This window comes from Coregonus lavaretus, assembly GCF_964263955.1.
Source record: "Coregonus lavaretus genome assembly, chromosome: 30".
In the NCBI taxonomy this organism is placed as follows: domain Eukaryota; kingdom Metazoa; phylum Chordata; class Actinopteri; order Salmoniformes; family Salmonidae; genus Coregonus; species Coregonus lavaretus.
Genome location: NC_140017.1, coordinates 21,154,469 through 21,298,647, shown reverse-complemented (window position 1 = coordinate 21,298,647; position 144,179 = coordinate 21,154,469). Strand labels below are relative to the sequence as shown.

The 144,179-nt window shown below is 45.3% G+C and overlaps 1 pseudogene across 1 annotated transcript; it reads right to left on the bottom strand.

The window, feature by feature from the left end:
- Positions 1 to 60,641: 60,641 nt before the first annotated feature.
- On the bottom strand, positions 60,642 to 141,765 carry LOC311106156 (Fanconi anemia group J protein homolog; annotated as a pseudogene). The gene is made up of 18 exons: positions 141,750 to 141,765; positions 122,343 to 122,548; positions 121,817 to 121,987; positions 121,306 to 121,455; positions 112,201 to 112,508; positions 107,984 to 108,205; positions 107,302 to 107,477; positions 106,849 to 106,981; positions 106,480 to 106,639; positions 106,162 to 106,336; positions 90,946 to 91,117; positions 90,575 to 90,696; positions 80,202 to 80,311; positions 79,968 to 80,050; positions 79,261 to 79,637; positions 63,640 to 64,523; positions 60,869 to 61,568; positions 60,642 to 60,743 (listed from the first exon to the last, which is right to left on the bottom strand). The product of its transcript is annotated as a Fanconi anemia group J protein homolog (transcript).
- Positions 141,766 to 144,179: the final 2,414 nt, after the last annotated feature.

Below are 144,179 nucleotides of genomic sequence, written 5' to 3'. Positions count from 1 at the left end.
CATTTTCTAACCTCTCTGGATTACAACCAAATTATGACAAATGTACTATATTACGTATTGGATCAATAAAAAATACAATTTTTACATTGCCATGTAGTTTACCAATACAATGGTCTGATGGTGATGTGGATATACTCGGAATACTTATCCCAAAGGAAATAAATGATCTCACTTCAATAAATTATATAGAAATAGATAAGATCTTGCTACCATGGAAAGATGGGTGCCTGTCAATTTGTGGAAAAATCACCCTGATTAACTCTTTAGTATTATCCCAGTTTACCTATTTGCTTATGGTCTTGCCTACACCTAGCGAACAGTTTTTTTAATTATATGAGAAAAAAATATTCAATTTTATTTGGAACAGCAAGCCAGACAAAATTAAACGGGCCTATTTATATAATGAATATGAATTCGGAGGACAGAAATTATTAAATATTAAAGCATTAGACCTATCACTAAAAGCTTCAGTCATACAAAAGTTATACTTAAATCTGAACTGGTTCTCTAGCAAATTAGTAAGATTGTCTCACCCAATGTTCAAGAATGGCCTTTTTCCCTTTATTCAGATTACAACCACTCACTTTCAGCCATAGAAAAGCCATAGAAAGTTGGTTGCTATTTCAATTTAATCCTCCAGAAACGACAGAACGAATAATGCAACAAATATTGTGGTTAAACTCAAACATACTAATTTGGAGTGTGTTTTGGGTCATTGTCATGCTGGAATACCCATCCACGACCCATTTTCAATGCCCTGGCTGATGGAAGGAGGTTCTCACCCAAGATTTGACGGTACATGGCCCCATCCATCGTCCCTTTGATGCAGTGAAGTTGTCCTGTCCCCTTAGCAGAGAAACACCCCCAAAGCATAATGTTTCCACCTCCATGTTTGACGGTGGGGATGATGTTCTTGGGGTCATAGGCAGCATTCCTCCTCATCCAAACACGGCGAGTTGAGTAGATGCCAAAGAGCTCCAATTTGGTCTCATCTGACCACAACACTTTCACCCAGTTCTCCTCTGAATCATTCAGATGTTCATTGACAAACTTCAGACGGGCATGTATATGTGCTTTCTTGAGCAAGGGGACCTTGTGGGCGCTGCAGGATTTCAGTCCTTCACGGCGTAGTGTGTTACCAATTGTTTTCTTGGTGACTATGGTCCCAGCTGCCTTGAGATCATTGACAAGATCCTCCTGTGTAGTTCTTGGCTGATTCCTCACCGTTCTCATGATTATTGCAACTCCACGAGGTGAGATCTTGCATGGAGCCCCAGGCCGAGGGAGATTGACAGTTATTTTGTTTCTTCCATTTGCGAATAATCGCACCAACTGTTGTCACCTTCTCACCAAGCTGCTTGGCAATGGTCTTGTAGCCCATTCCAGCCTTGTGTAGATCTACAATCTTGTCCCTGACATCCTTGGAGAGCTCTTTGGTCTTGGCCATGGTGGAGAGTTTGGAATCTGATTGATTGATTGCTTCTGTGGACAGGTGTCTTTTATACAGGTAACAAACTGAGATTAGGAGCACTCCCTTTAAGAGTGTGCTCCTAATCTCAGCTTGTTACCTGTATAAAAGACACCTGGGAGCCAGAAATCTTTCTGATTGAGAGGGGGTCAAATACTTATTTCCCTCATTAAAATGCAAATCAATTAATAAAAATTTTAACATGCGTATTTCTGGATTTTGTTGTTGTTATTCTGTCTCTCACTGTTCAAATAAACCTACCATTAAAATTATGGACTGATCGTTTCTTTGTCAGTGGGCAAACGTACAAAATCAGCAGGGGATCAAATACTTTTTTCCCTCACTGTATATATATATATATGAATATGTATGTATGTGTATATATGGATATATGTATAAATGCAGACAATTACATTGATGGAAGTTACAATCTATCTGCAATATTAAGCTGATAATATTGCATGGCTGTACATGTGTGTGTACCTTTGTGTATCTGAGTCTTTGTAGTACCGGTCTGTGTGTGGTCAGTGCATGTGTGTCTTGTAGATGTGTGTGTCTGTTTGTGTAGACTTGTGTGTTTGTGTCTTTCCTTTTGTGTGTGTGTGCATATGTATTGTGAGTGTGTGTGTGTTTGTGTGTGTGTGTGGGGTCTCTCAGCCCTCAGCCACTATGTGACGGGCCCTTCCAACAGCCTCGCTGACCCTCACTTCAGTGTCCCAGTTACCTCAGTCGCCTGCCCTTTATCAGGTCAAGTGTTTGTTTAGAGTCTGTCGTTTAGCCCTGGACAAATCAGACGATTACCATCGTCAGGCAGGCAGGGCCAGGAAGGGAAGGGTGTGCCAGGATAACACAGCTCATCATCTCAATCATATGATATGACCCTCTCTAACCCCGCCTCCCTGCCCACTCCCCCCTCACAGCCCCTTCGCCCCAACCCAACACGCCCCTCTCACCCCCCCTACCCAAACGAATCACTCCTTCCCCAACCAACCCCCCCCCCCCCCCCTCACTCCTCAACACAACTCTCCCGCCACACCTCCTCCGCTCTCCTCACAGCCCCCCCATGTGAAAGGACGACACCTCCCCTTCCACTGCCTTCTTCCATCCGACCCCACTCCTCCCCAAACGAGTACAATTACAGCTAATGGGCAGGATAGCATCTCTGTCCTCTCTCTGGCTTTGGAAAACATCCGCTGCTCTGCAATAACATCGCTTCCGCCCAGCTTACACGGGAGACAACAACCTAAGCAACAACGTTAACATGCCTACCACACTAACAGAATTCAGGGCCACAAAAGTTCTGAGGAGGAAAGGTAGTGTGTAACTGTGAAAAGAGACAGATCTATCCAAAGGCTTTGGGTCTAAGAGTGTGCAGTGTGTGTGTCATATGTGGAGTCTGTGTCTGTTTGTTTTTTGAGTGGATGTGAATCGGAGGATGTGTATATTCTTGTGTGTGTTTATTTATTTATTTATTTTATTTCACCTTTATTTAACCAGGTAAGCCAGTTGAGAACAAGTTCTCATTTACAACTGCGACCTGGCCAAGATAAGTGTGTGTGAGAGAGTGTGTGTTCAGCAAGGCTCTAATCTCTGATGGTTGAGATAGTGCCAGCAGCACGGAGCCGGTGACTGTGTATCTGAGACACTCATCTCACACAAACACACATACTCCAGACAATGGCTGCAAATCTACTGATGGCACAAACAACCTACTTATATAATTATGGAATCAGGAAATTAACAAGACAGCGTGTCTGTTCCACTGAGTGGGAGGAGGAGTGTTGGGCTGGGTGTGTGTGGCTGAGGAGGGGTCAGATGGGGCATGCGGTGCGGGTGCCCAGAGGTGCCGGCCTCCAGGCTGCTGTGTGATCACACTGATAGCTGTCTAACAGGGTGAGGTGATGACTCAGGGGATAACCAGTCATGGTAGACAGGACACACACACGCACATTCACAGCAAACTGCTTTCGTAAAGAACCGGCACTTCCAGAACAATATAATAAGAAAATGCCAATGGCTTTTTTCTCTCTCTAAATGGTGACCACAGCTGTGTGTGTTACATCTGAACCACTTTTTGCTTTTCATGATACATGCACTATATTGATACATATACTGGGGCGTCATCCGAGTGGCGCAGTGGTACGTTTCCGAGAGGGAGATGAGTGGCCTCCCGAGTGGCACAGTGGCTGTGCCACTAGAGATCCTGGTTCAAATCCAGGCTCTGTCGTAGTCGGCCGCGACCGGGAGACCCATGGGGCGGCGCACAATTGGCCCAGCATCGTCCAGGGTAGGTGAGGGAATGGCCGGCAGGGATGTAGCTCAGTTGGTAGAACATGGCGTTTGCAACGCCAGGGTTGTGGGTTCGATTCCCACGGGGGGCCAGTATGAAAAAATTCAAAAAATAATGTATGCACTCACTAACTGTAAGTCGCTCTGGATAAGAGCGTCTGCTAAATGACTAAAATGTAAATGTATTAAAAATCAGATATCAATGTCAAATCGTTGTATGTAATAGCAGTTCAGACCTCTCACCTCTCTCAACCCTAGGCTGGTCACCCTGTGGTGCCCTGGGATGTGGACATAGAGCCGTGGCCAGATCTCAACAGATCAGAGGCAGATAGAGATTGGTGACAGTGATAAAGTGATAATCACCACCAAGAGACACGCTCCGCAACTACACAACAACAACACAATAAGGAAGTGTCCTTCTTCATTTGTGTACCTATAGACTTAAACAGAGCAAACCTTTCGATTCTGCTCTGCTTTAGCAGGTGTACAGTATAAACTAGATGGGCAATCACCGCTCTAACATGTTAATGACAGTTCCAAGGGCGGGAACAAAAGTACAGTAGCACATAACCTGAATTGTACATATGTCTGTGTACTGATACAGTATTGTATTATTTGATCTCTTTCCACTGTACTTAATCTGATGCAACACCCAGAAACACGCCTTCAGTCGTACCTAGCCATCCATCATGGGAAAGCCGGATTTGCCAGGACAGATCCTGGTACCACTTTTCTGTACACTAGCCAAAGGAGGACATTACAGCCTGAATTTAAAATGGTTTAAATTGAGATTTTGTGTCACTGATCTACACACAATACCCCATAATGTCAAAGTGGACATTTTTACAAATGAATTAAAAATGAAAAGCTGAAATGTCTTGAGTCAATAAGTATTGAACCCCTTTGTTATGGCAACCCTAAATAAGTTCAGGCGTAACAAGTCACATAATAGGTTGCAATAATAGTGTTAAACATGATTTTTGAATTACCTCATCTCTATACCCCACACATACAATTATCTGTAAGGTCCCTCAGTCGAGCAGTGAATTTCAAAACACAGATTCAACCACAAAGACCAGGGAGGTTTGTCAATGCCTCGCAAAGAAGGGCACCTACAGTGAGGGAAAAAATAATTTGATCCCCTGCTGATTTTGTACGTTTGCCCACTGACAAAGAAATGATCAGTCTATAATGTTAATGGTAGTTTATTTGAACAGTGAGAGACAGAATAACAACAAAATAATCCAGAAAAACGCATGTCAAAAATGTTATAAATTGATTTGCATTTTAATGAGGGAAGTAAGTATTTGACCCCCTCTCAATCAGAAAGATTTCTGGCTCCCAGGTGTCTTTTATACAGGTAACGAGCTGAGATTAGGAGCACACTCTTAAAGGGAGTGCTCCTAATCTCAGTTTGTTACCTGTATAAAAGACACCTGTCCACAGAAGCAATCAATCAATCAGATTCCAAACTCTCCACCATGGCCAAGACCAAAGAGCTCTCCAAGGATGTCAGGGACAAGATTGTAGATCTACACAAGGCTGGAATGGGCTACAAGACCATTGCCAAGCAGCTTGGTGAGAAGGTGACAACAGTTGGTGCGATTATTCGCAAATGGAAGAAACACAAAAGAACTGTCAATCTCCCTCGGCCTGGGGCTCCATGCAAGATCTCACCTCGTGGAGTTGCAATGATCATGAGAACGGTGAGGAATCAGCCCAGAACTACACGGGAGGATCTTGTCAATGATCTCAAGGCAGCTGGGACCATAGTCACCAAGAAAACAATTGGTAACACACTACGCCGTGAAGGACTGAAATCCTGCAGCGCCCGCAAGGTCCCCCTGCTCAAGAAAGCACATATACATCCCCGTCTGAAGTTTGCCAATGAACATCTGAATGATTCAGAGGAGAACTGGGTGAAAGTGTTGTAGTCAGATGAGACCAAAATGGAGCTCTTTGGCATCAACTCAACTCGCTGTGTTTGAAGGAGGAGGAGTGCTGCCTATGACCCCAAGAACACCATCCCCACCGTCAAACATGGAGGTGGAAACATTATGCTTTGGGGGTGTTTTTCTGCTAAGGGGACAGGACAACTTCACCGCATCAAAGGGACGATGGACGGGGCCATGTACCGTCAAATCTTGGGTGAGAACCTCCTTCCCTCAGCCAGGGCATTGAACCAAAACACACGGCCAAGGCAACAAAGGAGTGGCTCAAGAAGAAGCACATTAAGGTCCTGGAGTGGCCTAGCCAGTCTCCAGACCTTAATCCCATAGAGAATATGTGGAGGGAGCTGAAGGTTCGAGTTGCCAAACGTCAGCCTCGAAACCTTAATGACTTGGAGAAGATCTGCAAAGAGGAGTGGGACAAAATCCCTCCTGAGATGTGTGCAAACCTGGTGGCCAACTACAAGAAACGTCTGACCTCTGTGATTGCCAACAAAGGTTTTTCCACCAAGTACTAAGTAATGTTTTGCAGAGGGGTCAAATACTTATTTCCCTCATTAAAATGCAAATCAATTTATAACATTTTTGACATGCATTTTTCTGGATTTTTGTTGTTGTTATTCTGTCTCTCACTGTTCAAATAAACCTACCATTAAAATTATGGGCAAAAAAAAAAAGTAGACATTGAATATCCCATGGTGACTTTAAAACAGTTATAGAGTTTAATGGCTGTAATAGGAGAAAACTGAGGATGGATCAACAACATTGTAGTTACTACACAATACTAACCTAAATGACAGAGTGATAAAAATATTCTAAAACATGCATCCTGTTTGCAATAAGGCACTAAAGTAAAACTTTACAAAGCGTTATATGTTTGCGGCACATCCAACACAACACATCACTGTGTACCACTCTTCATATTTTCAAGTATGCTTGTGACTGCATCATGTTATGGGTATGCTTGTCATCAGCAAGGACTAGGGAGTTTTTTTGGATACAAATAAATGGAATAGAGCTAAGCACAGGCAAAATCCTAGAGGAAAACCTGGTTCAGTCTGCTTTCTAACAGGCACTGGGAGACAAATTCACCTTTCAGCAGGACAATAACCTAAAACACAAGGCCAAATATACACTGGAGTTGCTTACCAAGATGACATTGAATGTTCCTGAGTGGCCAAGTTACAGTTTTGACTTAAATCGGCTTGAAAATCTATGGCAAACTTGAAAATGGCTGTCTAGTAACCAACTTGACAGAGCTTGAAGAATTTAAAAAGGAATAATGTGCAAATATTGTACAATCTAGGTGTGCAAAGCTCTTAGAGACTTACCCAGAAAGACTCACAGCTGTAATCGCTGCCAACGGTGATTCTAACATGTATTGACTCAGGTGTTGAATACTTATGCAAAAAAAGAAACGTCCTCTCACTGTCAACTGCATTTATTTTCAGCAAACTTAACATGTGTAAATATTTGTATGAACATAACAAGATTCAACAACTGAGACATAAACTGAACAAGTTCCACAGACAAGAGACTAACAGAAATTGAATAATGTGTCCCTGAACAAAGGGGGGGGGGGGGGGGTCAAAATCAAAAGTAACAGTCAGTATCTGGTGTGGCCACCAGCTGCATTAAGTACTGCAGTGCATCTCCTCCTCATGGACTGCACCAGATTTGCCAGTTCTTGCTGTGAGATGTTACCCCACTCTTCCACCAAGGCACCTGCAAGTTCCCGGACATTTCTGGGGGGAGTGGCCCTAGTCCTCACCCTCTGATCCAACAGGTCCCAGATGTGCTCAATGAGATTGAGATCCGGGCTCTTCGCTGGCCATGGCAGAACACTGACATTCCTGTCTTGCAGGAAATCACGCACAGAACGAGCAGTATGGCTGGTGGCATTGTCATGCTGGAGGGTCATATCAGGATGAGCCTGCAGGAAGGGTACCACATGAGGGAGGAGGATGTTTTCCCTGTAACGCATAGCGTTGAGATTGCCTGCAATGACAACAAGCTCAGTCCGATGATGCTGTGAAACACCGCCCCAGACCATGACGGACCCTCCACCTCCAAATCGATCCCCCTCCAGAGTACAGGCCTCGGTGTAATGCTCATTACTTCTATGATAAAAGCGAATCCGTCCATCACCCCTGTTGAGACAAAACCGCGACTCGTCAGTGAAGAGCACTTTTTGCCAGTCCTGTCTGGTCCAGCGACGGTGGGTTTGTGCCCATAGGCGACGTTGTTGCCGGTGATGTCTGATGAGGACCTGCCTTACAACAGGCCTACAAGCCCTCAGTCCAGTCTCTCTCAGCCTATTGCGAACAGTCTGAGCACTGATGGAGGGATTGTGCGTTCCTGGTGTAACCTGGGCAGTTGTTGTTGCCATCCTGTACCTGTCCCGCAGGTGTGATTTCCGGATGTACTGATCCTGTGCAGGTGTTGTTACACGTGGTCTGCCACTGCGAGGACAATCAGCTGTCCGTCCTGTCTCCCTGTAGCGCTGTCTTAGGCGTCTCACAGTACGGACATTGCAATTTATTGCCCTGGCCACATCTGCAGTCCTCATGCCTCCTTGCAGCATGCCTAAGGCACGTTCACGCAGATGAGCAGGGACCCAGTGCATCTTTCTTTTGGTGTTTTTCAGAGTCAGTAGAAAGGCCTCTTTAGTGTCCTAAGTTTTCATAACTGTGACCTTAATTGCCTACCGTCTGTAAGCTGTTAGTGTCTTAACGACCGTTCCACAGGTGCATGTTAATTAATTGTTTATGGTTCATTGAACAAGCATGGGAAACAGTGTTTAAACCCTTTACAATGAAGATCTGTGGATTTTTACGAGTTATCTTTGAAAGACAGGGTCCTGAAAAAGGGACGTTTCTTTTTTTGCTGAGTTTATTAGTGCTTTATATTTCATAAATTTTTTCTATGACATTACAGAGTATTTTGTGTAGATCGTTTTTAATCGCACCTTGTAACACAACAAAATGTGGAAAAAGTCAAGGGGTGTGAATACTTTCTGAAGGCAATGTAACTAAAAGATTGCATGTTGAATCTGATTGTGCCCTTTTATTAAGTCTTCTTAAGTCAATTGCAAACACGATTATGTTAACAAAGAGTGCCATATAACTGATTGGACAATGAATCCTAATGGTATTGGCCTTTCTATCAATGTCAGCTTACTGTCCAATACGTCATTTAGAGTGGGTCAGAGACTAATAAGGTAACTGGTGTAACTAACTGGTGTACAGGTGGTGCACTTTGAGGTGAAACCAAAAACATTGTGTTGTCTCATATCAGATAGTTCTGTAGTTGAGAAAAAAGGATAGTGTCTTCATCCCAAATGGCACCATATTCCCTACATAGTGCATTACTTTTGACTAGGGCCGGGACGATACCAGTATCGCCATATTCGTTAGTATCGTGGCAAGGAACTTCTTTAGGAAAACAGCCCTAATGTTGGAAACAAACATAATTATGTTGTCATCCAGAATCACATGTATTTATTTTCTAAGCTATAGCACACAATATTTTACATACAGCAGGTTTTTTAAGTACCAAAGAGTTTGGTCTGCTTCGTGTTTACATTTTTGCCATGGAAAATATATTGCGATACTGGTATAGTCCCGGCCCTACTTTTGATCAGAGCCCAATGGGCCCTGGTGGAAAGTATTGGACTATAGAAGGAAGAGGTTGCCATTTGGAACACAGTCAGTGGTTCTGTTTCCGAGGCCATCCACTGACACCTGGAATCTTAGAGAAAGAACATGAACTTCCAAATGCTTGTACTCAACAAATGCTGAAGTTGATTATGAAAACATAAGAATCGTAAAGTATTTTTCACAGAGGATCTCCTCAGTCGAACCTTGTTTAGTAGCTTTGTATTGACTAGAGACAAATACACCTGAGGGGAAACTAAACTATTTACACGATTCCGTTACACCACGGTAATTCTGTATGAAGAGTCAATCCTCACGCCAATATCAATATAAAGTTGGCAAAGTGTTTTATGCAATCAGTCCCATGTTACTGAAGTGAGAAACAAATATAGATAGATAAATATTAGTAGGGTGGACAGAATTCATTAGGACAGTGATTAACGACTGTCAATTTGTCATAATCACTGAATATAAAAGCCTGCCGATTATTAATGGGTTTCCATAAAGCCTAATGCAACCGACCTCACCTTTCCAATGCTTATTCTTCCATTCGTTATATAAGGCCAAGTGGCTGTTAAAAGAGTAACCTGGAATGGAGTTAGTTAAGAGCTGAGACAGCTGTCGAGCAGGCTGACAGAGAAAACACGACACACATACACATGCACAAACACACACACACGCACGCACAAACACACACACACACACACACACACACACACACACACACACACACACACACACACACACATACACATACACAAATACGTGCGCTCACACACACACACACATACACTTAAAGAATGTTCGTCGAAGCTCTCCATAACACTTCACCCACAGTGACTGGTGTTTGTAGAGGCTTTAAGGCCTCTGTGCTACACTCCCTTGTTTGCTCTGCAGGTTCTTCCCATCATCTGCCTCTGTTTGTCTCCAGTGTTTGTGTGAGAGTGTATGAACACTGGGTGAGAGAGTGCAGAATCCTTTGTTCAAGTGACAGTGTGTGTATCTTGGGGGAATCCCTGTGCTTTCCCTGGATGCTTCAGGGGTTGACACCCATCATGCCACCGATAGTTGGGCGTTTACGAAATGCAATTCTTATTCTGACTTTGATTCTCAAAGTTCAGAGTCGCAGATAAGTAGGATAGCACATGGAGGGGAGAGTGTGGCGTGACAGTGAATCTAAGGGTCATCACTGACCTGTGAGGCAGCGGGGAACAAAACTGGTAAGTACTGTACTACTGTGGGAGTGAGTGAGACCAAACAAAACACACACACACCAGGCAGGAACAGCTTTTGCCTACAGAATATGACCCAGCCCTAGCGTGACTCAGGATCATTAGCAATTCCTTTTGTCACCTAAACAAACAGGGCCGAGGGCCAGATGATGGAAATCGAAGCCCAACAAACACCACTTAGGGGAAGACGAGAGAGAGGAGCGCTACCGATGTCACCACACAGCACTTTTCTAAATAAACTCTAAATGCTGCTCTTCACCCCGTGGCACCCTGAACAAACCAGACTAGTCTGGCTTCAATCCTTCAATACATGTTTTTCCTGACAGGCTAAAGTAGGCGCCATAATGGTAAATGTTGCCATGCTGCCTCTCATAGATCATTCCATGCTTTCGACAGTGTGAGGGTATCTATCTTTTTTTTGCAATATCTATCATAGAAGACATTGAGAGGCAGATGTTGTGTTCTCGCTGGCCTGTGTTGATGCTACTTTATCCCCAGGGAAAATACTGTTGTTTCAGGGCCTCTGTTAAGGCACGGACACACCGGTAGAGTTTGTCGGTTGAGAGTACTTAGCACCTCTGAATAGAGTGCCGACAGTAATTTGCTAACCGAGTGCAAACCAATTCTACCTGTAGAATCGTGCAAAAATGTCGGCAGTCAGACGTTCACCAGTGCCAAGCGACCAGCAGACGAACGGCAAATGAATGGCAGATCAACGTTCGTTGCGGTGTGTGTGGTCGTTTAGACTCCCCACACCCACTATTTCTGGCCGTGTGTACTTACAGCACCCCCAGATCCCTGGCCAGCTTAACAGGCTGGTTCAACACTCTTTTCAACCACTTCAGTGGGGACAAAATCCCCATTCAGATTGGAGGGTGTAGAGTGAACGAGGTGGTAAAACATAACATTTAATAAAGAGAAGAATAGCAGAACCCACTCCTCTGGTTCGCCTTGTTGAGCCCCTGTATAGAGCTTAGAGTAGGTCCTCAATTTAGACAGCTTTGCATAGGGTACTAGAGACCACATCAGCTTCAGAAACAGATGTCTCCTTATTGTTGTAAAGAGAGGAGGGCATATTAAAGTTAAAACCCAGGCAAACAATTAAATTGACAGCCATTGTTGACTGTAAGATCCAGTCGATTCATTGTGACTGAATTGGAGACAGGCCTCTGGTGGGCATAAGGAGATGATGCCAAGAAGAATGTGAGGCAGGAGCGCCCCATACTGTCTGGTACATAGCGGAGGAGGGCAATTAGACTACTGCTCAGTAATCAGTGTCTTGTAAAGGGTCCACACACACACACACACACACACACACACACACACACACACACACACACACACACACACACACACACACACACACACACACACACACACACACACACACACACACACAGTCACTAATTGGAGACATAATTGTTAAGGGCACAACAGGGGTGCATGGGGTCTGGCGCCCTAAAACTGGGTCACGGCTGAAAGCCAAGAGAAAATACAAGGATGATGATGCAATCTGCATGCATACTAATGAGGGAAGCAGTCTCTACCACTCTGGGTGGGGGTGGGTCATCTAATGAGGAGTGTAGGTGATGTGTAAATCTCTTGGTCAAAAAGGACTGATAATAAAGAAAGGGCAGTCCAGTTGATCAGATTGGAGGGTGTACACAGTATGTAGGGAGGATGGTGAATTGATGTTGAATTGTGTACACAGGAGGGAGTTAACATTGTGTTATATCTCCCTGTTTGTGCGTGTGTGTGTTTGTGTGTGTCTGTGTATGTTAGCAAACGCTTGTTCCATTCACACACAGCTGGGCAGAGAGACTCCTGCTAAACCTGCCTTTGTGTTTCTGTCAATAATTCTGTTTGCAATCTCATTATCCCCAGGCTTTAGCTTCTGTGAGCTCTCCTCTCCTCTCTCCCCTTCTCTCTCTCCTCTTCTCCAATCTTCTCCTCTTCCCCCTCCTCCTCTTCTACCCCTCCCCTCCGCCACGTCCCAGCACCTGATGTATAGCTCCTCTGGCGCTCATGGATCAACTCCACAGCAGTTACCAACATGTTTTCTTTTCTTGTGGCCACCCTTCATCTCTTCCTTCACCTCTCCAGTTTTACAGCGCTAAAGCAAACATTTACACAGAGGAGGCAGGGAGGAGGCAGGGAGGGAAGGTGTGTAAGAGGCCCCGAGTCTGAGCTGCCAATCTGGGGCATCCCCTTGACCTGCCCCCCTGTCCTTCTCCTCTTCCAGGATTTGGGAGCACCAGGAATTCCTGTCTGTCGACAACATGGTCCACTCTTTGGATACGGGACCTTCAAGGCACAATCTGGGATATTTCCTGTTGTACAATGGTCACTTAAGCCTGGATGCGTAATACAAATTCTGGATTGTGAATTAACTTCCAGAGCGCCGTCCATGTCAAGTTCAGTTTGTTTTCAGCAGGGTCCGCTTGCCTTGCGGCAAACCCATTCTGACACTTCCTGCATCAAAAACGTATAACAGTTTAATCTAATATGTGTGCAGAGGTTAAATTTAGCGGAGAGAGAAGCTATTAACGCAAAGAGAAAGGAGGTCCTTATTCTCACACATTTGCGTCAAAAGCCAGGCAGGTGGAGAAACTGACGTGAAAGTGCGTGATGAGAAGAAAAAGGGATGGTGTTAAACAATAATAATGAAGAGTAAGGGATTCTTTCCTCACACTTTCAAATGGGGCCTTCGCCCTCTTTTATTCCCTCCGTCTCTACTGGCTCAGACTGTGACCTGAGGAGTGATGTTCTCAACCTCTCCTCCAGGAGATCATGAGATGCTGGGGCGGGCAAGCCAGCCATGACCAGAGGGAAGAGAGTGATGGAGAGGGAGACCTAATGGAGGACAGACCGTGACAGTATGGACCCTGACACAGGTCATGAGAGAGGGAGACAGCTGGGAGTGGGGGCTGAGAAATAGCCACTGGGGACACTGAAATGTGGCAGTGAAAATGAAATACTGTGTGTCTAATATATATTATTAAACATAAGAATAAATGTTTGTGGTAATCAAAAATCTTGGTACAAGATCATTCCCATGTAAACATAACTGTATACAATCCATGCAATACTGGCTACTAAATAATGGGGCCTTGAAGAGAAAACCGTTCCTATTAAATCCTGCTGGACCTCTAGTTGTGTCTTGTATTTTGAAACTTGTCTATTTGTTTTTGGCTTAAGGTGGAATTCCAGGATTTTACAGTAGTCTTGAGATCGTTAACACATTGGGTAGAGAAAGAAGTGGGAGGGTTACAACACATTGTAATCTAGACTTTGCAATGACAAGCAGCTCAAGCGCCATTAACATGGAGCAGACTGCTCTCTGCTGGCCAGAAGGAAACATGTAGCCTTCTTTAAACTTAAAAGGAACACAGCTGCAGCTGCAATTTTAGCATGTAAAAATGTTTTTAATGCATGCCAGCAAAGCCACTACACAACACTAAACAATACGTTAATTACACTATAACGGTGACAAACGGTGCCCACAAACTGTTAGGGCCTACATAAAGCTGTCCCAACAGCAGAGCTTTCTTTTCAGCACCATGGAGTGAATCCTTACCACTGCTATACCTGGCTATCAGCGGAGCCTTGTCAGTTCATCCAGCCTCATTTACTGCCTTTAAAAAAAAACATAGCTGATATGGGTGACTTGCTTAAACAAATGTAGTTTCTACTGATAATTGAGATGTACAAACTATGGCATAAGGGGATGATGAGCGGATAAGAGGCAATCCGTAATTTCGATTAAGACATTAATGAGCGAGCTAGGATGAACGTAGTCAATATAAATATTTGTTCAGCACTTTTGAAATGTACAGCGACAGAATGCAGAACATGGGCCGTTCTTACGGTATTCTACCTGTACACCAAGTCAGAACCGTAGGATAAATAACGGGGGCATATAAGCAGACAATGAAAGCTCTTAGAATATTTAATGATTACATTTCTCTAAAACAGGCTATAGGTTACATGTGCACCACCAAGTCAGAACAGTAGGCTAAGTTATGAGGGGGAAAGGGACCAAATTATTAGGGTGAGGCACATGGGCTACTAACAGCTTACCACACAACATACACTTAGGATTACTTTCTTAGCTACAGTATACATATCTCCCTGGCATATTACATAATTTATGCAGCAGCATACAATACATTTTTGGACTCACCTTGTTGTGCTGTGCTCACTTGAACAGGAAGGTGGCACGGCGGTCCTTGTGTGCAAATTTTGTCTTCAAACATTGTCATCAAAGTCTGGCAGTGTCTGGATTTATGGTGCTTTAAAGACAACTGGGAACTCGGAAAAAACAAGGTCAAATCATGATATCAGTGATCTTCAGGTCGGAGCTCTAGAAGAAGGACCGAGTTCCTGACTTGGAATTCCGAGTTGGATGACTGTTCAAAATGTATTTTCCCAGTCGGAGCTAGTTTTTTCCAGAGTCTTGAACTCACTGAAGTCTGACATTTCCCAGTTCCAAGTTTCCAGTTGTTTTGAACGCGGCAGAAGTCCTGCTGGATTGACAGCATGGCCAATGTATTCAATCTTTTCTGACCCATGGTGCTGAATGTTTATCTTTTAAGCTTGGAAAAGAGACCCTTAAACTCAGACTTGGACCACACACCCACTCCACTGAATAGCAGGCTAGTGATTGCTTTGCAATGCTTGCAGTTAGCCACTGATTCCTTCCAAACCACTCATTGTTGAATTTGCAATTTCCAACTTGTTGTGTAATGTTTATGTCCAATGGCCGATGAGCAGCGATACCTTTTATCTATAATTTATCTTCATATGACAAGGATTGAAAAGGATTTGCCAGTAGATTGTCGATGTGATTCGTGATGATGACTGCTTGTCTAGCTTGCTAGCTAAGATTTAGAAAGTATGATGTTGACATGATCAGTCCAATCAAAGCGTGATCTGACGTCAATTTATCTGTGGCCAATGACCTTAAGCCTTCTTGGATAGGCACTTCTAATGTAACTCTATGGCAGCGGGCCTCCCGAGTGGCGCAGCGGTCTAAGGCACTGCATCGCAGTGCTTGAGGTGTTTGAGGTTTGATCCCAGGCTGTGTCATAGCTGGCCGTGACCGCGAGACCCATGAGGCGGCACACAATTGGCCCAGCGTCGTCTGGGTTAGGGGAGGGTTTGGCCGGCCAGGACTTCCTTGTCCCATCGTACTCTAGCGACTCCTTGTGGCGGGCCAGGCGCCTGCAAGCTGACTTCGGTCACCAGCTGGACGGTGTTTCCTCCGACACATTGGTGCGGCTGGCTTCCGGGTTAAGCAAGTAGTGCGGCTTGGCAGGGTCGTGTTTCGGAGGACGCATGGCTCTCGACCTCTGCCTCTCCCGAGTCCGTAGGGGAGTTGCAGCGATGGGACAAGACTGTAACTACCAATTGGATATCGTATAATAAATACAAAAACTCTATGGCAGCACCCAAGGGGCTTGAATTTTGAGCTCTCCCCATTGATTTTGCGGTGACATAGTGTCCCCATGAGTGACAGAACACTGAGCCAATCATGGCACAACTAGAGAAAATTACCAACCCCTACGCTCCGTATTTTCCGCTGGCTGCCCCACCACCACAGAAAGCACTGAGCTAGGCTGAAACACCTGCATTTTGGAGCTGCCTTACTCAAGAAAGCAAAAAAGAGACAATGTTTGAATGCGGCTTTTATTAACTCAATGATTTTTTTACATTGTTTGCAAACTGATATGTGACACGTATTAATGCCAAAATAACATGCAAAACAGGCAACTCAATTATTTATTTATTTTACTAAACAGGTGGGGCTTTGCCCTGAATGACAGGTTGCCACTGCACAGTTGAAACTTTGAGTCAATGCTGCTCTTTGGAAAGAGACTGGGTCTTCTCTGAATTAAAAAATGCAATGCACTCTCCATTTATTGAAGAGTATTAAAATGTCTTAATTTAGCATTTTCAGGATACACTTTCAAAACAATTTGTTTTGGGCGTGGGGCACATTAGCGTGTGATAATGGTGTTTTTATCATCAGTTCTAAACTATTCTTTCTTATTAGATAAACACATCAGATATATCCATCACATTAAACAGGGACGCACTTACACACCTATTCAACACAATGCCACAGGGAAGGATGGAGCAGAGTAGTGATGGGGGAAGAAAATCGATACAGTTACATATCAAGATGTTATTTTTGACGATATATATCATATCGTATCGTTTTGACAATATCGCAATATCATTTTTGCCCTAGTTGGCTGTACCTGCACCAAAACTCCAGTATTTTTTCTACATAGCTTGTTCTCCATCTTCTTTTTAAATAGGGAGCAAATTTGTTTTATTTTATTTCCATGACTGATCAAAACTTGTTTTCTCATGTCTCTCTCTTGTCCCTTTGCAGTAGACATACGGTGAGCAATATGTTTGGAACATCGAATCACAATTCAATCACAGTATCGAATCGCAATACATATAAAACTATGAGAATCGCAATACATATCTTATCGGCACCAAAGTATGCTGATAATATCGTATCGTGAGGTCCCTGGCAATTCCCAGCCCTAGAGCAGAGTGGTGTCAGTTTTCACACACACAATAAGAGTCCCACCTGCGGCCATTTCAAACACACTCCCTACAAAAGGCAGACACACATACTTCCTGAGGCTGACTCTTTCATGGTGCTGGCCACAACCAAATCAAACACAGCCGTTTCTCTCATTCTCAGACTGGGATTGGAACAATCACCCAGCCGCCCGAGCCCAATCCCACCACAAAGGGTTCTGGGAAAGCAAATTCGGAGCGAGACATAGAACTTCAGGGGACACAATGCATCAGAGGATCGCCTTCATGTGACACCTGTTAACGAGCTCCCAGAAACCTTTGTGTCTGTTCCCTCGGTGCGGGACAAGACAAGGAGTGGAGGGATAGGAAGGGAGGACAAAGGCAAAGCACTTTGCTGCTTTTGTTGAGGAGCGGGTGGCCCTGTTTGCTTTAGATGTGTTCTCCCGGTTGCCCCAGCGGCTATGCATTGTGAGTATGCGGCTGTGTATTGTGAGGACATATTGGTTTATTGGTTGTGTATTTTGGGGACGCCCATGGTCATTGTCTGCTGACACGGAAGGCTTAGTGAGGGGTACACACCACACCGATAGATGCGTGTGGGAGTCTGATTGGACTGATGCCAGTGGGGGCGGCTCTCTTTAAGAATGACACCTGCAATGCCATCACCCACACCCCCCACCAAAACACACATACACACCTAACACCAGGTACAAATACATACACGCCTAACTAACACCCCAAGCTCTTTCAAAGGGCAATCTCTGACATGGCAAATGAGAGCCTTACCCTCTTTCCACCAGGTAAATAAGGTACCTTTCATCCCCTCTATTGTCATTGATCGAGAAGAATAAAGACAAGGTTCACTTTTATATGTAACACATAACACCCCCATTAGAAAAGGGCAAGCAAAATGATTCAGTCTTATTGCACTAGGACAAGTGTGGGAAATAATTTTGGCTCGAGGGCCACATTGGGATGTCAAAATTCAGCGGTAGGCCGTACAGATTTGTTTGTCAAAAGCCATTTGCAGGCCAAAAAAAGGCAGTTATTTGAAAGTATTCAGACCCCTTGACTTTTTCCACATTTGGTTATGTTACAGCCTTATTCTAAAATTGATTAAATAAAAATGTTCCTCATCAATCTACACACAATACCCCATAATGACAAAGCAAAAACAGGTTTTTAGAAATGTTTGCAAATTTCTACAAATAAAAATGTGAAATATCACATTTACATAAGTATTCAGATCCTTTACTCAGTACTTTGTTGAAGCACCTTTGGCATTGATTACAGCCTCGAGTCTTCTTGGGTATGACGCTACAAGCTTAGCAAACCTGTATTTGGGTTTCTCCCTTTCTTCTCTGCAGACCCTTCCAAGCTCTGTCAGGTTGGATGGGAAGCGTTGCTGCACAGCTAATTTCAGGTCTCTCCAGAGATGTTCGATCGGGTTCAAGTCTGGGCTCTGGCTGGGCCACTCGAGAACATTCAGAGACTTGTCCCGAAGCTGTGGGCTTAGGGTTGTTGTCCTGTTGGAAGGTGAACCATCGCCCCAGTCTGAGGTCCTGAGCGCTCTGGAGCAGGTTTTCATCAAGGATCTCTCTGTACTTTGCTCCGTTCATCTTTCCCTCGATCCTGACTAGTCTCCCAGTCCCTGCTGCTGAAAAACATCCCCACAGCATGATGCTGCCACCACCATGCGTCACCGTAGGGATGGTACCAAGTTTCCTCCAGATGTGACGCTTGGCATTCAGGACAAAGAGTTCAATCTCGGTTTCATCAGACCTGAGAATCATCGTCTGAGAGTCCTTTAGGTGCCAGCATTTTTTGGTACCCTTCCCCAGATCTGTGCCTCGACAATTCCTTCAACCTCATGGCTTGGTTTTTGCTCTGACATGCACTGTCAACTGTGGGACCTTATACAGACAGGTATGTGCCTTTCCAAATCATGTCCAATCAATTGAATTTACCACAGGTGGACTCCAATCAAGCTGTAGAAACATCTCAAGGATGATCAATGGAAACAGGATGCACCTGAGCTCAATTTTGAGTCTTATAGAAAAGGGTCTGAATACTTACCTAAATAAGGTATTTCTGTTTTAAATCTTTAATACATTTGCAAACATATCTAAAAACCTGTTTTCGCTTTGTGTGTTAGTTGTTTCCAATGTTATTCCACGCTTAAGAGTACCTGTAATTATGCCAGCTAGCTACCTACCATTCAGCTGTTTTTCTAACCTCATTATCTGAAGCGTTAATGTTAGGTAGTTAGCAGCTACTGTACTCAAAATGTAGCTACCTGGATGGCTAACTAAACAATAGCTGGAACGACTTAGCGTTAATATTTGGAGACGCTTTCTCTCCGTTGGGACAGACGCGAACTGGCTGAATCGATTCAGTGGCTAGCTTTGCACTTAACTGGCTAACAGTAGCTACTAAGGGTAAGCTATAACCTACATGTATTTTTGTTTTGTTTTTACATACTGGTAACCAGAGTCGTTCAAGGGAATTCGGGACATGGGTGACTAGCTAATGTTAGCTTGGCTCTCTGTGTGTTCGTGCCGTGGGAGGAGGGGTTAGTTCGTTGGCAGAGAGCAATGGCTAGCTAGTATGCTAACTATTCTAGCTAACTAACTGGTTGAATAAGTTGACAACGTACTCACTCAAACTGTCAAAACTACCCCAAAACCTTAAACAACGTTAGACACGGACACGAATGATCTGCTTGGCGTGTTAACACACTGGTGGTTTGTTGTAACCGAGTATTGGTGCTGTTATTGGAGGCTGGCATGCTAGTTGGCTTTGGTGTCATATGATTCGGTGTACCAAGGTAGCTAGCTGAATAAACTAAGTTAGAGTCTATTCCTAGAAACATTGAACCGCTGTAGTTTACAACAATTATAATTTCTAAAGTGGAAGTTGGGAGAGTTATATTTGAGTGTTTCAGTGAAACGTAAGTGAGGGAGGCCCCGCTCTCTCGCTTTCCCAGATGTTTAGTTCATTTCATTCCGATCTCCTTTGCATTATTGTAGCCTTTCTCTGTTGCCTGTCAACTATGTGTCTGTCTATCCCTGTTCTCTCCTCTCTGCACAGGCCATACAAACGCTTCACACCACGTGGCTGTTGCCTCTCTAACCTGGTGGTCCCTGCGTGCACGACCCACGTGGAGTTCCAGGTCTCCGGCAGCCTCTGGAACTGCCGTTCTGCGGCCAACAAGGTTCATCTCAGCCTATGCTACCCTCCAGTCCCTTGGCACTGACGGAAACATGGATTACCACAGAAAACACTGCTACTCCTACTGCTCTCTCCTCGTCTGACCATGTGTTCTCGCATACCCCGAGAGCATCTGGTCAGCGCGGCGGTGGCACAGGAATCCTCATCTCTCCAAAGTGGACATTCTCTCTTTTTTCTCTGACCCATCTGTCTATCTCCTCATTTGAATTCCATGCTGTCACAGTCACTAGCCCATTCAAGCTTAACATCCTTGTCATTTATCGCCCTCCAGGTTCCCTTGGAGAGTTCATCAATGAGCTTGATGCCTTGATAAGTTCCTTTCCTGAGGATGGCTCACCCCTCACAGTTCTGGGTGACTTTAACCTCCCCTACATCTGCCTTTGACTCATTTCTCTCTGCCTCCTTCTTTCCACTCCTTTTCTCTTTTGACCTCACCATCTCACCGTCCCCACCTACTCACAAGGCAGGCAATACGCTTGACCTCATCTTTACTAGATGCTGTTCTTCTACTAATCTCACTGCAACTCCCCTCCAAGTCTCCGACCACTACTTTGTATCCTTTTCTCTCTCGCTCTCCTCCAACACTACTCAATCTGCCCCTACTCAGATGGTAATGTGCCGTCGCAACCTTCGCTCTCTCTCTCCCGCTACTCTCTCCTCTTCCATCCTATCATCTCTTCCCTCTGCTAAATCCTTCTCCCTCCGATCTCCTGATTCTGCCTCCTCAACCCTCCTCTCCTCCCTTTCTGCATCTTTTGACTCTCTATGTCACCTATCCTCCCGGCCGGCTCGGTCCTCCCCTCCTGCTCCGTGGCTTGACGACTCATTGCGAGCTCACAGAAGAGGGCTCCGGGCAGCCGAGCGGAAATGGAGGAAAACTAGACTCCCTGCGGACCTGTCATCGTTTCACTCCCTCCTCTCTACATTCTCTTCCTCTAACCCTAGGAAGCTCTTTGCCACCTTCTCCTCCCTGCTGAATCCTCCTCCTCCTCCCCCTCCCTCCTCCCTCTCTGTGGATGATTTCGTCAACCATTTTGAAATGAAGGTTGACGACATCCGATCCTCATTTATTAAGTCAAATGACACCGCTGGTCCTGCTCACACTGCCCTACCCTATGCTTTGATTTCTTTCTCCGCTCTCTCTCCAGATGAAATCTTGCGACTTGTGACGGCCGGCCGCCCAACAACCTGCCCGCTTGACCCTATCCCCTCCTCTCTTCTTCAGACCATTTCCGGAGACCTTCTCCCTTACCTCACTTCGCTCATCAACTCATCCTTGACCGCTGGCCATGTCCCTTCCATCTTCAAGAGAGCGAGAGTTGCACCCCTCCTCAAAAAACCTACACTCGATCCCTCCGATGTCAACAACTACAGACCAGTATCCCTTCTTTCTTTTCTCTCCAAAACTCTTGAGCGTGCCGTCTCTAGCCAACTCTCCTGCTATCTCTCTCAGAATGACCTTCTTGATCCAAACCAGTCAGGTTTCAAGACTGGTCATTCAACTGAGACTGCTCTTCTCAGTGTCACGGAGGCTCTCTGCACTGCTAAAGCTAACTCTCTCTCCTCTGCTCTTAACCGTCTAGACCTATCCGCTGCCTTTGATACTGTGAACCATCAGATCCTCCTCTCCACCCTCTCCGAGTTGGGCATCTCCGGCGCTGCTCACTCTTGGATTGCGTCCTACCTGACAGTTCGCTCCTACCAGGTGGCGTGGCGTGAATCTGTCTCCGCACCACGTGCTCTCACCACTGGTGTCCCCCAGGGCTCAGTTCTAGGCCCTCTCCTATTCTCTCTATACACCAAGTCACTTGGCTCTGTCATATCCTCACATGGTCATTCCTATCATTGTTACGCAGACGACACACAATTAATTTTCTCCTTTCCCCCTTCTGATAACCAGGTGGCGAATCGCATCTCTGCATGTCTGGCAGACATATCAGTGTGGATGTCGGATCACCACCTCAAGCTGAACCTCGGCAAGACGGAGCTGCTCTTCCTCCCTGGGAAGGACTGCCCGCTCCATGATCTCGCCATCACGGTTGACTCCATTGTTTCCTCCTCCCAGATTGCAAAGAGCCTTGGCGTGACCCTGGACAACACCCTGTCGTTCTCTGCTGACATCAAAACGGTGACCCGATCCTGCAGGTTCATGCTCTACAACATTCGCAGAGTACGACCCTACCTTACACAGAAAGCGGCACAGGTCCTAATCCAGGCACTTGTCATCTCCCGTCTGGATTACTGCAACTCGCTGTTGGCTGGGCACCCTGCCTGTGCCATTAAACCCCTACAACTTATCCAGAATGCCGCAGCCCGTCTGGTGTTCGACCTTCCCAAGTTATCTCATGTCACCCCGCTTCTCCGCACACTCCACTGGCTTCCAGTTGAGGCTTGCATCTACTACAAGACCATGGTGCTTGCCTACGGAGCTGTGAGGGGAATGGCACCTCCTTACCTTCAGGCTCTGATCCTACACCCAAACGAGGGCACTACGTTCATCCACCTCTGGCCTGCTAGCTCCCCTACCTCTACAGAAGCACAGTTCCCGCTCAGCCCAGTCAAAGCTATTTGCTGCTCTGGCACCCCAATGGTGGATCAAGCTCCCCCACGACGCCAGGACAGCGGAGTCACTGATCACCTTCCGGAGACACTTGAAACCCTACCTCTTTAAGGAATACCTGGAATAGTATAGAGCAATCCTTCTACCCCCCCCCTCCCCCACCCCCCCATAAAAAAAGAAAAAAGAAAGTGGTTGTCCCACTTGCTATCATAAGTTGAATGCAGCAATTTGTAAGTCGCTCTGGATAAGAGCGTCTGCTAAATTATGTAAATGTAAATGTAGATGGATGAGGAAAAATATAATTGTATCCATTTTAGAATAAGGCTGTTACGTAACAAAAATTTGAAAAAGTCAAGGGGTCTGAATCCGTTCCAAATGCACTGTAGGTCCATTATAATTTCAACATACTTTCTATGTTGTTGTAGATGTTCAAGAGTGGCCTGGAGTGTTGTTGTTTATTACCCCAAATAATAAATATCCCCCCTACCCCCCAAAATGTTTTTATTTCTATACTCAAACCTCCCGCGGATTCAAATTCAGCCTGCGGGCCGTAGTTTGCCCATTCCTGCACTAGGACTAACTGCTGAATTCACACCCAATCAGTCAACATCATTACAGGGTTGTCATACGAACTGATCGAATTCTATCAGTGTCGACTGTAAATGATCAAATTGAGGCGCTCTGTGGGCGAGAGAGGTATGTGGGCCCAGAGTGTGTGTGAGACCCAGCACACGCTGACAGACAGAGACAGTGACAGAGAGACTGACAAGGTCTGGGTAAAGCAGCTCTTATCAGTTCTTTCAGGCTAACACCTGTCTCTCCACACCTCCACTGAGTTCAGGTTTCTCAACAGCTACCAACTGCAGGCCCAGGCCACGTCTCACCTGTAGGCCTGTTTACCTGTTCTCTCTCTACACACACACACACACACACACACACACACACACACACACACACACACACACACACACACACACACACACACACACACACACACACACACACACACACACACACACACACACAACTATCATCAATCATACTCCTGCTTGGTAGCCCTCTTTGAAGTTGGGCTCAGTGTGAAGAAGCCATTCTTGTAGGCTACATCCCAAATTGCACCCTATTTCCTATATAATGCACTACTTTTGACCAGGACCCATAGGGCTCTGGTCAAAAGTAGTGCACTAAGTAGGGAATATAGTGCCATTTGGGACACAGCATAACAAAAAGGGAAAGCTGTTGACTGTAGAGAGCAGAGCAGTGCAGAGGGAAGAAAGCTAAGGGGGAATCAACCTGTTCAAACAGTCATGGATGAAGCGCTGCCATTCCCATGACCAAGGTGTTGTCTACCTGCCAGGGTGCTATTTGACTGTATGATGAGTCAGTGTATGTGTGTGTATGTGTGTAGCTGTTTGATTCTCTGAGCTTCCAGTCTTAAATACAGCATACAGCGCTAACACTTTACAATAAGGTTCCATTTGTAAAGGGTTAATAATGACGTTACTAACAGTTATTTAATCATTTGTAAATGCATTATAAACCATTAATAAATGGGTTATAACAAATTGGTCAAAATTGTGCGATAGCCAGTCAGTGCTTGCCAAATAGTGAGCCACTATTTACCTCCAGCTATTAACCATTTATAAATGCACTTACAAATGTGCATAATATTGAATGCTTATGTATCATCATACAACATTTTTTAAAATGGTTGCACAGTTAAACAATTGTTATTTTCTCACTTTTGGGTGTGAGGCATCATTGCTCTGTCCCAGGAACAGAAATGGTTGGTTTTCAGACCAATGGTCAACTCCCATGATGTGTCTTGCCCCACGTTTGAAACCCTGATGATGCATTGGTACACTTATTTATTCCAGGAATGAAGGCCTCATCTGAAGCTCTCAAGCCATATTATTGGTGTGGTTTGCTGGTTTCTGAGAAATTCTTTGTGAGATCTTCCCATCTGTGAAACACGCTTGGGTGGCGTCCCTAGAAGGAGGGGTACTGTCACGCCTGCTCCCGCTCCCCCTCCCTGTTGCCCGAGGGCGCCAGGCTTTCCATCATTATGCACACCTGTCACCATCGTTACGCGCATCTGCCCTTCATTGGACTCTCCTGGACATCACTGTTTTATTACCTCTCCTATATCTGTCTGTTCCTCAGTTGTGATCCCGGTGTCAGCATTAATGTCGTTATGTTTCCCCTGTCCAGACGCTGTCCGTGTTTTGTTTCATGTCTGTATATATTAAATGTTCACTCCTTGTACTTGCTTCTCGTCTCCCATCGTCTGTCGAACCGAGATCGTCACAGAATGCTGACACACCAAAATTGGAAGCATCAGGAAGTTTTTGGTTTTGTTTTTGTTGGGGTTGGTGACGTCGGGTCCGGGTGCCGCGGCCGAAGGAACCAGGGGTGCCTTAGCTGGCTCGTCGGTCTTCCACGCCATAGCTGTCTCGAGCGGTTTCCTTCCCTCGGTTGGCTCGGCAGGCTCCCATCCCACGTCACGTCTCAGCCGGCTCGTCAGGCTCCCACGCCTCAGCCAGCTCTTCAGGTTTCCACGCCTCAGTCGGCTCGTCAGGCTCCCATGCCTCGGCCAGCCCGTCAGGCTCGCCCAGGTGGGACGCCACCCGGCGAGAGTGGGGTACTGTCACGCCTGCTCCCGCTCCCCCTCCCCCTCCGGCTGCCCATCATTACGCACAACTGTCACCATCGTTACGCGCATCAGCGCTCATTGGACTCACCTGGACTCCTTCCCTTTGTTAATTACCTCCCCTATATTTTCTGTTCCTCTGTTTGATCCCCATATCTGCATTGATGTTGTTTCGTTTCCCCTGTCCAGACACTGTCCGTGGTTTGTTCCTGTCTGTTTTTCCCATTAAATGTTCACTCCCTGCACTTGTTTCCTGTCTCCCAGCGTCTGTCCTCACATAAACATGACATAATACAGAACATTAATAGAACAGCTCAAGGACAGAACTACATATATATTTTTTTAAAGGCACACGTAGCCTACATATCAATACATACACACAAACTATCTAGGTCAAATAGGGGAGAGGCGTTGTCCCGTGAGGTGTTGCTTTATCTGTTTTTTGAAATCAGGTTTGCTGTTTATTTGAGCAATATGAGATGGAACGGAGTTCCATGCAATAATGGCTCTATATAATACTGTATGCTTTCTTGAATTTGTTCTGGATTTGGGGACTGTGAAATGACCCGTGGTGGCATGTCTGGTGGGGTAAGTGTGTGTGTCAGAGCTGTGTGAAAGTTGACTATGCAAACAATTTGGGATTTTCAACACATTCATGTTTCTTTTAAAAAGAAGAAGTGATGCAGTCAGTCTCTTCTCAACTCTTAGCCAAGAGAGACTGTCATGCATAGTATTTATATCAGCCCTGTGATTACAATGAAGAGCAAGACGTCCCGCTCTGTTCTGGGCCAGCTGCAGCTTAACTAGGTATTTCCTTGCAGCACTCGACCACACAACTGGGCAATAATCAAGATAGGACAAAACTAGAGACTGCAGGACTTGCTTTTTGGAGTGTGGTGTCAAAAAAGCAGAGCATCTCTTTAATACGGACAGACCTCTCCCCATCTTTACAAAAATTGAATCTATATGTTTTGACCATGACAGTTTACAATCTAAGGTCATGCCAAGTAATTTAGTCTCCTCAACTTGTTCAACAGCCACACCATTCATTACCAGATTCAGCTGAGGTCTAGAACTTAGGAAATGATTTGTACCAAATACAACGCTCTTAGTTTTAGAGATGTTCAGGACCAGTTTATTACTGGCCACCCATTCCAAAACAGACTGCAACTCTTTGTTAAGGGTTTGAGTGACTTCATTAGCTGTGGCTGTAGATGCGTATATGGTTGAATCATCAGCATACATGGACACACATGCTTTATTTAATGCCAGTGGCAGGTCATTGGTAAAAATAGAAAAGAGTAGAGGGCCTAGAGAGCTGCCCTGAGGTACACCGCACTTTAAATGTTTGACATTATAGAAGCTTCCATTAAAGAAAACCCTTTGAGTTCCCTGTAGCTCAGTTGGTAGAGCATGGCGCTTGCAACGGCAGGGTTGTGGGTTCGTTTCCCACGGGGAGCCAGTATGAAAATGTATGCACTCACTAACTATAGGTCGCTCTGGATAAGAGCATCTGCTAAATTACTAAATTACTAAAATGTAAAATATATTAGATAGATAGCTCTGAATCCACGATATGGCAGAGGTTGAAAAGTCATAACACATACATTTTTTCAACAACAGGTTATGGTCAATAATATCAAAGGCTGCACTGAAATCTAACAGTACAGCTCCCACAATCTTCTTATTATCAATTTCTTTCAACCAATCATCATTAATTTGTGTCAGTGCAGTACATGTTGAGTACCCTTCTCTATAAGCATGCTGAAAGTCTGTTGTTAATTTGTTTACAGAGAAATAGCATTGTATTTGGTCAAATTCCATTTTTTCCAACTGTTTGCTAAGAGCTGGCAGCAAGCTTATAGGTCTGCTGTTAGAACCAGTAAAGGCTGCTTTACCACTCTCAGGTAGCGGAATTACTTTGGATTCCCTCCAGGCCTGAGGACAAATACTATCTCTAGGCTCAGATTAAAGATATGACAGATAGGAGTGGTTATAGATTCAGGTACCATCCTCAGTAGCTTTCCATCTAAGTAGTCAATGACAGAATCACTAGATCATTTATTCTGGTATTGGCCCTATGTAGCTTGTTTCTGGTCACAGGTTCAGGAATGGTTAAAAAAATCACAACACTCACTTAAAATGAACCTTACAAATAGCAGTATTGGGCGATTTGGAAAGCCATAGTCAGTGAATAAAAATAAAAAAGGAAAGGTTTTCATCTTAGCTCACAATCTGTGGATACTATACGATTAGATTAGGTTCAAAATGTATGTAAAACACATTACATTTACATTTACGTCATTTAGCAGACGCTCTTATCCAGAGCGACTTACAAATTGGTGCATTCACCTTATAGCCAGTGGGATAACCACTTTACAAACACCACAGCACAATTTAAAAATATATGGCACATGGAAACCAAACAAGGGTGGTCTATGGTGATAGGTGGGATGGGCTGAGAGTGGCTGAGGGGTGGGATTAAAGAGCTTATGTTTAGTAATGTATTATTGTTATGTGACTGTAAAATGTACATGTAAAATGTATATGTAAAATGTATGTACAGTACCAGTCAAATGTTTGGACACACCTACTCATTCCAGGGTTCTTTCTTTATTTTTACTATTTCTACATTGTAGAATAACAGTGAAGACATCAACACAATGAAATAACACATATGGAATCATGTAGTAACCAAAAACGTGTTAAACAAATCAAAATATATTTTATATTTGAGATTCTTCAAATAGCCACCCTTTGCCTTGATGACAGCTTTGCACACTCTTGGCATTCTCTCAACAAGCTTCACCTGGAATGCTTTTCCAACAGTCTTTTAGGAGTTCCCACATATGCTGAGCACTTGTTGGCTGCTTTTCCTTCACTCTGCTGTCCGACTCATCCCGAACCATCTCAATTGGGTTGAGGTCGGGGGAATGTTGAGGCCAGGTCATCTGATGCAGCACTCCTTCACTCTCTTTCTTGGTAAAATAGCCCTTATACAGCCTGGAGGTGTGTTGGGTCATTGTCCTGTTGGAAAAAAAAATAGTCCCACTAAGCCCAAGCCAAATGGGAGGGCGTATCGCTGCAGAATGCTGTGGTAGCCATGCTGGTTAAGTGTGCCTTGAATTCTAAATAAATCACAGACAGTGTCACCAGCAAAGCACCCCACAGCATAACACCTCCTCCTCCATGCTTTACGGTGGGAAATACACATGCGGAGATCATCCGTTCACCCACACCGCGTCTCACAAAGACACAGTGGTTGGAACCAAAAATCTCAAATTTGGACTCCAGACCAAAGGACACATTTCCACCGGTCTAATGTCCATTGCTCGTGTTTCTTGGCCCAAGCAGGTCTCTTCTTCTTATTGGTGTCCTTTAGTAGTGGTTTCTTTGCAGCAATTCGACCACGAAGGCCTGATTCACACAGTTCCCTCTGAACAGTTGATGTTGAGATGTGTCTGTGACTTGAACTCTGTGAAGCATTTATTTGGGCTGCCATTTCTGAGGCTGGTAACTCTAATGAACTTATCCTCTGCAGCAGAGGTAACGCTGGGTCTTCCATTCCTGTGGTTGTCCTCATGAGAGCCAGTTTCATCATAGCGCTTGACGGTTTTTGCGACTGCACTTGAAGAAACTTTCAAAGTTCTTGACATTTTCAGTATTGACTGACCTTCATGTCTTAAAGTAATGATGGACTGTCATTTCTCTTTGCTTATTTGAGCTGTTCTTGCCATAATATGGACTTGGTATTTTACCAAATAGGGCTATCTTCTGTATACCCCCCCTACCTTGTCACAACACAACTGATTGTCTCAAACGCATTAAGAAGGAAAGAAATTCCACAAATTAGCTTTTAAGAAGTCACACCTGTTAATTGAAATTCATTCAAGGTGACTACCTCATGAAGCTGGTTGAGAGAATGCCAAGTGTGTTTAAAGCTGTCATCAAGGCAAAGGGTGGCTATTTGAAGAATCTCAAATATAAAATATATTTGATTTGTTTAACATTTTTTTGGTTACTACATGGTTCCATATGTGTTATTTCATAGTATTGATGTCTTAACTATTATTCTACAATGTAAAAAATAGTAAAAATAAAGAAAAATTCTTGAATGAGTAGGTGTGTCCAAACTTCTGACTGGTGTATGTATATGTGGCAGAAAAGCTGTAAAAAAACAAACAAGACAAACAAGAGGTGGATGGGTTAGTAAGAAAAAAGAAAAAAGAAAAAAAGAAATGAAAAGAAAGTTGTCAATACCAGGAAGTTTGTCATTACTGATCGGTAACAATAATTTTTCCTGTGGTCCATCTTCAATTTCTTAGAGATCGTTTCCCTCACTTTGTCCTCGGACTCCGTTCAGGTCTCATGTGGAGATTCTGCTATTCCGTCCACAACCATCTTGTTCTTTCTTGATTGTCCCTCGAGATAGTCTGATTTATCCGTCATTGTTATCGTGGATTCACACACAGAACTGATGTCCTTTCTCAATGACTTACAGATTGCTCTCATCTTGCCGTTCTCCTGTTTCAACTCATCGAGTTGACCCTGGAAGAACTGCAAACTGTTCTTCAGGTCCTGGACCTCCCTGGTCGTCCATTCTTTTATTAGTTGAAGCCACCAGTATTTGGACAAAACACTTGAAGCTATTTTCTTGTTGTTATAACAACTGCTTGAAGAACTCTTTTTGTTCATTTAAAAGATCCTTCACGTGTGATAGAGATACACCACTGTCCTCAACGGTACTCCCACCGGCTTTGGTCTTTGTCATGGTAGCAACGTAGGTTACGCTGTTACTCCTCACAGTTCCAGACAGGGCAGGTCACAGGGAAGATTGAAAACAACAAACAGCAGGGAACTAGACAGCCACAAGCCCGGGACAATCTGCGTTCCCAGCCACAATGGCTAACTGCGTCGCGGGCTGCGTTCAAGCCCTCAAGAAAACTACGCTAGCTTGATAGGCAGCTAGGCAGCTAGCTAGCAGCTAGGCTAACTGCTACGCCAAATAGCTCCTTAGACCCGTCCTTGGTGGGCAGGATCACTGTACAGAGACTAGCAGTCCAAGCAACTGATGCCAACTGCGTCGTGGGATCCAAACTAAAAAGTTAGCTAGCTATTAGAACTTTCCAATACACTTTCAAAACAACAAACTTTTCAAAATAACAAAACCGAGCTCTCCCTCATTCAACAGGAAGGGATGTGTGTTTAAACGGTGTACAACATCTAAAGACCTGCATCACTATACTGAGAGCTTTGACGTTTCTAAAACAACGTATTTGGGTGATTTTGGAGCCTTTGTTCATGTTTGTTCGGGGCCCCCATACTACACAACAAGGATGAGAAGTAAGTTTCACAAAAACATGTGTCAGGATAAACGTGTATGCGGTGAACGAAGTCAAGCGCAGGACACCGAGAGACTGGCAGATGTACTTTACTAATAAACGTAATGAAAAGTACAAAACAACAAAACCTCCAAAACAGGGAGGAACAATAATCGCAATACACAGTCCTGCCGAAAACAAACGGAGAACAATCACACACAACAAACGAATGACAGACAGGGGTTATAAAGGGAAACCATCAACACTAATGGGAAACAGGTGTACACAAAGCAGACCAATCTAGATAATTGCTGAAACTTAGATCGGTGGCAGCTAGTACTCCGGGGACGACGAACGCCGAAGCCTGCCCGAGCAAGGAGGAGGAGCAGCCTCGGCTAAATCCGTGACAACATGTGAAATCACAAAGAGGTGTCTGGAACCCTACATCAAAAATAGAGATTTGGTTGTAAAAAGAAATAAGTAAACTTCTCCTTTAAACAATCCTCTGTGGGTACTTCACATGCTGACTCCATTCATTTGCATCCCCCTTGAAGCTCGGGCATGTTTTGACACAACGCGCTTCACCACTTTTAATATTTACATTAGCCTGGACCACCAACAGAACAGAACCTGTGTATTTTTAAATTAAGCTTTGAATTCTCATTGGGTTCAACAGAACAGAAGGGATAGGGGTTAGCAATGCTCTTGACACTTGCACCTGTCAGCTTTTACACGTCAGCTTTAGCCCATTCCTTCTACAAACAGTGAAACATCATCATCCATCATTCTGAATGAATGGAAGAGATGAGTGAGAAGTTACATGTCTGTTCTGTTGAACCAATCAGCACATGATTTATTCATGTCTCCTGGCTAGCATGGGTCGTCAGAAAACCCAGAGAGTATTAGATTGAACCTGACAAAAAGGTATCAATTTGTTTCTGTGGATGGCAAATCTAAGTTAAGTTTTGGTGCTCCTCAAGGGTCTTTTCTCAGACCACTACTGTTCTCATTATAGATACTGAACAAAAATATAAACGCAAAATGCAACAATTTCAACGATTTTATTGAGTTACAGTTCATGTAAGGAAATCAGTCAATTGAAATAAATTCATTAGGCCCTAATCTATGGATTTCACAAGACTGGGCAGGGGCGCAGCTATGGGTGGGCCTGGGAGGGCATAGGCCCACCCACCTGGGAGCAAAACCCACCCACTGGGGAGCCAGGCCGAGCCAATCAGAATTAGTTTTTCCCCACAAAAGAGCTTTATTACAGACAGAAATACTCCTCAGTTTCATCAGCTGTCCGGATGGCTGGTCTCAGACGATCCCACAGGTGAAGGAGCCGGATGTAGAGGTCCTAGGCTGGTGTGGTTACACGTGGTCTGTGGTTGTGAGGCCGGTTGGATGTACTGCCAAATTCTCTAAAACGACATTGGAGGCAGCTTATGGTAGAGAAATTAACATTCAATTATCTGGCAACAGCTCTGGCAACAGCTCATGCTCCCTCAAAACTTGAGACATTTGTGGCATTGTGTTGTGTGACAAAACGTCACATTTTAGAGTGGCCTTTTATTGTCCCCAGCACACGGTGCACTTGTGTAATGATCATGCTGTTTAATCAGCTTCTTGATATGCCACACCTGTCAGGTGGATGGATTATCTTGGCAAAGGAGAAATGCTCACTAACAGGGATGTACAGTAAACAAAGTTTTGCACAACATTTGAGTGAAATAAGCCTTTTGTGCATATGGAACATTTCTGGGATCTTTTATTTCACCTCATGAAACATGGGACCAAAACTTTACATGTTGCGTTTATATTTTTGTTCAGTATATATATTTTAACATTACTCACGTAGAAGTGAACTCATACCAGTTCATATTAGCAGAGGTCTCACAGCACTGTTACCTACGGCCTCCTTTAGAATTATTCTACAGGTTTAACCAGCAATACATTATAAAGGAAATACAGTCTGATCTGGAAGGTCACAGGATGGAGAATTGAGAAACAAGCAAAGAGGAGTATAAAAAACACATATTCTATAGCTGGTGAAGGACTGAGAAATAAATCAAAGAAGAAAAAGACAAGAAAGAATGCGCAATCAATCAAATGTCTTTTATAAAGCCCTTTTTACGTCAGCAGTTGTCACAAAGTGATACCCAGATACCCAGCCTAAAACCCCAACAAGCAAGCAATGCAGATGTAGAAGCACAGTAGCTAGGAAAAACTCCCTAGAAAGGCAGGAACCTGTCACACCCTGGCTCTGGGGACTCTATATGTTGAGCCAGGGTGTGTAGATTCTATGTGTTCTTGTTCTGTGTTGTATATTCTATGTGTTCTATTTCTATGTTGGCCAGTGTGGTTGTCAATCAGAGGCAACGAGTGTCAGCTGTGGCTGGTTGTCTCTGATTGGGAACCACATTTAAACAGGCTGTTTTCCCACAATAGTTGTGGGATCTTGTTCCTTTTGGTTTGTTCCGTGTTTGGTTGTGTTTAACCTAGGACGTCACGTTATCGTTTATTGTTTTGTTCTTATTATCACTAAAGATAATAAAGTATGTTCGCTCATCACGCTGCGCCTTGGTCTACTCCGTTCAACGTTCGTGACAGAAGATCCCACCATACCAGGACCAAGCAGCGTGTCCAGGAACACACGCAGGAGGTAACTCTAGTGGACGTCCTCCTCGGTTGGGGGCAGATTACTGAGGAGGAGGCCGTCCGGTACCGGAAGGCTATGAAGGGGGAGACCCAGGCAGGAGAGGAGAAGCGGCGTCAACCGGGCCGTGGTCGGACAGGCGAGAGGCACCCCCAATAATTTTTTAGGGGGGGGGCACACGGCATGGGCGACGGGGCAGCAGGAGGCTGCCACTGGGCGTATTGGGAGATTAGGAGAGGAGGCCACCGGGTTTGGGGGGCCAGAAGGCAGGTTGGCGGAGCCTGGATGGAGAGCAGAGCCAACTCCCCGTACTCAGGCATGGCAGCATGAGACTGGGCAGGTTCCGGGGTATGCGGAGCTGCGTACTGTGCCACGAGTGGTCCGGCATAGTCCGGTACGTCCTGTGCGAGCACCCCGCACGTGTCGTGCGAAGGTGGGCATGCAGCCAGGACGGAGTGTGCCGGCTCAGCGCTCGTGGCCTCCAGTGCCTCTCCTCGGTCCCAGATATCCTGCGCCAGTGTCACGTGCTGTTATGCCAGTACGGGTACACAGCCCTGTACGTCCTGTGCTGATGCCTCACACAGAGTGTGTGAAGGTAGGCATTCAGCCAGGACGGGTTGTGGCAGCTCTTCACTCCAGGCCTCCTATCCGTCTCCACAGCCCGGCCCGGCCTGTTCCTGCTCCTCGCACCAAGCCTCCGGTGCGCGTCGCAAGGCCAGCCCGGCCTGTTCCTGCCACTCGCACCAAGCCAGGGGTGCGAGTCGTCAGCCCGGTAAGGCCCGTTCCTGCTCCACGCACCAAGCCAGGGGTGCGAGTCGTCAGCCCGGCCCGGCCTGTTCCTGCCACTCGCACCAAGCCTACGGTGTGCGTCGCCAGCCTGGCCCGGCCTGTTCCTGCCACTCGCACCAAGCCTACGGTGCGCGTCGCCAGCCCGGCCCGGCCTGTTCCTGCCACTCGCACCAAGCCTACGGTGCGCGTCGCCAGCCCGGCCCGGCCTGTTCCTGCCACTCGCACCAAGCCTACGGTGCGCGTCGCCAGCCTGGCCCGGCCTGTTCCTGCCACTCGCACCAAGCCTACGGTGCGCGTCGCCAGCCCGGCCCGGCCTGTTCCTGCCACTCGCACCAAGCCTACGGTGTGCGTCGCCAGCCCGGCCCGGCCTGTTCCTGCCACTCGCACCAAGCCTACGGTGCGCGTCGCCAGCCCGGCCCGGCCTGTTCCTGCCACTCGCACCAAGCCTACGGTGCGCGTCGCCAGCCCGGCCCGGCCTGTTCCTGCCACTCGCACCAAACCTACGGTGCGCGTCGCCAGCCCGGCCCGGCCTGTTCCTGCCACTTGCACCAAACCTACGGTGCGTGTCGCCAGCCCGGTCCGGCCCATTCCTGCTCCACGCACCAAGCCAGGGGTGCGCATCGTCAGCCCGGTACGGCCCGTTCCGGCTCCACGCACCAAGCCAGGGGTGCGCATCGTCAGCCCGGTCTGGCCCGTTGCTGCTCCACGCACCAAGCCAGGGGTGCGCATCGTCAGCCCGGTCCGGCCCGTTCCTGCTCCACGCACCAAGCCAGTGGTGCGCATCGTCAGCCCGGTCCGGCCCGTTCCTGCTCCACGCACCAAGCCAGGGGTGACGATGTCCAGTCCAGCTCCAGCCAGCGGGGCCAGACCGGACCAGGGGCGCTACGGGGGGATTATTGGAGGGTGGTGGGCAAGCCCGGAGCCGGAACCGCCTCCGAGGAGGAATGCCCACCCAGCCCTCCCCTGTTTGGTTTATGTTAAGGCGCGGTCGCAGTCCGCGCCTTTGGGGGGGGGTACTGTCACACCCTGGCTCTGGGGACTCTATATGTTTAGCCAGGGTGTGTAGATTCTATGTGTTCTTGTTCTGTGTTGTATATTCTATGTGTTCTATTTCTATGTTGGCCAGTGTGGTTCTCAATCAGAGGCAACGAGTGTCAGCTGTGGCTGGTTGTCTCTGATTGGAACCACATTTAAACAGGCTGTTTTCCCACAATAGTTGTGGGATCTTGTTCCTTTTGGTTTGTTCCGTGTTTGGTTGTGTTTAACCTAGGACGTCACGTTATCGTTTATTGTTTTGTTCTTGTTATCACTAAAGATAATAAAGTATGTTTGCTCATCACGCTGCGCCTTGGTCTACTCCGTTCAACGTTCGTGACAGAACCAAGGAAGAAACCTAGAGAAGAAACATTCAGGCCAGATCGTTCTTCAAGACATTCAAACGTTCATAGATGACCAGCAGGGACAACAGTTCAACACCTCAGGAGTAAATGTCAGTTGGCTTTTCATAGCCAGAAATTGAGGTCATACCTGCACTGAAGGGATTTACGATGGGTGTCAGCCCACAATGCTGCATGCATGCAAAAAAAGATGATGGTCCAAGGGCAGTGAGTTGTCAGCAAATCACGCCAACCCCTCCATTCTCTCAGACAGACAGGTACATAGAAGAAGTGCACTATACGGGGAATAGGGCGCCATTTGGGATGAACCATACTCTAATGGTTCTGATTTACAGACAGGCTCAGGTCTGAGATCCTCTGAAGCAGAGACGTACATTCACCTGTGATACCCGCTGGGACTCCTGCCATCTTCACCACCAAGCCAGACCTTTTGGCACCTGGTAATTTACCACCTTACAGGGAGCAGGGAAGGATGTGTGTGTGTGTTTGCCATCAAAGGGCCTTCACCGCTCTCCCTCCTCCCCACTAAAACACAGGAGTCAGAGCCCAGGCTTATAGGGGGACTAGCGGAGAGCTTTCTGGGTACTTATATTTCAACGCATCCTAGCAACAGTGGTAACATACTCCACCCCTGGATGAAATCTAAGTACATAGGGTCTTACGCCCAAAAACCAAACCTCAAATCGAACCCCAAACCCTTCGTCTTCTAATCAAAAGCAAATGTTTTGGAGAGACGGGTTTAGAGAGACTGGTTTACGAGAACCCATCATTTTGGATAATGGGAAATATGCAGCTTTCCTCTGTTCAGCTTCAGAAGTCCACTAAGAAGAAAGAATGAAGAAGGGAGGAGAGGCATTTTGGCGCTTTGGTCTAGCATGGCCCAAGAAGAACGTAGGCCTAGGTGTCTCATTACGAATGAGTTCGAGTTCTAATCTAGGATGAGATCTGGAATGAGTTCGATAAAATTCAAGCACTCAAGTCAATACCCTTTAAGTTAATGCAGCCTTTCTCCCAAGGGAGTCATAGGTGTTGTTCAACTGATCAATTACACAAATAAACTGCTAATGAACGGCTAATAACAATGACATAATTGATGTCATCTAGATTCTAGAAAATGCCAGAGATTAAATGCTGAGGTTTCATGGTATGAATTCTAATCAAAGAGCAGATTCATAAAGCATAATAAACTGAATGTAAACTGAAAACGCACTTTGGTGATGCACTGAACGTAAACTGAAAACGGACTTTGGTGTTGAAACTTCAGTTCATTATGTTATAAAATACATTTTACCAAGACAAGTATGATTATTCATGTTCTGAATTGTTCAGTGGGGTCTTTCTCTAACATATCATTAACATTATAGCAAAAAAGTCGGATTTCGTAACCTAATACATCCAATAATAAGCACTGTGCTCTGTTGTCATAGCGGTGCAGGTTTCTCATAACAACTTTTTAGGATTTGACGTTTTGTGGTTGTCGTCTTCAAAGTTCTTTACGCGGGTCTCAAAAAGAAAAATGTGCATGACACAAGCCGAATTAAATGTAAAAGGCTTTGAAAATAAAAAGCTTGGTACACGCTCAGTGCTCAATTGACATTTTAAATTTTTTGAGAAATCTTAGAAAAAGAACAGACATTTCTAATTAATATGAAAAGTGTATACTAAAATATGAAAATACTACAAGTCATGTCTCAAAATCGATATCCATCTTACCTCTATATTGTTTTATGAGAAGAAAGATGAGTTCAACAGAAAAGTAGCCTTAATTCTTGCACAGAATCCAGCCAAGCTGATGCAATTGTACAGTTTTTTTTTACCACTTTCTTTCTCTGGCCTCCATTGATTTAGACACCCTAATTCTGGTCATCATACAAGGGTAAAAACTCACTTTTTTTATTTATGTTTTTATCATAGGGTTAAGTGCTTTGCTCAAGGACACATCGACAGATGTTTCACCTAGTCAGCTCGGGGATTAGAACCAACAACCTTTCAGTTACTGGCACAATGCTCTTAACCACTAAGCTACCTGCTGCCCTAACTTTTGAATGGATTATGATAGAGACATGAGGTTCGGACCATTTTTTTGGGAGGGGATTATCTACAAAATTAATATATTATTTTACCATTGGTCAAAAGATGCATTTTTGATTAGACACCCTACTGCATAGCTGGCATCATGTATTCAGTGTACATGAGGACCAATGTGATGAGCCACTGCTCTGTAACAGTCAGACATCCTAGACAGACAGAGCAATCATATTCAGACACACTCTAAAGCTTCCTGCTATTTGCTTTAATCTGATTTAATTCACCAAGATCAAATTCACCCTCACATACACATCCATGCCATGCCCATAGGGGGCCAAAAGGCACATGCTCAAATGTTTAAATGTTAAAGTAACTACTAAACATAATTTTTAAGCCCACGTTTTAGCATTATTCTTTATAAAAAAGATCTGTCAGCTGTATTTTGCGGAGGGGGCATACTGACTGGACCAGGCAAAGTGTACCCCCCTATTCTCCCTAGAGATGCCTAGGCAGGACGCTAAATACTCTAGTGCGTGCAGTATCGACGATGCAATGCGATTCTGTTCAATTCGATGCACTAACAATTGTTGCATGAACACAATCATTTTCCATTCTAAATTAATATCTGATTATATCTGATACTGATGAATCAAATCAAATCAAATCAAACGTTATTCGTCATAAGGTTCGTAAACAACAGGTGTGGACTAAGAGTGAAATGCTTACTTATGGGCCCTTCCCAACAATGCAGAGAGAAAATCGTTTACATAAGTATTCACACCTTAGTCAATACTTTGTAGAATCACCTTTGGCAGTATTTTGGGTAAGTCTCTAAGAGCTTTGCACACCTGGATTGTACAATATTTGCCTATTACTCTTTTCAAAATTCATCAAGCTCTGTCAAATTGGTTGTTGATCATTGCTAGGCAACCATTTTCAAGTCTTGCCATTGATTTTCAAGCAGATTTAAGTCAAAACTGTAACTTGGCCACTCAGGAATATTTTGCATGTGCTTAGCTCCATTCTGTTTATATTTTATCCTGAAAAACTCCCCAGTCCTTAACGATTACAAGCATACCCATAACATGATGCAGCCTCCACTATGCTTGAAAATATGGAGAGTGGTACTCTGTACTTTGCCCCAAACATAACACTTTGTGTTCAGGACAAAAAGTGAATTGCTTTGCCACATTACTTTAGTGCCTTATTGCAAACAGGATGCATGTTTTGGAATATGTTTATTCTGTACAGGCTTCCTTCTTTTCCCTCTTTCAATTAGGTTAGTATTGTCGAGTAACTCCAGTGTTGTTGATCCATCCTCAGTTTTCTCCTATCACAGCCATTAAACTCTGTAACTGTTTTAAAGTCACCATTGGTTTCCTTCCTCTCCGGCAACTGAGTTAGGAAGGATGTCTGTATTTTTGTACTGACTGGGTGTATTGATACACCATCCAAAGTGTAATGAATAACTTTACCATGCTCAAAGGGATATTCAATGTCTGCTTAAAAAAACAACAACATGTATCTACCAATAGGTGCCCTAGACGTCCGATGGGAGCTAGCCTGCCGGGACACCATGTTGTCCTTCGATAAGCTGGTGGATTCGTTTGGACAACCTGCTGGCAGCCAGAGGACGTCCTGGTAGGGGTCTGCCCATTTCCACCCAGGACGACTCGGATCCCGAGCCGATGGATCTGGGTGGAGCCGCCGGCCGAGAGAGCGGAGGAGGACAGCGACAGTGCCACTCTGGTGGCACGAAGGGACAGTACACCACACGTCGTAGCCAACGTTCTTTTGGGCTGGGAGGCGGCAGGCAGGGCACTCACACATCACCCCAGGTATCGAACACCCACACTTGTTCAGAGCCCTCTGTTGCACACTGTACCCTACCTATCCACTTTCCCGACCACATGGTAGTTCCCCAGTGTAAGGTGCTAGTCGATTCAGGCGCAGCTGGGAACTTTATGGACAGGGCATTCGCACGCCGTCAAGGCATTTCATTGGTTCCCCTCTCCATTCTACTCCCCATCAGAGCACTCAATAGTCGACCATTAGGGTCCGGGTTTGTTACGGAAGTCACTATACCGGTCACCATGTCACCCAGGAGACTCATTGTGAGCAGGTAATTTTTTCGATTATTGAATCTCCTGCTTTCCCTATGGTATTAGGTATCCCTTGGCTAGCACTCCACAACCCCACCTTCTCATGGCCGCAGAGGGCTCTCACGGGGTGGTCGCGTGAATGTCAGGGTAGGTGTCTATACGTTTCCGTTGGTGGTACCACGGTGGAAAGTCCAGACGGTACCTCCACTGTGCGCATTCCCCCCGAGCTACTAAATTACCACTTCACTGGGCGGGGGATTGCGCGATAGACCTTTGGGTAGACGATGTACCTCCCAGGAGTCATGTGTACCCCCTGTCACAGGCTGAAACGGAGGCTATGGAAACATACGTCTCCGAGTCCCTGGGCCAGGGGTACATACGTCCCTCCAATTCACCCGCCTCCTTGAGTTTCTTCTTTGTGAAGAAGAAAGACGGCGGTCTGCACCCGTGCATTGATTATCGATCACTGAACGAGGAGATGATTAGATTTAGTTATCCTCTCCCCCTCATTCCTTCAGTGATCGAGTCAATGCATGGGGGGCGCTTCTTCACAAAGCTAGATCTCAGGAGTGGGTACAACCTGGTGCGTGTTCGGGAGGGGGATGAGTGGAAGACGGCATTCAGCACAACCACAGGGCATTATGAATACCTGGTGATGCCCTACGGTTTGATGAATGCTCCATCCGTCTTCCAGTCCTTTGTGAATGAGGTGTTTCGGGACATGCTTGGTCGCAGTGTAGTGGTCTACATCGATGACATCCTGGTGTATTCCGCTACTCGCACCGAGCATGTGTCCCTGGTTCGCAAAGTGCTGGCCAGACTGTTGGAAAATGACCTTCATGCCAAGGCAGAGAAGTGTATGTTTTTCCAGCAGTCCGTCTCCTTCCTCGGATACTGCATTACCACCTCAGGTGTGGAGATGGAGGGAATTGGCCGACTCCAACCACGGTTAAGGAGGTGCAGAGATTCCTTTGCTTTACCAACTACTACCGAAGGTTTATCCGGGGCTTTGGCAAGGTTGCAGCTCCCATCACATCCCTGTTGAAGGGTGGGCCGTCCCCGCTGGTCTGCTGAGGCGGATCTGGCCTTCAGGAGACTGCGGGATCTGTTCACCTCAGCTCCGGTACTGGCCCACCCCGATCCATCACAACCGTTCGTAGTGGAGGTGGATGCGTCCGAGGTAGGGATAGGTGCTGTCCCAAGCTCCGCCCCTGTGCCTTCTTCTCGAAGAAGCTCAGCCCGGCGGAGCAGAACTACGACGTTGGTGATCGGGAGCTGTTGGCTGTTGTCTGAGCTTTGACCGTGTGGAGGCATTGGCTCGAAGGGGAGAAATACCCTTTCCTCGTCTGGACGGACCACTGTAACCTGGAGTACATCCGGGCAGCGAGGAGGCTGAACCCTCGCCAGGCCAGGTGGGCCCTATTCTTCACCCGGTTTGATTTTACTCTATCATACATTCCGGGCACGAAGAACGTGAAGGCAGACGCACTGTCCCGGCTGTATGACACAGAGGAGAGGCCCAGAGACAACACCCCCATACTCCCGGCCTCCTGCATTGTGGCGCCGGTAGTATGGGTGATGGATGGGGATATAGAGCGGGCATTATGCACAGATCCATCTCCACCGCAGTGTCCAGCTGGGCTGCGGTACGTGCCTGCTCCGTGATCGTCTGATCTTCTGGGCACACACGTCACCCTCCTCTGGTCACCCAGGTTTCGGTCGTACAGTGCGCTGCTTGAGCGGAAAGTACTGGTGGCCTACCTTGGCTAAGGACGTGAGGGTGTGCGTCTCCTCCTGCTCGGTGTGCACCCAGAGTAAGTCACCTAGGCACCTCCCAGCAGGGTAAGCTACAACCGTTACCAGTTCCACAATGACCATGGTCTCACCTTAGCATTGATTTTCTGACTGATCTTCTCCTCTCCCAAGGTAACACCACCATCCTGGTCGTTGTGGACCGCTTCTCCAAGTCCTGCCGCCTCCTTCCTCTGCCCGGTCTCCCCACGGCTCTGCAGACTGCGGAGGCCCTTTTCACTCACGTCTTCCGGCACTTCGGGATGCCAGAGGATATAGTGTCTGACCGAGGTCCCCAGTTCACGTCCAAGGTTTGGAAGGCGTTCATGGAACGTCTGGGGGTCTCGGTCAGTCTGACCTCTGGGTTCCACCCCGAGTCAAATGAACAGGTGGAACGAGTAAAACAGGATGTGGGTAGGTTCCTGTGGTCCTACTGCCAGGACCGGCCGGGGGAGTGGTCGGTGTTCTTGCCATGGGCAGAATATGCCCAGAACTCTCTCAGCCACTCCTCTACTAACCTAACACCATTCCAATGTGTTTTAGGTTTCCAACCGGTTCTGGCACCGTGGCACCAGAGCCAGACCGAGGCTCCTGCAGTGGATGACTGGTTTCGGCGTGCGGAGGAGACGTGGGACGCTGCCCACGTTCACCTCCAGCACGCCGTGCATCATCAGAAGGCCAACGTTGACCGTCACCGCAGTGAGGCCCCGGTCTTCGTACCGGGGGATCGGGTCTGGCTCTCGACCCGGAATCTGCCCCTCCGCCTGCCCTGCCGGAAGCTGAGCCCGCGGTTTGTGGGGCCATTCAATGTCCTGAGGAGAATCAACGAGGTTACGTATAGGTTGTTACTCCCCCCTGATTACCGTATTAACCCCTCGTTTCATGTGTCTCTCCAGGCCGGTGGTGGTTGGTCCGCTCCAGGAGTCTGAGGTGCGGGAGGTTCCTCCACCTCCTCTGGACATCGAGGGGGCCCCGGCGTACTCTGTCCGTGCCATCCTGGATTCGAGGCGTTGGGTGGGGGGCCTTCAGTACCTCGTGGGGGGGGGGGGGGGGGGTACTGACACGACTTCGGCCGAGGCTGCCTCCCCTCCTTGTTCGGGCAGGCTTCGGCGTTCGTCGTCACCGGAGTACTAACCACTGCCGCCCCAATCATCATCACAATTGTCTTGTCAATCACACATACCTGGTTCTAATCCCCTAATTAGTCTGTGTATAAGTGTTCCCTCTGCCCCCTTGTCCTTGTGGGTGATTGTTAATTGTGAGAGTATGTCGCTCGGTGGAGCTACTCATAACATTGTGTTGCCAGGGTAGATTTTCCTCCTGTGCCTATGTATTATTGGATTCTGTTACAGTGTAATTGCCAGGGATGTTTGTTTCCCCTGTGCCTGTTTCGTTGATCGCTATTGGAGCGCATTTGTGTGTCAACGAAGGAATAAACTCTGTATTCGGTGATTACCCTCCTGCGCCTGACTCCTTTCACCACACTCACCACAAGATCATTGTGTGTGTGGGGTACAGAGATGAGGTAGTCATTCAAAAATCATGTTAAACACTCTTATTGCACACAGAGTTTATTATGTGACTTGGACTTGTTAAGCACATTTTTACTCCTGAACCTATTTAGGCTTGCCATAACAAAGGGGTTGAATACTTATTGACTTAAGACATTTCAGCATTTAATTTATAATCAAAAATAATAATTCCTCTTTTACATTATGGGGTATTGTGTGTAGGCCAGTGACACAAAATCACAATTTAATCAATTTTAAATTCAAGCTGTAACACAACAAAATGTGGAAAAAAGTTAATGGGTGTGAATACTTTCTGAAGGTACTGTATACATCATATTTAGCTGAAATTTTATCCACACAATTATATGAATGAATCTTAATGAATTATAGCCTTTTTGATGCTGTCGTTCCAAAAATATACACTATGTTGCTGTTTTTCAAGTACAGCGTCTACAGAAGAGTGAGAAAGTGTACCCAGAACCCAACAACTAAGCCACTTCAACAGGTCAATGGTATTGATTTATTAGTATTGATTAAGGGTAGAGTAAATTGACTTAAAGCAGGTCTCCATTCCCTCCAAAGAGCTGACTAATAGTATTGATTGACTGGTAGGGGATGATAGCTCACTGTTCAGCTCATAATAAAGACCAATCAATTACCACCCAAATGGACATGCTAGCAGAGTAGAGTTATTCAGCAGACTTCTGTCTCAGGGACAGATATAGGCAGGCTGCTGATATCTAAAATGACTGTGTCAGACTAAAACGATTGCATTTCGACAAAGGTGTTATTGGAGGGTTTTTGGCTTCAAATGTGGATTAAAAGAAGATCTGGAATTTATTGTAAAAACATATTGGTTGTTTCACATGTTGTCAAATATGTCTAATTTTAGGTGGCTGATACACTGTCTGTAATCCTTCTGTTATGCTGACATATTGACATGGCATGGATCCAGGTTTTTACTCCCCATAGAACAGAATAAAAACGCTTATCGGCTGAAGAAGATCCTTTAGGGAATTAGACTGATAATCTTCAATCAATCGTCAAATCCGCAACTATGCTATAGTTCATCACTAAATTCTGTTTTCTGCTGTTAAAGAAAATGTTGAGTAAACTTTTCATTTAGCCTAACTTTGTATCAAACAAATCTTGAAAACTCATACATTTGCTTTCCCTAACTAATCTCAAAACATGTCTGGTGTTTCACATTTTCCTGCTCTGCCAATGAAAATGGTGTAATTTACAGTAAGTGGCTGATCTGGATAGCTGGGGCTGTGGGGGCGGATCATCATCATCATCAACTTTAAGTTGTTAAGGGCCTTTTGCCATCTGTCTGCATGCACAGCTGCCAGAGCCGCCAGATCTTGGCTTGGGTCATAGGTTTGAAGCCCACGGGCCAATAAACCCTAATAATCCCCAGATTTATATTTGAGATTGCATGGAATTAGACACCTAATCTGCCTATGCCATTTCATAAGTAGCCTGATCTTGGTATAGACATCCTCTGTTTGGGCTCCTCTTGGGGTGTTTACTCTGTAAGCTCACTAATACGATGAATGTGATTGCGACTACCATTTGTCAGCTAAGGAGGACCCTTAATCTAAAGCTTGATGCATTTGATGCGTAGCCTATGTTTCCTGAGACAGCAGGAGAGCAATATGAACTGGCATCAATCCATCCACTGCCACCTCACTCCCATATGGTAAGGTTATCCAGGGGCATTCATACAAACAAGGTCCACAATTATCCCATAAACTACTTATCTATTTTGTCTGTTATTTTATTAGATATTCTATTTATTGTACAATATGTTCTATTTAATTGAAATAAAACAGGAAAGCTCTGAATTTTCTCTGACACAGGAAAAACTGTCTGTGGACAGATCTACAATACCGGTGGTTTGTTGTTTATCAAGCAAACAAATAAAAAATGGAGCATTGAATAGAACCAACCATATTCTTTATCCTATCTTATCTTTTGTCTTTGGTCACAAGACGATTGATAGAAGATTAACAGTCTAAATCCCCAATCTTATCTTCTTCAGCCGATAAGCTTTCTTATTCTGTTTTCTGGCTGTAAAAACCTGGATGTAGGCCACGCCATGTCAAGTAGCTATAACAGACAGATTACATGGATTAGCCACCCTTAATCACAGATTATTCCACACCTGGGGCCTCATTTATCAAAGGTGCGTATGCACAAAAAAGAGTAAACCTTGTGTGCGGCAGTTTTCCTCCAAAGGTTGGTATTTATCAAATTTGAACTTGATGGGAAAATGTGCGTATCTCCACGCACACCTCAAACCATGCGTACAGAATTGGATTGCAAGCAAATATTGTTATTTTGGGGAAATGGAGGTGTTTGTTGACACGCACGGAAGTATTTAATTAATTAATAAAAAAATATGCATTTGTCGTTGGCAAAGAAATCCCATAACTGGGCTTGTAGGCCTTGGCTAATATGTTTCTTTCATTATATAAATCATAATCATATTGCAGGATAAGTCTCTCCTTTTCTAACATGATTGTTTTATTCCCGCTACTATACAACAAATATTACCATTTATCCATCCCTCATTCAAGCATGATTGAAAGTAAATAGACCAGTATCCTATTTAAAATATTTGACAATAGGTAGGCTACAGTAGTGCTGTGCGATAGGAGCGTGACATCATAGCCTATTTAATCTCAGAGCCTGTACCAAGGCAGGAGATAGAAACACAATCATATATCGATAAATAAAATATTGAACAATAGCTTTTCTTCTGCATAGAAGTGTGGGCTGTAGCATTTAATTGCAGAATGCAATGCCAGTGTTTGGTACATGCATGTTTAGTTAGAAAAAGTCACTGTAAAATATCAAAACATTCTCCCCACACCTCTAAACAGAAATTAGATCAAGTTTAGCATTGTGCTTTCTTTTAGAAACTGTCATCACGGCCAAGTTCCAACATTTCCTAATCATACTGCAAATGAAGGCATTTTTGTTACCATAAAAAGTGAATGCAAGTTTTCCAGGCAGGGTTGCAATGCTCTTTCACGTGTGCAGAAATATAGTAACACTCAGATGAATCAATGAAAACGTGTGTGTATTTGATTAAATCGAATATCGTTATATTTGACATTGACGATATATCGTGATGTGAAGACGATATATCGTGATATGCAAGACTATACAGTATTTGAATTTTACAAATCAAAACGGAGCAGTTATATTAGTTAGGCTGTATCAATATGTTGAAAATAAAGTCTAAATGAATTAACTAAGGCTTTTTTTTTTTGCCATACTAAGATTATTTAATGAGAATGCGACTATAATATCATAAATAAGCACAAGAATTGCACAGTCTGGATTTATCTAGTCAATAATGGCGCAAAACAATAATATCGGATATCGCGGTATTTGGAGTAGCATATCGTAGAAGAGGTCTCCGAAAATATCGGCCAACCCTATGTAGGAGTTTGATAAATCCCAATAATTTGTTGAGTATGCAAATCCTAGAATCTCCACGTACGCCAAAATTGAGTGAGAAACGTAGATTGATAAATGAGGCCCCAGATCTCCCCCCAAAACATAACCCCTGCCTGCCCTCAATACACAAACCCTGCCCTCTCAAACCAACCCCCCAATACAGTAGGATTTCTTGGAAAAATATAATTGTTTTTCTTATAAACACTTTTCCTTATACGACCCCATGGTCATATATTGTGTGTGCACCACCTGCCCCTACAGTTCCAGCCTCTCCCCACAGCTGCTAAATATATAGGCCTAAATATAAATTCTGCACTATTTTTGACACTTTGCCATTCTCAAAACCAAACAATCCATAGACACAAGCTTTGTCACCCCATGGCATGGTGGTGGGAGCCCGGGGGGCAGCTAGCCTACTGGCCGTTTTCTATTGTTTAACCCAACGTGAGCATTCAGATGAAAATAATGAGATTTAATACCTAGTGGAGCATGAAGGTGGTCTGCGTCCCAAATGGCACCGTATCCCCTATATAGTGCACTACTTTTGGCCAGGGCCCATAGGGTCCTTATATTGTACTATATAGGGCAGGGGTCCCCACTTTCATTTAGCCGTGGGTCTATTTTTCTTTGAGCGGATGGTCGGGGGGCCGGAACATAGTTATAAATAATTTGTACACTGCAAATTGACCGCAAGAATCCCAAACAGATATAGTATTTGACAAAAACAGAATCATTTCAAACCTTGATTACATTGGGATACGATCACATTTGCCTCTATTTATGCGTGGGAATACTTTGGACAGATTTCCTTAATTAAAATCACTTTGAGCTCATTTCTTGGTGATTTTACAGTCTTTTATGTCCAAGAGCGAAAATTATATATAAATTATAAAGCCTATTGGGTTTCCCTGATATAGGGAATCGAGTGCCATTTGGGACGCAGCCATGTTCTTTTATTATGACAGAGACATGATCCTGCGCGGTAGTTGTAACTGAATCATCGCCAGCAGCAAGCTGCCAGTCTCTCATCTCTGCTGTAACAAAGCACATTAAGAAAACACACTTGGCGTGTTCGAGCCCTGTTCATTATCTGGACGTAATTAGTAATTATTTAATGTGTGTGTGTCGCACAGCAGCTACGCTATGATGGCCAGTTATGATTTGGGGTGGGGCAGCCACTGGGAGGTGTCATTGGTATGAAGACGAAAACAAAGCAACAGACGGGACAAAAAGATGCCAGCCAGCATCACACCAATGACAGGAATAAAACACACATACAAATACACGCACTCAGTCGCCATATGGAGTAACTCCTCCTTAACAACAATGTGGTAAAACTGATTAACATGTCAAAATGACAAGAGGTTGCTGATGCCAAGCAAACATGAACATGCTGGCTGGAGTGTGGCAGGCGTCACGCCAAATAGTGTCTGTTTTCTGTCTGTCCGTCCACTGGGCCACACACACGCATGCACACACGCACACACACGCACGCACGCACGCACGCACGCACGCACGCACGCACGCACGCACGCACGCACGCACACACACACACACACACACACACACACACACACACACACACACACACACACACACACACACACACATACACACTACTGGGGTCAGGGCTGCTGCTCTGCTAAGGAAGGTGAGGGAAAAAAGTATTTGATCCCCTGTTGATTTTGTACGTTTGCCCACTGACAAAGACATGATCAGTCTATAATTTTAATGGTAGGTTTTTTTGAACAGTGAGAGACAGATTAACAACAAAAAAATCCAGAAAAACGCATGTCAAAAATGTTATGAATTGATTTGCATTTTAATGAGGGAAATAAGTATTTGACCCCTATATTTGACTGTCGTTTCTCTTTGCTTATTTGAGCTGTTCTTGCCACAATATGGGCTTGGTATTTTACCAAATAGGGCTATCTTCTGTATACCCCCCTACCTTGTCACAACACAGCTGACTGGCTCAAACACATTAAGAAGGAAATAGATTCCATAAATTAACTTTTAAGAAAGCACACCTGTTAATTGAAATGCATTCCAGGTGACTACCTCATGAAGCTGGTTGAGAGAATGCCAAGAGCATGCAAAGCTGTCATCAAGGCAAAGGGTGGCTATTTGAAGAATCTCAAATATAATATATATTTTGATTTGTTTAACACTTTTTTGGTTACTAAATGATTCCATATGTGTTATTTCATAGTTTTAATGTCTTCAATTCCACAATGTAAAACATTTTTAAAATAAAGAAAAACCCTTGAATGAGTAGGTGTGTCCAATCTTTTGACTGGTAGTGTACGTCCTCAGTGAAGACTGTGAATGTGTAGCCCACGTTGTCATCGGGGGTTCTCTCCGGCAGCTCAGGGTCATTGTGCTCAAATCGTGAGAAAATGGTGTTTAGCTCCTCCGGTAGGGTGGCGTTGATGACCGCGATGTGGCTGGCTTTCTTTTTGAAATCCATGATCGTTAGGCGCCTTGTGGCCGACCCGCTGAATTGCTCCTCCACTTTGTCTCTATACTTGTGTGTCGCCATCTTGATCGATCTGTCCCCGGTCACCTTGCTCTGCATCATCTGGCTGGGCCACTAAAGGACATTCAGAAGCCACTCCTGCGTCATCTTGGCTGTGTGCTTAGGGTCGTTTTCCTGTTGGAAGGTGAAACCATCGCCCCAGTCTGAGGTCCAGAGCACTCTGGAGCAGGTTTTCATCAAAGATCTCTCTGTACTTTGCTCCGTTCATCTTTCCCTCGATCCTGACTAGTCTCCCAGTCCCTGCTGCTGAAAAACATCTCCACAGCATGATGCTGCCACCACCATGCTTCACCGTAGGTGTAGTAGTGTGATGTTGTTCCCCTAGATTATGCACCAAATTGCACACAAGGACCAGTTCAAGTAGGCCAGGTCAAGAGGGGATGTTAATAAGTTAATAACAATAATAATAATTCAATGTGTTTTCTTTATTTAATTACAGCTGCATAGCTAATGTTATTTTTGTGGTGTACAAACATTTTTATATATCTATATTGTAAATACACCTGATTGTAAAAGTTTTGTATATTTTGGTTTGGTCCATCGCGGGTTATCTGTACTTACTCTTATTGTTCTCTTTTGCCTTGTGGTATCTGAGGAATTTATGACTTTGCTAACGTTTTCAAATGGTATCTGAGAGGATGTTTATTCAGCTTAGGGGAGCATCTGGGGAGCAGTTTTATGGGGGCACCCCATAGAACAGAGGAAGTCTGTTGTGTGGAGACAGGTGATTGGTCTGTATGGGAAACCACCCATATCATGGTAAAGATTATAAATACTTGGTTGAGACAAAGGTCAGAACAAACATATTATTTTGGGTCGCTGTTCTCCAGATGCCTGCAGACATCTGTAAACTTATGCTGAAATATTGTGATATAAATAAACCTTTATAATCAAAGTACAGTGTAAGCGGACTCCTTGGTCTCACAGCAAAGATTAGCATTATTCTTTATAAACAACAGCCTGACCTTCAACTAGCAAGGTATGTTGTCCATGGCTCCGTAATTTGTCAATATAAAACTGTGGTAATGTTACACAAAGTGCTGTTACGCAACTATAGGATTTGTTACAATGTGGACAATATGAAGATTTATGTTAACCGAGCTCGCTAATTAGGGTACCTATTGTAATTTGTGAGTACTTGGGACGGTGTTTGAGTGAGTTTTCATGTGCTCACGCAGGTGCCCGATAGCTGTGACTGCACCAAGGGCTAACATATTGTGTGTTGTCTCTTCGTGTGCAGGTATGTCTTTTATTTTGTCCGAATTATGTTGTATATCATTTTACTTGTATTGTATAGTGTGCTGTTGGGCACTGAATGTGTGCATGCAGCACCTGTTCTCTTTTGCCTGACCTTCAACTAGCAAGGTGCCCGAGAGCTGTGACTTCACCAAGGGCTAACATATTGTGTGTTGTTTCTTCGTGTGCAGGGCAGATAAAAATAATCCAACCAGCAGACCTCCAGTTGTGGCAGTGTCATAATTAAAAGTACACAAAGCAGAACGAACCACGCTACATAGGGATGATGCCAGGTTTCCTCCAGACGTGACGCTTGGCATTCAGGCCAAAGAGTTCAATCTTGGTTTCATCAGACAAGTCAATCTTGTTTCTCATAGTCTGAGAGTCCTTTAGGTGCCTTTTGGCAAACTCAAAGTGGGCTGTCATGTACCTTTTACTGAGGAGTGGCTTCCGTCTGGCCACTACCATAAAGGCCTGATTGGTGGAGCGCTGCAGAGATGGTTGTCTTTCTGGAAGGTTCTCCTATCTCCACAGAGGAACTCTAGAGCTCTGTCAGAGTGACCATCGGGTTCTTGGCTACCTCCCTGACCAAGGCCCTTCTCCCCCGATTGCTCAGTTCGGCCGGACGGCTAGCTCTAGGAAGAGTCTTGGTGGTTCCAAACTTCTTCCATTTAAGAATGATGGAGGCCACTGTGTTCTTGGGGACCTTCAATGCTGCAGAAATGTTTTGGTACCCTTCCCCAGATCTGTGCCTTGACACAATCCTGTCTCGGAGCTCTACGGACAATTCCTTCGACCTCATGGCTTGGATTTTGCTCTGACATGCACTGTCAACTGTGGACCTTATTTGCCTTTCCAAATCATGTCCAATTAATTGAATTTACCACAGGTGGACTCCAATCAAGTTGTAGAAACATCTCAAGGATGATCAATGGAAACAGGATGCACCTGAGCTCAATTTTGAGACTAATAGCAAAGGGTCTGAATACTTATGCAAATAAGGTATTTCTGTTTTTTATATTTAATAAATTTGGAAACATTTCTAAAAACCTGTTTTCGTTTTATCATAATGTGGTATTGTGTGTAGATTGATGAGGGGGAAAAAATATTTAATTCATTTTAGTATAACAAAATGTGGAAAAAGTCAAGGGGTCTGAATCCTTTCCAAATGCACTGTATATGTGATCATACCCAATTGTAAGCAAGGTTTGAAATGATTATGTTTTAGTCAACTATTATATCTGTTTGGGTTTCTTGCAGTCAATTTTCAGCCCCCGCTCAAGAAAAAAATCGGCCTGTGGTTGAATCTGATGATCCCTGACCTAATGACAATTTGAATGGGGGAACCGGAGTCCCGACATTTTGACCTTGCTCGGGCACGTACCATTTTTGACCAGGGTGCCGAAAGTAGAAAATAGAATGCAACGGAGGGAGATGAGGACGTAAAATAGGTTATGAATGTAAATCATACTCATAATGAATTAATCAGATGCGTTTCGCGAGCTTTTCATTTTTACAACGCACCTATAACGTTCGTAATTCATCAACACTGTCGAGTACAAGCATATTGTGGCTATAATATAGTTCAAATGAATGATTATTGTATTTGATTATAAATCAAATCAAATCAAATCAAATCAAATTTTATTGGTCACATGCGCCGAATACAACAGGTGCAGACATTACAGTGAAATGCTTATTTACAGCCCTTAACCAACAGTGCATTTATTTTAAACAAAAAAAGTAAGAATAAAACAACAACAAAAAAAGTGTTGAGAAAAAAAGAGCAAAAGTCAAATAAAGTGACAGTAGGGAGGCTATATATACAGTAAAATAAAGTGACAGTAGGGAGGCTATATATACAGGGGGGTACCGTTGCAGAGTCAATGTGCGGGGGCACCGGCTAGTTGAGGTAGTTGAGGTAATATGTACATGTGGGTAGAGTTAAAGTGACTATGCATAAATACTTAACAGAGTAGCAGCAGCGTAAAAAGGATGGGGTGGGGGGGCAGTGCAAATAGTCCGGGTAGCCATGATTAGCTGTTCAGGAGTCTTATGGCTTGGGGGTAGAAGCTGTTGAGAAGTCTTTTGGACCTAGACTTGGCACTCCGGTACCGCTTGCCGTGCGGTAGCAGAGAGAACAGTCTATGACTAGGGTGGCTGGAGTCTTTGACAATTTTGAGGGCCTTCCTCTGACACCGCCTGGTATAGAGGTCCTGGATGGCAGGGAGCTTTGCCCCAGTGATGTACTGGGCCGTACGCACTACCCTCTGTAGTGCCTTGCGGTCAGAGGCCAAGCAGTTGCTATACCAGGCGGTGATGCAACCAGTCAGGATGCTCTCGATGGTGCAGCTGTAGATTTTTTTGAGGATCTGAGGACCCATGCCAAATCTTTTTAGTCTCCTGAGGGGGAATAGGCTTTGTCGTGCCCTCTTCACGACTGTCTTGGTGTGTTTGGACCATGATAGTTCGTTGGTGATGTGGACACCAAGGAACTTGAAGCTCTCAACCTGTTCCACTACAGCCCCGTCGATGAGAATGGGGGCGTGCTCAGTCCTCTTTTTTTTCCTGTAGTCCACAATCATCTCCTTTGTCTTGGTCACGTTGAGGGAGAGGTTGTTGTCCTGGCACCACACGGCCAGATCTCTGACCTCCTCCCTATAGGCTGTCTCATCGTTGTCGGTGATCAGGCCTACCACTGTTGTGTCGTCGGCAAACTTAATGATGGTGTTGGAGTCGTGCCTGGCCATGCAGTCATGGGTGAACAGAGAGTACAGGAGGGGACTGAGCTCGCACCCCTGAGGGGCCCCCATGTTGAGGATCAGTGTGGCAGATTTGTTGTTACCTACCCTTATCACCTGGGGGCGGCCCGTCAGGAAGTCCAGGATCCAGTTGCAGAGGGAGGTGTTTAGTCCCAGGATCCTTAGCTTAGTGATGAGCTTAGAGGGCACTATGGTGTTGAATGCTGAGCTGTAGTCAATGAATAGCATTCTCACGTAGGTGTTCCTCTTGTCCAGGTGCGAAAGGGCAGTGTGGAGTGCGATAGAGATTGCATCATCTGTGGATCTGTTGGGGCGGTATGCAAATTGGAGTGGGTCTAGGGTTTCTGGGATTATGCTGTTGATGTGAGCCATGACCAGTCTTTCAAAGCACTTCATGGCTACAGACGTCAGTGCTACGGGTCGGTAGTCATTTTGGCAGGTTATCTTAGAGTTCTTGGGCACGGGGACTATGGTGGTCTGCTTGAAACATGTTGGTATTACAGACTCAGTCAGGGACATGTTGAAAATGTCAGTGAAGACACTTGCCAGTTGGTCAGCACATGCTCGGAGTACACGTCCTGGTAATCCGTCTGGCCCTGCGGCCTTGTGAATGTTGACCTGCTTAAAAGTCTTACTCACATCGGCTACGGAGAGCGTGATCACATAGTCGTCCGGAACAGCTGGTGCTCTCATGCATGCTTCAGTGTTGCTTGCCTCGAAGCGAGCATAGAAGTGGTTTAGCTCGTCTGGTAGGCTTGTGTCACTGGGCAGCTCGCGGCTGTGCTTCCCTTTGTAGTCTGTAATAGTTTTCAAGCCCTGCCACATCCGACGAGCGTCAGAGCCAGTGTAGTATGATTCAATCTTAGACCTGTATTGACTCTTTGCCTGTTTGATGGTTCGTCGGAGGTCATAGCGGGATTTCTTATAAGCGTCCGGGTTAGAGTCCCGTTCCTTGAAAGCGGCAGCTCTACCCTTTAGCTCAGTGCGGATGTTTCCTGTAATCCATGGCTTCTGGTTGGGGTATGTACGTACGGTCACTGTGGGGACGACATCATCAATGCACTTATTGATGAAGCCAGTGACTGATGTGGTGTACTCCTCAATGCTGTCTGAAGAATCCCGGAACATGTTCCAGTCTGTGCTAGCAAAACAGTCCTGTAGCTTAGCATCTGCGTCATCTGACCACTTTTTTATTAACCGAATCACTGGTGCTTCCTGCTTCAGTTTTTGCTTATAAGCAGGAATCAGAAGGATAGAGTTATGGTCAGATTTGCCAAATGGAGGGCGAGGGAGAGCTTTGTATGCGTCTCTGTGTGTGGAGTAAAGGTGGTCTAGAGTTTTTTTTCCCTCTGGTTGCACATTTAACATGCTGGTAGAAATTAGGTACAACGGATTTAAGTTTCCCTGCATTAAAGTCCCCGGCTACTAGGAGCGCTACATCTGGATGAGCGTTTTCCTGTTGATTAATGGCCTTGTACAACTCATTCAGTGCAATCTTAATGCCAGCATTGGTTTGTGGTGGTAAATAGACAGCTATGAAAAATATAGATGAAAACTCTCTTGGTAAATAGTGTGGTCTACAGCTTATCATAAGATACTCTACCTCAGGCGAGCAAAACCTCGAGACTTCCTTAGTATTTGATTTTGTGCACCAGCTGTTGTTTACAAATATACAGAGACCGCCACCCCTTGTCTTACCAGAGTCTGCCGTTCTGTCCTGCCAATGTAGCGTATAGCCTGCTAGCTGAATGTTATCATTGTTGTCGTTCAGCCACGACTCCGTGAAACATAAGATATTACAGTTTTTTAATGTCCCGTTGGTAGGATAACCGTAATCTTAAATCGTCAATTTTATTCTCAAAAGATTGAACGTTGGCTAATAGGATTGATGGGAGAGGCAGTTTACTCGCTCGCCGTCGGATCCTTACAAGGCACCCGGATCTGCGTCCGCGATATCTCCGTCTCTTCCTCACGCGAATGACGGGGATCTGGGCCTTGTCGGGTGTCTGTAGGATATCCTTCGCGAACGCCTCGTTGAAGAAAAAATCTTCATCCAATGCGAGGTGAGTAATCGCTGTCCTGATATCCAGAAGCTCTCTTTGGTTATAAGAGACGATGGCAGAAACATTATGTACAAAATAAATTACAAATAACGCGGAAAAACACACATAATAGTACAATTGGTTAGAGGGCTGTAAAACGGCAGCCATCTTCTCCGGCGCTGTCTGGGAGACATATAATGACATAGGGTAAAGAAAACCAAGTTTTCACATAGCACCCTCTTGAACTGACCCTTATTTTCCTGCATTCTAGAACACTGAGTGGACTCGTATTTATTGTCAGTTTGTTTAATTAGAGCGCAGGTGAAATCTATTAAAAATGAAGATATTTGAAAATGCTGACTTTTTCAAGCTAACGGGTAAGTTTTGTAAGAAATGTGTCTTACGTGTAGACACAGTGAACTACATAAGTGGAAAACAAACCTAGCTGAAACAAAGATGGCCAAAAGCCTGAGGTGTATCGATCAACTAAATATCAATCTAACATACACAGAAAACATTTTTGCTAGTCGTAGCGTTTTGCAGGTATTCACACTAATGATTAGTATTTTATGTATCTATGCACTCTCTTAAAGAGAACTACATTTTCTTTAAATCAATTAGTAATCATGTTTGAGAAGACTTGCGAGCATAGCGGGAAATGTTTATACATTGTCCACATGTGAGAAGATCAAACTTTCCTTTCTAATTTTCTACAACTAGCCTACCATCCCTGTTATAATCTGAGCCATTGTCTGGTCAGCTCAGGACAGAACTTTCCTAGACACTGCAGCGAATTTGTTCTGACCTGAGTTGACCAGTCAATCAAGGTCAAGCCTTTCGATCAGAAAGAGGAAGGATGGAAAGTTCAGCCTGGTGTCTTCTTATCTCTAGCTCAGGGGTGTCAAACTCATTTCCTCCGCGGGATGCATTCGCTCTTCACCGAGGTCCGGAGAGCCAGACTTAAAATTCATTATTTCCTTTGCGTCAAAATGTGCAAATCATAGTCCTCTGTCCATCGCTTTTTGAATTTTCGATGCTCCCTGACTGTCTAGCTGGACAGAGTGAAGAGACTATAAATGTAGATGCATTAGACCTATCATTTCTACACAGTTTTGATTTGGTTTTAGTCATTTCAATATCGATTGAGATCGTGTTCCACCCAAAAAACGTTATTTAGGCCTATTTTATTATTATTGTTATTATTATTTATTTTATTTTATCTAACCACCAGTGGGCCGGATTGAATCGGCTAGCGGGCCTTGAGTTTGACACGTGCTCTAGCCTATATAATTAGCATAAAAGGTACAAAACTATAAATAATATAAGATATAACCTCTCAGTTTACGGCGAAACAACTCATCAAAATTCTGTTCTAAAAACAGTATTGTTTATGACACAAGTGTGCTAGCCGTCACCCCCAAGCTTTTGCAGAGGGGCATGTCTGTAATCTCTCAATTCAACCTTTAAAAAAGCAGTTTAGGAGTGATTAAGACATCGCAATCGATTAAGACTTGGCAGCAGCCGCGTCTACCGACGGGTCAATAAAGGCTTGTTAACTCAGTCACAGGGAGAAGGGTGACAACTTGGAATAGGTCTTCAGTCCGTCACCAATATCAGACAGATTATGGGAGATATAATTAAATAATTATCCTGCCACTGTTGTGTTGTTGGTATTGATTTATTAGACCAAATGTCTCGCCACTCCACCCCAGGCCCCCAGGCATAGTGTAGCATAGCATATGGACGCTTGGCAGGAGACAGAGTCAGAGTCCCAAATTGCACCCTATATACCCAATGGGCCCTGGTCAAAAGTAGTGCACTATGTAGGGAATAGGGTGCCATTTGGGATGTACACAGAAGTGACAAACACCAACTGAAACGGTCTGCCCTAAGAACATGATATGTATAAAAACAGTACAGTAGCCCTTTGTCTAGCACATGTACTGCAGTGTGAGGATATCAAACACATGGCCTGTTATTAAACCTCTTAAATGTAACTGCATGTAATCGAAAATGTAATCTATGTAATCCCCAAAAGTAATTATTTATCATGAGAGGGCCATAAACAATTACTAGGAATGCTGCATACTCAAAGAAAGGTTCAAATCTCACCTTTCTGGTAAAATATGTTATAAATTGCTGAGGTGTAGTCACGTTTGAGGACACAAACTCAACTACATAGTACAAATATGAAAAAAAAAATGAAAATATGATTTATTTTATATGATGTATTTCCTATTCAACAAAACCATATGAATAAGGCTTGAAATGAGTTATAATGTTTCTAAATATAGTATAATCCATTTATAAAATGACTAATTATAAGATTTCACCTTCCTTATAACTGTAAAATACATATTTGCATATTTAGAAAATGTGCATATTTTCTAAAGTTCTCTCTTGATCAAAACATCTGCCCCATCGCTGTGAACTTCTCCGAGCTCTAGCTTGGCTTCCTGAACTCGTTAGGAACTCACCATTCATCTCATATTAATCTTGTCCATCTATGACAAACAGAAAGTGTTTTTTTTTAAAAATCTATTCTGAACAAAAATATAAACACAACATGTGAAGTGTTGGTCCCATGTTTCATGAGGTGAAATTAAAGATCCCAGAATGTTTCCATACGCACAAAAAGCTTATTTCTCTCAAATGTTGTATCCAAATTTGTTTACATCCCTGTTAGTGAACATTTCTCCTTTGCCAAGATAATCCATCCACCTGACAGGTGTGGCATATCAAGAAGCTGATTAAACATTAGTATTTCTGTCTGTAATAAAGCCCTTTTGAGGGGAAAACTCATTCTGATTGTCTGGGCCTGGCTCCCCAGTTGGTGGGCCTGGCTCCCAAGTGGGTGGGCCTATGGCCTCACAGGCCCACCCATGGTTGCGCCCCTGGCCAGTCATGTAAAATCCATAGATTAGGACCTAATAAATGTACTTCAATTGACTGATTTCCTTATATGAACTGTAACTCAGTAAAATCGATGAAATTGTTGCATCTTGCGTTTATATAATTTTTCAGTACATGAATAATTTTAGATTACTGGCTATAAATAAATCTCTGAATGTGCTACAGTGACAAAACCATGCTCTCCTGATGCATTACGATGTAAGGATTCCAGGCATATGCGTTGTTAGTGGCTGTGACGTAGGGTTCAGCCAGGAGTTGATGGACAGTCGGAAGAGCGTATTAAAATGGTAGGAGGGACATCCCAGCTTCAAGGGGTGTCAGAATTCACATTCTGCTTCACACAGGCAGAAGAGACATACTTATATGTCCATCAGGGCTACCACTCAATGCAAGCCATTTCGATCTATGGTCTCTACATATTGATTTATAAGCTAAATTGTCAACGGTAATTTTGCATCAATATATAAAGTTCAATATTTACAGCACATTTCTGAACACAAAAGAGAGGGCCAGATATCGGTTACAATGTCACCTCCATCTCTCACATTGGTTACTGAACCCACACTTCAAACCCACAGCAACATATGAAGATAGAAAATAACATGTACTAAGTGCAGAACAAAAGATGTAAGTCATGACATATGTTATACAGTCAATTATACCTCTCAGTCCTACAACTGATTAGACCTGTCTTGGTCAGGTTTACATTACTGTCCTGATTCATAACTTGATTATGAGGCAAGCATTTGCGGTACATTGACTTCCATTGGCTTTTGGTTAGAAAAGGCTGATATTATTGGTTGGTGCAAAGTTTGGTAACAGAATAATGGCACAAACAAACTTTGCATCTGCACTTCCTGTGGAAATTGTTAAAAGTACTCCTTGTGCATAGAATTGTATGATTTGATTAACTTTGCAGTCATTGGGTTTTGTTTGACATACATTTTAATGTGAAACATCTGAGTCTCAGCATCATAATGTTACCATTGAATTGCATTAAACAAACCCAAAGCGTTGATATTAGTCTCTCCTTATGCATAAACTGCTTTCAAGGAATAAATAATTGTTTATGTGTGTGTGTATGGGGAGCACCAGCTAGAGGACAACCAGACCTAGTACAAGTTGCTGTGTCCCTCCCTATAAGGTTGAGGCTTTGAGGCTCACCTGGTCCAGGGTGGGGTCCCGTGGGTGCTGGATCTCAGCTGCCACCACAGCAGCAGACGAGGAAGAGGAGGGGTTCTGGAAGGCACAACCTCTACACTGTGGTAGCCTTGTCACAGAGCACTCCACTGGTTCCCAGATAGCATTGTAGGGTGTATGTGTATGTGTGTGTTCCTGAGAGAGAGAAAGAGAAAATGAAAATAAAGGACAAAACAACTAAATGCTCCATTTCTCCCATGCAAAGTAACCCACAGAAAAGCCTGTAGGGAGACAGCATTAAAGGCCTCTGAGCCGCCAGCCACTCACTTACCCACTCGTCAGCACAGGAAGGCATACACCTTAATCCTGGGGGAAATTGAATTTGTATAAACGCTTTTTGGCTAGTGACACTGATTGCTGTTTTATAATGACAGATAGTTTAAATGGATCATTACTTTGAAGGGACCGTAAATACTTTTACCAACGGAACTATAGAATGCTGTTGGGGAAGTGTGTACTGTATGTATGGATCAAAGGTGCTTGGATCATAGAAATAGAATGATTAATTCTTATTCTATGGCTTGGATAGCAACACTGTCAAAGGGAAAAGTGACTAGGGGATTCTAGCAGGCACCATGGCTTCTTTTGTCCTGACTAATCTATTGAGTCAGTGATTTGGATGAATCCAGGTTAGAGCCTTTCAGAGTTGGGACATCGTTCAGACAGGTTGGTTTCTCTCACCCCCACTTCAAAGAGAGGGGAGCTCTCCAGCATAGACTTATGGCATCAATGAAGCAGGGGTTTTGTAACTATGGAAACATCTTGCTGACTGCAGTGTTTACCTCCTATGACAGCGCTTCCCTCTCTTTATGGGCATCCCCAAAGAGGTACTAAAACAAGCCCGAACAAGGAAAGGCTGTAATAGCAGGTTCTTCGTATGTGGTTGTATTATTCCAAACCCCCACCGTGAAATCACAAATTAAGTAATTCCTGTAGGTTAGGCAACAACGTAAAGATTAAAGATAAAGTCAGATGTTTGATTTCTTTCAGGTCTACCTGTGGTGTTGTTGTCCCTGTAAGGCTGAAGATGTCTTTTAAGGGCCTGTATGGCCACGATGCTCCGGAAACCAGTAGGGTAGAGAGGTTGTGGTGACATGGGTGCCTGGGTGAGAGGCATGGACACTGGGCTGGACCTATAGCTGTGGCCCCCCACCCTCTGGTGCCTCTAAGCCTGTCTATCTGCTCCAGATCACACACGGTGCTCTGCAGCTCACCTAAGGTACATGGTCACAAGTTACAACATCCACTTTTGATTTGATTGAGGGTCACTGACATAAGGATATATGTTTATTTGTGGGAAGTAAATGTACCCTCTGCCACGGGCAGCAGCTGCTGCCCACACACAGCACAGTCTAGTCCTCTGGAACAGGGTCTCTGGTCGTTAGTCCTCTGGAAGACAACACTTGAGTTGACTTGATGTGCATCATATCACCCATTACACACAAACAATGTGCATCACTACTGTTCAGAAACCTAGGCTCCAACCATGGTCTATGCAGTGGCCTCTAACTCACCTTCCTCCTCCGAGAGGCCCTTTTGGCCCCTCTATCGTGCTTACAGCTCCTCTGCACCATGATGCCTGGACCAAAGTGCACTGTGGTGGTGGCGGGGATGTTAGGGGTGGGGGAGCTGCTTGTGACTTCTTCCATGCCCTCCCAAGAGGGGGGCAACCGTGCCTCTTTCCCCCTGGATCTCTTCTCCTCTGGTCTGCATGTTGCCTTCAATCTCCCCCTACTGCTGTACTGTTGGCAGAAAACACCAGTAACCTCCTGCCCCCTGGCCTTACTACTGTTGGTCTCTGGCTTGGAAATATCATCCTGCCCCCTGGCCCTCCTGCTGGTTCCTGACTTGAAAGAGTCCTGTGGCCCCCTGGCCTTGGCCTTAATACTAGTCCCAGACTTGGTAGAGGCCTGGTACTTTCATCCTGTGATGGCTTGCTCGCCCTCATTCTCCTCAGCCTTAGGACCAGAACCAGCCACAATAACAGATCTGACTGGCTGTCCTGCCATGGACCTCAAGGCCCTGGTTTTGGTCTGGGGCTGGACTGGGACACTGGAGGTGGGTGCAAAGGGCACCCCTGCCTTGGTCCTGCCTCTGCCCCTCTGACTGCACCTGACTTGGGTCTGGGCCTGGTTCTTAGCCTGGGTCTTGGAAAGAATAACTTTCCTTTCCATGGCTGGGTCTGTCTTGCAACAAGGGCCTCAGTGCCGTGAACTGCCAATTAAAGCAAATTATGTCAATATGCCAGCCACCTCATACTGCTTAGTGTTGTCTTTTAAGTGGCAAAATCTCAAACAAGCTGAAATAATGGAAACAAACTTACTTTCCAATTATCAGCAACCTGGGACATTAATACAATTCCACAATTACAATAAGCCTACTGAATGAATAAACACACTCATTTATTTAATTTGTTCCAACCCACAAGGATATATAAAAGACTTAGGCTAATCAATGAGGAGATATTAAAGGGACTTAGGGAAGCCCCAGTAAATACTCTAATAACCTCATAGTGCTGCTTAATAGCCTTACAGTGCTACAGACCAACAGACTAACCACCTATTAGGATGTTTTTAGGACATCTGCTTACCCTCTCCCACGGCACGCTCGTTGATGCTGATATTAACGAGGTGCCCAGCCACGTTCAGCCATGCAATTACATTAACTAACGATGCTAAGGCACTGTCGTACAGTGAGGCTGATGAGCAGAGGGGTGAGCTTTAATTGAATGGTTCGGTAGTCCACTTTGGACTCCTCCGTCAACCAATCACAGGTTAGGGATCATTAGGGAGGTTTGTGTTCTAACGAGACAACATCTTGTCAAGCTAATGGGGCTTAATTTGCCAGACTTCACTGTTCCCGCCTCCCTCCAGCTACAGTTCAGCTTCTTTAACCATTGGTATGATTGCTCATTGTCGGGGTAAGCTCCAATAATCCAAACAAGGCCCTTAAACCATGATCACAACTAATCCTCCTAACACTGTAAATTACCTTTTACTCTTCACAACATCATTAAACCATTTTCCCCATTAAGGGGAACGGTTAGGATTTACGTGACAACATATGCCAATGCTTAACTGTTCATACACACAGAGAACATTAGGCATATACGTGAGGCAATGGACATAAACAGGTCAATTAAGAAATTGAGAAAATGACCGCCATCATAGCAAAGACAGACAGGTACAACTACTAATAAAATATTAACATAAAAACAGGTAGTCAATTACAGTTTAATAACTGAGACTTAAAAAAATAAAGCATTTATAATTCTTCATTGGCTTTACCTTCCGATTGGAAGATAAAACATTTATTTTTGGTACTATTGGGTCAATAACATGGTAACTGGCAAAGTAAAGCCTGTTTTTACACTGAGATACAGTGCATTCAGAAAGTATTCAGACCCCTTCCCCTTTTCCACATTTTGTTACGTTACAGCCTTATTCTAAAATTGATTGAATTAAAAAAATGTCCTCATCAATCTACACACAATTTCACATAATGACAAAGCGAAAACAGGTTTTTAGAAAATTATGCAAATGTATAAAATATTAAAAACAGAAATACCTTATTTACATAAGTATTCATACCCTTTGCTAAGAGACTCGAAATTGAGCCCAGGTCCAACCTGTTTCCATTCATCATCCTTGAGATGATTTGGAAAGGCACACACCTGTCTATATAAGGTCCCACAGTTGACAGTGCATGTCAGAGCAAAAACCAAGCCATGAGCAACCCCCCCACACACTCCTCTCCTCACTCCAAATAACACATCTCATTAAAACACATAATGGGACAATGCTTCCATCATCGCATTTACAGGAAAATGAAGACACATTTCTTCTTGCATTTTAATGATGTGTACAAAAATATAAGACTGCACGTTAACATCGCAATTTGTGCAAAGTTCGTTAGCTCCAGACTTTTTAAACAGATAATGTCAGTCAGACGAGTCGACCCAGCCATGCTGTCACGCTAGATAATGAGACATGATGATCTGAGAACTAACTGGCTTTACTGAGCAAGATCTGAGAACTAACTGGATTTCTGAGCGTTTTGGTGTGTCTAGTTTCAGTTCGAGTGCTGATCTAGGATCAGGTCTCCCCTGTCCATATAATTTTAATTATTATTATCTAAAACGAAGAACTGATTCTAGATCAGCACTCCTACTGAGCCTCTTTGTGAATACGGGCCCTGGTGCCTAATCATCTACAGTTATAACCTGGTGTCTAGTCGTCTATTGTTATAACCTGAGGAACAACATATAAGTAGCTGGTTATTTTACCTGAGGATGCTTTCTGACTGCTCTGGGTCGCCCCCTGGGACTGATCATGCGTCTGGTTCATCTCCTGTCCTTCTCCCTGACCTTGGTCCTCCTGTCTCTGGGTCTCTTGCTGTTGGGCCTCGTCACCTCTTCCTATCCTACTCCTACAACCCGGCTGCCTGTCCTGTTCCCATCCCACACTTACACAGTCGTTACTGGCTGAGGGAGTGAGAGCGCCGCCCCTCTGGGTGTCAGTGGTAGTGACCGTTCCCTGTGCCCTCCCTGGGACCCTACTCTGGGCCAAACAGGTCCTCAGACAGAGCCTGGCCTGTTCCGGTAGAGAGAGCAAGGCTGGCCGCAAGCACAGTTCCCTCCCCTGTCATCGTCCACTGCATTGTCCTGGGGAGAGGCTTGGTGTCCACCTCCTCTTCATCATCAAACATCTCAGGTGTGAAGAAGATGCTCTGGTCTTCCTCTTCCTTTCCCTCTAGCAGGGCGGGATCGTCTACGACTACAGTGGTCTGTCTGGGCTCACAACTGGCAGGGACCTCCACTGGGGAGAGGTCTAGAACCGGACCATGGTCCTGGCTGGGAGGGGTAGCTACCCTCACGGGCCTTCCTTCCTGGGAAGGGGATCCAGGGATCCTGACTTACATTCTCCTGGTTCTCCTTCACCTCCTCCACAGAGTCAGGCCGAGGAGGGTCGACCAGAGGACCTCGACGCCTGCCTGGGTCCCGGGCCTGGAAGATGGGGGTCTTGAAGCGGGTGGAGCTCACAGGGGTGGAGGTGAAGAGGTGGTGCAGGGGCCGTGGGGTGGTGAGGGGGGTGGAGACGGTGGGGGGCGGGGCCTTGGGATCACTGTTTGGATGAGTGGAGGGGTGTTGCAGTGTCTGCTTCTGGTCACCTGCCCACAGAGAATATACACGTTATGGGAAATCATGGAAAGGAAAGACAACATGGTTGTATAAAGACTATCTGTTACAATGCATTTAGAAATTCAGCTGAGCTGAGGAGCTGATTGGAGTAGTCATCAGGTGTTGACAATAAAGGTGAGAAAATAACAGGGAAAGTACATTGAAGATGCCAACATTGGCCTCAAGGATACTATAAGTTGGACCCGTAACAGCTAGGTTAGTGTACACTACACATGTTTAGTGGTGTGGGCAAAGGATGTCTTTCTCCCTCTTATCCAGAACAGTGCAGAGGAGAAGAACTCACCACTACCGTCTCACGCTCAATATAACACAAACAATGGTCAATGGGATTTAATTAAAAGCAACAGTCCAACATCTGCTCATCAAGCTGCTTGCCTCAGCCCAACCCAGCACCACTCAGCCATGTAGAGGACCTCGAAGTAATGAGACAGATTGGTGTACACACAAACACACACTAACCCCCGCCCCCACCACTGCCTGATTCAGCTCCTGACACCCCCACCCACCCCTCAAAACGCAATTGAGCAAACAGCTCAGCCTTACAGCGACCCGAGTCACCCAACAGAAAATAGACTAGAGCTCTAGAACGGAGAGTATCCACCTCATTTAATTGACCCGGTGACCTCACAGTAATATAATTGTTAGGCTCAGAAGCATGTTTTTCTATTGATCCATCCTCAGTGAGGGCCAAGGTACCATATGAAACCTGATATCTCGCTGCATTTACGTTTGTTTAGCTTGACACCTATGAGAACAGGTTTTGCTGTAACAGTGGATGGTAGGAGCAGAAGAAAAAGCTAGCACTGTCAAATGAACCAGAGCAAGGTATCAAAAATGGACCTAAAACATATACACATGTTTTGTACATCAACATGTCATTTAATTGTTTTATTTTTTTACGGGGTAGATCAGCTTTAATATTGCAGATAGACTGTAACTTCCATCAATGTAATTGTCTGCATTACTTCCAATCCCCCATATGTTTTTTTTCTCTCGCAAATATATATATACAAACAAATACAGTGGGGAAAAAAAGTATTTAGTCAGCCACCAATTGTGCAAGTTCTCCCACTTAAAAAGATGAGAGAGGCCTGTAATTTTCATCATAGGTACACGTCAACTATGACAGACAAAATGAGAAAAAAAATCCAGAAAATCACATTGTAGGATTTTTTATGAATTTATTTGCAAATTATGGTGGAAAATAAGTATTTGGTCAATAACAAAAGTTTCTCAATACTTTGTTATATACCCTTTGTTGGCAATGACACAGGTCAAACGTTTTCTGTAAGTCTTCACAAGGTTTTCACACACTGTTGCTGGTATTTTGGCCCATTCCTCCATGCAGATCTCCTCTAGAGCATTGATGTTTTGGGGCTGTCGCTGGGCAACACAGACTTTCAACTCCCTCCAAAGATTTTCTATGGGGTTGAGATCTGGAGACTGGCTAGGCCACTCCAGGACCTTGAAATGCTTCTTACGAAGCCACTCCTTCGTTGCCCGGGCGATGTGTTTGGGATCATTGTCATGCTGAAAGACCCAGCCACGTTTCATCTTCAATGCCCTTGCTGATGGAAGGAGGTTTTCACTCAAAATCTCACGATACATGGCCCCATTCATTCTTTCCTTTACACGGATCAGTCGTCCTGGTCCCTTTGCAGAAAAACAGCCCCAAAGCATGATGTTTCCACCCCCATGCTTCACAGTAGGTATGGTGTTCTTTGGATGCAACTCAGCATTCTTTGTCCTCCAAACACGACGAGTTGAGTTTTTACCAAAAAGTTATATTTTGGTTTCATCTGACCATATGACATTCTCCCAATCCTCGTCTGGATCATCCAAATGCACTCTAGCAAACTTCAGACGGGCCTGGACATGTACTGGCTTAAGCAGGGGGACACGTCTGGCACTGCAGGATTTGAGTCCCTGGCGGCGTAGTGTGTTACTGATGGTAGGCTTTGTTACTTTGGTCCCAGCTCTCTGCAGGTCATTCACTAGGTCCCCCCATGTGGTTCTGGGATTTTTGCTCACGTTCTTGTGATCATTTTGACCCCATGGGGTGAGATCTTGCGTGGAGCCCCAGATCGAGGGAGATTATCAGTGGTCTTGTATGTCTTCCATTTCCTAATAATTGCTCCCACAGTTGATTTCTTCAAACCAAGCTGCTTACCTATTGCAGATTCAGTCTTCCCAGCCTGGTGCAGGTCTACAATTTTGTTTCTGGTGTCCTTTGACAGCTCTTTGGTCTTGGCCATAGTGGAGTTTGGAGTGTGACTGTTTGAGGTTGTGGACAGGTGTCTTTTATACTGATAACAAGTTCAAACAGGTGCCATTAATACAGGTAACGAGTGGAGGACAGAGGAGCCTCTTAAAGAAGAAGTTACAGGTCTGTGAGAGCCAGAAATCTTGCTTGTTTGTAGGTGACCAAATACTTATTTTCCACCATAATTTGCAGATAAATTCTATAAAAATCCTACAATGTGATTTTCTGGATTTTTTTTCCTCAATTTGTCTGTCATAGTTGACGTGTACCTATGATGAAAATTACAGGCCTCTCTCATCTTTTTAAGTGGGAGAACTTGCACAATTGGTGGCTGACTAAATACTTTTTTCCCCACTGTATGTGTATATGTATGTATGTGTATATGTATGTATATGTATGTATGTACAGTGGGGAGAACAAGTATTTGATACACTGCCGATTTTGCAGGTTTTCCTACTTACAAAGCATGTAGAGGTCTGTAATTTTTATCATAGGTACACTTCAACTGTGAGAGACGGAATCTAAAACAAAAATCCAGAAAATCACATTGTATGATTTTTAAGTAATTAATTTGCATTTTATTGAATATCATAAGTATTTGATACATCAGAAAAGCAGAACTTAATATTTGGTACAGAAACCTTTGTTTGCTATTACAGAGATCATACATTTCCTGTAGGTCTTGACCAGGTTTGCACACACTGCAGCAGGGATTTTGGCCCACTCCTCCATACAGACCTTCTCCAGATCCTTCAGGTTTCGGGGCTGTCGCTGGGCAATACAGACTTTCAGCTTCCTCCAAATATTTTCTATTGGGTTCAGGTCTGGAGACTGGCTAGGCCACTCCAGGACCTTGAGATGCCTCTTACGGAGCCACTCCTTAGTTGCCCTGGCTGTGTGTTTCGGGTCATTGTCATGCTGGAAGACCCAGCCACGACCCATCTTCAATGCTCTTACTGAGGGAAGGAGGTTGTTGGCCAAGATCTCGCGATACATGGCCCCATCCATCCTCCCCTCAATACGGTGCAGTCATCCTGTCCCCTTTGCAGAAAAGCATCCCCAAAGAATGATGTTTCCACCTCCATGCTTCACGGTAGGGATGGTGTTCTTGGGGTTGTACTCATCCTTCTTCTTCCTCCAAACACGGCGAGTGGAGTTTAGACCAAAAACCTATATTTTTGTCTCATCAGACCACATCACCTTCTCCCATTCCTCCTCTGGATCATCCAGATGGTCATTGGCAGACTTCAGACGGGCCTGGACATGCGCTGGCTTGAGCAGGGGGACCTTGCGTGCACTGCAGGATTTTAATCCATGACGGCGTAGTATGTTACCAATGGTTTTCTTTGAGACTGTGGTCCCAGCTCTCTTCAGGTCATTGACCAGGTCCTGCCGTGTAGTTCTGGGCTGATCCCTCACCTTCCTCATGATCATTGATGCCCCACGAGGTGAGATCTTGCATGGAGCCCCAGACCGAGGGTGATTGACCATCATCTTGAACTTCTTCCATTTTCTAATAATTGCGCCAACAGTTGTTGCCTTCTCACCAAGCTGCTTTCCTATTGTCCTGTAGCCCATCCCAGCCTTGTGCAGGTCCACAATTTTATCCCTGATGTCTTTACACAGCTCTCTGGTCTTTGCCATTGTGGAGAGGTTGGAGTCTGTTTGATTGAGTGTGTGGACAGGTGTCTTTTATACAGGTAACGAGTTCAAACAGGTGCAGTTAATACAGGTAATGAGTGGAGAACAGGAGGGCTTCTTAAAGAAAAACTAACAGGTCTGTGAGAGCCGGAATTCTTACTGGTTGGTAGGTGATCAAATACTTATGTCATGCAATAAAATGCAAATTAATTACTTAAAAATCATACAATGTGATTTTCTGGATTTTTGTTTTAGATTCCATCTCTCACAGTTGAAGTGTACCTATGATAAAAATTACAGACCTCTACATGCTTTGTAAGTAGGAAAACCTGCAAAATCGGCAGTGTATCAAATACTTGTTCTCCCCACTGTACATACATACATATACATACATATACACATACATACATATACACATACAGTGGGGAAAAAAGTATTTAGTCAGCCACCAATTGTGCAAGTTCTCCGACTTAAAAAGATGAGAGAGGCCTGTAATTTTCATCATAGGTACACGTCAACTATGACAGACAAATTGAGGAAAAAAAATCCAGAAAATCACATTGTAGGATTTTTATAGAATTTATCTGCAAATTATGGTGGAAAATAAGTATTTGGTCACCTACAAACAAGCAAGATTTCTGGCTCTCACAGACCTGTAACTTCTTCTTTAAGAGGCTCCTCTGTCCTCCACTCGTTACCTGTATTAATGGCACCTGTTTGAACTTGTTATCAGTATAAAAGACACCTGTCCACAACCTCAAACAGTCACACTCCAAACTCCACTATGGCCAAGACCAAAGAGCTGTCAAAGGACACCAGAAACAAAATTGTAGACCTGCACCAGGCTGGGAAGACTGAATCTACAATAGGTAAGCAGCTTGGTTTGAAGAAATCAACTGTGGGAGCAATTATTAGGAAATGGAAGACATACAAGACCACTGATAATCTCCCTCGATCTGGCGCTCCACGCAAGATCTCACCCCATGGGGTCAAAATGATCACAAGAACGTGAGCAAAAATCCCAGAAAAACATGGGGGGACCTAGTGAATGACCTGCAGAGAGCTGGGACCAAAGTAACAAAGCCTACCATCAGTAACACACTACGCCGCCAGGGACTCAAATCCTGCAGTGCCAGATGTGTCCCCCTGCTTAAGCCAGTACATGTCCAGGCCCGTCTGAAGTTTGCTAGTGCATTTGGATGATCCAGACGAGGATTGGGAGAATGTCATATGGTCAGATGAAACCAAAATATAACTTTTTGGTAAAAACTCAACTCGTCGTGTTTGGAGGACAAAGAATGCTGAGTTGCATCCAAAGAACACCATACCTACTGTGAAGCATGGGGGTGGAAACATCATGCTTTGGGGCTGTTTTTCTGCAAAGGGACCAGGACGACTGATCCGTGTAAAGGAAAGAATGAATGGGGCCATGTATCGTGAGATTTTGAGTGAAAACCTCCTTCCATCAGCAAGGGCATTGAAGATGAAACGTGGCTGGGTCTTTCAGCATGACAATGATCCCAAACACATCGCCCGGGCAACGAAGGAGTGGCTTCGTAAGAAGCATTTCAAGGTCCTGGAGTGGCCTAGCCAGTCTCCAGATCTCAACCCCATAGAAAATCTTTGGAGGGAGTTGAAAGTCTGTGTTGCCCAGCGACAGCCCCAAAACATCAATGCTCTAGAGGAGATCTGCATGGAGGAATGGGCCAAAATACCAGCAACAGTGTGTGAAAACCTTCTGAAGACTTACAGAAAACATTTGACCTGTGTCATTGCCAACAAAGGGTATATAACAAAGTATTGAGAAACTTTTGTTATTGACCAAATACTTATTTTCCACCATAATTTGCAAATAAATTCATAAAAAATCCTACAATGTGATTTTCTGGAAAAAAAATTATCATTTTGTCTGTCATAGTTGACGTGTACCTATGATGAAAATTACAGGCCTCTCTCATCTTTTTAAGTGGGAGAACTTGCACAATTGGTGGCTGACTAAATACTTTTTTTCCCCACTGTATACATACAGTTGAAGTCGGAAGTTTACATACACTTAGGTTGGAGTCATTAAAACTCTCCACAAATGTCTTGTTAACAAACTATAGTTTTGGCAATACAGTGAGGGAAAAAAGTATTTGATCCCCTGCTGATTTTGTACGTTTGCCCACTGACAAAGACATGATCAGTCTATAATTTTAATGGTAGGTTTATTTGAACAGTGAGAGACAGAATAACAACAATCAAATCCAGAAAAATCCATGTCAAAAATGTTATCAATTGATTTGCATTTTAATGAGGGAAATAAGTACACTGCTCAAAAAAATTAAGGGAACACTTAAATAACACATCCTAGATCTGAATGAATGAAATAATCTTATTAAATACGTTTTTCTTTACATAGTTGAATGTGCTGACAACAAAATCACACAAAAATTATCAATGGAAATCAAATGTATCAACCCATGGAGGTCTGGATTTGGAGTCACCCTCAAAATTAAAGCGGAAAACCACACTACAGGCTGATCCAACTTTGATGTAATGTCCTTAAAACAAGTGAAAATGAGGATCAGTGGTGTGTGTGGCCTCCATGTGCCTGTATGACCTCCCTACAACGCCTGGGCATGCTCCTGATGAGGTGGCGGATGGTCTCCTGAGGGATCTCCTCCCAGACCTGGACTAAAGCATCCGCCAACTCCTGGACAGTCTGTGGTGCAACGTGGCGTTGGTGGATGGAGCGAGACATGATGTCCCAGATGTGCTCAATTGGATTCAGGTCTGGGGAACGGGCGGGCCAGTCCATAGCATCAATGCCTTCCTCTTGCAGGAACTGCTGACACACTCCAGCCACATGAGGTCTAGCATTGTCTTGCATTAGGAGGAACCCAGGGCCAACCGCACCAGCATATGGTCTCACAAGGGGTCTGAGGATCTCATCTCGGTACCTAATGGCAGTCAGGCTACCTCTGGCGAGCACATGGAGGGCTGTGCGGCCCCCCAAAGAAATGCCACCCCACACCATGACTGACCCACCGCCAAACCGGTCATGCTGGAGGATGTTGCAGGCAGCAGAACGTTCTCCACGGCGTCTCCAGACTCTGTCACGTCTGTCACATGTACTCAGTGTGAACCTGCTTTCATCTGTGAAGAGCACAGGGCGCCAGTGGCGAATTTGCCAATCTTGGTGTTCTCTGGCAAATGCAAAACGTCCTGCACGGTGTTGGGCTGTAAGCACAACTCCCATCTGTGGACGTCGGGCCCTCATACCACCCTCATGGAGTCTGTTTCTGACCGTTTGAGCAGACACATGCACATTTGTGGCCTGCTGGAGGTCATTTTGCAGGGCTCTGGCAGTGCTCCTCCTGCTCCTCCTTGCACAAAGGCGGAGGTAGCAGTCCTGCTGCTGGGTTGTTGCCCTCCTACGGCCTCCTTCACATCTCCTGATGTACTGGCCTGTCTCCTGGTAGCGCCTCCATGCTCTGGACACTACGCTGACAGACACAGCAAACCTTCATGCCACAACTCGCATTGATGTGCCATCCTGGATGAGCTGCACTACCTGAGCCACTTGTGTGGGTTGTAGACTCCGTCTCATGCTACCACTAGAGTGAAAGCACCGCCAGCCAGGGACGGCCTGTTCAATAGGGCGATATGGGCGACGCACTGCCAAACGGGAAAAGGAAGGGATTTTTTTTCTAATCAATTATATCACGGCAACAGTAGTTATCAGTGTTTTAATCTATACGTCTGATCTGCCACAGTGCCACACTGCCACTAAATGTCGAATCAGGCTAAAGTCGTGCTTCAAATGGCTCCACCCCCTTTTGGGGCGATTTCAGTCAGATTGAAAATCGCCCAGAACTTCTGTCATAGACTCCCATGTAAAATATATTTTTTTCAAATTTCAGAGCCTTCAATACAATCTCAATGGGTGTCTGTGGGCTTGCACTTACGCGCTTTCGTCATACGTTACGTAACCATGAACGTAACTGAGAAAAGAGTGGATTGTTTGAAAGAAATTCCTTTTTGTCGGCGAACAAATGAAGATAAATTGGCAACGAAACAATTAGGACCTCCCAGACCAAATTTAATAATTCAACAGGTTTCTACTAAAGGCGGAAAGTCCTACACCCGAGGATTTTCCAAAAATTGGTACGAACGAAAAAAGACATTGCCACTCACTCAACTGGATGACGAGGGATACAGGCTAGCTGTCCGCCGCCACAACGATGAGGTTAGTGTTGATAATCACAAGTTTACTGGATGTGGATATGGTGTAATAAAGGCAGTTTATTCAGAGGTAAATATATCTGGAATCGCGTTCACGGACCCGTTCGTCAAACTCTTAGGGAGCTATAAATTAAGCCCCATTACTTACCATATCAGATAAGAGAAATTGCTGCAGCTACATATATTTTACATCCTGGCCCTACATAGTTCACTATTTGCATCACTTACCAAAATATTACATGTGGTCATATATGCTTGGAAAGTGGAGATGCCATAGAACGTCAAAAAAGTAAACATTGCTGGAGACACATTGCCGTTTTGGAGAAGACATCGCGTTTGCTAGCGAAGAGATTTGTTGTGGCAAATGAACTTGGGCTGGGAATTGCCAGGAACCTCACGATAAGATATATGCATCAGCATTGCGAGTCTCATGATTCTATACGTATTGCGATTCGATACTGTGATTTTATTGCGCACCATATGTCTGTTGCAGAGGGATCAGAAAGCCATGAGAACGAGTTTTGATCAGTCATGGAAATAAAAGTGCTGAAAACAAATTGGCTCCCAATGTGAAAAGATTGAGAACAAGCTATGAAGGAACAATAATGGTGTTTTGGTGCAGGTACAGCCAACTAGCGCTAAAATATTGCGATATTGTCAATACAGTATATCGTAAAGTATCACTATGTAACTCGATTTCTTTCACCCCAATCCCTCAAATTAACGGTAAATAACTGAATTGTTTGCCCCACATTTAGCTAAGATGATTAGCTAGCCAGCTAAAATGTTTTAGTTAGTTAGCAGTCGCATCTACAATAGTTTACTGTCAATAACATGTCTCCAAAAATGACGTGGTGTCTCCAATTGTGTTGACATTTTACAATTGCAATGCGCATCCATGAGTATCCACTTTCTGTAGCTCAGCTGGTAGAGCATGGTGCTTGTAACGCCAAGGTAGTGGGTTCGATCCCCGGGACCACCCATACACAAAAATGTATGCACGCATGACTGTAAGTCGCTTTGGATAAAAGCGTCTGCTAAATGGCATATTATTATTATTATTATTATTATTATTATCTGAAGAGAGCCCCGAAACATTGTGTGCAGACATTTTATGCAATAAATGAAGTAGGTTCAATCTAGTAGTTCTGATCTTCTGATTGGTCCTGATGAGTTGGGCGAGGTCCCCTGCAGGCTACTGTCACTGTTGCATTGGCTCTGAGTCGGGTTCTCTGTCTTCAAATGTTCAGCCTAAGAGAGGGGATTTTTGTGTGTGTGTGTGTGTGTGTGTGTGTTTAACAGTGATGATGTGTGTGTGTGTGTGTGTGTGTGTGTGTGTGTGTGTGTTTGTGTGTGTGTTTGTGTGTGTGTGTGTGTGTGTCCTCAGAGCAAGAACTCGTGAGTTGGAAGAACTGAGAGGCCTATGGCGTGGGTGTTGTCCTTGGCCACCTGCTGACAAGGCTGACAAGATAGGACCCTTTTGTCCATTGTTATTGGATAGGAACAGAACTTATAACCAGCTCCTGACCTAAATAGATCTTAGCACAACATTTTACTCAACATATCATATTCCATATTCACTATAACAAATATATTTACTACGACATTAGCAAGAACCGCCACATCCTCAGCCGGCTAATCCAGTGTGTGAAGTTTTGCGGAGTGTTTGAGTTAGCTTTGCGAGGCAAAGATGAAACTGAGGGCTCCACCAACCCTGGTAAGCCAACACTTTTGAGATCAGTCAATAAATGCTTCTGGTATTGACTTATATGCTGCCCCTGTCTTCATGTTGTTGCTGGACATATCTTTTTTTTAATGTGTGTAGGTCACCTAAATCATCAGAAAAATTGCCCCTCCTGAGAATTTTTTCAGGAGCCGCCACTGCCGCCAGCATTCAAAAGTGACCAAAACATCAGCCAGGAAGCATAGGAACTGAGAAGTGGTCTCTGGTCACCACCTGCAAAACCTGTCCTTTATTGGGGGTGTCTTGCTAATTGCCTATCATTTCCACCTGTTGTCTATTCCATTTGCACAACAGCATGTGAAATTTATTGTCAATCAGTGTTGCTTCCTAAGTGGACAGTTTGATTTCACAGAAGTGTGATTGACTTGGAGTTACATTGTGTTGTTTAAGTGTTCCCTTTATTTTTTTGAGCAGTGTATTTGACCCCTCTGCAAAACATTACTTAGTACTTGGTGGCAAAACCCTTGTTGGCAATCACAGAGCTCAGACGTTTCTTGTAGTTGGCCACCAGGTTTGCACACATCTCAGGAGGGATTTTGTCCCACTCCTCTTTGCAGATCTTCTCCAAGTCATTAAGGTTTCGAGGCTGACGTTTGGCAACTCGAACCTTCAGCTCCCTCCACAGATTTTCTATGGGATTAAGGTCTGTAGACTGGCTAGGCCACTCCAGGACCTTAATGTGCTTCTTCTTGAGCCACTTCTTTGTTGCCTTGGCCATGTTTTTTGGGTCATTGTCATTCTGGAATACCCATCCACAACCCATTTTCAATGCCCTGGCTGAGGGAAGGAGGTTCTCACCCAAGATTTGACGGTACATGGCCCCGTCCATCGTCCCTTTGATGCGGTGAAGTTGTCCTGTCCCGTTAGCAGCAAAACACCCCCAAAGCATAATGTTTCCACCTCCATGTTTGACGGTGGGGATGGTGTTGTTGGGGTCATAGGCAGCATTCCTCCTCCTCCAAACATGGTGAGTTAAATTGATGCCAAAGAGCTCGATTTTGGTCTCATCTGACTACAACACTTTCACCCAGTTCTCCTCTGAATCATTCAGATGTTCATTGGCAAACTTCAGACGGCCCTGTATATGTGCTTTCTTGAGCAGGGGGACCTTGCGGGCGCTGCAGGATTTCAGTCCTTCACGGTGTAGTGTGTTACCAATTGTTTTCTTGGTGACTATGGTCCCAGCTGCCTTGAGATCATTGACAAGATCCTCCCGTGTAGTTCTGGGCTGATTCCTCACCGTTCTCATGATCATTGCAACTCCACGAGGTGAGATCTTGCATGGAGCCCCAGGCCGAGGGAGATTGACAGTACTTTTGTGTTTCTTCCAACTGTTGTCAACTTCTCACCAATCTGCTTGGCGATGGTCTTGAAGCCCATTCCAGCCTTGTGTAGGTCTACAATCTTGTCCCTGACATCCTTGGAGAGCTCTTTGGTCTTGGCCATGGTGGAGAGTTTGGAATCTGATTGATTGATAACTTCTGTGGACAAGTGTCTTTTATACAGGTAACAAACTGAGATTAGGAGCACTCCCTTTAAGAGTGTGCTCCTAATCTCAGCTCGTTACCTGTATAAAAGACACCTGGGAGCCAGAAATCTTTCTGATTGAGAGGGGGTCAAATACTTATTACCCTCATGAAATGCAAATCAATTTATAACATTTTGGATTTTTTTGTTGTTATTCTGTCTCTCACTGTTCAAATAAACCTACCATTAAAATTATAGACTGATCATTTCTTTGTCAGTGGGCAAACATACAAAATCAGCAGGGGATCAAATACTTTTTTCCCTCACTGTACTTTGTGCATGACACAAGTAATTTTTCCAACAATTGTTTACAGACAGATTATTTCACTGTATCGCAATTCCAGTGGGTCAGAAGTTTACATACACTAAGTTGACTGTGCCTTTAAACAGCTTTGAAAATTCCAGAAAATTATGTCATGGCTTTAGAAGCTTCTGATAGGTTAATTGACATCATTTGAGTCAATTGGAGGTGTACCTGTGGATATATTTCAAGGCCTACAGTGGGGAGAACAATTATTTGATACACTGCCGATTTTGCAGGTTTTCCTACTTACAAAGCATGTAGAGGTCTGTAATGTTTATCATAGGTACACTTCAACTGTGAGAGACGGAATCTAAAACAAAAATCCAGAAAATCACATTGTTTAAGTAATTAATTTGCATTTTATTGCATGACATAAGTATTTGATCATCAGAAAAGCAGAACTTAATATTTGGTACAGAAACCTTTGTTTGCAATTACAGAGATCATAAGTTTCCTGTAGGTCTTGACCAGGTTTGCACACACTGCAACAGGGATTTTGGCCCACTCCTCCATACAGACCTTCTCCAGATCCTTCAGGTTTCGGGGCTGTCGCTGGGCAATACAGACTTTCAGCTCCATCCAAAGATTTTCTATTGGGTTCAGGTCTGGAGACTGACTAGGCCACTCCAGGACCTTGAGATGCTTCTTACGGAGCCACTCCTTAGTTGCCCTGGCTGTGTGTTTCGGGTCGTTGTCATGCTGGAAGACCCAGCCACGACCCATCTTCAATGCTCTTACTGAGGGAAGGAGGTTGTTGGCCAAGATCTCGCGATACATGGCCCCATCCATCCTCCCCTCAATATGGTGCAGTCGTCTTGTCCCCTTTGCAGAAAAGCATCCCCAAAGAATGATGTTTCCACCTCCATGCTTCACGGTTGGGATGGTGTTCTTGGGGTTGTACTCATCCTTCTTCTTCCTCCAAACATGGCGAGTGGAGTTTAAACCAAAAAGCTCTATTTCTGTCTCATTAGACCACATGACCTTCTCCCATTCCTCCTCTGGATCATCCAGATGGTCATTGGCAAACTTCAGACGGGCCTGGACATGCAGTGGCTTGAGCAGGGAGACCTTGCGTGCGCTGCAGGATTTTAATCCATGACGGCATAGTGTGTTACTATTGGGTTTCTTTGAGACTGTGGTCCCAGCTCTCTTCAGGTCATTGACCAGGTCCTGCTGTGTAGTTCTGGGCTGATCCCTCACCTTCCTCATGATCATTGATGCCCCACAAGGTGAGATCTTGCATGGAGCCCCAGACCGAGGGCGATTGACCGTCATCTTGAACTTCTTCCATTTTCTAATAATTGCGCCAACAGTTGTTACCTTCTCACCAAGCTGCTTGCCTATTTACCTGTAGCCCATCCCAGCCTTGTGCAGGTCTACAATTTTATCCCTGATGTCCTTACACAGCTCTCTGGTCTTGCCAATTGTGGAGAGGTTGGAGTCTGTTTGATTGAGTGTGTGGACAGGTGTCTTTTATACAGGTAACGAGTTCAAACAGGTGCAGTTAATACAGGTAATGAGTGGAGAACAGGAGGGCTTCTTAAAGAAAAACTAACAGGTCTGTGAGAGCCGGAATTCTTACTGGTTGGTAGGTGATCAAATACTTATGTCATGCAATAAAATGCAAATTAATTACTTAAAAATCATACAATGTGATTTTCTGGATTTTTGTTTTAGATTCCGTCTATCACAGTTGAAGTGTACCTATGATAAAAATTACAGACCTCTACATGCTTTGTAAGTAGGAAATCCTGCAAAATCGTCAGTGTATCAAATACTTGTTCTCCCCACTGTACATACTATATACATTTTATGGACACAGTCAATTTTACAATAATTATATGTTGTTTGTTTTTACTCCTGAACTTCCTCTACCCTCAACCCCTCCGATCATTTTTATGATGTCCATCCGGTTTGCTTCTTTCACAAAAGCTCTCAACCTATAACTTATATAATTATTATGGACACAGTATGCTTTACATTAGTTATCTTGTTGTTATTAGTTGTTGTTAGTTGTTATTATTCCCATCCTTCAGCTCCATTCAACACCTCCCATCTATCTCTTAACACCATCCATATTGGATTTCTATTTGCCATATATTTTTCAACTGTACTGTGATGTTTCACAAAAGTTCTGAACCCTTCTATTCTCATTGTTTCTACAGATTATAAATTGAAAATAAAAATGTTTGCTAAAAGTATTATAATATTATTGATAGATTGACTATGACTTTTCAGATCACCCAGTAGTGCTATCTGCAGGGTTAGCTCCAGGTAAATATTGCAATCCTTCAGCCATTCCTGGACCTGTGTCCAAAAACAAGCTACAAATGGACAGTACCAAAACAAATGATCTAATGATTCTGTCTCTTCGCAGGAAATCTGCAGAGCTGGGAAGATTGTATCCCCCATATAAATAACATTATATTGGTAGTAAGAATTTTGTATAATAATTAAGACATCAGCATGTCTTAACATTCCTAAAGAGCAAGAAATGTGAAATGATTGGACTAAAATCGAAGCCAAGTATCCTGAACAAATGAAACCCTGGAGGGAGGAAAAGGTAACAGCAGTGCTCCTCTACACACCTAACATCTTTGTTCCATATTATTTATTCATCAGAGAAGTAGATGCATAAAGCCTCACACATTGTTGCCCTTTTCCTGTTCCCCGGGGCCCATCCACTTTACTGGGACAGGACTATTGAAATAACATCATCCCTTCATGAATAACAAGATAGATGAACACAACAGATGTTGGTCTGCATTGAGATCATGTAGTCGAGGTAGTGGGAGACCTTTGTGGAAGACTGACTGATGCATTTGACTCATTAGAAACCAATTATACAAGGAGTTAATGTAAAGAGCTCTGGATGAAGCTCTCATATTATGCTTTTATGCACCAATCAAACCTCTGACTAATAATCTCCAAACTTCCCTGACAGAATCAAAAATAACATGTATTTATATATCTAATGTAATACATCTCTATTCATCTCACCTGTGTTTCCACTCTTTCCACAGCTGGTGGTGGACAGAGGCCACAGAGCAGGTGGGACAGAGACCGTAGGGCGAACCCGGGACCTGACCCCCTGTAGCTGGGTGTGGGGCTCTGGGACCTGAGAGATGGTAGTGTGGTGCACTGTGGCACAGAGAAGGCTGACTGAGCTGGGGCTAGGACTGGGCCGACAGTGGGACAGATCTTCTACAGTCACTGGAGATTGACTGGCGGGAGACAGGACGGTGGTGCTGTTGAAGGTCTGGCTCCCTGGGTCTCTTCTGCCCGCTGTTGGCACTGGGAAAAAGCCACCAGCGACTGCATGGCACTGATGAAGGCGTCGTGGTGCCTGACTAGGTTACACACCCACTTGGACAGACCTGGGGTAAACAGAGACTAATCCTGTTAGTGGAAGAGCATCCCACCACCTGCACTCATTTAAAAACAAATTAATAATATAAAAACAAATTATTTATCATTTCTAATAACACTTATTTTATTTTGCTCAATTCTGCATGTGAACAGACCAATCCCCTAGGTTAAAATAATGCACCACAACACAAGTCCTCTATCTTGTGAACTACCATCACCACCAAGTGCCCAAGATAAGAAATGACACACTGTGTCAGACAACAGGGACATTATAGGGCTTGTTTGTGAGTAATTTAAGCTCTTAAGTGGCTGCAACCTGCAATCATTCATTTCAGTACCTGAGATGTATTTGTTGGGGTTGTTCCCAAACCGGTCGTCTACCAGAATGTGGGCTCCCCTTTAATTCTTGTGTCTGATACACCTGTGGTAGCAAAAACATTTTCAAGTTCAGGTAATAACCTCCTGGTTTTTCCAAAATGTTTTCAGTTTACTGATCATGAGCTTGATTTGTGAGCTAGGATGAAGTCTCCTGTGATAGGCTGAGTTGAAGATGGAGAAACAAACAGGAACACAAACAAAGAGAGCCGTCCCTGCCCAGGGCCTGGATCTCATACCAGCAGGAGCCTGACAGTAGACCCCTGGCTTTACAGTGCTGGTCATTATACTTCATCTTCAGCTCCACCTGAAAACACACAGCAGGAATGTTAGATGGAGACACACCTCACAGGACAGGTCATCAGGACACTGCTATACTGCCACACTGCCACCACAGACAAATCAAAGCTGAAAACAGAGCAGAACAGACAACGGGAGACGAGACGGACTGGTATGCTTACAAACACATTGAAAGATTAATAATAGAAAACATTTGTCCTGTTTTTATAACCTGGTTAGCTGAAGTCACTAGTCTGTTGCATATGGAAAATATTTGTCATAATATCTCTGGCAAATCCAGCACATTTGATAAGATATGGCAACCCTTTCTGTCTTATCTATCAGGTGATGATGGGCAACATGACACGCAGTCTGCAATCCACCCTGATCTGAATACTTTATGAATGCACTGTATATCTATCTATCTATCTATCTATCTATCTATCTATCTATCTATCTATCTATCTATCTATCTATCTATCTATCTATCTATCTATCTATCTATCTATCTATCTATCTATCTATCTATCTATCTATCTATCTATCTATCTATCTATCTATCTATCTATCTATCTATCTATCTATCTATCTATCTATCTATCTATCTATCTACCTATCTACCTATCTATCTATCTATCTATATAAACAATATAAAATATTTGCAATCAAATGTCATTTTTGGGGAACAATAAAGTAATGTTGAACTGAAGCAGCCCTCGATTTTCCAAAATCATGACATTTCAATGAATCTTGTGTCGCCCGGAGCATTATCTTTGACATGATGTGAGAAGGACAAATCAATCGCTACCTGTCAGACACCCCAAAACCACCAAATGTGCTCCAGTGGCTGATAGGCGGCTGATTGGCTAACTATAGCTGTGGGCCATCACCTGTGCTCTGACCTGCCATCCAGCACCTTTCAGGCATCAGGAAGGGCACATCCATTGAGAACTAATGTGATTAATGTGGGCTGTGGAGTGGGAAGGTGAGGGGCAGACGGGGAGCTCAGGGGAAGACGCCAACCCCCTGTTAAAAACACATAGGGCCTGAAGAGGTTTGTTATTGCCTGCCCAGAATGCCCCCTCAGACAGATCTGTTGTGAAAGGGGGAATAAAGGGGGGATACAGCGGAGGTGAAGAAGAGCAGAGACGGGAGGAAGGAGGGGGTCTAGTCAACACAAGTGATGAAGGTGGTTTAGTAGACAGATCTGTTGAGAAAGATGGGGGGATAGAGCAAAAAGGCAAAGAGGTGGTGAGACAGGAGGTAGGGGGGGCAGAAAAGGTGGTCCAGTCAACACAAGACGAGCAACAAGCCACGCCACAAAAAGGACACGAAAGCATCCATCTCCATCAATTTGCATCCATCCATCAATCCATCTCTCCTGGATTTTCAGCGCTAACCTTTTGGGATTGACAAGTGAAAAGTTCATGTGGCGTCTGACGGGCGGGACATATGGGACATGCCGGTGAACAGGGCTCTAACGGGGACTGACAGGCAGGTGCCGTGTGTTCACAGCCCAGAGCACCATGACCCCCAATGACACAGGGACACAGGCATGTACACACTGTTCCCCGCTCTCTGCTTTCTGTCCTAGGCAGAGAGATGTGTCATAACTGGACGTCAACATGGCCTGGATGAGTCCGTCCAACTGGACGTCAACATGGCCTGGATGAGTCCGTCCATACTCAGAACACGTATTTGGTCTGAACCAAATAAAAAGCAGGAATTAGATTCCTTTAAATAAATAAAAAAACGCCTCACTAGACCATGTCAAAATGGATGAGCAGTAGCCATGCCATTTTCTTGCTGGACAGATGTATACTACTCATGTCATGGGGGCTCAAGAGGCACAGGCTAGCGGCTGTATGGTGAGATGAGATGTCTCCTCCTGTCTGTTAAACACCAGAGGGGTTGACGCATATGCTTCTGAGACCATGAAACGAACGGAAATGGCCAATAGCCCTGAGCCGCCAATGTCATCGAAATCCAATGGGAGTCCATTTCAGCATCCCACCCTGTGTCAACACCAGATCTGACATGACAGGATGCATATGTGAAAAGCCAATTCTAGCTTCTAGCGAATCTCCTCATAAATGTGAAAGAAACCGCCAGCTAGAAAGGATTAGTTAAAATGTCAGGAGATCGCTAGTCGCTCGCTCGCTTTGGACCGGTCCTCCCACTGCTACCTGTTCATGCTTAAAAACATACATTTGACCAGCAAGCATGGTTTGCAGCTGAGCGGACCTGTTTGTGTGTGCCCCCCCGGCAGTCCAAGCCATCTTGTGCCTGTCATTGAGATTGCCAAGCGCTCCATCTGCCTAATGTGGCAGAGCTGACAGCTGGGTGCCTCGTCCCTGTGTGAAGTGAACACACACTCACAAGCACCTAACCAGCACGCACACACACGCACACACACACTCTTACCCCCCCCCCCCCCCACAACAAAATTCCAAAGTGTCTCCCACTCATCAACATAGGATCTAAACTGTCTGGTCCTCCTCCTCCATAAAGTATGAAGTTGAAACACCAGGTCTCTATATAATGGTGTTCGGTGTCTTAAAATGTCTGCTGTGCTCCTCATTAAGCAAACAGAGATGCTGTATCAGCTGTAAGTGTCCTTTTATTGCCTGTTGAACCAGAGGATTGTTTCTCTCCCTCACACACGACTGTAAGACATGCCTGTTGTGGAAAAAACGACTCTACATGTGTATAATGTAACATTGGGTTAGTCCCAAATGGCACCCTATTCCTTATATAGTGCAGGGCTCTGGTCAAACGTAGTGCACTAAATAGGGAATAGGGTGCCATTTGGGATGTAGATTTAATGTAATAGTAGCTTAGCAGAGCTTTCGATGTGGAGGACTGTTTACAGTTCACCTTTGACCTCAGACACGATAACAGGCTAGTAAACACAACGCTGCTCTGTGCTTCGGTTAAAACCTTAAAAAGTTTTGCTGAGAGTTGGGTCTGGGAAAAGCAGTCTAGGCACGAAGGTAGGCGTCATACTACATGAGGGGTCTACACAAGCTATAGGGGGTGCATATTTGAAATGTGGGACAGGGTGAGTGAGTCTGTCAGGCGTGCGGTAGGTGTAATAGTGGAATCAAACGCAGGACTCAGAACGATATTCCCAAAGGCTTGTATTTTAGGCCAAACCAAGGCACATAGAAACTTTGCCCGGAGGCAACAATTACGCACGAAGGCGAAAAGAAACTGCGCACAAAACAGGTGCGACAAAATAGTAACCGCGCACAAACAGGTGCGACCAAATAGTAACCACGCACAAACAGGTGCGGAAATACTCCAGTATAATGGAGAGAAGCTCAACCGAGCAACACACACAACTGACGGAAAATCAATTACACACAACACTGGACAAACACAACGAGAAACTTATAGGACACTCATTACGCCAAAACAGAAACAGGTGTGAAAACAAACAGACCAAAGCAAACGAACAAGAAACAAACAGCGGTGGCAGCTAGAATTCCGGAGACGACGAACGCCGAAACCTGCCCGAACAAGGGAGATAGGCAGCCTCGGCCGAAACCGTGACAGTACCCCCCCCTTGACGCGCGGCTCCAGACGTGCGCCGACTCCGGCCTCGGGGACGACCAGGAGGACGCGGCGCAGGGCGCGTCGGATGCCCCCGATGGAATTCCGTCAGGAGCGACGGGTCCAAAACGTCTCTCCTCGGCACCCAGCACCGCTCCTCCGGGCCGTACCCCTCCCACTCCACTAGATACTGGAGACCCCCCATCCGACGTCTCGAATCCAAGATGGATCTCACGGAGTACGCCGGTGCCCCCTCGATGTCCAACGGGGGCGGAGGAGTCTCCAAGATCTCATCTTCTTGGAGTGGGCCCGCTACCACCGGCCTGAGAAGGGACACATGGAACGAGGGGTTAATACACTTATACTCCACAGGTAACATTAACCTATAACATACCTCGTTCAACCTTCTCAGGACTTTAAATGGCCCTACAAACCGCAGACCCAGTTTCCGACAGGGCAGGCGGAGGGGCAGGTTTCTGGTAGAGAGCCAGACTCGATCACCAGGTGCGTACACCGGTGCCTCACTGCGGTGGAGATCAGCGCTCGCCTTCTGACGTCGGTGGGCCCGCTGCAGGTGGACGTGTGCAGCGTTCCAAGTCTCCTCCGAGCGCCGCGCCCACTCATCCACCGCAGGAGCCTCGATCTGGCTCTGCTGCCAGGGTGCCAGAACCGGCTGGTAACCTAACACACATTGAAATGGAGTTAGGTTAGTGGAGGAATGGCGTAGGGAATTCTGGGCCATCTCGGCCCAGGGAACGTACCTCGACCACTCCTCCGGCCGGTCCCGGCAGTATGTTCGGAGAAACCTACCCACATCCTGGTTTACGCGTTCCACCTGCCCATTACTCTCCGGGTGGTAACCCGAGGTGAGGCTGACCGAGACCCCCAACCGCTCCATAAACGCTCTCCAGACTCTGGAGGTGAATTGGGGACCCCGATCAGCCACAATGTCCTCGGGTACCCCGTAGTGCCGGAACACATGGGTAAACAGTGCCTCGGCAGTTTGTAGGGCAGTAGGAAGACCCGGCATGGGGAGCAAACGACAGGCCTTAGAGAACCGATCCACCACGACCAGGATGGTAGTATTCCCTTGGGAGAGGGGAAGGTCTGTTATAAAGTCCACTGAGAGGTGGGACCATGGTCGTTGTGGAACGGGCAGGGGTAGCAACTTACCCCTAGGTAGATGTCTAGGCGCCTTACACTGGGCGCACACCGAGCAGGAGGAAACATAAACCCTCACATCCCTTGCCAACGTGGGCCACCAGTACTTGGCACTAAGACAGTGCACTGTCCGGCCGATACCCGGATGTCCAGAGGAGGGTGACGTGTGAGCCCAATAGATCAATCGATCCCGAACCTCGAGCGGAACGTACTTCCGACCCTCCGGGCACTGTGGTGGACTAGGGTCGGTGCGTAACGCCCGCTCGAGTTCAGAATCGACCTCCCACACTACCGGTGCCACCAGACACGACTCAGGCAGTATGGGAGTGGGCTCCACGGACCTCTCCTCCGTGTCATACCGCCGAGACAGCGCATCTGCCTTGCCATTCTGTGACCCAGGGATGTACGTGATCTTAAAAGTAAACCTGGTCAAGAACATACTCCATCTTGCCTGGCGAGGGTTCAGCCTCCTCGCCGCCCGGATGTACTCCAGGTTACGGTGGTCCGTCAAAATGAGGAAAGGGTGTTGAGCCCCCTCAAGCCAGTGCCTCCACACCTTTAGAGCCTGTACCACGGCTAACAGCTCCCTGTCCCCTACGTCATAGTTCCGCTCCGCCGGACTGAGCTTCTTGGAATAAAAAGCACAGGGGCGGAGTTTAGGTGGCGCGCCAGACCGTTGTGAAAGCACGGCTCCTAAACCGGCCTCCGACGCGTCCACCTCTACCTGGAACGGCAAAGAGGGATCCGGATGCGCCAGCACCGGGGCCGAGGTAAACAGGTCCTTCAGCCTCCCAAACGCCCTGTCCGCCTCGGCCGACCACTGCAGACGCACCGGACCCCCCTTCAACAGAGACGTGATGGGAGCTGCCACCTGTCCAAAACCCCGGATAAACCTCCTGTAGTAATTTGCAAACCCCAAAAACTGCTGCACCTCCTTCACAGTAGTTGGTGTTTGCCAATTACGCACGGCCGACACCCGGTCTACCTCCATCTTCACCCCTGACGCAGACAACTGATAACCCAAAAAGGAGACCGACTCCTGGAAAAACAGACACTTCTCTGCCTTCGCATACAGGTCGTGCTCCACCAGCCTCCGCAACACTCTTCGCACCAGGGCCACATGCTCGACACGGGTAGGCGAGTACACGAGAATGTCATCAATGTACACCACCACTCCCTGCCCCTGCATGTCCCTGAAGATCTCATCCACGAATGATTGGAAAACTGACGGAGCGTTCATCAACCCGTATGGCATGACCAGATACTCGTAATGGCCCGAGGTGGTACTAAAGGCTGTTTTCCATTCATCACCCTCCCTGATGCGCACCAAGTTGTACGCGCTCCTGAGATCTAATTTCGTGAAGAAACGCGCCCCATGCAACGACTCAGTCATGGTCGCAATCAGCGGGAGTGGATAACTATACTTCACCGTAATCTGATTGAGACCACGGTAGTCGATGCACGGACGCAAACCACCATCTTTTTTCTTCACGAAAAAGAAACTCGAGGACGCAGGGGAAGTGGAAGGCCGTATGTATCCTTGTCTCAGAGATTCGTCTATGTAAATCTCCATAGCTTTCTTCTCCTCCTGAGACAGAGGATACACATGGCTCCGTGGGAGCGCAGCTCCTGCCTGGAGGTCTATCGCACAATCCCCCTGCCTATGGGGTGGCAACCGCGTCGCCCTCGCCTTACTAAACGCAATAGCCAAATCCCCATATTCAGGTGGAACGGGCAATGCGGGCACCTGGTTTGGACTCTCCACCGAGGTAGCCCCTACGGAAACGCCCAAACATCTACCCACACACTGAGCAGACCACTCCATCAGAGCCCTCTCCTGCCACGAAATAGCTGGGTTATGGGTACTCAACCAGGGCATGCCCAGCACCACCGGATACGCAGGAGAATCAATCAGGAACAGCTGAATCATCTCCTGATGATCCCCCTGCGCACACATCCTAAGTGGCGCCGTGACCTCCCTGATCAAGCCCGTACCCAACGGACGACTATCTAGGGCATGAACGGGGAAAGGAACATCAACAGGAGTAAGGGGAATCCCTAACGCTAAACAAAACTTTTTATCAATAAAATTCCCAGCCGCGCCTGAATCTACCAGCGCCTTATGCTGGGACTGAGGTGCTACCTGTGGAAAACTGACAGGTATACAAAAATGGGCAACAGTGAGCTCTGGGTGAGTGGGGCGCCTACTCACCTGGAGGGAATCCCCAGTGCGGGACCTGTCGTCATCTCCCCTAGGAGGCCATCCCCAGCACCTAGCCGCGGTGTGTCCTCCCCGACCACAGTTGGTGCAGTGGATGGACCCCCTAGCCTGCCGACTCCTCCTTTCTCTAGCGCCAGCGCCCCCGAGCTCCATAGGACACGGCTCGGAGGCGCTGGAGGGCGAAATGGACGGACCCTCCGCAGGACGTCCGCGGGTAGCCAGCAGGTGATCCAGCCTGATGGACATGTCGACCAGCTGGTCGAAAGTGAGGCTGGTGTCCCTACAAGCAAGCTCCCGACGGATGTCCTCTCGTAGGCTACATCTGTATAAATCGATGAGGGCCCGATCATTCCACCCTGCATCTGCCGCTAGAGTACGGAATTCAAGAGCGAATTCCTGGGCACTCCTCCTCCCCTGCCGGAGGAAGACCAGACGCTCCCCCGCCGCTTTCCCCTCCGGGGGATGGTCAAACACCGCCCTGAAGCGGCGGGAGAACTCGTCGTATGTAATCGTCGTGGCGTCGATCTTCCTCCACTCCGCGTTGGCCCACTCCAACGCTTTACCGGCCAGGCAGGAGATCAGGGCGGACACGCTCTCATGCCCCGAAGGTGCCGGGTGCACTGTGGCCAGGTATAACTCCACCTGGAGTAGAAATCCCTGACACCCCGCCGCGGTCCCGTCGTAGGCCCTCGGGAGAGATAGTCGGACTCCTCGAGGTTCCGGCGCTGGAAGGAGCGGGCTGGCCGATGGTGCTGGCAGGGAGGGAGGTGGTGGAGGCGTACCCCAGCCTCGGATGGTGGAAATCACCTCCTGCAGGGCGGTCCCCATCTGTTGGATCTGCTCTCGTTGGTCCCGAACCTGGGCCTCCAGTCTCGTCTGAGCTGCTTCGGCTCCTGCTGATTCCATTGTAGGTGTGTAATTCTGTCAGGCGTGCGGTAGGTGTAATAGTGGAATCAAACGCAGGACTCAGAACGATATTCCCAAAGGCTTGTATTTTAGGCCAAACCAAGGCACATAGAAACTTTGCCCGGAGGCAACAATTACGCACGAAGGCGAAAAGAAACTGCGCACAAAACAGGTGCGACAAAATAGTAACCGCGCACAAACAGGTGCGACCAAATAGTAACCACGCACAAACAGGTGCGGAAATACTCCAGTATAATGGAGAGAAGCTCAACCGAGCAACACACACAACTGACGGAAAATCAATTACACACAACACTGGACAAACACAACGAGAAACTTATAGGACACTCATTACGCCAAAACAGAAACAGGTGTGAAAACAAACAGACCAAAGCAAACGAACAAGAAACAAACAGCGGTGGCGACGAACGCCGAAACCTGCCCGAACAAGGGAGAGAGGCAGCCTCGGCCGAAACCGTGACAGAGTCCAAGTTAACATGTGCTGAGAAAGGAATATCTATATGCGCTTCCGTAAAGGCATAAATGTTAAACAGGTGGGAGAGTAAGAATATATGTACTTTTGTGGCTCTGGGCATTAGAGCTAGACCATTTGAGTGTAGTAGGAGTGTAGTTGTGAGAGACAAAGTGTGCACTACATGTAATAAATAATAATAATATGCCATTTAGCAGACTCTTTTATCCAAAGCGACTTACAGTCATGTGTGCATACATTTTTACGTATGTGTGGTTGCGGGGATCGAACCCACTACCCTGGCGTTACAAGCGCCATGCTCTACCAATTGAGCTACAGAGGACCACATGTGTGATATGAGCATGCGTGCATGTGGGTGCGTATCCGACTCCTCTATAAGATCCCTGTCACAGCCAGGGCAGCGTTGTGTTGCTGTGTACCTGTGGCTTCTTGCCTGCCCGGTGCCTGCTGGGTTGTTTTAGCGTAGCTGTCAGAGGGGCCGTGGGGACAATCAGTCACAGTGATCTGGCCCTGACAGTCATTAGCGTCATGTCCTGTCCCCTCTTCTGGTAATGGGGGTCAGCTAGCAGACCTTACCACCCCCTCAGGGCTCCTCTGGGGCCAGGGCAGGCAGCTGACACACTAGGAAGAGAAGAACTAAATAAGGAAATAAGGAAAGAAAGAAAAAAGAGAGCAAGAGAGAGACCTTTACACCCCCTCAGGGCTCCTCTGGGGCTGGGGCAGCTGACATGAGGCCTGCCATTTACCCCATTTACTCAGTAGAGGACAGGAAAGAGATAACTTTTCAGAAAAGATCTGCTGTGCTGTTGGGTGAACCGGTTTCTCAGCATGAGAAGGACAAGGGGACTTTGGTGTATCCCTCAGGAGCCCATAGCACTCTCTCCCTTTCTAGTCGTCGGTCATATCTAGCCTACTTATCTCCCATCCCTCCAAGGCTACTCAAAAAGGAAGCTGCCAGCGGGCTACATGATAAAGCTAAATACCCTGACCTGCTCATCACAAACTTAATTTGAACTTACTCTACCTGTTGTCTGCTGATTTCGTCCTTATTCGGGTGGAAATATGAGACAAAATATCCACAGAAAAGTGTTATTAACCCGTGTCTCTCTATGTGTGGCTATCACGAGTTGCTCATCACCTAAGGCACGCGCACAATAAAGTAAGTACACGCACGTGAAGCATGCATACTAACCAAAGTCTTACAGGGGTTTACATGGTTATGTGCATGTACAAGGCGATAGAAATCTCCACGGCAGTACCATCGTTTTGAAAAGTCGGTTTAATAATACATTCCTGTGGATATTTTGTCGACCCGAAAGACCAACCGCTCAGACAACCAGTAGAGTAAGTTCAAATGTTATATCATTCAACATTCTGGCTTGTAAGGAAACTTTCCAAGTGTTTGCAGTGCTTTATTTCAGACTGTGTACCCAGAAAGCTGGTATCACAGTTGGATTTATTAGGCAACACTGGGCAATGACAATAAGGTAAGGAAAGATGGAGGGAAGAAGACAGGGAGGGAGGAGGGGAGGGATGGAGGGAGGGAGGGAGGAAGAGAGGAGGGAGAGTGGAGGACCAAGGTAGAAACAAAGGTCAGCTCTATCTGCTAAGGACAGGACAGACACAGAACAATCACTTTGGGATTATGTTATAGATCACCAAAAAAGAGGAGGATGGAGGATGCACTTTTGTTTGTGTGTGTGTCCAGAAAATAACTTTTTTATTGTTGGCACTGGAGGTCTGTAGGAAAATTTGCACCCAGTAGATTCTGTGAAGTGCAAAGTCTAATCTGCAGGAGGCTGCTAGAGAGGTGGTCTTTCCACCTGTATGTGACTGGCTGGACACAACGGTAAACAGGGGTCTTTCTCTCTCTCTCTCTGGGTCCTCTGCTGTGAAACAGACCTGATGGAGCTCACCACCATGACGTTGTCTCCACCTCTTCCTCTGGTTCTTACCTGCAGGTCCTTGATGTTGGGGAAGGGGATGCTGATGGTGACCACTGCTCTGGCGTTGTCGTCTGTGAAGTCCAGTCCATCACTCACCTTCCCTCTACACACAGCCATCAGCAGAGCTCCATCTGGGGGGGGTAGAAACAACACCAACATCAAACTAGTCATCCGTCCTAAACAGATATGACTAGAATTCTTCCACATTTATAACTTGATTCTTCCTTCTTTGTACACAGCTAATCAATGATCAATCAACCAATTGGTGCGCACTAATCCCTTGCACAAGAGATAGACAGAGAGACAGACAGACAAAGATAGAGACACAGAGAGAAGAAGAAGGAGATAGTGAGAGAGACAGACAGACAGCCCAGTCTCACCTCCTTCCCCTGCAAACTCTCCACTGATTCTGATGGCAGCGTAGTACATCTGCAGCAGCTCATCCAAGTCTCCCTTCCCTCCTCCTCTAGGCTCTGTGATCCCAGTCTTCCTCTCCTCCAGCTTCTCCCACAGCCCTGTGTTGGTCCAGCGGTCACGCAGCTTGTCCAGCATCTAAGGAAACAGAACACCAGCAAACAGATCAGAGCTTCATGCATGCATCAACAATAATAATAAACAGTGTGATTTGTTCATATATTTTTCAATTCATATTTTTGTTAACATTTCTTCATTTGTTTACTGTTTGGCAGGAAGCTGGTAGAAATTGCATAATTTTCAAAACTACATAGCCTTCAAATAAATACATAACTATCAATTGGTGCCAACATGAATCAGGCTTGGCACCACTATGGGATAGAAGCTATTCTTCACATGAGTCTTAATGACCTAATAAAGCAACAGAGCAGGAGTTGAGACTACAGTAAACAAGAGAAAAACTAGGGCCACAGTAGAGCCCCCTGAGAAAAACTTTCACATAGCAGCATAAATACTGAGTTTTGTCTACCAGCCAAAAGCAGCAATCTCTCCTCTCACAGGACATATAGAAAAATAGGGTTCCAGGTTCCTTTCTAGAACTCTAAAGTGTTTTCAGAGTTAGTGGGTGCACCTGGAATCCTTTCAGGGCTACACAGTCCAGTACACTGTCCTGACAGCTTGGCATCCAGACACTGCAGGTGTGTGTGTCTATTAAAGTCTGAAATAAAGTTCACAGCATGATGGCACTGGAAGCTCCTCCTCCCCGCAGCCTGTCTTTCTCCCGATTTTGCCCTCCCATGGCTCAGTTCCACCCTCCCCTTCCTCCACAAAGGTGATGCGTTTCAACCCCCCCCCCCCCCCCCCCCCTCCATCCATAATAAAATCACTGTTGCTGCTAGTGCAAAAAGTCACGGTCTCTCCAGGGAGGAACATTGATCTAAAAGCCCTCTCCTCGTCAGCTCCTAGCAGAGATCCAGTCATGTCTCCACCGTAGCGGATTATTCGCATGGCTTCACAATCAGAGCATCTTCATTGGTTTGGAAATGTGTTCAAAGGGTCAAGTAGAAGTTCTTCTTGTCTTGTAGTCAGCAGAAAAACTTCTCAGAACAGAGCAACAGGGCTGGGTTTGGGAGCAGTAGGCCACAGCCAGGAGCAGGGTATCAGTGAGAAGGTCGAAACGGAGGAAGGGGTTTTCATACAGGCCTTGTTGGCCCATGTTAAGTGAGATACAGAGAGAGACCAGGACAGATAGAGATTGACCGAAAGAGAGGGAGAGAAATTCAAAGAAAGAGAGAGATAGCTAAAGAGAGCTGAAAGGGAAGAGGGGGTGTTTGTATGGGCCCTGTTATCCCCCTGTCCCATTAAGTGTCAACATGTGCCGTTTACTGTCAGAGAACAGCGGCCTACTCAGAGAGGACACCCAAAAAGCCTCCAGGCAGTACATAGTTTGGGCAAAAAAGTTTTTAGTGTGTTTTTTTTTGGCAGTTAGTCGGTTACTCTAACAAAGTGAGAAAATGGCAGATAGGGATATGAAACATTACAAGAGTGTGGATGGATGGATAGTTCCTCTAGTTCCTGGCAGGTGACTGACTAGCTACAGCCTGCCAGAGGCGTATTTCATCAGGTCGCCTCGCTCTACGCCACAAAACAACCTGGAGGGCCGGGAAACAGGACATTTTGCATTAATAAAAAACATGACACTTTTACAAAAGCCGCAGCGTTACATCGACAAGGACCCCCCGCTGGTCTTTTTGCTGCTTCATTCGTCAACCACCACGACGACTCCTCCACAAAACTGTTTGTCCCAACAATTGCTTTCCGATCCAATCCTGACTGACAATGGGTGAATTATTCATGTTATGTATTTTAGGATGTGAAACAAAACAGCCATTATCTGCCACGCTGCACTTGAGGAAGACCAGAGGAGAGGCCGATTCAAGGAGGAAGGGAAGAGGAAGCTCACTCTCTCGACATGCAAAGCTCACTCTCTCGCTGATCTAATTGATGGTCTGGGTCACTGTAGTCAGCATCTTGGATTGTTGAGATTGTCCTTTATGCAGCCAAAGTAAACTTCTGCCAGGGAAGAGCGAGTAACCTGATAATAAGGGAAACGTAACCCGATAATAAAATGCCAGCCAGGGCTCTTAAAACACAGAGGGTAAGACACAAATAGCACCCTATTCCCTAAATAGTGCACTACTTTTGACCAGAGCCCTTTAGGCCCTCCTATGGGACATGGTCAAAAGTAGTGGACTATATAGGGAGTAGGGTGCCATTTGAGACACAGAAGGGACACATGCACTTGAGCAGCACAAACAGTCCTTGTGCAGAGCTTGTCGTTTATATTCCCTGAGCTGTAATTTGTAAAACCCTTATAAAAGCGGGGGGCGAAATACAATCCAGTCAGAGCCACTCCAGCAGGAGCCACTTGGCTTGCAGCAGGGGCCAGGGTAATGGTCCCTAATGCTTTTATCTCTCAGACACTAAGAGTAAACGTCACTCTGGCTGCGTCTCAAATAGCACCCTACTCCATATATAGTGCAGTGCTTTTGACCATGGCCATAAAGTAGTGTACTTTAAAGGGAATAGTGTGTGATTTAGGATGAACCCTCTGTGTCTCGTTGCTCTGACTGATGCTGCCATTTAATTACAAGCACATTTTCCTTAATCTTGACTGAGTAGAGCCGGGTTCAAAGGTGACGAGGCGAGGCAGGGCAGAGAATAGGCAGGGAGCATAAACATTCAAATCAGTAGATAGTGATAGCGCTGACTTCATCCAAGTATTCCTATGCAAACTCCTGAATTGTGCCATATTGCTGAATGGGGCTGAATCTTATACAGTGAGGGAAAAAAGTATTTGATCCCCTGCTGATTTTGTACATTTGCCCACTGACAAAGAAATGATCAGTCTATAATTTTAATGGTAGGTTTATTTGAACAGTGAGAGACAGAATACCAACAAAAAAAATCAGAAATACGCATGTCAAAAATTTTATACATTTATTTGCATTTTAATGAGGGAAATAAGTATTTGACCCCCTCTCAATCAGAAAGATTTCTGGCTCCCAGGTGTCTTTTATACAGGTAACGAGCTGAGATTAGGAGCACACTCTTAAAGGGAGTGCTCCTAATCTCAGCTTGTTACCTGTATAAAAGACACCTGTCCACAGAAGCAATCAATCAATCAGATTCCAAACTCTCCACCATGGCCAAGACCAAAGAGCTCTCCAAGGATGTCAGGGACAAGATTGTAGACCTACACAAGGCTGGAATGGGCTACAAGACCATCGCCAAGCAGCTTGGTGAGAAGTTGACAACAGTTGGAAGAAACACAAAAGTACTGTCAATCTCCCTCGGCCTGGGGCTCCATGCAAGATCTCACCTCGTGGAGTTGCAATGATCATGAGAACGGTGAGGAATCAGCCCAGAACTACACGGGAGGATCTTGTCAATTATCTCAAGGCAGCTAGGACCATAGTCACCAAGAAAACAATTGGTAACACAGTACGCCGTGAAGGACTGAAATCATGCAGTGCCCGCAAGGTCCCCCTGCTCAAGAAAGCACATATACATCCCCGTCTGAAGTTTGCCAATGAATGATTCAGAGGAGAACTGGGTGAAAGTGTTGTAGTCAGATGAGACCAAAATGGAGCTCTTTGGCATCAACTCAACTCGCTGTGTTTGGAGGAGGAGGAGTGCTGCCTATGACCCCAAGAACACCATCCCCACCGTCAAACATGGAGGTGGAAACATTATGCTTTGGGGGTGTTTTTCTGCTAAGGGGACAGGACAACTTCACCGCATCAAAGGGACGATGGACGGGGCCATGTACCGTCAAATCTTGGGTGAGAACCTCCTTCCCTCAGCCAGGGCATTGAAAATGGGTTGTGGATGGGTATTAAAGCATGACTATGACCCAAAACACACGGCCAAGGCAACAAAGGAGTGGCTCAAGAAGAAGCACATTAAGGTCCTGGAGTGGCCTAGCCAGTCTCCAGACCTTAATCCCATCGAAAATCTGTGGAGGGAGCTGAAGGTTCGAGTTGCTAAACGACAGCCTTGAAACCTTAATGACTTGGAGAAGATCTGCAAAGAGGAGTGGGACAAAATCCCTACTGAGATGTGTGCAAACCTGGTGGCCAACTACAAGAAACGTCTGAGCTCTGTGATTGCCAACAAGGGTTTTGCCACCAAGTACTAAGTAATGTTTTCAGAGGGGTCAAATACTTATTTCCCTCATTAAAATGCTAATCAATTTATAACATTTTTGACATGCATTTTTCTGGATTTTTTTGTTGTTATTCTGTCTCTCACTGTTCAAATAAACCTACCATTAAAATTATAGACTGGTCATTTCTTTGTCAGTGGGCAAATGTACAAAATCAGCAGGGGATCAAATACTTTTTTCCCTCACTGTTCCTCAGTGGTTTGAATGGCACCAAAAAAATCATTAAGGATCATGGTGAAAGAGGCCACAACAAGCAAAGGATCATAGTCAATGTTGTCGTGTTCATCCTGCTTGAGAGAGTCAACCGGGAGCCTCCTCGTAGCCTGCCTGTGTCAGCACGTGGTCCTGTGTGACGACAAATGTAGTAGTCAGAATGGATCCCCATTTAATTAAAGCTGCAATATGTAACTTTTTGGGTGATCCGACCAAATTCACATAGAAATGTGAGTTATTGATCTGTCATTCTCATTGAAAGCAAGTCTAAGAAGCGGCAGATCTGTTCTATCTGCGTTATTTCTAAGTTTCCCGAACTGAAGCTTTGTTTTTGCATCTTTTACTTTCAGTTTTGTACACCAGCTTCAAACAGCTGAAAATACAATATTTTGGGTTTTGGAAAACGTATTTCACAGCGGTTTAGACGGTAGAATGATTCTCTACACTATACTTGCTAGTTTTGTCACAAACTGAAATTAGGCTAACTATTAGAATTTTTGCAATTAGGAAATGGAGGAGCGATTTCTGCCTAGTGCAGATTTAATTAAATATCTCGATTTGTGGTGAACTTTAAAATAATTCACTGTGGGGATCGAATTTGATCATAATAAACTAATTTTAAAGCCCAAAACGACCGTAAATATTAAAGATGTTGGCCGTTCTGGCGATCGTAACTTACATAGGGTTTCTAGGGCAGACCAGGGCTTTTGGTACTGCTAGGTTGCTACGCAGTAGCCGACAAGCAGTGCTTGTGACTTCACGCTGCAGCCCGGACACTGGAGACGAGGAGACGAGGTGGAGGACTGGCTAGGTCTAGGAGAGGAGACGAGGAGGAGGGCTGGCTAGGTCTAGGAGAGGAGACGAGGAGGAGGGCTGGCTAGGTCTAGGAGAGGAGACGAGGAGGAGGGCTGGCTAGGTCTAGGAGAGGAGACGAGGAGGATGGCTGGCTAGGTCTAGGAGAGGAGACGAGGAGGAGGGCTGGCTAGGTCTAGGAGAGGAGACGAGGAGGAGGGCTGGCTAGGTCTAGGAGAGGAGACGAGGAGGAGGGCTGGCTAGGTCTAGGAGAGGAGACGAGGAGGAGGGCTGGCTAGGTCTAGGAGAGGAGACGAGGAGGAGGGCTGGCTAGGTCTAGGAGAGGAGACGAGGAGGAGGGCTGGCTAGGTCTAGGAGAGGAGACTGTGCTATACTACTCTATGGAGAGGCAGGCAGACAAATGACAGTCACCTAGCTATTCATCAAGGCTCGTCTCCTCTGCCAGACAGCTCAACTTGACCTCTAACTGATCTGACCAAACTAATGACAGCTAATGTAATCTTGCAAGAACTATGTGGTCCTCTGTAGCTCAATTGGTAGAGCATGGTGCTTGTAACGCCAGGGTAGTGGGTTCAATCCCCGGGACCACCCATACGTAAAAATGTATGCACACATGACTGTAAGTCGCTTTGGATAAAAGCGTCTGCTAAATGGCATATTATGCACAAGCGATCGGTGAACACCAAAGTCTACACAGAGTATGACTGGAAGGATGCTGTTGGTGTGTGTAACTTGGCCTTCATGACTAATTTAAGGGCATTATCTGACGGGTAGGTGGTGTATGCACAGGGTCTGCTGAAGCGCTACAGTAAATGTCAATCTGCACACTCGGCTGGCACCCAGGTGCACAAACATGACAGGAACGACCGAGTGCACTCCCACAAAGGGCAAACCACCACACACAGACATTGTAGAGTAAAATGGCTCCTTTTGAATTTACCGGTTGTGTACTTCATTTTGACAAATATGAATGAAATAGATGAGAAGGAAACAAACTGAAGGTGGCAAATGTGGGAATCAAACCCCTGCCCCTAGTGGCAATGTGTAGTCCACAATCACTGGATCTCCAGCAGGCCAGTGCTAGCATGGCCCCTCATTCTACAAGGCACGCCATAAGGTTCCACAGCAGCCCTCAGAACCTGTCTGTCTAGGTAACAACATGGAATGAGGAGGAGTGCAGTATTTACCCAGTCTCAGAGTAAGCAACAGGCACAACTAACAGTGAATAATTCATGGTGACTTCTGGGTATGGTGTGTGTGTGTGTGTGTGTGTGTGTGTGTGTGTGTGTGTGTGTGTGTGTGTGTGTGTGTGTGTGTGTGCATCGCTCAGCTTCTGGCCACAAATAACTTGGTAGAGTGGGCCGGATCTCTGCTTTGAGTGCTCTGGAGGGACGAGTGCCACTCTTAGGCACTGAACTGTACAGTCGTGGTCAAAAGTTTTGAGAATGACACAAGTATTGGTCTTCACAAAGTTTGCTGCTTCAGTGTTATGAGATATTTTTGTCAGATGTTACTATGGTACACTGAAGTATAATTACAAGCATTCCATAAGTGTCAAAGGCTTTTATTGACAATTACATTAAGTTTATGCAAAGAGTCAATATTTGCAGTGTTGACCCTTCTTTTTCAAGACCTCTGCATTCCACCCTGGCATGCTGTCAATTAACTTCTGGGCCACATCCTGACTGATGGCAGCCCATTCTTGCATAATCAATGCTTGGAGTTTGTCAGAATTGTGGGTTTTTATTTATGTTCTCAATGGGATTAAGATCTGGGGAGTTTCCTGGCCATGGACCCAAAATGTCGATGTTTTGTTCCCCGAGCCACTTAGTTATCACTTTTGCCTTATGGCAAGGTGCTCTATCATGCTGGAAAAGGCATTGGTCGTCACCAAACTGTTCTTGGATGGTTGGGAGAAGTTGCTCTCGGAGGATGTGTTGGTACCATTCTTTATTCATGGCTGTGTTCTTAGGCAAAATTGTGAGTGAGCCCACTCCCTTGGCTGAGAAGCAACCACACACATGAATGGTCTCAGGATGCATTACTGTTGGCATGACACAGGACTGATGGTAGCGCTCACCTTGTCTTCTCCGGACAAGGTGTTTTCCGGATGCCCCAAACAATCTGAAAGGGGATTCATCAGAGAAAATGACTTTATACCAGTCCTCAGCAGTCCAATCCCTGTACCTTTTGCAGAATATCAGTCTGTCCCTGATGTTTTTCCTGGAGAGAAGTGGCTTCTTTGCTGCCCTTCTTGACACCAGGCCATCCTCCAAAAGCCTTCGCCTCAGTGTGCGTGCAGATGCACTCACACCTGCCTGCTGCCATTCCTGAGCAAGCTCTGCACTGGTGGTGCCCTGATCCCGCAGCTGAATCAACTTTAGGAGACGGTCCTGGTGCTTGCTGGACTTTCTTGCGCGCCCTGACGCCTTCTTCACAACAATTTAATCTCTCTCCTTGAAGTTCTTAATGATCCGATAAATGGTTGATTTATGTGCAATCTTACTAGCAGCAATATCCTTGCCTGTGAAGCCCTTTTTGTGCAAAGCAATGATGATGGCACGTGTTTCCTTGCAGGTAACCATGGTTAACAGAGGAATAACAATGATTTCAAGCACCACCCTCCTTTTAAAGCTTCCAGTCTGTTATTTTAACTCAATCAGCATGACAGAGTGATCTCCAGCCTTGTCCTCGTCAACACTCTCACCTGTGTTAACGAGAGAATCACTGACATAATGGCAGCTGGTCCTTTTGTGGCAGGGCTGAAATGCAGTGGAAATGTTTTTTTTGGGAATTAAGTTAATTTTCATGGCAAAGAGGGACTTTGCAATTAATTGCAATTCATCTGATCACTCTTAATGACATTCTGGAGTATATGCAAATTACCATCATCAAAACTGAAGCAGCAGACTTTGTGAAAATTAGTATTTGCGCAAAACTTTTGACCACGACTGTACACCTCTCTCTTTCGCACGTCTTCCATCCCTCCCTCCATGCCCCCACAATCTCTATCTTTCACCTCTTTCCTCTCCTCCTCCTCCTATCCACTCTCTCTTTATGTCCTTCCCCTCATCCCTGGTATCGGTGGGCTGTGTTGCGACATGTCACTGTTCTTGTAGTGCCTGGTAAATTATGGAAGGGGTCTTGGGCGACAGTAGCATTACTGAAACATGCAGGCCTGCCTGCTGCTTCGGTGCTTGGTGGCTGAGAGAACGGGAGATGTGTTGCAATCTTGAATTATTCCGTTTACATATGACAGCGACCATCCCGCCAAGGGCGGTGCCAACCAAGTGGCTCCCGCACCACCTGCCATCCCAACCCCTCCCCTGGTGTCCACACCTCGAGAGTGAAGCTTGGGCTTTCAAAGTTAAGCATTGAAGATCGTCTTGGTATCTTCTTGGTGTCAATCTCTCCAGAAGGGTAAGCTGTTAGTGAGCATAGACAGGTGTCTTAAAAGGGAGCTCCACTGCAAAACACATCATCATGATGATGTGGTCGGTGACACTTTGCTTTTTGAAAGTCCAATATCTTCAAAACTTGACTGCTGACATGCAAAACATTTTGGGACTATATCAATAGTGGACTAATGAAAGAAATGTAGAAAGATAGTTTCAGTGGAAATCCCCTTTAAAGCTTTGCCTCCTCAAAGCTGTAGCGTAGTGAAACATTTAGCCTACAGCAGCAGCAGCGCACCTCAAGTTTCCACTGTAAAAGGCCATATAAAACATAATCTCAGCTGGAACAGTAAAGATGGATATGTGCCCGTCTGAGCAAGGCAACCCATAAACACAGAGATAGAGGAGAGACAAAGACACCCTGTAGAGATGACAGCACACCTTACGCTGAGTAATAATCTCGGAGTGTGGCTGGGAGACAGCAGGGCGGACGTGTGTTTGAGTGTGCCCCCAGCCCCATCCTCAGCTCCCAGCCTCCTTCAGGCGCCAGCGCGGATGTGTCTTCACACATACAGCTATGTGACATCACCCCTAATGGCCCTTATCTCAATCTGCTTTAAAAGCATCTTGCGTTTCCCTTTGATCTTTTCACCTCTTCAAACCCCAATTTTTAATAAACCCACCTCTCCACCCTCTCTTCCCAACCCTTCAACCCCCCAGTGTGTTTTGGCCCTTTCCTCTTGCGGTGCGGCCAGACTGCGAGGCGCGGGCAGAGGGGTACTGTTGTTTTAATGGGCATTAACTGGGGGGCTGTTGAGGCTCAAGTGCTACAAAACCACAGCTCCAGGAGGGGTCTGGGACATGTCTGAGTGTGTAATGTCTGCATGAGTGTGTGTGCATGGCCACACACACACACACATGCACGCCTGTGTGCGTGCATGCGTGAGAGAGAGTACCTTTAACTGTGTGTTCTTGAGTTGTACTGTATGTTCTGTGTGCGTATGCACATTCACAGTGTGTCTACTAGGAGTGTGTGCATCTGTCAGAGGGCGACAGACAGAGCCGAGAGGGAAGGACGACGCCTCTGCGGCCTTGCTGTGTGATCTTAGTACTGTGTGACTGTGTGAATGTGGCTTCTGTCTTTCATACTGCTGCCTCTCTGATAGGCATCACCCAGACACACTGAAGAGAGGGGGCGCCTTGAGACGACCCATCCTCTGTCTCACACACACACACCACACACACACAGGACTCACCGGCTCCAGAGGGCCTCAACAATTACAATTAATACCCCTCATCTCTTCATCATCTTTAAGAGCAGTCTGTCTGCACATTAAATATTAATGCACAGAGGGCATAGAGCTCCTGCACTAGTCATCAATAATACACAATACCCACCCAGAATTGTTACATGGCTGTCTCTGCCTGCCTGGCGTCATGACTGGGGGGGGGGGGGGGGGGGGGGGAGACCAAACTGGATCCTAATAGGAGACTTTGAACGTTCATATTCTGATAGCATTGATATAGCCTCAACTGGATAGTCAACTAGAGGGAAAACCTTGAGCTTTGACAACATCAAAGGGTCAAATACAAACCATAGGCCTATTGTATATAAGCATAAATAATGTGTGCATTGTAAGACACTAAACATGCACACTAGCGGACACACAAAAAAGGTATGCAGCGCTACGCAAAAAAGCAAACAAACCTTCACATGTAACACTCACGTACAAATAGAATTATTGTAAAATTGACTGTGTCCATAAAATGTATATAGTATGTATAAGCTGGAAGTAGAGGCCTAAGCATTGTTGATCACTAGTTTACTCCAATTAGGGAAGGGGTGGTGGGGTTGGAAAGTAATAAAGGGAAATATATTTTTAAAAAGGAAATGTATATGTATGTGTATATATGTATGTATATATATATACAGTGAGGGAAAAAAATATTTGATCCCCTGCTGATTTTGTACGTTTGCCCACTGACAAAGACATGAGCAGTCTATATTTTTAATGGTAGGTTTATTTGAACAGTGAGAGACAGAATAACAACAAAAAAATCCAGAAAAATGCATGTTAAAAATGTTATAAATTGATTTGCATTTTAATGAGGGAAATAAGTATTTGACCCCTCTGCAAAACATGATTTAGTACTTGGTGGCAAAACCCTTGTTGGCAATCACAGAGGTCAGACGTTTGTTGTAGTTGGCCACCAGGTTTGCACACATCTCAGGAGGGATTTTGTCCCACTCCTCTTTGCAGATCTTCTCCAAGTCATTAAGGTTTCGAGGCTGACGTTTGGCAACTCGAACCTTCAGCTCCCTCCACATATTTTCTATGGGATTAAGGTCTGGAGACTGGCTAGGCCACTCAAGGACCTTAATATGCTTCTTCTTGAGCCACTCCTTTGTTGCCTTGGCTGTGTGTTTTGGGTCATGCTGGAATACCCATCCACGACCCATTTTCAATGCCCTGGCTGAGGGAAGGAGGTTCTCACCCAAGATTTGACGGTACATAGCCCTGTCCATCGTCCCTTTGATGCGGTGAAGTTGTCCTGTCCCCTTAGCAGAAAAACACCCCCAAAGCATAATGTTTCCACCTCCATGTTTGACGGTGGGGATGGTGTTCTTGGGGTCATAGGCAGCATTCCTCCTCCTCCAAACACAGCGAGTTGAGTTGATGGCAAAGAGCTCCATTTTGGTCTCATCTGACCACAACACTTTCACCCAGTTCTCCTCTGAATCATTCAGATGTTTATTGGCAAACTTCAGACGGGCCTGTATATACTTGCTTTCTTCAGCAGGGGGACCTTGCGGGCGCTGCAGGATTTCAGTCCTTCACGGCGTAGTGTATTATCAATTGTTTTCTTGGTGACTATGGTCGTAGCTGCCTTGAGATCATTGACAAGATCCTCCCGTTTAGTTCTGGGCTGATTCCTCACCATTCTCATGATCATTGCAACTCCACGAGGTGAGATCTTGCATGGAGTCCTAGGCCGAGGGAGATTGACAGTTATTTTGTGTTTCTTCCATTTGCGAATAATCGCATCAACTGTTGTCACCTTCTTACCAAGTTGCTTGGCGGTGGTCTTGTAGCCCATTCAAGCCTTGTGTAGGTCTAAAATCTTGTCCCTGACATCCTTGGAGACCTCTTTGGTCTTGGCCATGGTGGAGTTTGGAATCTGATTGATTGATTGTTTCTGTGGAGAGGTGTCTTTTATACAGGTAACAAGGTGAGATTAGGAGCACTCCCTTTATGAGTGTGCTCCTAATCTCAGCTCGTTACATGTATAAAAGATACCTGGGAGCCAGAAATCTTTCTGATTGAGAGGGGGTCAAATACTTATTTCCCTCATTAAAATGCAAATCAATTAATAACATTTTTGACATGCGTTTTTCTGGATTTTTTTGTTGTTATTCTATCTCTCACTGTTCAAATAAACCTACCATTAAAATTATAGACTGATCATGTCTTTGTCAGTGGGCAAACGTACAAAATCAACAGGGGATCAAATACTTTTTTCCCTCACTGTATATATATATATATATATATATTTGTGAGAAGAAAAGAAAACATATGGGGATTGGATGTGATGCAGACAATTACATTGATGGAACTTACAATCTATCTGCAATATTAAAGCTGATCTACCCCCTAAAAAATGTTTAACAAATAAAACACAAAATAAAAACACACGTACACTACCGTTCAAAAGTTTGGGGTCACTTAGAAATGTCCTTGTTTTACATGAAAACATACATGAAATGAGTTTGAATAGGAAATATAGCAAAATGCATAGGAAATGTAGTCATTGACAAGGTTAGAAATAATTATTTTTAATTGAAATAGTAATTGTGTCCTTTAAACTTTGCTTTCGTCAAAGAATCCTCCATTTGCAGCAATTACAGCCTTGCAGACCTTTGGCATTCTAGTTGTCAATTTGTTGAGGTAATCTGAAGAGATTTCACCCCATGCTTCCTGAAGCACCTCCCACAAATTGGATTGGCTTGATGGGCACTTCTTACGTACCATACGGTCAAGCTGCTCCCACAACAGCTCAATAGGGTTGAGATCAGGTGACTGTGCTGGCCACTACATTATAGACAGAATACCAGCTGACCGCTTCTTCCCTAAATAGTTATTGCACAGTTTGGAGCTGTGCTTTGGGTCATTGTCCTGTTGTAGGAGGAAATTGGCTCCAATCAAGCGCCGTCCACAGGGTATGGCATGGCGTTGCAAAATGGAGTGATAGCCTTCCTTCTTCAAGATCCCTTTTACCCTGTACAAATCTCCCACTTTACCACCACCAAAGCACCCCCAGACCATCACATTGCCTCCACCATGCTTGACAGATAGCATCAAGGACTCCTCCAGCATCTTTTCATTTGGTCTGCGTCTCACAAATGTTCTTCTTTGTGATCCGAACACCTCAAACTTAAATTAATCTGTCCATAACACTTTTTTTCCAATCTTCCTCTTTCCAGTCTCTGTGTTCTTTTGCCCATCTTAATATTTTATTTTTATTGGTCTGAGATATTGGCTTTTTCTTTGCAACTCTGCCTAGAAGGTCAGCATCCCGGAGTCGCCTCTTCTCTGTTGACGTTGAGACTGGTGTTTTGCGGGTACTATTTAATGAAGCTGCCAGTTGAGGACCTGTGAGACGTCTGTTTCTCAAACTAGACACTCTAATGTATTTGTCCTCTTGCTCAGTTGTGCACTTGGGCCTCCCACTCCTCTTTCTATTCTGGTTAGAGCCAGTTTGCGCTGTTCTGTGAAGGGAGTAGTACACAGCGTTTTACGAGATCTTCAGTTTCTTGGCAATTTCTCGCATAGAATAGCCTTCATTTCTCAGAACAAGAATAGACTGACAAGTTTCAGAAGAAAGTTATTTGTTTCTGGACATTTTGAGCCTGTATTCGAACCCACAATTGCTGATGCTCCAGATACTCAACTAGTCTCAAGAAGGCCAGTTGTATTGCTTCTTTAATCAGCACAACAGTTTTCAGCTGTGCTAACATAAAATGGTTTTTTAATGATCAATTAGCCTTTTAAAATGATAAACCTGGATTAGCAAACACAACGTGCCATTGGAACACAGGACTGATGGTTGCTGATAATGGGCCTCTGTACGCCTACATAGATATTCCATGAAAAATCAGTCGTTTCCAGCTACAATAGCCATTTCCACATTAACAATGTCTACACTGTATTTCTGATCAATTTGATGTTATTTTAAATGGACAAATAAAATGATTTTCTTTTGAAAACAAGGATATTTCTAAGTGACCCTAAACTTTTGAACGGTAGTGTACATGTGCACATGCGAGCACCAACACACACCCACCAACAGTGACATGAGAGGCGGCAGGTAGCTTAGTGGTTAAGAGCGTTGAGCCTAGTAACCGAAAGGTTGCTGGTTCTAATCCCCGAGCTGACTAGATGAAAAATCTGTCGATGTGCTCTTGAGCAAGGCACTTAACCCTAATTGCTCCTGTAAGTCGCTCTGCATAAGAGCGTCTGCTAAATGACTAATAATAATAATGAGAGAGCCAGCTGGTCCCTAAGTGGACTGGTGATGTGACACAGAGCCTGAATGGAAATCTATTATTCATGGAGGGAAGCATAACAAACAAAGGAGGACAAAGTATTTATCAATGGGCCCTTAGAAGTGTCTGGTTAACTGAAAGGGGATACAAGGTAATTGTTAGCCTACCGCTGTTTAAGAGATACCTATTAGGCCTACATTACAGCGCTATGGACTCCTAGGACCTCTTCCTTTGGCATTCTTTTGAAATCAAACAAAATGTCTCTACTCTACTTATTATCTCAACCTCATTCTCATACCAGTTGCGCCAAACTTGCTTACACACAGCAAGGATATCATGAGTACATTAAAGAACTCGACCTCAATATGTGGTCTCTAGCCCCTCCTGGTGGTAAACGCTAGGAACTGAAGACGATTTAAACAACATAAAGAGTGGTGAGTGAAAATTAGGAACACATCAGCTCAGTGGTTCTCAATGGTCGTGTTCAGTATGACACTTTGAAGCTAAACGTGTTGCAACAGAAAACGAAAATCTATTGGACATTTTTCAAAACATCCGTCCCCATTGAGGAGGGTAAGGACGTCCTTCTGTCAGGACAAAATTCATGAAGGACAAGACCCAGTTAGCAAAAAAAGAAGACTACAACAGTCAAATGTTATTCGGTTTTTTTTGCTTGGCTACAAGGTCCAGTTCCTTTCTGAGCATCGTTAACCATCATTTTCTGGATACTATGATAAAATCATTACCCATAACATCAGTGGTGAGGCTGAAATTAAGGTAGAGGTTTCTACTGAACTGTGACTTGCTGATGACGTGGCTGGCCTGAGAACGCCTGCCACACCCGCACACACGACCACACCCCTTAGGACGGGCAGCACTCAACGTAATATAATAATACGCTACATTTGCGTAACATGTACTTTTTTTCACCATATAAAAGGTGTATACACAGCATTCACTCTCCAGTACATCCTCCCCTGCTACACACCACGGCAGGGTTGAGGCACCAGAAGCTGAGTGTGTGTACGAGGGTCATGGTCTTGCCACTGTGGCGTCGGCGTCGGCGGTTGGGCCTCGCGAAGAAGCCCTATGCATCTGGAATGTCTGGAGCCGTGGTCCAAGTGTAGGTCTGCTGCAGCGCCACGCGGTAGTCCTCTGCAAACCTGACCACGGGAACATGACCAGGACAGAAGTGTTTGTCAGTAATCAAAAGTGTTTGTATAATGTATTTTGTAGTATGTTGTTGTGTTGGTCTTGTTTTTCACCCTGACTACAATACACATTTCCGAATTAGGACAATACAAATATTGACTGATCGTTAAATACTGATTCACAGTCCAGCACCATGAAGAGACTCTAGAGGACAGAGGAGCTGGCTGAGCTGATGGTTGGACCTCCACTGTGTCCTCTCTCTCGTTCACCAGCCCAACCCGCTCCTCCTTCTCCAACACCGCTGCCAGGTGCTTCTATACAGGGGGAGAGATGAGGGAGGAAGGGAGGGAGGGAGGGAGGGAGATGGGGAGAGAAAAGAGAGATGCTGTAGGCCTCTCTTCTAAACAAACAAACCTTGCAACAATAAATAAAAAGGGGGTGAAAGTGAAAGAGAGCAAAAGATAGGGATTGAGAGAGAGAGACAGGTGAGAGGAGACCTAGGTGATCAACAACATTATCTGACCTGCAGCATGGCAAAGGTGTCAGCGGTGATGCCCATGGTGTGGAAGAGTCCCAGAACCTCCTTGCCATTCCATACCTTACAGGACATCTCATACTCCCTCTCAGCCAGAACACTGCAGTGCTCCTGCATCCAGCTACACCACAGGAGGAACAGACAGAGAGAGACAGCGAGAGAGGCGGCCATCTTAGAACTATTGTTTGATACTGAGGAAAGCAAGTCAGTGAAGACATTCTTTACAAGTATTGATTACATTTAAATTCATGTTTAACTAAGATGGATTGATTAGTAGAGCAGTTGTGCTAGTGCTGACCTAGAAAGAAAAACATGCACCAGAAATAGATAGTTAGAGAAACAGTACTGTAGTTTCAGTAGGGGAGGAGGTTATGTGAGGGAGCTGCAGCAGAAAGCCCAGAGGGTTTAGGGTCTACCTAGAGGGGTTAGGGACTATCTAACTCCAGGAGGTTGTGGTCTATTTCCTTGAGCAGGGAGCAGCAGAAGGCTCGTAGGGGTTCGTGGTTGGACAGCAGCTGGGGTTTGTTCAGGGTGAAGCTGGCACTCTCCCTGGCACAGTCCTCTATGTTGTGGGCCTCATCCAGAACCACAATCTGACTCTTCAGGTTGATCTGCATCTGCAAGGGAGGAGAGGGGAAAGAGAGGAGGGGGAGAGGGGGAAGGAGAGGAGGGGGAGAAGGAGAGCATAGGGGTAGTGAGGAAAATATGACATACAGATGGCCTCCCCTCACTCCTCTCCCGCTCTACCCCAGTAGACATGCAGTGGGTTTGACCAGGTGGTAGTCAAGGAATATGTTCAGATAAAAGTAAAGGAGGACACATCTCTTCATTACTCACTCCTTCTCTTACTCCAACAACAATTCCCTCCATCCCTCGTTCCACCCTCCTCACCATCCCCCTACTGAGGGGGTCCAGTAGGTCGTTTTAGGGATAGAATACTACACCCATCTCTCCCTCCTCCTTATCCCAGTCTCCCTCCTCCTTATCCCAGTCTCCCTCCTCCTTATCCCAGTCTCCCTCCTCCTTATCCCAGTCTCCCTCCTCCTTATCCCAGTCTCCCTCCTCCTTATCCCAGTCTCCCTCCTCCTTATCCCAGTCTCCCTCCTCCTTATCCCAGTCTCCCTCCTCCCCTCCCCTCATGCTCCAGCAGGTAGTTGTGGGGACAGAAGACGATACAGGCGTCCTGCATGAGGTCCCTGGCAGCGTAGTAGGAGCAGGCCTTCAGCCAGCCTCCCAGACGAACCAGGTCCTCTAAGTCCCAGGCCTGGTGGAGACCATGGACCAACTGCAGAGTGTTCTGGTCCTGCATCTTGGGCACACCGTTTTTGAAGCGGCACGACACGCCCTGCATGTGGTAGGTAAGAGAGAGTAGGAGGGGTTGTTTTCATCCTTGACAATACACACATGAAAAATTATTAACTTCAGCGCACTGGTGACCTTGAGGATCTCTCAGAACCAACACTTTGGTCAATAGACCTTCATCATGGTTTATATACATGACATATACAGACACACGCTCAATATAGGCCGATATCAACATCAACTCTTCTGGCATTATCAATAGCTCGGGGTAATTCCCAAGCGGCAGTCTCCAGTCTCATGTACTAAGGCCCATTACCCGGTCATCAGAGGTGCCTCAGCTACCACCATGTCACAACCAGCCGGCTCCCCAGTGACACACACACACACACACACACACACACACACACACGTGTGACGACTATACTCCGTTACTGCCAAAGGCATGGAAAGAAAGGCAGCTATCAAAGGGGTGGGTGGGTCCTCACTTTCTGCCACACATCAAGGATAAACTTCAGCACTTAAAAAGGTTTTGTTTCAAACGGTTCAGTGTGTGTGTGTGGCGAAGGTGAAAGGATTAGCGTCCACTCAAGTAATTCTTATATTGGGGCAATGGCAGCTTAGGGGTGCGATTTGACTTTATGACTCCACAAAAAGGGAAAGCACAACAGGGGAGTCTTAACCCAATTGAGCTCAGTCAAAGCCAGAAGGTGGGGTGTATAGAGTTGTAACAAGAGACTGGCTTTAGACAGGGCCTAGGGGACTGGAGAGTGGAGGGGACGGAGGGATGAACAGGGCTGATAGAAGAAGGATGAGTGCGATGGAGCTGTGGCCATTCTATCCTCTGGGGTTGTCGCGGGGACACCCATTCTCTAACAGATCAGGATGTGACACTGTCACTGTGGCGACTGTAGACTGAGGCGGACAGGACAGATAAGACACCTCTGGTGACAGCGCAGTAGGGGCTTATTATACGATCAGTCTGACCTTTGTGTGTGTGTGTGTGTGTGTGTGTGTGTGTGTGTGCGGGCGAGTAATAGGCGCTCATTAAACTAGCCACCTCACCTCGAGGAGAACAGGAGTTAGGACTGTAACAGTAACACTGACTATAAAAAGTCTCCCTTCCGACACAAAACCTGTCTGAAGCCTTGTGACACGTCATTGTGCTAGAGAGACTGTCTGACCGATTGGGGATATTATGGGTGGTTATTGCCACCCGGGGCGATGGTGACGGGGTTGTCTGCCTGTCCTTTAACTGTGGGGTTGGGTTACGAAGCCATTCTTTCTAGAGCTCAGAGGCGGCTCGAATTCACTCCCTTTAGAGTGTCTGTCACTGGGATTAGAAACACCACTCAAACTCAGGATCGGAGGTGTGTGTGTTTCCATGTCTGAAGAGGTGTTGGTTTTCACAGCTGGATTGGGGTAAATCTCAGTTCAAAATAATTCAATTCAGGCCCAGTAATAGTCAACCAACTCCATTTAGAGTTAAGAGGGCAACACTAATGTAGCCTAGCTAGGAGCTGAAATGGTCTAAGCCCTGGGGTGGAGCAGAGCAAGAGGCCTGCACAACAAGACCCTTCTATTGGTGAAACTAAGGAAAACACTGTGTTACTACAAAGAAGGGCGGTAGGTGAGCTAGAGGTTAGGGAAGCGGGACAGCAACTGGACAGTCGTCAGTTAAATCCCAGGTTTGTGTGTATAGGGCTGCAAAGCTACCGGTAGTTTACCTAAATTAATTTAGGTAATTAACAGAAAATCTATGACAATCTGTCGTAACTTTGAATCACTTTTTTTTTTTTTAAGTATTCATATATAGTTTTCATTTTTTATATCTGTGTCCATATTGTCCATGAGTTTCTAGTAGATATACCATATGGTTCAAGAGAAATAGCATAATTAATGAAAAAAAGCATCTAATCAACAATGGCATTATTTTTCAATGAACTCTGCAACTCTTCCAACTATTAACTTTTTTCACAACTGCCACCAGTTTGACGCCAAAACATTGACAACAAATACATACTGACATAGTAAAATATACAGTGGGGAAAAAAAGTATTTAGTCAGCCACCAATTGTGCAAGTTCTCCCACTTAAAAAGATGAGAGAGGCCTGTAATTTTCATCATAGGTACAAGTCAACTAGGACAGACAAAATGAGGGAAAAAAATCCAGAAAATCACATTGTAGGATTTTTTATGAATTTATTTGCAAATTATGGTGGAAAATAAGTATTTGGTCAATAACAAAAGTTTCTCAATACTTTGTTATATACCCTTTGTTGGCAATGACACAGGTCAAACGTTTTCTGTAAGTCTTCACAAGGTTGTCACACACTGTTGCTGGTATTTTGGCCCATTCCTCCATGCAGATCTCCTCTAGAGCAGTGATGTTTTGGGGCTGTCGCTGGGCAACACAGACTTTCAACTCCCTCCAAAGATTTTCTATGGGGTTGAGATCTGGAGACTGGCTAGGCCACTCCAGGACCTTGAAATGCTTCGTACGAAGCCACTCCTTCGTTGCCCGGGCGGTGTGTTTGGGATCATTGTCATGCTGAAAGACCCAGCCACGTTTCATCTTCAATGCCCTTGCTGACGGAAGGAGGTTTTCACTCAAAATCTCACGATACATGGCCCCATTCATTCTTTCCTTTACACGGATCAGTCGTCCTGGTCCCTTTGCAGAAAAACAGCCCCAAAGCATGATGTTTCCACCCCCATGCTTCACAGTAGGTATGGTGTTCTTTGGATGCAACTCAGCATTCTTTGTCCTCCAAACACGATGAGTTGAGTTTTTACCAAAAAGTTATATTTTGGTTTCATATGACATTCTCCCAATCCTTTTCTGGATCATCCAAATGCACTCTAGCAAACTTCAGACGGGCCTGGACATGTACTGGCTTAAGCAGGGGGACACGTCTTGCACTGCAGGATTTGAGTCCCTGGCGGCGTAGTGTGTTACTGATGGTAGGCTTTGTTACTTTGGTCCCAGCTCTCTGCAGGTCATTCACTAGGTCCCCCCGTGTGGTTCTGGGATTTTTGCTCACCGTTCTTGTGATCATTTTGACCCCACGGGGTGAGATCTTGCGTGGAGCCCCAGATCGAGGGAGATTATCAGTGGTCTTGTATGTCTTCCATTTCCTAAGAATTGCTCCCACAGTTGATTTCTTCAAACCAAGCTGCTTACCTATTGCAGATTCAGTCTTCCCAGCCTGGTGCAGGTCTACAATTTTGTTTCTGGTGTCCTTTGACAGCTCTTTGGTCTTCGCCATAGTGGAGTTTGGAGTGTGACTGTTTGAGGTTGTGAACAGGTGTCTTTTATACTGATAACAAGTTCAAACAGGTGCCATTAATACAGGTAACAAGTGGAGGACAGAGGAGCCTCTTAAAGAAGAAGTTACAGGTCTGTGAGAGCCAGAAATCTTGCTTGTTTGTAGGTGACCAAATACTTATTTTCCACCATAATTTGCAAATAAATTCATTAAAAATCCTACAATGTGATTTTCTGGATTTTTTTCTTCTCAATTTGTCTGTCATAGTTGACGTGTACCTATGATGAAAATTACAGGCCTCTCTCATCTTTTTAAGTGGGAGAACTTGCACAATTGGTGGCTGACTAAATACTTTTTTTCCCCACTGTATATGTGTAAAATATATATATTACATATCTTTCATGCTGAAACCCTCATATTCAACACCAATGGCATTCAATAAGTTGATGGTTTATATTTAGGAAAATGTTTTACAGATTAATGTCATTATATTTTGTATTTGAAAATCTTATTTAATTATTTAATATATATTTTACATGTGATAAGGCCACACAGAGGGCCAGAGATAATCACAAACACCTGTAAAAATCTGAAGTACCCAATAGGGCCACTAAATGTCTTGTGACAGACTACATAAAATCCTTGAAAGATACCACATTTCTGGTAGTTTACTGGTAAATGTATAAAGTTTCCAGTAATATACCCTCCCTTTGCAACCCTATGTGTGTATTAGGTCTATGTGTGTAGGTCTGTATGTCTATACTCTACACACATTCTTCGCTTCCAGCAGTTCCTTGCAGCGTTTGTTGCGGTTGGAGTGAGGCACCATCTCTGGGTGGACACAGGTGTGGTCCCTACCGGACAGGATGGTCATGGGGCGGAAGAGTAGAGCGTACGCTTCATCTCGTGGGCGATCGGAGTGATCTGTTTGTGGGTGCGCGTGCCGAAGAAGATCTTGGGGACTTGTTTCTTGTTTCCCTCTTTGTCCTTGTCCTTCTCCTTTGAAGACTTCCCCTCGGCTCCTTTCTGGACACCTTTGGATGAGGCTCAGGGTTAGAGAGAGCAGGACACCACGGGGGACTAGTGGACACATGGAGGGAGAAGGAAGATAAAAGAACAAGAGTGTTGTTCTCTTCAGAGAATTGTGAAAAACATTTTTAAATTTTAGCAGACGCTCTTATCCAGAGCGACTTACAGTTAGTGAATACATTTTTTTTTTATACTGGCCCCCCGTGGGAATCAAACCCACAACCCTGGCTTTGCAAACACCATGCTCTATCAACTGAGCTACATCCCTGCCGGCCATTCCCTCCCCTACCCTGGGCCAATTGTGCGCCGCCCATGAGTCTCCCGGTCGTGGCCGGCTGCGACAGAGCCTGGATTCGAACCAGGATCTCTAGTGGCACAGTTTGCACTGCAATGCAGTGCCTTAGACCACTGCGCCACTCAGGAGTACATTGCTCACTATAAAAATATTAACACCAAACAAAAAGGTAAACCACCAATGCCAGACAATTGGTGAATCTCTTAACTGGTGAACGTTATATATGCTCTAGTAGTGAACATATAGGAAAGCATAGCAAGAATGTGTATCCACACAATACTGCCGGTCAGTCATGGTTAAATTACATGATCTAAGCTGATAGGTTGCCATTGTTGGGGATGTGAAAAGTGTAGCTGCTTTTTAATTGGCTGTTAGTAACCACAGACAATGTGTGGCGTCACTTTCTCTTGACACACAGGTGAAGCGTAGCCGACAGCGCTGCTGAAACCAATACCAGTCAGGTGCTCTTTTAAGTGGGACACTTTCCACCCCTTTCACTGCATCATCCACTCACCAGACCCAACCATGCAGACTAAACAAGCTAACCACAAATAGTATTGTTCACCACCAAGTTCTAAGCTAACCACATAGTGTTCTTTAGCTGTTTCCGTCAGAGGAAGTAAAATGTTCTCTTCTGACACTGTTTTGAAGTCACTCTGAATCTAAACCTTGAGCTTAGTGACTGCATAAGTCCTGCTTTTAAAAGAAAGACGTTCATCCCCTAAATAATAAGAAATCCCTCACTATTCATCTCTTCTCTTCCATCTGGCACCAACCGGTTTATATGCCTCACCATATAAACGAAAGCTCAGGGTGTGTATTACACCTCAATGCCAGCAGATCAAGCTAGCTGAGCCTGTGGTGCTTCAGTGGAGACTAGAAGGGTCAGGCGGTTCGGGTTACCCTCCTTACAGCTCCTTCTCAAACAGTGTTTGCCATTAAATATTACAATGTGTGTTAGGGGGCCCTAACTCAGCTCAGTCACTTTTCCCTTGATTGAACAGGTATTCACTCTGGGTGGTAGACAGACGCCCTCGCTCTCAGCATCACACATGGAGCAACAGGCAGCGGTGGTGAGTGGAATTGTCCAGTGTTGAATGAATGAGCCGGTATGTGTCTGTTGCAGAGGGCAGCCAACATCATCAGGCCCCCTGTTCGTTATCTACATTCCATTCCAGGGGGGTGTCTGCTCGCTGCTATGAGCCCATCAGAGCCCCAAACCGTGTCGTCTGCATCTCAGACGGGGACAGGGGCAGGCACGTAAAGGGATACCCTTGTCAGCGGTTTCCTGCTGCTGCCTCTTGACAAGGGCCTCTATTCAGCAGTGACTCCACCTCTCCCCCCCATCCGTCGATGAATAAGTAATTACAGTTGAAGTCGGAAGTTTACATACACAAAAAATTGTAGACCTTCACAAGTCTGGTTCATCCTTGGGAGAAATTTCCAAATGCCTGAAGGTACCACGTTCATCTAAACAAACAATAGTATGCAAGTATAAACACCATGGGACCACGCAGCCGTCATACCGCTCAGGAAGGAGATGCGTTCGGTCTCCTAAAGATGAACGTACTTTGGTGCGAAAAGTGCAAATCAATCCCAGAACAACAGCAAAGGACCTTGTGAAGATGCTGGAGGAAACAGGTACAAAAGTATCTATATCCACAGTAAAACAAGTCCTATATCGACATAACCTGAAAGGCCGCTCAGCAAGTAAGAAGCCACTGCTCCAAAACCGCCAAAAAAAGCCATACTACGGTTTGCAACTGCCCATGGGGACAAAGATCGTAGTTTTTGGAGAAATATCCTCTGGTCTGATGAAACAAAAATAGAACTGTTTGGCCATAATGACCATCGTTATATTTGGAGGAAAAAGGGGGTTGCTTGCAAGCCGAAGAACACCATCCCAACCGTGAAGCACGGGGGTGGCAGCATCATGCTGTGGGGGTACTTTGCTGCAGGAGGGACTGGTGCACTTCACAAAATAGATGGCATCATGAGGAAGGAAAATTATGTGGATATATTGAAGCAACATCTCAAGACATCAGTCAGGAAGTTAAAGCTTGGTCGCAAATGGGTCTTCCAAATTGACAATGACCCCAAGCATACTTCCAAAGTTGTGGCAAAATGGCTTAAGGACAACAAAGTCAAGGTATTGGAGTGGCCATCACAAAGCCCTGACCTCAATCCTATAGAAAATGTGTGGGCAGAACTGAAAAAGCGTGTGCGAGCAAGGAAGCCTACAAACCTGACTCAGTTACACCAGCTCTGTCAGGAGGAATGGGTAAAAATTCACCCAACTTATTGTGGGAAGCTTGTGGAAGGCTACTTTAAACGTTTGACCCAAGTTAAACAATTTAAAGGCAATGCTACCAAATACTAATTGAGTGTATGTAAACTTCTGACCCACTGGGAATGTGATTAAAGAAATAAAAGCTGAAATAAATCATTCTCTCTACTATTATTCTGACATTTCACATTCTTAAAATAAAGTGGTGATCCTAACTGACCTAAGAAAGGGAATTTTTACAAGGATTAAATGTCAGGAATGGTGAAAAACTGAGATTAAATGTATTTGGCTAAGGTGTACAACTGTATTTTCCATGATTTCGCAGTAGCAGGGATATGTGGAGGGGCCTATTTAACGTGGCAGCAGCAGCAGTTAAGGTGATCGGGCTGTGTTGCCCAGGTGAGGAGTGGAGCCGCAGAGCTCAGGAGTATAAATGGTCTGTTCCAACGATGTGGCCCCGCTGTAACCTGATCCTACTAGGGGCCCCTAGAGGGCCCTCTGTTTATTCATCATGTCAGCTCAGGGCTCTTTATACCATTAAAACCCACAGGAGCTGCCTCCTAAATGTTACCCTATTAACTTGCTTGTGGCTTCTCCCGACAGTGTTCATAAGAAAACCTCTCTTTAAAGATATCACCTGGTGTGTTCCAAACAGGACTAGCTTCATCCTTAATGTCAGGGCAGAGTGACAGTCAGAACCGTGCCCTGGATGTAGAGATGGTGGTGGTGTGGTTCTCAGTCCCTCAGTATCCTCTACGTAGACCTAGCTGATTCCAGCCCTGTGCGCCTTGAGTTTCAGCATTGCACAGCTGACACCTGAGAGAGAGGAGTCTCACACTCCGGGGGGCCAGGAGATGGTGGTGGGGGGTTGGCGGGGACAGGCTGGCTCTGTGTCGCTGGCGCCGCTCGCTGGACGCCAATTTGCTCCTCAGTCCTCAGCCTTCAAGATTCGAAATGCATTCCAATGGGAGGTGAGGTGCACATAAAAACACACACACAGGGTGGGCTGGCTGAGTCGCAAAAAGATGACTGCAGCGCCATCCTGATCAAATACCTTAAGAGACATGACATATACTAGCCATCACCCCTCTGCTCTGGGCTGTATCCCAAATGGCACCCTATTCCCTATAGGGTGCCTTACTTTTGAGCAGGGCCCATAGGGCTCTAGTAGTGGACTACAGTTGAAGTCGGAAGTTTACATACACCTTAGCCAAATACATTTAATCAACTTTTTTCACCATTCCTGACATTTAATCCTAGTAAAAATTCCCTTTCTTAGGTCAGTTAGGATCACCACTTTATTTTAAGAATGTGAAATGTCAGAATAATAGTAGAGAATGATTTATTTCAGCTTTTCTTTCTTTCATCACATTCCCAGTGGGTCAGACGTTTACATACACTCAATTAGTATTTGGCAGCATTGCCTTTAAATTGTTTAACTTGGGTCAAACGTTTCGGGTAGCCTTCCACAAGCTTCCCACAATAAGTTGGGTGAATTTTGACCCATTCCTCCTGACAGAGCTGGTGTAACTGAGTCAGGTTTGTAGGCCTCCTTGCTCGCAAACGCTTTTTCAGTTCTGCCCACAAACTTTCTATAGGATTGAGGTCAGGGCTTTGTGATGGCCACTCCAATACCTTGACTTTGTTGTCCTTAAGCCATTTTGCCACAACTTTGGAAGTATGCTTGGGGTCATTGTCCATTTGGAAGAATCATTTGTGACCAAGCTTTAACTTCCTGACTGATGTCTTGAGATGTTGCTTCAATATATCCACATAATTGTCCTTCCTCATGATGCCATCTATTTTGTGAAGTGCACCAGTCCCTCCTGCAGCAAAGCACCCCCACAGCATGATGCTGCCACCCCGTGCTTCACGGTTGGGATAGTGTTATTTTGTACCTGTTTCCTCCAGCATCTTCACAAGGTCCTTTGCTGTTGTTCTGGGATTGATTTGCACTTTTAGCACCAAAGTATGTTCATCTCTAGGAGACCGAACATATCTCCTTCCTGAGCGGTATGACGGCTCTTGGCTGATTTCTTAAAATTTTCCCATGATGTCAAGCAGAGGCACTGAGTTTGAAGGTAGGCCTTGAAATACATCCACAGGTACACCTCCAATTGACTCAAATGATGTCAATTAGCCCATCAGAAGCTTCTAAAGCCATTACATACTTTTCTGGACTTTTCCAAACTGTTTAAAGGCACAGTCAACTTAGTGTATGTAAACTTCTGACCCACTGGAATTGTGATACAGTGAATTATAAGTGAAATAATCTGTCTGTAAACAATTGTTGGAAAATGTACTTGTGTCATGCACAAAGTAGATGTCCTAACCGACTTGCCAAAACTATAGTTTGTTAACAAGACATTTGTGGAGTGTTTGAAAAACAAGTTTAATGACTCCAACCTAAGTGTATGTAAACTTCCGACTTCAACTGTATGTAGGGAATAGGGTGCCATTTGGTCTGCAACTGGCACAAGTGTGAGGCTCTGGGGACCAACGAATGGCCACCGAGCCCTCCCTCCTCAGAAAGCACCTGTTTACCCTTTTAGGTCCCGGGGCTCAGTAACCTGCGAGTGAACCCCATTCAATATTTATCCCTGGCTTTCACAGATCAGCGGCGAGGCAAGGCAAACCGTCTTAATTAAAAGTGGAGCTCTATCCCTTCAAAGAGACCCATTCAGGACATCAGTCAGCAGCTCACAGCAGAGAGGAGCCGGTCAGGTATCAGACGGGGAAACCCAACACGAACAGCGGGAGGGGACTTTCTTCTCCTTCCACCGCCTCTTAATTTCCCTCTACCTATTCATTTTCCCCCCTCCTCTTCCTGCCTTATGAAGCCTAAACACAACCTAAATTACATAACACATTCACTTGGCGCACAAGAAATGTGAGAACAATGCCAAAGGTATGTGATGGAGCAGGGCCACATATTAAGTGGGCTATGCTGCCACCCAGTGGACACAATGTAGTACTTGGGTAGATGTTCAAAATTAGGTCGCTGTACAACAAAAATATTTCTCTTCATGGATTCTAATGGTAGGCATTAAGGTGGTAGTCAGTTGAGCTGATCCTAGATCAGCATTAAAAAGCAACATATCCTTAGTTTAGAATAGTTGTACTCACAGCACTGTGCCTCAGGGGGCAGGTCCATCGGTTAGGGCTGGGCGATATTGCCAAAATATCATTTCACAATATTTTTCAAATTTTTGACAGTACAACGGTATTTGACTGTATTTTATGTTTCTGAATAATAAAAGTTCTAAATATGTTTTCTGAGTAGTTTATGGCAGCAATTCTAAGTGATTTGAATGGGCTTTCTACATTCTGATGGTTTTATACTCAATCAAACTAAATCAAATCAAAGTTTATTGGTCGCGTTTAGCAGATGTTGTAGCGGGTGCAGCAAAATGCTTCTGTTACTAGCTTATGTTACAATGCAGTAAAATGTGAAAGAGTACACAATAATAAAAAAATACAAAATACAAAACAAAACAAAATTCAAGAAATTGTCACACCCTGGCTCTGGGGACTCTATATGTTGAGCCAGGGTGTGTAAATTCTATGTGTTTATGTTCTATGTTGTAGATTCTAGTTGTTCTATTTCTATGTTGGCCAGTGTGGTTCTCAATCAGAGGCAACGAGTGTCAGCTGTGGCTGGTTGTCTCTGATTGGGAACCACATTTAAACAGGCAGGAGAGGAGAAGATCCCACCACCACAGGACCAAGCAGCGTGTCCAGGAACACACGCAGGAGGTAACTCTAGTGGATGTCCTCCTCGGTTGGGGGCAGATTACGGAGGAGGAGGCCGTCCGGTACCGGAAGGCTATGAAGGGGGAGACCCAGGCAGGAGAGGAGAAGCGGCGCCAACCGGGCCGTGGTCGGACAGGCGAGAGGCACCCCCAAGAAATGTTTAGGGGGGGCACACGGCATGGGCGATGGGGCAGCAGGAGGCTGCCACAGGGCGAATTGGGAGATTAGGAGAGGAGGCCACCGGGTTTGGGGGGCCGGATGGCAGGTTGGCGGAGCCTGGATGTAGAGCAGAGCCAACTCCCCGTACTCAGGCATGGCAGCATGAGCCTGGGCAGGTTCCGGGGTATGCGGAGCTGCGTACTGTGCCACGAGTGGTCCGGCATAGTCCGGTACGTCCTGTGCGAGCACCCCGCACGTGTCGTGCGAAGGTGGGCATGCAGCCAGGACGGAGTGTGCCGGCTCAGCGCTCGTGGCCTCCAGTGCCCCTCCTCGGTCCCGGATATCCTGCGCCAGTGTCACGTGCTGTTATGCCAGTACGTGTACACAGCCCTGTACGTCCTGTGCTGATGCCTCACACAGAGTGTGTGAAGGTAGGCATTCAGCCAGGACGGGTTGTGTCAGCTCTTCACTCCAGGCCTCCAATCCGTCTCCACAGCCCAGCCCAGCCTGTTCCTGCTCCTCGCACCAAGCCTACGGTGCGCGTCGCCAGCCCGGCTCGGCCTGTTCCTGCCTCTCGCACCAAGCCTACGGTGCGCGTCGCCAGCCCGGCCCGGCCTGTTCCTGCCCCTCGCACCAAGCCTACGGTGCGCGTCGCCAGCCCGGCCCGGCCTGTTCCTGCCCTTCGCACCAAGCCTACGGTGCGCGTCGCCAGCCCGGCCCGGCCTGTTCCTGCCCTTCGCACCAAGCCTACGGTGCGCGTCGCCAGCCCGGCCTGTTCCTGCCCCTCGCACCAAGCCTACGGTGCGCGTCGCCAGCTCGGTCCGGCCTGTTCCTGCTCCCCGCACCAAGCTAATGGTGAGCGTCGCCAGCCCGGCCCGGCCTGTTCCTGCTCCCCGCACCAGGCTAATGGTGCGCGTCGCCAGCCCGGCCCGGCCTGTTCCTGCTCCCCGCACCAAGCTAATGGTGCGCGTCGCCAGCCCGGCCCGGCCTGTTCCTGCTCCTCGCACCAAGCTAATGGTGCGCGTCGCCAGCCCGGCCCGGCCTGTTCCTGCTCCACGCACCAAGCCAGGGGTGCGCATCGTCAGCCCGGTCCGGCCCGTTCCTGCTTCCCGCACCAAGCCAATGGTGCGCGTCGCCAGCCCGGCCCGGCCTGTTCCTGCCACTCGCACCAAGCCAGGGGTGCGAGTCGTCAGCCCGGTACGGCCCGTTCCTGCTCCACGCACCAAGCCAGGGGTGCGCATCGTCAGCCCGGTACGGCCCGTTCCGGCTCCACGCACCAAGCCAGGGGTGCGCATCGTCAGCCCGGTCCGGCCCAGTGCTGCTCCACGCACCAAGCCAGGGGTGCGCATCGTCAGCCCGGTCCGGCCCGTTCCTGCTCCACGCACCAAGCCAGGGGTGCGCGTCGTCAGTCCGGCACAACCCGTGCCTGGGTCACCGGTGCCTGGTCAGGTACCGGTCAGCTGCTCCACACCGGAGCCTAAGGTATCCGCTCCTACGATGTCCAGCTCCAGCCAGCGGGGCCAGACCGGACCAGGGGCGCTACGGGGGGATGGTTGAAGGGTGGTGGTCTAGCCCGGAGCCGGAACCGCCTCCGAGGAGGAATGCCCACCCAGCCCTCCCCTGTTTGGTTTATGTTTAGGCGCGGTCGCAGTCCGCGCCTTTGGGGGGGGGGTACTGTCACACCCTGGCTCTGGGGACTCTATATGTTGAGCCAGGGTGTGTAAATTCTATGTGTTTATGTTCTATGTTGTAGATTCTAGTTGTTCTATTTCTATGTTGGCCAGTGTGGTTCTCAATCAGAGGCAACGAGTGTCAGCTGTGGCTGGTTGTCTCTGATTGGGAACCACATTTAGACAGGCTGTTTTCCCACAGTAGTTGTGGGATCTTGTTCCGTGTTGGTTGTGTTTAGACCTAGGACGTCACGTTATCGTTTTGTTTATCGTGTGATACTTAATAAAGTAAAGTATGTTCGCTCATCACGCTGCGCCTTGGTCCTCATCCTTCGACGTTCGTGACAAAAATGTCGGATCTACGACACAACTGCCTTTGAAAGTAGTCCAATTTGTAGAACGTTTCATTAAATTTAGCACTGTACCAAAATATCTTTGTAGACTGTAAAAATCCCTACCGGTATGTGGATCCGTACCGGTATATTGTACACAATATATTTCCCCACCCTACCATCAGTTGAGCTGATCCTAGATCAGCATTAAAAAGCAACATATCCTTAGTTTAGACTAGAAGTACTCACACAGTAGTGCGCCTCAGGGGGAAGGTCCATCAATTTAGCTGATCCTAGATCAGCACTTACAGGCAAGTGGCAACATATCTTTAGTTTAGATAAATATACTCACACAGCAGTGTCTCTCAGGGGGCAGGTCTATAGTCTGTGCCTGGGTACTCAGCTCCACGGTCCATGTCTGTGCTCCAGACACTGGCCTCCCTCCTTCTGGCTCATCATCTATAAACACCACTCCCTGCTCCAAGCACCTTCTCTTACGACCCTGAGGGGAACAGAGAGTAAGGGTTTATGTTTTTGACTGAATTCTGTACATTGTCCCATAATTATTATTTTTTTTTTTAAGGGTGTGTCATCATCAAAGGCCTGCATAGATTATAAGATCGTTATATCTTGTTTATGCAGTTCCTTAGATGACAAATACTTCTTCAGACAGTCAAGGCAGTAAAGAGCTGATAATCCGCACAGACATAAACAGATTTTGTATACCCTGGAACAAGGCTACGCAACTTGAAACAGGGACCAATCAGAATGGTTAGACTTATTGGTCCGTCTGTGAAAGCATTGTTAGTATGGCTACTCATACAAATCCATGAAATTCTATTGAATTCTATAAGGCTACCTACCTTCTGCTCCATAGTTGGGGTGCGGATGCGTTTCCTATCAGGCTGGAAGTGTTGTGGATTCACCACAGAAGTCATCATCCTTCTCCTGGTCAGAGGTGAGGGAGGTCTGGAACTTGTCAGACAGACGAGAGGCTAGAGACTTGGGCTTGTACTCCTCTGGTGGAGGGGGCACTGAAGAGACAGAGGTATCAACATTTGTATTGAATTGAAAAATTTAAAACCTGAGCTGAGCTAGGGGATTGGGAGTGTGACTTACACTGCAGTAAGTGCATCTACAGTACAGATAGTTTATCTCAATCCATTCCTGAGAAGATCCCGACGGGGTAGACATTTTTGTTCTAGCCCAGCACGAACACACTGTATTCAACTAATAAAATAATCATCAAGCCCTTAATTTGTTGAATCATATGTTTTATTAGTGCTGAGTTAGAATGGAAATATGCACCCCCTAGGCATCCCCCAGTAACACTGACCTATATAGTGGATGGCTAAGTGGATCGGTATCTCACTATTACTGTTTCTCAACTAAGATGACCTGTGTCTGTGGGAGAAGATGAGCGCTGTGCCACCACTACCTCCGGTGAGCCAGTGAGGTCCAGCACCACAGTGATTGGTGATTTGGGCCTGTTGTCTGGGACACTGGCGGGTTTGCTGTGACAGGAACACTGACAGGGGGTGGTGACAGCTGGCTTCTTTCCCTCGTAGGACTGCTGCCGTCCTGTTCAAGCTTACCTTGACACACACACAGGACATACTGTACATACTGGAATCATCATCACAATTAACCTCAGAGACTACGATTTCTAGTATGCAGCTGCAGAATATGCTACATTTGAATATACACTACATGCAGTAATGCTTTACAGTGGCTTGCGAAAGTATTCACCCCCCTTTGCATTTTTTATATTTTGTTGCCTTACAACTTGGAATTAAAATGGATTTTTGGTTTTTTTGTATCATTTGATTTACACAACATGCCTACCACTTTGAAGATGCAAAATATTTTTTATTGTGAAACAAACAAGAAATAAGACAAAAAAACTGAAAACTTGAGCATGCATAACCCCCCCAAATCAATACTTTGTAGAGCCAACTTATGCAGCAATTACAGCTGCAAGTCTCTTGGGGTATGTCTCTATAAGCTTGGCACATCTAGCCACTGGGATTTTTGCCCATTCTTCAAGGCAAAACTGCTCCAGCTCCTTCAAGTTGGATGGGTTCCACTGGTGTACAGCAATCTTTAAGTCATACCACAGATTCTCAATTGGATTGAGGTCTTGGCTTTGACTAGGCCATTCCAAGACATTTAAATGTTTCCATTTAAACCACTCGAGTGTTGCTTTAGCAGTATGCTTAGGGTCATTGTCCTGCTGGAAGGTGAACCTCCGTCCCAGTCTCAAATCTCTGGAAGACTGAACCAGGTTTCCCTCAACAATTTCCCTGTATTTAGCGCCATCCATCATTTCTTCAATTCTGACCAGTTTCCCAGTCCCTGCCAATGAAAAACATTACATTTACATTTACATCATTTAGCAGACGCTCTTATCCAGAGCGACTTACAAACACGAGCAATGCTGCCACCACCATGCTTCACTGTGGGGATGGTGATCACGGGGTGATGAGAGGTGTTGGGTTTGCGCCAGACATAGTGTTTTCCTTGATGGCCAAAAAGCTCAATTTTAGTCTCATCTGACCAGAGTACCTTCTTCCATATGTTTGGGGAGTCTCCCACATGCCTTTTGGCGAACACCAAACGTGTTTGCTTATTTTTTTCTTTAAGCAATGGCTTTTTTCTGGCCACTCTTCCGTAAAGCCCAGCTCTGTGGAGAGTATGGCTTGAAGTGGTCCTATGGACAAATACTCCAATCTCCGCTGTGGAGCTTTGCAGCTCCTTCAGGGTTATCTTTGGTCTCTTTGTTGCCTCTGATTAATTCCCTCCTTGCCTGGTCCGTGAGTTTTGGTGGGCAGACTTCTCTTGGCAGGTTTGTTGTGGTGCCATATTCTTTCAATTTTTTTATAATGGATTTAACGGTGCTCCGTGGGATGTTCAATGTTTCAGATATTGTTTTATAACCCAACCCTGATCTGTACTTCTCGACAACTTTGTCCCTGACCTGTTTGGAGAGCTCCTTGGTCTTCATGGTGCCGCTTGCTTGGTTGTGGGTTCGTTTCCCACGGGTAGCCAGTATGAAAATGTATGCACTCACTAACTGTAAGTCGCTCTGGATAAGAGCGTCTGCTAAATTACTAACATGTAAATGTAAAATGGTGCCCCTTGCTTAGTGGTGTTGCAAACTTTGGGGCCTTTCAGAACAGGTGTATATATACTGAGATCATGTGACAGATCATGTGACACTTAGATTGCACACAGGTGGACTTTATTTAACTAATTATGTGACTTCTGAAGGTAATTGGTTGCACCAGATCTTATTTAGGGGCTTCATAGCAAAGGGGGTGAATACATATGCACGCACCACTTTTCCGTTATTTATTTTGTAGATTTTTTTTTCATTTCACTTCACCATTTGGACTATTTTGTGTATGTCCATTACATTAAATCCAAATAAAAATCTATTTAAATTACAGATTGTAATGCAACAAAATAGGAAAAACACCAAGGGGGATGAATACTTTTGCAAGGCACTATATGTGGACCAGAAATGTCAAATAAAAGCATTGCTTGTGAATGCAAATAAGCAGAGAATCATAACTCATAAGAAGTAGTTTAAGCAGCACCCTTACCATAGTTAATTTGTGGAATTTCTTTCCTTCTTAATGCGTTTGAGCTAATCAGTTGTGTTGTGACAAGGTAGGGGGGGTATACAGAAGATAGCCCTGTTTGGTAAAATACCAAGTCCATATTATGGCAAGAACAGCTCAAATAAGCAAAGAGAAACGACAGTCCATCATTACTTTAAGACATAAAGGTCAGTCAATACGGAACATTTCAATAACTTTGAACGTTTCTTCAAGTGCAGTCGCAAAAACCATCAAGCACTATGATGAAACTGGCTCTCATGAGGACAGCCACAGGAATGGCAGACCCAGAGTTACCTCTGCTGCAGAGGATAAGTTCATTAGAGTTATCAGCCTCAGAAATTGCAGCCCAAATAAATGTAACAGACACATCTCAACATCAACTGTTCAGAGGAGACTGTGTGAATCAGGCCTTCATGGTCGAATTGCTGCAAGAAACCACTATTAAAGGACACCAATAAGAAGAGACTTGCTTGGGCCAAGAAACATGAGCAATGGACATTAGACTGGTGGAAATGTGTCCTTTGGTCTGGAGTCCAAATTGGAGATTTTTGGTTCCAACCGCCGTGTCTTTGTGAGAAGCAGTGTGGGTGAACGGATGATCTCCGCACATGTATTTCCCACCGTAAAGCATGGAGGAGGAGGTGTTATGGTTTGTGGGTGCTTTGTTGGTGACACTGTCTGTGATTTATTTAGAATTCAAGGCACACTTAACCAGCATGGCTACCACAGCATTCTGCAGCGATACGCCATCCCATCTGGTTTGGGCATAGTGGGACTATCATTTGTTTTTCAACAGGACAATGACCCAACACACCTCCAGGCTGTATAAGGGCTATTTTACCAAGAAGGAGAGTGATGGAGTGCTGTATCAGATGACCTGGCCTACAGAATACCCCGACCTCAACCCAATTGAGATGGCTTGGGATGAGTCGGACCGCAGAGTGAAGGAAAAGCAGCCAACAAGTGCTCAGCATATGTGGGAACTCCTTCAAGACTGTTGGAAAAGCATTACAGGTGAAGCTGGTTGAGAGAATTCCAAGAGTGTGCAAAGCTGTCATCAAGGCAAAGGGTGGCTATTTGAAGAATCTCAAATATAAAATATATTTTGATTTGTTTAACACTTTTTTGGTTACTACATGATTCCATATGTGTTATTTCATAGTTTTGATAGTTTTGATGTCTTCACTATTATTAGTAAAAAAATAGTACAAATAAAGAAAACCCCTTGAATGAGTAGGTGTGTCCAAACTTTTGACTGGTAGTGTATGTAGGTGGTATCTAACACACCAGCCCAACGCATCACCAGGGGCACACTGTCTGCCCTCCAGGACATCTACAGCACCCGGTGTCACAGGAAGGCCAAGAAGATCATCAAGGACCTCAGACACCCAAGTGTCTAAAATTTTAGTGCCTAAAATACAGATTAGTCCCAGAAGTCCTTATTTCTAAAGACAGGATGCAAAGTCACAAAACCACACACAAGACATTTTGGAAGCCCCTGTGTGCTTTGCAAATGTCACCTTATTCCCTATAAAGTGCACTACAATGACACCCTAAAGTAGAGTACTATATTGGTAAATGGGTGCCATTTGGGACACATCCCTTGTCTTTTGAAGCATCATGTTTTGCTGCTGAGGTCAATGGAACATATCTGTGGTTTGACATTATATTTAAAGCAGCAGTCTAAAAAACAGCAGTCTAAGACCAGTTGGCTTGGCTCAGTTATTATTTCAAGCAAATTGCTACAACTGCAGACAACAGGCTTGCCAATTAAGGGCAAAGTTGAACTTCAGATAAAAACGATATGGACATTCAACCTACCATTTCTCTATTTGCATTTCTCTATTTGAATTCTGAAGTGTGTTGATTTGAGAAACAGAAAATGCAGATGTGGATAAAGTCAGCTGTTTTGTGGTTTGTAGCTCAGTTGGTAGAGCATGGCGCTTGCAACGACAGGGTTGTGTGTTCGATTCCCACGGGGGGCCAGTATGAAAAATGTATGCACTCACTAACTGTATGTTGCTCTGGATAATAGCGTCTGCTAAATTACAAAAAAAATAATTTAAAAAATCCACTTATAAACCCGATCAGTCAACATTCAAGCTAATGGCCAGCAGAGGTCAGTGTTGTCTATAATGAACACCATTCTCAGCTTGGTGGTTGCAATATACAGTATTGTCAGTGCACATGCATAGTTTTAGTGTATGGTTTGTCTAGCAAGTGCTGTTCCTCTTTCTGGGATGTCTGTGAGAGGGGGAAGTTGAGTGAAAGAGGAGAAGGAAGAAACAGACTGAAGTTAGAGGGGGAGAAGAGAGGAGAGGGCGAAACAGACGAAAGTTAGAAGGGGAGAAGAGAGGAGAGGGAGAAACAGACTGAAGTTAGAGGGGGAGAAGAGAGGAGAGGGAGAAACAGACGGAAGTTAGAGGGGGAGAAGAGAGGAGAGGGAGAAACAGAGAAGGAGAAGAAAATGAGAAAAGGTGAACAGGGAACGTGGAGGAGGATAGAAGAGAGGGAAGCCAAGTGAACGTGGAAGAAGAGGAGAGAGGGGAAAACATAGGAAACTTGAGGTTAGGCGACAGAACCAGAGGCTGGACACCCGATATCACTTTATACTCCCGGCAACCTCTCAGCAACCTCTCGGCAACCCTGACACACTGAAATAATTAGTCTTGTCGCACAGCGTCACGGCTCTCCTCTCCCCTGCTTTCCCCAGCCTGCCAGACCCCTCTGCTCTGATTTATATTAGGTTTCTTATCTAATAACTCCGACTGCAGGAACCGTGGACCCAATGCTGTTCAACAGCAGCTGTAAAACACAAGTTGTAAAAACACACAGCACACTACAGGCCCCAACCAAACCCAACTCCTTATTCCATCACACAGGCCTCAACCAACCCCAACTCCCTCCATCACACAGGCCTCAACCAACCCCAACTCCCTCCATCACACAGGCCTCAACCAACCCCAACTCTCTCCATCACACAGACCTCAACCAACCCCAACTCCCTCCATCACACAGGCCCCAACCAACCCCAACTCTCTCCATCACACAGGCCTCAACCAACCCCAACTCCCTTCATCACACAGGCCCGAACCAACCCCAACTCCTTATTCCATCACACCAACCAACCCCAACTCCCTTCATCACACATGCCCCATCCAACCACAAGTCCCTCCATCACGCAGGTCTCAACCAACCCCAACTCCCTCCATCATACAGGCCTCAACTAACCCCAACTCCTTATTCCATCACACCAACCAACCCCAACTCCCTCCATCACACAGGCCTCAACCAACCCCAACTCCCTCCATCACACTGGCCTCAACCAACCCAAAATCCTTCCATCACACAAGCCTGAACCAACCCCAACTCCTTCCATCACACAGCCCCATCCAACCCCAACTCCCTCCATCATACAGGCCTCAACTAACCCCAACTCCTTATTCCATCACACCATCCAACCCCAACTCCCTCCATCACACAGGCCTCAACCAACCCCAATTCCTTATTCCATCACACCAACCAACCCCAACATCACACAGGCCTCAACCAACCCCAACTCCTTATTCCATCACACCAACCAACCCCAACTTTCTCCATCACACAGGCCTCAACCAACCCCAACTCCTTATTCTATCACACCAACCAACCCCAACTCCTTATTCTATCACACCAACCAACCCCAACTCCTTATTCCATCACACCAACCAACCCCAACTCCTTATTCCATCACACCAACCAACCCCAACTCCTTCCATCTTGAGAAAGAAAAAGAAAAGAAAGGATGAATAAAGTAAGTCAATGTAATGTCATTGTCTGGCTCTGTGCTCAGTGTTTAAGTGGGAGTGATGGGCTTGCTTTGAGTGTGACAGAGAAGCACTGGTCCAGAGGGAGGTAGTCAGAGAGGAGAGACCATGGTTTGTATAAAACAGAAAATGTGGACAGACAGACTGCAGCAGTATGGTCCATGAGGGCATACTGAGACAGTAGAAGAGAGACAGCAGCTCTGGTCCAGAGAATAGTGAACCCGTACAGTCTCTTAGCACTGTATGTTTTAGTGTGGTGGTACAGCCCCACCCATCTTTATTTCATTTCCAATCGCTCCCCACTCAGCTTTCCGTCACACCTGCGTTCTGCCTTCTGTTCCAGAACACCAGCCAGCAGAGGAAATGGGCTGCGGACCAAACAGCACTCTATTCCTTATTTAGTGCACTACTTTTGACCAGGGCCCATTGACATTTTACATTTACATTTTAGTCATTTAGCAGACGCTCTTATCCAGAGCGACTTACAGTTAGTGAGTGCATACATTATTATTTTTTTTAAATAAATTTTTATCATACTGGCCCCCCGTGGGAATCAAACCCACAACCCTGGCGTTGCAAACGCCATGCTCTACCAACTGAGCTACATCCCTGCCAGCCATTCCCTCCCCTACCCTGGACGACGCTGGGCCAATTGTGCGCCGCCCCATGGGTCTCCCGGTCACCTCTGCATCACAGCTCTGGTCCAGGAGGGCTGCTGGCCAGGGTCACCTGACCTGCTGTAAATCTCTCTCTCTCTCTCTCTCTCTCTCTCTCTCTCTCTCTCTCTCTCTCTCTCTCTCTCTCTCTCTCTCTCTCTCTCTCTCTCTCTCTCTCTCTCTCTCTCTGTCTGTGACCCGCTCTCTGACCCTCTCTCTCTCTCTCTCTCTCTCTGACCCTCTCTCTCTCTCGCACTACTTCTGACCAGAGCCATATGGGAATAGGATGCCATTTGGGACACATCCTTGGTTTGCCGTTTTCGAACAGGCCCTGCAGAATTTTGCAGTAATATGTTGTGTTTTGGTGTTGCTACAGTGAATTCTCATAAATGCTGTCATCAGCTGTAAGTGCAGTTGGCAGGCTGTACTGTAAAGAGAAAAGACCGTGATTGCTCTGTAGTTAGCCAGTCTCACTTCTTCTCACTAACACCTGGCTGGCTGCAGTAGACATACATGGTCTAGTCCAGGCCTTGTCTAATATAAGGGAGAGGCTGAGTCACAGTGCTTCTCTCAACAATAGACCTCTTCATCCTAAACCACCCTTCTCCCAGCCCTGGACCCAGGGACCACCTCACAACCTAAACAGACAGACAGACATACAGAGACAGACCCTTTCCAACCCTTCCCTCTCTCCTCCCAGGTGTGTATCTCAGGTTCACTCTAACTCTATATGGCTGTTTGATATGTCTAGCTCCACAGCTGAGAGTCTCCTGGTGGGAGGAGGTATAGAAGGATTAAATTGGCTTAGGATTTCCTGTCGGGGGAAGTGGATGTTATAGCCCTCCCCTCTGGACTTCTCTTATTTACTCTGAACTGAGGCTCCACGTCTAATTTCCCTCCCATTCTCTCTGTTCCCGTGTCAACTGGTTGACTCTGAAGCCTTTTCTCAGCATCCTCCACTCTAATCTGATTACTGGAGGTATTCCCAGTGCATCATGGGATAAGGCTGTGTTGAAGCCCAGCAAGCCTCCAGGACTCCAAGCCTCGGAGCGACAGAGAGAGAGAGAGAGAGAGAGAGAGAGAGAGAGAGAGAGATCAATTCAATTCAATTCAATTTCAATTCAATTTCAATTTAAGGGCTTTATTGGCATGGGAAATGTATGTTAACATTGCCAAAGCAAGTGAAGTAGATAGTAAACAAAAGTAAAATTAACAATAAATATTAACAGTAAACATTACACTAAGAAGTTCCAAAAGAATAAAGACATTTCAAATGTCATATTATATATATATATATAGTGTTGTAACAATGTGCAAATAGTTCAAGTACAAATGGGAAAATAAATAAACATAAATATGGGTTGTATTTACAATGGTGTTTGTTCTTCACTGGTTGCCCTTTTCTTGTGGCAACAGGTCACAAATCTTGCTGCTGTGATGGCACACTGTGGTTTTTCACCCAGTAGATAAGGGAGTTTATCAAAATTGGGTTTGTTTTCGAATTCTTTGTGGATCTCTGTAATCTGAGGGAAATATGTGCCTCTAATATGGTCATACATTTGGCAGGAGGTTAGGAAGTGCAGCTCAGTTTCCACCTCATTTTGTGGGCAGTGTGCACATAGCCTGTCTTCTCTTGAGAGCCAGGTCTGCCTACGGCGGCCTTTCTCAATAGCAAGGCTATGCTCACTGAGTCTGTACATAGTCAAAGCTTTCCTTTAGTTTGGGTCAGTCACAGTAGTCAGGTATTCTGCCACTGTGTACTCTCTGTTTAGAGCCAAATGGCATTCTAGTTTGCTCAGTTTTTTTGTTAATTCCTTCCAATGTGTCAAGTAATTCTCTTTTTGTTTTCTCATGATTTGGTTGGGTCTAATTGTGTTGTTGTTGTTGTTGTCCTGGGGCTATGTGGGGTCTGTTTGTGTTTGTGAACAGAGCCCCAGGACCAGCTTACTTAGGGGACTCTTCTCCAAGTTCATCTCTCTGTAAGTGATGGCTTTGTTATGGAAGGTTTGGGAATCGCTTCCTTTTAAGTGGTTATAGAATTTAACGGCTCTTTTCTGTATTTTGATAATTAGCGGGTATCGGCCTAATTATTTTTTTGGGGGTTGGTGAGCGGACCCCCGACCTCACAACCATAAAGGGTAATGGTTTCAATAACTGATTCAAGTATTTTTAGTCAGATCCTAATTTGGTATGTCAAATGTTATGTTATTTTTGATGGCATAGAAGTACCTTCTTGCCTTGTCTCTCAGATCGTTCACAGCTTTGTGGAAGTTACCTGTGACCCTGATGTTTAGGCCGAGGTATGTATCGTTTTTTTGTGTGCTCTGGGGCAACGGTGTCTAGATGGAATTTGTATTTGTGGTCCTGGCAACTGGACCTTTTTTGGAACACAATTATTTTTGTCTTACTGAGATTTACTGTCAGGGCCCAGGTCTGACAGAATCTGTGCAGAAGATCTAGGTGCTTCTATAGGCCCTCCTTGGTTGGTGACAGAAGCACCAGATCATCAGCAAACAGTAGACATTTGACTTCAGATTCTAGTAGGGTGAGGCCGGGTGTTGCAGACTGTTCTAGTGCCCTCGCCAATTCGTTGATATACAGTGGGGAGAACAAGTATTTGATACACTGCCGATTTTGCAGGTTTTCCTACTTACAAAGCATGTAGAGGTGTGTAATTTTTATCATAGGTACACCTCAACTGTGAGAGACGGAATCTAAAACAAAAATCCAGAAAATCACATTGTATGATTTTTAAGTAATTAATTTGCATTTTATTGCATGACATAAGTATTTGATCACCTACCAACCAGTAAGAATTCCGGCTCTCACAGACCTGTTAGTTTTTCTATTTATAATCTGTAGAAACAATGAGAATAGAAGGGTTCAGAACTTTTGTGAAACATCACAGTACAGTTGAAAAATATATGGCAAATAGAAATACAATATGGATGGTGTTAAGAGATAGATGGGAGGTGTTCAATGGAGCTGAAGGATGGGAATAATAACAACTAACAACAACTAATAACAACAAGATAACTAATGTAAAGCATACTGTGTCCATAATAATTACAGTGGGGGAAAAAAGTATTTAGTCAGCCACCAATTGGGCAAGTTCTCCCACTTAAAAAGATGAGAGAGACCTGTAATTTTCATCATATGTACACGTCAACTATGACAGACAAAATGAGGAAACAAAATCCAGAAAATCCCATTGTAGGATTTTTTATGAATTTATTTGCAAATCATGGTGGAAAATAAGTATTTGGTCAATAACAAAAGTTTCTCAATACTTTGTTATATACCCTTTGTTGGCAATGACACAGGTCAAACGTTTTCTGTAAGTCTTCACAAGGTTTTCACACACTGTTGCTGGTATTTTGGCCCATTCCTCCATGCAGATCTCCTCTAGAGCAGTGATGTTTTGGGGCTGTCGCTGGGCAACACGGACTTTCAACTCCCTCCAAAGATTTTCTATGGGGTTGAGATCTGGAGACTGGCTAGGCCACTCCAGGACCTTGAAATGCTTCTTACGAAGCCACTCCTTCGTTGCCCGGGCGGTGTGTTTGGGATCATTGCCATGCTGAAAGACCCAGCCACGTTTCATCTTCAATGCCCTTGCTGATGGAAGGAGGTTTTCACTCAAAATCTCACGATACATGGCCCCATTCATTCTTTCCTTTACACGGATCAGTCGTCCTGGTCCCTTTGCAGAAAAACAGCCCCAAAGCATGATGTTTCCATCCCCATGCTTCACAGTAGGTATGGTGTTCTTTGGATGCAACTCAGCATTCTTTGTCCTCCAAACACGACGAGTTGAGTTTTAACCAAAAAGTTATATTTTGGTTTCATCTGACCATATGACATTCTCCCAATCCTCTTCTGGATCATCCAAATTCACTCTAGCAAACTTCAGACGGGCCTGGACATGTACTGGCTTAAGCAGGGGGACACGTCTGGCACTGCAGGATTTGAGTCCCTGGCGGCGTAGTGTGTTACTGATGGTAGGCTTTGTTACTTTGGTCCCAGCTCTCTGCAGGTCATTCACTAGGTCCCCCCGTGTGGTTCTGGGATTTTTGCTCACCATTCTTGTGATCATTTTGACCCCACGGGGTGAGATCTTGCGTGGAGCCCCAGATCGAGGGAGATTATCAGTGGTCTTGTATGTCTTCCATTTCCTAATAATTGCTCCCACAGTTGATTTCTTCAAACCAAGCTGCTTACCTATTGCAGATTCAGTCTTCCCAGCCTGGTGCAGGTCTACAATTTTGTTTCTGGTGTCCTTTGACAGCTCTTTGGTCTTGGCCATAGTGGAGTTTGGAGTGTGACTGTTTGAGGTTGTGGACAGGTGTCTTTTATACTGATAACAAGTTCAAACAGGTGCCATTAATACAGGTAACGAGTGGAGGACAGAGGAGCCTCTTGAAGAAGAAGTTACAGGTCTGTGAGAGCCAGAAATCTTGCTTGTTTGTAGGTGACCAAATACTTATTTTCCACCATAATTTGCAAATAAATTTATTTAAAATCCTACAATGTGATTTTCTGGATTTTTTTTTCTCAATTTGTCTGTCATAGTTGATGTGTACCTATGATGAAAATTACAGGCCTCTCTCATCTTTTTAAGTGGGAGAACTTGCACAATTGGTGGCTGACTAAATACTTTTTTTCCCCACTGTATATAAGTTATAGGTTGAGAGCTTTTGTGAAAGAAGCAAACCGGATGGACATCATAAAAATGATCGGAGGGGTTGAGGGTAGAGGAAGTTCAGGAGTAAAAACAAACAACATATAATTATTGTAAAATTGACTATGTCCATAAAATGTATATAGTATGTACAGTGGGGAGAACAAGTATTTGATACACTGCCGATTTTGCAGGATTTCCTACTTACAAAGCATGTAGAGATCTGTAATTTTTATCATAGGTACACTTCAACTGTGAGAGACGGAATCTAAAACAAAAATCCAGAAAATCACATTGTGTGATTTTTAAGTAATTAATTTGCATTTTATTGCATGACATAAGTATTTGATCACCTACCAACCAGTAAGAATTCCGGCTCTCACAGACCTGTTAGTTTTTCTTTAAGAAGCCCTGCTGTTCTCCACTCATTACCTGTATTAATTGCACCTGTATGAACTCGTTACCTGTATAAAAGACACCTGTCCACACACTCAATCAAACAGACTCCAACCTCTCCACAATGGCCAAGACCAGAGAGCTGTGTAAGGACATCAGGGATAGAATTGTAGACCTGCACAAGGCTGGGATGGGCTACAGGACAATAGGCAAGCAGCTTGGTGAGAAGGCAACAACTGTTGGCGCAATTATTAGAAAATTGAAGAAGTTCAAGATGACAGTCAATCACCCTCGGTCTGGGGCTCCATGCAAGATCTCACCTCGTGGGGCATCAATGATCATGAGGAAGGTGAGGGATCAGCCCAGAACTACACGGCAGGACCTGGTCAATGACCTGAAGAGAGCTGGGACCACAGTCTCAAAGAAAACCATTAGTAACACACTACGCCGTCATGGATTAAAATCATGCAGCGCACGCAAGGTCCCCCTGCTCAAGCCAGCGCATGTCCAGGCCCATCTGAAGTTTGCCAATGACCATCTGGATGATCCAGAGGAGGAATGGGAGAAGGTCATGTGGTCTGATGAGACAAAAATATAGCTTTTTGGTCTAAACTCCACTCGCCGTGTTTGGAGGAAGAAGAAGGATGAGTACAACCACAAGAACACCATCCCAACCGTGAAGCATGGAGGTGGAAACATCATTCTTTGGGGATGCTTTTCTGCAAAGGGGACAGGATGACTGCACCGTATTGAGGGGAGGATGGATGAGGCCATGTATCGCGAGATCTTGGCCAACAACCTCCTTCCCTCAGTAAGAGCATTGAAGATGGGTCGTGGCTGGGTCTTCCAGCATGACAACGACCCGAAACACACAGCCAGGGCAACTAAGGAGTGGCTCCGTAAGAAGCATCTCAAGGTCCTGGAGTGGCCTAGCCAGTCTCCAGACCTGAACCCAATAGAAAATCTTTGGAGGGAGCTGAAAGTCCGTATTGCCCAGCGACAGCCCCGAAACCTGAAGGATCTGGAGAAGGTCTGTATGGAGGAGTGGGCCAAATTCCCAGCTGCAGTGTGTGCAAACCTGGTCAAGACCTACAGGAAACGTATGATCTCTGTAATTGCCAACAAAGGTTTCTGTACCAAATATTAAGTTCTGCTTTTCTGATGTATCAAATACTTATGTCATGCAATAAAATGCAAATTAATTACTTAAAAATCATTCAATGTGATTTTCTGGATTTTTGTTTTAGATTCCGTCTCTCACAGTTGAAGTGTACCTATGATAAAAATTACAGACCTCTACATGCTTTGTAAGTAGGAAAACCTGCAAAATCGGCAGTGTATCAAATACTTGTTCTCCCCACTGTATATGTTGAAGTGGGTGGGGCTTAAACTGCATCCCTGTCTCACCCCACGGCCCTGTGGAAAGAAATGTGTGTGTTTTTTGTCAATTTTAACCGCACACTTGTTGTTTGTGTACATGGATTTTATAATGTCGTATGTTTTTCCCCCAACCCCACTTTCCATCAATTTTTATAGCAGACCCTCATGCCAAATTGAGTCAAAAGCTTTTTTGAAATCAACAAAGCATGAGAAGACTTTGCCTTTGTTCTGGTTTGTTTGTTTGTCAATTAGGGTGTGCAGGGTGAATACGAGGTCTGTTGTAAGGTAATTTGGTAAAAAGCCAATTTGACATTTGCTCAGTACATTGTTTTCACTGAGGAAATGAACTAGTCTGCTGTTAATGATAATGCAGAGGATTTTCCCAAGGCTGCTGTTGACGCATATCCCACGGTAGTTATTGGGGTCAAATTTGTCTCCACTTTTGTGGATTGGGGTGTTCAGTCCTTAGTTCCAAATATTGGGGAAGATGCCAGAGCTAAGGATAATGTTAAAGAGTTTAAGTATAGCCAATTGGAATTCTCTCTCTCTCTCTCTCTCTCTCTCTCTCTCTCTCTCTCTCTCTCTCTCTCTCTCTCTCTCTCTGTCTGCCTGTTGGAGGACTGGGTTGATTGGTCGGTTGGCTGGCTGGTTGGTTGGTCAGGCAGGCAGCAGGCCTTGGTTTCTGGGCATTGGTGGAGAGAGACGGGTGGTCACTGGGGCCAAATCCCCAGCCACAAGTGGCCTAGGCAGAATCATCATGTTGTCAGGGGTGGAACTGTGTGTGTGTCTTTGTGTGTGTCTGTGTGTGTCCGTGCTTGTATTTGTGTGTGTGTGTGTTTGTTTGTGTGTGTGTGTGTATTTGTGTGTGTGTGTGCGTGTGTTTGTTTGTGTGTGTGTGTGTGTGTGTCATTGCAGTGGAAGCGTGGCGTTCCTGTCTACAGGGGAATGAATGGAAGAGAGAATGATTATTTATGGTGTGGGTCTTTTTCATGCTACAATATGCTACAATACTCAGCCCTGATGTATGACTTGAATAATATTTCACAGATGAAATAGACCAAAGCAACATTTTGCTAAATACATTACCACTGCCATATATTTCAAGTTGGAGTTTTTCCGGAGCTTGCAAAGACCATGCAAAGTTGGCTCTTAAATATCGCCTTCACGTGACTTAAAATCCTTGTATGTTTTACTGTATGTTATTCAGACTGGATATTCAGACATCTTTTAGTGCCTCTGTGATGATGAGGGTGTAGAATTGGTATTTCAGTTTTATTTTATTCATTTAACATTTGTTAAGAACAACTTCTTAATTACAACTTATTTCCTAGATGTTTTATCTCTTCTTCTACAACCCCAGTAGCTCCAGTGAGGAATAAGGCTGGGTCTTTGTCTGGGTTTGGGTTTGGTTTTAGGTCTGGGTTTGTGGCTGGGGCTGGGGATGGGGCTGGGGCTGGGGATGGGGATGGGGCTGGGGGATGGGGCTGGGGGATGGGGCTGGAGATGGGGATGGGGATAGGCTTGACTCTGTCTGGATTTGAGTTTCGGGCCTGCAGGTCTGAATCTGGGTCTGGGCCTGAGTCTAGGTTTGACTGCTGGGTGGTTTCCAGAAGGTTACTCCTCCCAGCTGAAGCCTCTCTACCCTGCCTGTTTTCACCCCGCAGCACCCCAGGCCTCTTTGTGAGGTTAATCCACTTCCGCTGAGCTCTACACCCTCAGACCCTGTCACGATAACACTGCCGCCAACGCAGCCGAGCCAACACATCAAACACGACCCCACGCCTAACAAACAGACACTTCTGGCCCAATAAGAAACATCTGGGGAGCGGTTGTGGTGCAGCTGTCTGCCGCTCCAATCAATGCCCACACCCCTCCAACCGACCGGCCGACAGGCCTGGGCCAGATGTGGAGAGAGAGAGGGGAAAGAGAGAGAGGCTAGAGAGAGAGGGGGAGAGAGAGGAAGAGGACCATCTCACGTAAGGTGCAGATGTTTCTTCTCCCTCTCCTTCCTGCCTCAGAATCACCACTACACGGAAAACTGTACTGCTGTGTGACTATGAAGTGGTGCTAGAACATTTTGCATGTTGGTGCTCCACCCAGATCGGATTCAGTACTGGAGGACAAACAGGACAAACCACTGGGCTGAGGGTTGCCACCATGCAGGATGGAGGGGTGGAGGAAGGGAGGGAGGGATGCCTGTTTCCCCTTCTGCACCACTAACTACCCCCTCTACTCTAAGCTCTGCTGATAATACAGTTTGTATAGTAGCCATCTGACACTATTCTGTATGTGACATTTAATATGACGGTCTTGAATGACAGCAGCTATCCCGCTGTGTCTCTACAAATATGTAATTTAGGTGTTGACTGAATTATTTTATTTTTTTGCCACAGGGGACCTTGGAATGTCCCTCGGAGTAGGAGGACTGACAGTAGACCCTGGGTTCCATGGCTGTGTGTGTCCCAAATGGCACCCTATTCCCTATATAGTGCCCTACTTTTGACAAAAGCCGTATTGGCCCTGCTCTAAAGTAGTGCACTAAATGGGGAATAGGGTGCCATTTGGGATGCAGGCACTTACTCTCACCCTTTCAAACCACCAATACTATATTTGGTGGAAATATATATTGTTGAAATTCCTCAAGATAGTGTTTGGTGTTTTCTGTATGTAATTTCTAGTATGGCTGTTGTGCCATATGCTGCTAATTCTTCTTTACCAGAAGTCCTCTGTCTTATTCTGGTCTCATAGTGTAATTACAGTGTTGGACTCCTGAGGCATTTCCCTTACTAAACTGACCAGGATTTCTACTCATTCAAAACAGGCTGTTCTTTAAGTGCATGCTAGTCACATAGAATCCTAAAGCTAACTGACATAACTGACTTAACTGAATACCTCTCGAACAGCAGTGGGGTTTCTTAGTATACATCTCTATTGTATTATTAGCCTGGTCCCAGATCTGTTTGCTTTCTTGTTAACTGCATTACTCATTCTCAAGCCATACATCTTAGGCATGACAAGGAGTGACAAGGAGTTGGCATGATAGCACAAACAGACTGGCACACTCAGCCCACTGGGCACACACTTGAATCAATGTTATTTCAACATAATTTGGCAACATATTGTGACGTGGTGGAATCAATGTGGAAAATACCTTAGATTTGAAAAAAGTCATCAACCAGTACTGTTTTCATCTAATTTCAACCAGCGTTGTAAACATTGAAATTAGGGTCAATTTTAAATACATTGACTTAACCTGACTAACAGGTTGTTACATCAATCTAATTTCAACATAATCATCAGAACCTGTGAGCTATTACGTCAACACATTTAGACATTGAGCAACTTCCATACTCATTTGAATAGACCACCTAAATAACATTGAATAGTTGAAAGTAACTCCTCTAACTTTTCTTACACAAGCTGAATGTGAAAGTACATTCGGAGTGAGGTTGGGTTTATGTAGGCTACATTGACATCTGATTTGCCCAAAGGACACCATAATTTCAACATTAAGCTACAGGTAACTGCCAAAATAATGGGAAAACTTGAGTAAATGAGGGATACAAAGTATATTGAAAGCAGGTCCTTCCACACAGGTGTGGTTACTGAGTTACTTAAGCATTAACATATAATAATAATATAATACGCCATTTAGCAGACGCTTTTTTCCAAAGCGGCTTACAGTCATGCGTGCATACATTTTCAATTTTGTGTATGGGTGGTCCCGGGGATCGAACCCACTACCCTGGCTTTACAAGCACTGTGCTCTACCAGCTGAGCTACAGAGGACCACACATCAAGCCGGCTTAGGGTCATGTATAAAAATGCTGGGCAGGCCATTATTTTGGCCATTATATTGGCTACCATGGCTATGCCCCCATAGGATGACAATGCCCCCATCCACAGGGCACGAGTGGTCACTGAATGATTTAATGAGCATGAAAACTATGTAAACCATATGCCACGGCCGTCTCAGTCAACAGATCTCAAATCTCCTTCAAATGTTGATATTTGGTTGCGTTCACAATTCAATATCCAGTATGTCTACAAATTAATGATTGATATGTTGGATTCCCATCTCCATCTCAACCACACATTTATGTTAAAGAACAGCACTAAATCAAACTTTTAATGCACTTTGAATAAAGTTAAATTTGATTTAGTCCTATTTTTCAACTTTGATTTTTGGTTTAGATGGAGACGTGAATCCAACATATTACTTACTTGTAGATTAAATTAGAAATCAACCAAACATCCTTCATATACAAAACAATATCCAAAGGTAAATGTGTATTATTAATATCATGAATTTGGCATCCTATTTGTAGGGCTAATGATAACTACTTCTAAACTTCCAAAGATCCAATCAACCATGGATGAATGATAGTATCCTAGCTACATGTTGAAATGACAGTGTCCTTTGTTGAGCAAATTAGATGTCAATTTAGCCTACATAAACCCAAACTCACTCCGAATTTACTTTCACATACAGCTTGAATAAAAAAAGTTAGAGGAATTACATTAAACTATTCAAGTTGTCTACATGCCGAATATATTTTTTACGTTTCTATGTGGAATTTTCAATGCAATTTCAACGTATACATAGTTCTGATGAATATCTTGAAATTAGATTGTTAGTCAGGTTAAGTCAATGTATTTAAGTTTAAGTTTTACCCTAATTTCAATTTTTACAACGCTGGTTGAAATGAGATAAAAACAGTACTGGTTGATGACTTTTTTCAAATCCAAAGTATTTGCTACATTGATTCCACATCACAAACAACGTCGAATCAACCAGTGTGTGCCCAGTGGGAGGATACTGTTTTAAATAATGTATCCATTCTCTACTCCCCTGTGGATCAAATCACCATTTAATTGCATTACAGTGAGTGGGAAGTTTGTTGAGACTAATGTGATGGTGATGAAGTTCTGGTGCAGGAAATAGGTTTTTAAGTGTTTTTAACTCTCCAAATGTTCCTCCTTCAAAACCTGCATGTTCTTGCTGACTCAGCTGGCTTCTGTCAACCAATATTTAACAGAGTGTCTATTTTGCACTTTTATCAAACTCTTCCACTGAAGGATACAATCAAGTATCGTTGTTCCTTGTTAGGGCAGGATACTGTAAAATCTTGATCTAAAGAGAGACTCTGTTGCATTTAGATGTCAATGTCCCTATTTAAATTTATGGCCAAGCACAAACACATCACGCACAATTTCTCTTTACGAGGAAGAATCTGTCAGGTTCTGTTCTGTTGCTGCTGGGTCCAGAGCTCAGGAGAATAGAGGAGGGGAGGAGGACATGAGAGGAGGAGGAAAGGAGGAGAGGAGAGGCATGTAGCCTAAAAACTCACCATAGAGAGCTTAACTCAGCAAGAAGAGAAGAGAGGAGAGGAGAAAAGAGTAGAGGAGGCATATGGGAGGATGCATAGTGAGTCATTAAGGGCCTGACGTTTTAATGCAGTGAATATGAATAATGTTAACACCAGGCCTGAAAGAGAGAGAGAGAGAGAGAGAGAGAGAGAGAGAGAGAGAGAGAGAGAGAGAGAGAGAGAGAGAGAGGGGGGGGAGAGGGAGAGAGCCTTCCGCTCCCCCAGCCTCCCTGTGGTGACTAGAAAAACACTTTGGTGGATATTACACCCTGTTATTCTTTCTCTCTGCTGTCTGTCTCTCGCTCTTTCTCTGCATGTTCCCCCCCCCCCCCCCCTCTCTCTCTCTCTCTCTCTCTCTCTCTCTCTCTCTCTCTGTCTGTCTGTCTGTCTGTCTGTCTGTCTGTCTGTCTGTCTGTCTGTCTGTCTGTCTGTCTGTCTGTCTGTCTGTCTGTCTGTCTGTCTGTCTGTCTGTCTGTCTGTCTGTCTGTCTGTCTGTCTGTCTGTCTGTCTGTCTGTCTGTCTGTCTGTCTGTCTGTCTGTCTGTCTGTCTGTCTGTCTGTCTGTCTGTCTGTCTGTCTGTCTGTCTGTCTGTCTCTCTCTCTCTCTCTCTCTCTCTCTCTCTCTCTCTCTCTCTCTCTCTCTCTCTCTCTCTCTCTCTCTCTCTCTCTCTCTCTCTCTCTCTCTCTCTCTCTCTCTCTCTCTCTCTCTCTCTCTCTCTCTCTCTCTCTCTCTCTCTCTCTGTGCACCATTAAAACAACATCTCAGAGCCAGGTTCACTGAATGGTACATCGGAAGCAAAGTACCCTCACTGTGACCCTCCATCCCTTCCTCCCAAGGAAATAAATGCCTTTATTCTTTAGATCAAAAAGCCATGTTCTGTTTTACCCTGTTGCTGAAGCATGGTCGGTTGAAGAGTTGTAGACAACTCTTACTATAGTGGGGTTCTGTTAACAACAGTGCCCCAGGTAGTTAGATAATTATGGCATTTGTTTTCAGTCTTACGTGTAGATGTTGACTTTGTCCCAAATGGCACCCTATTCCCTATGTGGTGTACCCTGAATCCAGGAAGCTTTACAATAAAATATAATATATTTATTGTCCCCTGAGAAGGAAATAATTTTAAACACCGAAGCAACAACTATTCACCGAGACGTATGGACAGCACTGTGTCTTCTGTGTGTGTGTGTGTGTGTGTGTGTGTGTGTGTGTCACCGAGGCAGCACCGTGTCTTAGGGGCTGCGGCAGCAGGCAGGGAGATGGCAGATGATAATGAATTTGAATGAACTTTTCGAAGGGGATCCACTCAACAGAGGTGCTTTAAATCTACATTCTGCGATTTGAAAAACAACATTCAATAACTTGTGAGGAATGGGACTGACAGTTCAATTATAGTTTTAACTATGTTTTGAAGCTGTACAGTGTTTGTTTACAAACAATTAAGTAAATAAAACAAGCTAGTATTATTTGAGAATCAATGGCTATATATCATGAATATATATCGTCCAAAATTTGATTTATCAATCCCAGACTAGTTTTAACAATACCTCCTGACGTTGATGTATCACCCTGAGCCTTTGTGGGGAGAGCACAATGTTTTCATTACGAAGCTAGCTATGTATTTATCTAACGTTAGCATAGAGTAAGGAAGGAAACCTTTATGGAATGTCAAATAAACTTTTAATTAGTTTTTGTTGTTATGATGATGAACCCTCTGGTGTGACTGTTAGTCTGCTCTCAAAGACGGAAGATTGCTGTCTTCAAGCATTTGCATATATTAACTCAACAGTCACAATTCACAATCTCTGCAATCTCCAACATCCTCAAACTTCTCAAACTTTTATAAAGCGTGCTTCGACTCCAGTCTTACAAAGCTCTACCGTGGCTATTTTTGTGTGTGCCAAAAGTGCAGATTGTGTCAAAATAAATTACAGGCCACGTTCCAACTATCACCACTATTTCAAAGGTATCGCTGCATAGTTTCCAGAATGATGGTCATTGATAACTCCTCTGTGACCTTGTTGACATGCAGAAGCACTAGGTTGTCCCTCATCTCCAGCTCGTCTCCTCTCTCACCACTTTGATCTTCAAAACCTCTCTATCTCTTTTACGACACCAGCAAATCGTTTGTTTATGACTTGGCTGGTAGTCTCCTCTGTATTTCCAGAGTGGTGAGTCACACCATAAGATGACTCCCTACCCGAAGGATGAGGACTCTCATCCAAACCCTGTCGACTGACTGACTGACTGAGTGGGCGGGATGGGCGGAGAAAAGGTCTACCAATCAAAGCACCAATGAGGGATGTCCTAATTTACTGTTTCCACGGTTACAAAGCCATTCATCTTCATGACCATTAAAATTATTATATATTTATCTGTAATTTGCTGATTTATAAACCCAACATTGTATTTTTTGCCCTGGGTTGCATCCCAAGTTGCACCCTATTCCCTATTTAGTGCACTACTTTTGACTAGAGCCCTATGGGCTATATGCACTATATAGGGAATAGGGTGCCTTTTGGGACACAGGCCTGGCCTGATTACAATGTTTGTTCATGTGTCCTTGACTGTATCATAACAGATCTGTCTGTCTGTATACACCATCTGGGTATGACTAATACTGAAACATGACATGCTGATGTTAGGCCTTCCCCTGGGCCCAGTCTCTCTTTATTAGAGATAGGCTACGTCCCAAATGACACTATATGTAATGCACTACTTTTGCACTACTTTTGACCAGGGCTCTGCTCAAAAATAATGCACTATATAGGGAATAGGGTGCCATTTGGGACACAACTTCACTCTAACTCCTACTCCACCCTAGTACCTCTCTTCCTGGCTGCTCCCTGCTTTACTGGCACTTTACTGTTGTCTTGTTCGGTTCCTAAACTTCTCAACGATCGTTTATCTTACGTTGGAAGAATGGGATTTCCTTACTCAATACACTGTTGCATGCAATGTCAAAAGCATGACATTTCACGATATGAAATATACAAGGTCAGGAAGGGCTCATAGTGCTTTGGTAAAAAGTAGTAGGGAGTAGGGTGCCATTTGGGACTAAGATTGATTTGAGTATACAGACAACAGAGATGCTAGGATGTTCTGTTCTGTTGCATTATACAACTCATGGCAGGCCCTGGTGTCATAGTATATTCCTGAGATTCCCACAGTATATAGGGTTACATTTTTGTGGTGCAAAAGAGCACAAATCTGTGTAAAAGTACTGTAAACCTTACTATAATCTGGCAGCGAGATTTAATTTGAAACTTTTCTTTGGAAATGTGCAATAAAAGAAGGTCTATGCATTGTTCAGTTTAC